Below are 144179 nucleotides of genomic sequence, written 5' to 3' on the forward strand. Positions count from 1 at the left end.
TGGTTTGCAAGGGCCCTGAATCGTGTTTAGTATAACTATACATTTGCCGATGGTGTTGGGCAACAGATCTAACCAATGGAGGAGGCAGCTAACAGCACAAAAAGGATATGGTAAAGAGATTAAGAAATTAAATTAAAAAAAAAACACATTAAAGCAATGATAAAAAAAATAGAAAACCAATATCACAACCCCATCTTGCACAAAAAGGGTTCCATATTGTCTGTAGTGAAAATTATCAACATTGATACCTTTTTATGGCTATTGATATATCCTTCAGACATAATGTGTTTAAAAAAACATAACTGGCAGTAGAAAAGATTTGATTTTAGGGTTTATTGTCCAAAATCCATGTCTAAGATTTCTTGTTCTGTCTGGTAGCAATGCTGCATAAAGCAGATCAAGTTACAAAAGCAATTAAATCCTCAGTGACCCTAATATGTCCCTGCATGCCCAACCAGAGATATCAAAATACATCATGGACTTCTTACGTAAAAGATCACCTTTAATATTAAATACGTATACCATTATGTAACATTATTATTATATAATTCACTCTGTATTTAACATTCTGCCACAGTAAAGCTACGTTTGTTTTTTCTGGTAGGAATTTTTACCTAATTTATCTGAAATCACAAATTTAAATCCTCATCTGCATTTTTTAATATAAATCAAAGCTTGCATTTTAAGCATTCAGAGATTCAGTAACTTTTCCTAGAAATCGTCAATTTAGAAAAAAAAACATTTTTGTGCCTTAGATTTAAAAAATCCAGCTGTTAAAATAAACCTTTTTTTAAATTACAGGTATGGAATCAGTTATCCAGAAACTCATTATCCAGAAAGATCCAAATTACGGAAAGGCCATCTACTATGGACTCCATTTTATCGAAATTTTAATAAAATATTTCCTTTATATCTGTAATAATAAAACAGGACCCTGAACTTGATCCAAACTATGATATAGTTAATCCTTTTTAGAAGCAGAACCAGCCTAGATGGAAACCCATTATCCAGAAAGATCCAAATTACGGAAAGGCCATCTACTATAGACTCCATTTTGTCCCAATTTTAAAAAATGGTTTCCTTTATCTCTGTAATAATAAAACAGGACCCTGTACTTGATCCAAACTAAGATATAATTAATCCTTATTAGAAGCAGAACCAGCCTATTCAGTTTATTTAATGTTTACATGATGTTCTACTAGACAGAAGGTATGAAGATTCAAATTACGTAAAGATCCGTTATCTGGAAAGGCCCAGGTCCCGCGCATTCTGCATAACAGGTTCCATACCTGTACAAATATTGTTTAAAAAATTCTTACTTTTGTGAGTCAATTCAAACTGTGCCTATAAAAATTATTTCATATACAATCAGCTTATAAATAAAATATTCCCATTTGATAGCTAATGACTATTACATGACTATACATCATGGCAAATTTCTTATCCACGTAATGCCATGTTTATTCAAATATGCTTTTTTTGTTTTACGATTAAAAATGTAAATCATGTAAAATCTCGTGAGAATCCCAAGATCAACACAAAGATGGTATATTCACACTCTTTCATTGCAACGACAAACAACATAATTCTGTACAACACAATTTCTGCAATTATCTCTTGCAAGAGTTGCAATGTAAGAACATTGCGTCTATAAAACCTAATTACAATTTGCTAATTATGATTGATTATTCCATATGGTATATTGTTCTTTTATGAACTTACATGCAACAGTGAAGATGAATTTGCAATGATGTCACATCTTGCTGCAGCTTCAAAAATCAGCATTTTGAATATGAATTTATATTTGTCGTACTACGCACATTGAAAAGAATGGCAAATGTCATATCAATGAGAAGAGATCTTTCACAAGCTTTCCATTTTCAATTAAAAAAGGGAATCTGAGGGAACATTTAGTATGTCTTCTCCATTTTATTGGAATTCTTGATGTGGCCTTTTCTGGCACATGGCTTTGCTTTGGTATTTTAATTGACATATTGAATGTCCTATCTAGTTCTCTATTGTGTTGCATAATAGGCCATTATAGTAAAGGTTCTTGCTTTCAGCAGAAATTACTGAAGCAACTCTTAAATTATTCAAGAGTAGTAATGCCCTTAGGGCAAGATTTACCATAAAGTAGTACAAAATGACTGCATGTTTAGATAAAAAGTGAAGGTTATCAAACAATAAGTTCCAATTCACTGAATTTTTTGGTGTGAAAATCACTTGGGGAGGAAATTAACACCAAAGTGATATTATCACTCTATTAACTAAACATAAACAACAGTTTTTTAGGATGAAGTCAACCTTTTGTATTGGGGGTTTTCCATACAAAGCTGCTACCTGTTTCTCGGATATTTGTGGATACATAGCCATGTAGTTTTTTTCTAACAAGATAGAATTTTAAATTCATTTTATTTACAACAAAAACCCTTAAACCACAGTGACAGAAAAGCTACACAGAAAAAGGACTAGTAGTGACTAATAGTAAGCTTGTTAATTTCCCACAAAATAATCAGGATATCGATCTATATGTTAAACTAAGTAAACTAAGTAAAGATTTGGTTGGGCAGTTTGACTTGACTGGCTGATTATCTGAGAATGTATGTTATTGGGTTTTGGAATCAACAGACAATCCTGTTAAGTAGCAGATGAAGATATCTTGTGCAAAATGTAATATGGCAATACATCATATATTTATTAATACATCTAATGCCCATTTTGGGGTCAAAGTTAAGGAATACCAGGATGGGCCATTGTCTTAATGTAGAGCTAACAATTCAAAGTGTGCGTATTGATTTTAGTCTTGTGTGAGGCCACTCTAGGTTGGCCTCTCCTCCACTTCCGATCTGGTGGCTAGGTCAATGTTGGTGGCTGAGTCTGTATTACACCTTAATACATGTCCAATCCACCTCCATTGCCTTTGTATTATGATGGTGGCCATGTTCTAGATGACACTGCGTTAAAAGGTCATAATTTGATATCTTCTTTGACCAATAGATGTACATACTCCTCATAATGGGCAGCTGATGTGGCTAACCTCTTTCAGCAAACAAGTTTAATAATATTGTGTACATTCTCTAATGATATGGGTGTGTTATTTGTGAGTATGCAGCATTTATTTATGAACACAGATGCCTCAGACCAACTGATAAAAACTTGATCAACTACTGAATTATAATATTTTATTTTACACACCTTGTTTGTAACAGGCATCAAAATAAACACTCCTTTAAAACATACAGTTGAGTATAGGTATAGTGAAATCTTATTTTGGTAGCTAGATTCCTGGTCTAAAATTAAACAAATGTCCCATGGCCCAGAAAATATTATGTAATAAAAACAAAACTAAAAATATAATCTGAATTAGATAGACAATTGAGTGAGATTAGATTTTTGTTAACAGTGTAGAAGGCCAGGGTTATTCAAGATTCCAATAGTTTCAGGGCATATATCTCAGTGGTGTGACCCCATAGCAGCCCTAAGAAATTTGTGTCAGTAATACATTCAAGCAGGAGAACTACCCACCTATACATAGGACACTACATGAAAAATTAGCTCTTGCAGTTGATTAAATATAGAGTCTGCCATTTCTGGGGGAAGCTTCATGCTAAAGATATAAAAAGTCTGATGCCATTTTTGACCATTTATTAAAACAACCTTTTGACTACTATTCTGTATCAAATTGTGATGTAACAAACCTTTATTGATTTGTTCCAGAATGTAAAATAGGTAATCCCCTATTAGTTTGCAAAGTTTTTATTTTTTGAAGGATTACCCAGTTAATATTTTAATAAATTCACTAGGCCTAACTTACTCTACAACATATGTTGCTTATATAATCATCTTTATCTCCTTTAAAGACTATAAAGACTATACTGGGACCAGATAAACGAGTTCAATGAATAACAAGCTGTCAGATAAAGAGATGAAAGACTCCCTAAAGCACATTTTGTGAAGTATGTGAACTAAGGTCAAGGGAGCTTCTCAGTTTAGGGGCCTCTAATTCCTTTTTTGTTCCTTAGAGCCTCACTTTCAAAGTAGACATTTAGTTGGCTTTACAGGCTTTATAATTGTTCTATAAGCATATAGGATGTCAAAGATTTGTTTTGTACCTTATAATATTATGGAAGTGTCCTATAATTTTAAGGAATTACCAGATGTCAAGTATGACTTACCAGTGAATAAGAACTCCATGTGTTAGTAATTTGATAGGTATGAAATGCCTGTAGTGCCATAAAAACTTTGGGGAAAAAGTAGAATTAATGTTAAGGTACACGTAGTATTTTCACCATTACTATTGGATAACAGCAATCAATATGCCAGAATACAGTAATCCATGTAGGACTCTCCCAATATTGACTATGAGAAGAAACACAAAAAGCCTCCAACATGAGGATGACATTCACTCAAAAATACTCATTAATGGAGTTCTCTTGACCATTTTTACAGTGATCTTATTGGCAAGTCTGGAGTTAATGGAGTGCTCATTGGCCATTTCTGCAATGATCTTGCTGTCAAGAAACGCAAATGCCACAGTGTGTTGTGGAATGCTTTGGACCACAATACTGTATGTCATTAATTGGTCGGTGCCACTGTTTCTGTCCTCTGGTGCACATGTGTTTCTGATTCTGCCATGCTATGAGTAAGTGTCATTAGGCACAAAACACATTAGGCATTAGGCTATACATAATAAATAATTATGATTGAATAATAATAAATACTTTTTAAATTTTACTACCACCTTTGCTACTGCATTTGTTTATGGATCTCCTTCACTTATCTTGAGTTTTCTGATTCTGCCATTCCAAACATGGAAAAGTATGTGTAAAATGAGCATGGTATTTTGGGGTGTGGTCCCAAAGTAAAAAAAAATATTAATATTATGTATTTTGTAACATGTATTATTACATATTAGGTGGAATGTGGGGGCCCCAATAACACTTCCTTGCTTAGAGCCCCAATTGGTCTTAATCAGACTCTGAGTAGGAAGAGACCGTACTTTGTTTATTGCTTTCTATTGTCACCACTGCTATTTTCTTGGACCCTGGAAATGCCACCTCCTTAAAGGGATACTGTCATGGGAAAAACATCTTTTTCAAAATGAATCAGTTAATAGTGCTGCTCCAGCAGAATTCTGCACTGAAATCCATTTCTCAAAAGAGCAAACAGAATCCCTTAATCCTCCCACATTCAAGGAATGGTTGATGAAGGTGGAAGACACCCGCAAATTAGAGGAAATAGCGGGTATTATGAATAGTGATAGTGATCGATACTGGGATGTTTGGAGGCCTTGGCTGAGATATATCCGCTCTGATGCAGTTTAAAGGTCCTCGGGTCACTTGAACCCTTCACAACATTATTTTTATTTATTTTATTTTTATTTATTTTTTTATTCTCTTTATATAGGCAATCGCTATTTTATGGTCTTGTTCACATTACCATTGTCCCCTATTTCCAAGACTGTTTATTTTCTGATGCAAGTTGTGATTTACAGGATATTTTGGATTTTATGACATATTTCTATATGTACATCGCTTCCTTCACCATGGTTTTATATAACTTTATATTGCTTTATATAACTTTATGTACCTTTATATGTCTTTGTGATGACATTAATATTGTATATGTATATCTTCTCTTGCCATCCTACTTTTCCCCCTCCTTATTCCCCTTTCTCCCCTTTTTTATTTCTGTAACCTCCCCTTTCCCCCTCTTTGTTTTGAAAAAAATTGAAAATAAAGAATATTCAAAAAAAAAAAAAAGAGCAAACAGATTTTTTTATATTCAATTTTGAAATCTGACATGGGGTTAGACATATTGTCAATTTCCCAGCTGCCCCAAGTCATGTGACTTGTGCTCTGATAAACTTCAATCACTCTTTACTGCTGTACTGCAAGTTGGAGTGATATCACCCCCTCCCTTTCCCCCCCAGCAACCAAACAAAAGAACAATGGGAAGGTAACCAGATAACAGCTCCCTAACACAAGATAACAGCTGCCTGGTAGATCTAAGAACAGCACTGAATAGTAAAAACCCATGTCCCACTGAGACACATTCAGTTAGATTGAGAAGGAAAAACAGCAGTTTGCCAGAAAGCATTTCTCTTCTAAAGTGCAGGCACAAGTCACATGACCAGGGGCAGCTGGGAAATTGACAAAATGTCTAGCCCCATGTCAGATTTCAAAATTGAATATAAAAAAATCTGTTTTCTCTTTTGAGAAATGGATTTCAGTGCAGAATTCTGCTGGAGCAGCGCTATTAACTGAACCATTTTGAAAAAAATGTTTTTTCCATGACAGTTTCCCTTTAAGGCAGACATTACTTCCAGAGTTTGCTTGCCTCCACTGTGCCCTGTACTATGTACTTGCACATACAGAACAAATGAAGTGGTGCATGGTTACCATGCTGAAGCTGTAAGAAATATATATAGGAGCAAAGTAAAACAGGCATAATTATGTGTCCTTGCAATCATAAATAAGCCATATTGTGTTTTTATATGGTCATGAAACGCCTCAGTAACTTATAATATCCTTATATTTTACAAAAGGGGGACTTTATTCACTATATAAACCATGGTTAGTAATGTCATCAGTTATAATTGAAGCGTAGTGCTGTCTTTTCTATCACATGATTCTGCAGATTTTCCTATGTCCTCAATTATCTCCCAATAGCGATAGGCTTGAGTATGGTTGGAGGGGTCGCCACCTCTCCCAATATCTGTATAAGAAGAAAATACCAAACTCCAAAGCCGGTGTAGCAGGGAGAACCCCTGCATGTTTATTAATCACTTGATGTAATGTTTTGAGGGCCGCTGAAATAATAAACACGCAGGGGTTCTCCCCGCTACACTGGCTTTGGAGTTTGGTATTTTCTTCTTTTTCTGTCACATGACTCACTGAAACTATAATATTGTAATTAAAGTACCCCCTGTTGCAAAATATGAGGATATTAGAAGTCACCTCGGAGTTCCATGACCATATAAAAACACTTGGCTGTTTTTATATGGTCATGGAATACCCCAATAATTATAATATCCTTATATTTTACAAGAGGGGGTACTTTATTCATTATATGTAATGTTCTGTAACAGTAACAGGTAGAGAAGAAAATGTAGTGGAAACTTTATGAAGATTCACAGAGGAGGGTTAGGATAATTACATATCTAGCAATACAGCCGAGGGTCCCAAAAGAGCAAATAGAGCATTATAGCTGTAATGGGTCTGTTAAAATAGTATGGGAAACCGTGCACTAATGGCTAGAATGGCAGGACTGCTGGAATTCAACTTGGTACTTCACAGTTATAGTATACATATTAACTTTCTTTTTATTATGTATTATTTTCTTAACAATGCATTTCATCCCACAAAACATGTTCCTTTTTATAAAAACAAATGTGTTTAATTCAGCATGCTAAACAGATTACAGAACAGTGCTGCAGATGGCTAAATGTGTAATGCAAAATGTGATAGACAAGACAAAAACAAGACAATCCTTTGGCATCTATCTTCCATGATGACATAATTCTCTGTGTTATGTATACAGCAGATGTATCTACATAACGAATCTCTGGGGACAAGTCCTTGACATTTTTATTACACCAAATAGGACAAATCTTGTGTGAAACTGATGTCATGCTGATGTTAAATCTAAAAGAAAAACTACTATAACCTACTAGAGTTTTGTCCTGGGAAGATTTAATGCATGATCTTCTGTTCTTCTATTTTAAAAAACAAATCACCAGGAATTCTTGTTTGTTTGTTTCAAGAATGGTTTCTGTCCAGAAATGCAACTTATTTCAGCTGTTCTGGTTTCATTTTCTGCTGTTCATCTGATACTTGTTGACACTGTTGTTGCCAAAATGCCCACTGCCTTCTGATCTTACAACTGCATAGTTCAAATAACATCATGAAGCTTTTAAACAGATTCCTAAACAATTTAAAAAAGGGTTCTGTTTAGGAAAAACATTTTGAATTGCCATTATGTGTTTTGCAGGCCATAGTGTGAAGCCTTCATATATAGGAATGAGATGGATAAATGTAATAAATGTTGTAGGACACATTTGTATACACAATTAGCGTTGGACTGGGACACCAGGGGCTCACCAAAAACCTTTAGACCAGGGGCCCACTCTAAGTATTATTTTCTTCCTCTCCTCACTTAACCTCTATTCTCCTATTCTCTTTTCTTTACATACTATAACCTATTTTTCCATCTATTTAACCTCCTTATTCTCATAGAAATAGGCAATGGCCATGAAATAGGCCAAATGTTTAGCAGCAGGAGGGCCCACTGACACTTGGGCCCACTGGGAGTTTTCCAGGTATCCCGGTGGGCCAGTCCGACACTGTACACAATGTGAACATTTTTTTCCTTTGTGCATATTTAACATATGTTTTACACAGTGCCATGCCAAACACCCAATGCATGACTTCCCCCTGCTCGTCATTCCCAAAACCCACCCTGGTCATCACCTCTACACCCCACACAAAAAAAATTCCCAAATATTTCCCACAGTGCTGATAACTGCACTACAGAATGATGAGCAGGGAGCAGTGATGAGAGAGGGCAGAGACAGCATAAGTATGGCTGGAATTCAGGATTGGCAGGCCAAAGAGGTATAAGCCTGGTGCCCCACAAGCATTGCGCCCTAATGAGGTTATGTAATAAAAGACACAAAGTTTGCCCAGGTACAGTTACCAATAGCAACCAATCAGGAGAAAGCATTTACTGGTCACCTGTTTAAAAGCAAATATCTTATTGGTTGCTATAGATTACTCTTCCTGGGCAAACGTAATGCTGTTTATTACATGTGGGAGTAAGCACATGCCTCTTCTGCCTACTCATAGTTCCAGCCCTGGTATTACAAACCGTTATCACCTTATGAAAGAAAAAGATTGCATTTTATAGTATGCATCAACTTCTTCCTGAGTGCTTGGGAACTTAGGTTTTCTGGATAAAGGATCCTTCTATAATTTGGATCCCTGAAGCTTGAGTTTAATTTAAAAAACAGCAAACAAAACCTGGATTTATAGTGATTTACTTACCATCAAGTACACGGCACTATTGATAAAGAGAAATCATTTTAAAAAAGAACATATACTTTGTCATTTTGTTGCTCCATAAGCCTTCATCTATTATAAGAATAAGTCAACACAGTCATACTAAACTGAAATATGTAAAGATAAAATGAATCCATAAAAATGGTATAAAGAATAGTAATTACTGCATAATATTAAAAATATACCAGTTATTTTCATTTACAGTCATACATAAAGTCACGTCTTACCACAATATTAGACCAGCTGAGTAGTTGACATACAGATCTACTACCTAAAGTTTTAATAAATACTTAAATAAAGATGCAAAAGATATGAACAAAATGTTCAGTGTCATACAATGGTCAATGCCACTGTTTTGATAGATATGTTCTAATGTAATGCCAGCGTTTTATAGAGAGTATGATTTCTAATTGGTCAGATTATAATAAACAAAGGGGCATGTTAAAAAGGACCACGGTGGTTATGTTGATACTATCAGCAATTCAAGTCATGTTATTTAAGCTTTGACAGAGAAATGACTCACCAGACTTTCACTGAAATGAAATGTTTGTGCAGTGCTGAATGGTTGATCACTGCTTTCTGCAGAAAGCATTGGTTCCTTTTGTCTCTGGGATAGTCTGTGGATGGATATTCATCACCCTTAATTAACAGGAACTATATGTGCTGGACAGAGCAAATCCCCTTTTTAAAATTAATTAGCATACTGTGGAATGATATACTCTATAGTCAACATAGTTCATAAAATGTAAAAAATAAAATTCCAGAAAATGCTCATTGTTTAGCCGCGTGTTTGATCATCGTAAGACTAAAATAGGTTTTTGAAATTAATATTTTTTTTCAAAATAAGCGTGTTTCAAAACATGGCATATTCTTGGTATACTCACTGATAAACTTTCTATTTGTGAAGATCTAGACACTCTTCCTTTGTAATATAAACAACTGTAACAATTGCTAAGATTATGTGAGTGATCACTGGCTGTTATGTTGCAATAGCCCGATTGTCAGTAGTGATGGGCGAATTTATTCGCCAGGCGCGAATTCGCTGCGAATTTGCGCGATTCGCCGCCAGCGAATAAATTCTCAAAACGCCCGCGGAAATTCGCGGCAAAAATTCGCTGGCGTCAAAAAATATTTTTTCGAAAAAACGGGCGCCGGCGTCAAAAACGGGCGCCGGCGTCGAAAAAACGGGCACTGGCGTCAAAAACGGGCGCCGGCGTCGAAAACGAGACGCCGGCGCCGTTTCGCTAATTTTTCGCCGTTTCGCGAAATTCGCTAATTTTTCGGCGAAATGGCGCAAATTCGTCCATCACTAATTGTCAGTCATTTATGAGCATGATTTCTATACTACAATAGTGAAGGCTTTGTTCTGAATGAATACACGGTACATCAACATTACCAGTATTGCCTGACTACAAACAATGTTTGTGTGGAAGAATAACAACTGAAGCAGTCAAACCATAGAGGTGAAATGATTTGTCTCACTATAGATTCCATTTCCAGTATTCTATAAAACAACAAGGAAAAAAACTAGAAATTATTTACTAAGCTGTTGTATAGTACCATCCCAGAGCACAATGTATATATTGTATGTATATATATATATATATATATATATATATATATATATATATATATATATATATATATATATATATATATATATATATATATAAACGTCGGATGTAATGCTGTGTTACTAATGCTGTTTTACTAAAAACACTTCATTCACAAGAAACAAAGAGTGTGCTGATCCTTCATCATTTTGTATCTAACATATTGATCATGCACCTCTGCCTCACAAAGAACTGAGTGCGGATACCAACAGTATATATATATATATATATATACACTGATAAAGGCCCCAACGAGGGCCGAAACGTTGGATACAGGAACAATGTTTGTGTAAAAGAATAACAACTGAAGCAGTTAAACCATAGAGGTGAAATGTAATGTCTCACTATAGGTGATAGAAGGATATAACCAATTTACTGCCATTGTTTTCTGCCTGAAAGATGCTGATTTGCCTGTAGAACAGAATACTGAAACAATGAGCAGTGGGTGACTGTGGTGACTGAAGACAATGTCCAAAAATCTAATGGTCTGCAGTCTTTCTGTATCACTTTCTGTATTATAAAATATTTGATACAACTTCCAATTTTAGCTCTTAATCATTATGCAGTGCATCTAAATAGTAATCATTATGACATATTTCTTATATTGCAGAGTCATAAATCTAATTTGAATTCCAAAAAGTTGGCTTGCACTCCACTTTTCTCTTTTCTCTTTTGAATGTAACATAGTTATTGTCATTATTGATTGATGGCGTGTTTCTAATGTGAACTGCCATTTGTTCAGCTGTTTCAGGCTTGACTTGGAACTGTGAAGAAAATGTTAAATAAATTTATTAAATAAGATCTCATAAAATGTGAGTTCATATCATTTCTGCTTCTGGGATGATGGGCTTGTTAGTAGATAAAAAAAAGTATACTGACAGGATGATGATAATTAAAGAACAGCTATAATCTCACATTTTTCTCTGCAGAATTGTGTTTAGTGAATACCTATTCAAATACTCTAGTTTTTATGGTAAGTATACTTTTTGCAGTTATATTATACCTTGTATAGAGGAGGAGTAGCGTAATGATTACATTGGGATTATCAGGAGTGGAGTAGTGATTCTGATAGGATTACCAGGAGTGAACTAATAATTATGTTGGGATTATCAGAAGTGGAGTAATGATTCTGCTGGGATTATCAGGAGTGGAGTAATTATTCTGTTTGGTTTATTAGGAGTGTATAAAAGATTTAGCTGGGATTATCAGGAGTGGAGTAATGATTCTGATGGGATTACTAGGAGTGGAGTAATGATTCTGCTGGGATTACTAGGAGTGGAGTAATGATTCTATTAGAATTATCAGGAATGGAGCAATAATTCTGTTGGGATTACCAGGAGTGGAGTAATGATTGTGCTGGGATTATCAGGAGTGGAGTAATTATTCTGTTTGGTTTATCAGGAGTGGATAAAAGATTTTGCTGGGATTATCAGGAGTGGAGTAATGATTCTGCTGGGATTATTAGGAGTGGAGTCATGTTTCTGCTGGGGTTAACAGGTTAAATAGATAGATGGACATAAATGTATTGCTTTGGGAGTAAGAATAATAAAAAGCCTAAATCAAGCATGGGTGAGCTGCACATAAAACAGCAGTAATGTGAAACCCCCCAATAGTATGGAGGGCTGTAGGTCTGAATGCTTGGCTCCAGAGCTGATTCTAGTAACCAAGATGCAAAGATCCTTAAAACTACCCTTCTGCAATGAAGTAATGTTTCTGTTTATGATTATCAGGATGAGGTTTAAAAAAATAGGTGGACATAAACTATGATGGAAGGTACAGTAAACCCAAACTATGCTACTATAGAAGTCTCTAAAAGGCATGCAAGCCATACAACTATATAGGAAAACGATATAACATTAAAGCTGCCATCCTAAGCACATCCTATATGGTAAATATGGCCCTAGTGCATCTATACAGACGTGCAGGGTTCATGTTTGTAAGTAAGTACAGTTAATGAACAGAGCACAGCATTGATATACAATTTAGCACACAGGCCTGGATTTGTGGGAAGGCCACCTAGGCCCGGGCCTAGGGTGGCAGGATTTTAGGGGGGCGGCATGCTGCCCAACCACACCCACATTGGTTCAAAAACACTGGGGATGCGCAGGAGATACAATCTCCATGAAAATTTGCATGAATAAAGGGTAGGGGACAGGGGGGACAGACGGCAGTGGGCCTAGGGGCGCCCGCTATGTAAATCCGGCCCTGTTAGCACAAACACACTTACGTCTGTGTTCGTAAATAACCCGTGACGCCCACATACTCTTAAACATCAAAATCATAGAACAAAATCATGGAATATATAAGCTGTGAGACTTCTGAGTAAATTAGTACCACATGGTTATAAGGTACCAAAAATATGTGTTTCTATTCAAAAGTACCAAACCGCAAGATGTTTGAAAACTAGTATGCTTTAGAAGAGAAAAACAAAACATCATAAATATAAATACCACAAGTTTTCCTGAAAATACGTGTATCATTTCTCAACTGTGTTGTAAGAAGAGATCCAAGAATGTAAATAGTGCATATAAATTTTCAGCCAACAACCTGGGGCCATTCTGATCTGATTTCTGAATGAACAGTCTCTTTCTCTGCAATGAAACAATTCATTCCAGCACATAAAATATCCTGTCTATATTGTTAATCCCTGATGCAAATAATGTGGCAAATAAGAAACTGTTAAAGGACATGTAATCCCTAAATGTTCTGGAGGTATATAAATCAGGCACATCTCCCCACCCAAATGGCATTATTTGTACTGCAAATATCCCCTCCATAGACACATTTTTCCTAAAACAAATAACATCTTTCACCCGGCAGCCATTTCCCTCTGACGCATCATCAGTGACATTTACAGTACATCTGCAAACAACATATGTTTGCAAAGACCCTTATTCAGTGTAAAATTCATGCGATTAAAACTTCAAAGAGTTCTGCTTGGATTGAGCACAGAACTGGTTAAAGTGAGCTCAGGAGAGTTAATTAGGAGAAAACATAGTAGAAGACAGCAAGAGCACAATTTCCATGGAAACCAGCAATTCTATCTCGTCACTGGCTGCTAGACTGGAGGGTGTAGTTTAGTAATCTGAGCTAAGAAGATTCACTGCCTTAACTTGAAAGTGAGCATGCTCAGTAGCCAACAGCCAAAGGAAACTCCCAAAGGATGGGGCCAAATGGGAGAAGAATGAGCAATTAAGTGCATGCTTCAGCCTTACTATTAACTTTTTATCAAATATTGTGGGGGGGGGGCGTTTACATGTCCTTTAAACCTGAAATAGTCAAAACTTGACATGAAAAAACTGCCACTGAGCTATAAAATCAAATACATGTATGGCATTTATTATCTGTAAACCTGTAAAAGCTCTGTAATATAACAAGCCCCAAGCATTCATCATAATAGATCCTATACCTGAAGAAAAAAAAAAATAACACGTTCATTTCATACCATAAATGTGTCATTTTGTTAAAGACTTCCCCGTTTATCAGGAACATTTTCTTGACAGTTAGGAAAGTGGTTATCTATGTGATAAAATTTGAAATGCCTGGAATCCATCAGGACACAGATCAAATTTTCTTATGCCTTCCATATGCTTGACTCTTAAATACAAAAAGGAAATATCATAATCTTGCAGGGATCTTTGGAATATTGTGATATTAAATATTCTCATGATTACTCCTCTATGTGAAATATAGAGATCCCCAAAATATAAAATGCATATCAGACACTGACTTACTTGTAAATTTTTTAAAAGTGCTAATTCTCCCACAAACTCTAGGATAGCAAACAAAAGGCAACACATTATGGATATGAAATACAATAGGGTATCTTTTTTTACTGTAAATTTACTATACATATAAGGTTACGTAACTATGAGTTGGATTGAATTCAGTGAGAAAAAGTTCTCTTATGGTTTATCGTAGTGATGGGCGAATTTGTCCCGTTTTGCTTTGCCACCAATTTAGCGAATTTGATGTGTCAACTTTAAGTCAATGGGGGTCCGTTGATTGTCGCCGGCGTCTAAATGTGTGCCGGAGCTGGAACTAACGGTCGAAGTTCGCGCGAACAAGTTCGCCGGCGAACAGTTCGCTACATCCCTATTTACAGTATGTGTATTTTTTTTTTGTTATAATGTGATTTAGGCATTGGATCTTTTATCCAATTTACCTTATCCAGAATGCAGTATCATGTATCATAAATACAATATCATGCTCAGAAAACCAGTGCAACATTGGCAACTAGTGATGGGCAAATTAATTCACCAGCCTCACATTTGCGGCGAATTTCTGTGTTTCGCCACTGGCGAATAAATTTGCGACATTGTTGTGAAAATTCGCTGGCGTCAAATATTTTTGCTGCAGGCGACAATTCTGCTGCAGGCGACAATTCCAACGCCGGCGACAATCCTAGGTGCCCATTGACTTTAATGGGTGTCAGAATTGTCTGCCAGCGCCAAAATTGTTGCTGGCATCGGAAATTGTCGCTGGCGTCATAAATATTTTGACGCCGGGGTCAAAATTTGCGTTTCGAAAATTTTTTGCGGGTTTTGCACATTTCGCTGTAAATTTGCAAATTTTTCGGCGAAGCGAAACGCCACTACTGGCAACATCTTTTTCCTAAGTCTAAGAAAATTAATTAAGAGAAAAAAGGCGCCATAAGGGGACTGTTTGATTTTTTATAACATGCAATAAACTTGTACTTTTTAACTTTCAAGCATGCTTTGGGAATATTTTTCAAGTTACATAAGAAAATTAATACAACAACCAGGATTTTGTTGAATTTAGGAGCAGGGTGCAGGCTCTCTATGCCCTTCTGATTCAGCACTGAAAGGAGAAAGGAGAACTGCCAGCCAGTTAGTCAGTACTGCAAAAACAGACTTTAGTGCAGTGTTATGAATCTTCTAGTAAGCCTTGACCACTACTGAATTCAGATAAGCGGTCCTATAGCCTTAAGGTATTTTAAGTTTCAGTGTTCAAAACCATCTTAATAACCAGCTGGAATTCTCGCTAATAAATTCTACTTATTGGTGGAGTTATGAATACTTGTTGCCATCAATGTGCATTTTCATAACATGTTTATTGTGTGTGTAAAAAGTAAGGTGTCTATTTCACAATCTTTTTACATTCCCCAATGAGATTGCAATCTCATTTGAAGGACTGATACCCTCATCATGTCAGACCTACCTGAAAAGTAAGATTTCATACTGAATACAATGTTTTTGGACACAGCCTTCTCTATCCATTGAACCAAAAAAACAAGCTGACCTTTCAATTTTCAGGGAATAAAGTGCCATACTACACTCTGCCAAGATTAAAGGAACTTTCTGCAAAGTCAAGAATATGCTGTGAGCAAAAAAAAGTCTTATAAATGACAAGCTAACAGAAAAAGCATTTATTAACATTGGGTTACAAGCACCCCTCTTTTGTGGACCAGCCAAGTGTGACCTTTCTTCATATGGTGGTCAGTGGGGATTCACAACAGAGACCTGTCTATAGGCTCTAGCCGGTAGGCTGGGAACAAGAATATGTCTGTTTTCTCAGTATTTAATTTCGCATTGCCTTTACGACCAAGGAGCCTTGACATAAAACACTAAATTTCATACCAAAGGCAAGTTTAGAATGGGAGTATTTGTGCTATTTGTGTCTAGTTCTAGTTGGAAGGAAATCAAGATTCTTAGTTTTTTCCCACTGGTTTAGCTCCCATCTTCTGCTTGTTTTTAGCGAAATAAATATGGTTTAGAGCAATCTCCAGGGCAAGAAAGCAGGGAAGGTCTTAAATAAGTTGGTGGGAACAATCCTCTAAATGTATAAATATGAATTATTCACTGGTGCATTTAAAGATAGTCACATAAAAGCAATTTAATGTATGACCAGAACAATTTAAATGTATGACCAGAGTTAAAATTAAAAAAATGAAACAAAATTAGATTAGAGCTTTCAAAATAGTTATAAATGACTAGATTTTAGGCTTGTTTCTATGATCTCAGGCAAACTTGGGTATTTTGTTGTATTTATATAATTTCCCTTGCCTTGTATAGATGAGTGAGAATTCGGGTGATAATAAGGAATACTTTTCATTCTAATAAAAAGCAATACTTTAAATGTAATTTGATTTATAGGTACTGAAATCAAGTAAATTTCATCTTCACTTGCACATGTCATCTGCAGACACAAGGATTAATTACCCCAGATCCATAGAAATGCTGAGGACAGCCGTAATAGCAAATAAAGGGACCACTGATCCCACCTTACTCTTGCATCAATGAGCGGGTAATTACTAATGACGGATTCTGTGTATTATAACTGGGTATGCTCAGTTCAAGATTAAATATACCTTCAAATTATTCTGCAGAATAGGGAATACCTATGCTCACTTCGATTTATAGCATCTCTCTGAGCAGGATCTAAAATAATCTCTCTATCCCTCCCTTGGAAACTTTCCTTTTCTGTGGCTGCAATCCAAATGATATAGTACTGCTGACCCTGAACTGCTAGAATTATCTGCTTCTGGTTTCTTGTAACTGTAGTAGAACACAATAAAAGGCATACAGGTGGTGTTGGGGACACTTGTGGTGGACAAGGCAGGTAGAAAGTTGAGTGGAAAAGACTATTATAGTTCAATCATTGTAGATTCTTCTATTAGACAAATACAAATATAAATTAAAATATGAAAGCTTAGCATCTCTTTAATTAATTTTCATCCAGCATGGTCAAAAAGTAAATTTACAAAAATGAAAGGGGGATGATAGTTCTGCCACCATTAGATGTGATTAAGAATCCATTTACGACTGTGACAATTGTGTTATTATAGCGCAAACTCACCTTTCTCTTTGTGTTATAATGAGATATTTCACCTGATCCAATTTTCTGTAGGCACCCTGAGAATAAATGGCTGATGAACACATTGCAATCTGAAGAGAAAGTCAACAAGTTGGTCTACATTATAGGATGAAATGCACATTTAATTACAAATTGGACAAAGAAAATGAGCACCATGTGCTCCTGCATGCACATAAAACAACTATATCACAAGTCAATACTATTATTTACTTACACTTACAAATCCATTGTCTGTGTTCACAATGAATAGCCATTTATAGTTTTCTAAAAATGACAAAGCTATAGGATTTATAAAATGTCTAGTACCATGATTTAAAACAAAATGAGGAGGTTTACAAATCTATAACCTGCGACTGATAGTCTGATACATTTAAATATAGACAGCGTCTCTGCTCATTAGGGATGAGTTTATTTTTTTGCCTGATATAGATTTGTGGCGAAATTCATGACAATTTTTACCTATTTGCACTAGAATTTTGCCATTGACTCCAATACCTTTGGCATGAAAAAAACACATCAAAAATGTCCATTGACGCTAATGCATTTGGCATTAAAAGAACACAAGAAAAAATATTCATTAACGACAATGCATTTGATGCAAAAAAATGTCCACTGACTCCAATGCATGGTATACACAGAGGAATAACAGTGTTAAGTAAATAAATAACATATATATAGACACACAATTAAATCATAGATATTTTACCAGCTCTTTAGAGAGACAAGGGGGAAAGAGGGCTGTAGCTATTTGAATGTTAGGACACTATCTGACTGTCATCTACTGTTCTAGTGCAGTGGAAGTGAAGTGGAAGGATTTGAATTTATACATAGACAAAGATAGTAGGATGGATGTGATCCATCAAAGAATTTTAATGATCTCCAGCAAGGACTCTATAGACTTTTTAAAATACAGCATTTCTATCATTTAATTGGGGACTTAAAATATCATAATTGGACCACCTACAAGTTAAACAGCACAATTGTAAGGTATATCTATTTATTTTACATATTTACAGAAAAACTGTAAAACACTTAATTTTCTTTAGTGAAGGCACATATCTATTTGCTATGTTTTACTGTTAACTGAAAATGGGAAATAGAGAAAAGACAAAGCAATATATTCTTACACACGTGGCATCTGTTGTGGTACCAATCCTGGTGTGATCCCCCTAAACTTTACATAGTTACATAGTTAAATTGGTCTGAAAAAAGACCAAAGTTCATCAAGTTCAACCTCTCCGAATGAAACCCAGTCTTCCACACATACAGACAATCACACAAACCTCTCCATACACTCACATAAACTATATATACCAATATGTATACTATTTGTAGATTTAGTATCACAGTAGCCTTGGATATTATGCTTGTCAAAGAAAACACCCAAACCCCTCTTACAAGCATTAACAGAATCAGCAATTAGAACAGTTCTTTTTCTCTAGTCTAAAAGGTTTTTTTTCTAGTCTACAGGGGTATGGTGATTCTCTTTATGGGGAAAAGGTTCCCTGCTATTTGTCTATAATGTCCTCTAATGTACTTGTAAAGTGTAATCATGTCCCCTTGCAATCATCTTTTTTCCAGAAAAAGCAACCCAAACCTTGACAGTTTACTCTCATACTTTAAGGGGCCGATTCATGAAGCTCGAGTGAAGGATTCGAATTAAAAAAACTTCGAATTTCGAAGTATTTTTTGGGTACTTCGACCATCGAATTAGTTAAATTCGATCGAATTCGATCGAATTCGAACGATTCGAACGATTCGAAGTACAAATCGTTCGACTATTCGACCATTCGATAATCAAAGTACTGTCTCTTTAAAAAATACTTCGACCACCTACTTCGGTAGATAAAACCTACCGAAGTCAATGTTAGCCTATGGGGAAGGTCCCCATAGGCTTGCCTGTGATTTTTTGATCGAAGGATTTTCCTTCGATCGTTGGATTAAAATCCTTCGAATCGTTCGATTCGAAGGATTTAATCGTTCGATCGAACGAAAAATCCTTCGATCGATCGATCGCAGGATTTGCGCAAAATCGTTCGACTTCGATATTCGAAGTCGAACGATTTTAGTTCCCAGTCGAATATCGAGGGTTAATTAACCCTCGATATTCGACTCTTGATGAATTGGCCCCTAAGTCTTTCATCCCTGAAATCAGTTTAGTTGCAGGTCTCTACACCCTCTCCAACTTATGTATATCCTCCTTAAGTAGTGGAGCTCAAAACTGCACTGTATACTCCAGGTGAGGCCTTACCAGGGACCTATAAAGAGGCAAAAATATGGTGTCATCCCTTGAGTTATGCAAGATAGTACTTAATTTGCTTTATTAGCCACAGAATGATACTTTATGGAATTAGACAACTTGTTATATACAAAAACCCCTAGATCCTTCTCAGTTAAGGAAACCTCCAACACACTGCCATTAAGTGTTTAACTTGCAATTAAATTGTTTCTTTCAAAGTGCATAACCTTGCATTTATCAACATTGAACCTCTTTTTCCAGTTTGCTGCCCAGTTTTCCAAATTAGTCAAATCACTCTGCAAAGTGGCAGCATCTTACATGGAACTTACAGTTCTGCCAATTTAGTATCATTAGCAAAAATAGAAACAGTACATTTAATTCCCACCTCTGGGTCCCTGCAGTACTCCACTAACACTGGTATACAATAGAAAATGTTCCATTTACCAACACTCTCTGTCATCTATCCAGGCTAACATTCCTTAATTTAACCAGTAACCTTCTGTGTGGTACTGTATCAAATGCTTTAGCAAAGTCTAAGTAGATCACATCCACTGCCATCCCAGAGTGGAGGTCTATGCTCACCTTCTCATAAAAATAAATTGAATTAGTCTGGCAAGATCTATTATGCATAAAATAATGCTGGCACAAACTTTTACTAGTATTATTTGCAATGAAGTCAAGTATCTTATCCTTTAATACCCCTTCAAAAAGCTTTCCCACCACTGATGTTAGACTAACCGGCCTATAGTTTTGAGGCTGAGAACGGCATCCCTAGAAAAACCCTAGAAAATCCCTAGAAAAGCGGAACCACATTAGCAATTTGCTAATCTCTCTGCACCATATCAGACCTCAATGAATCCTGAAAAATTAAAGAGGTTTGGCAATCACGGAGCTAACCTCGTTTAGTATCTAGATTCTACAGTATATAATACGGATCAGATTGCATCTACAGAGTCAGGATCTTGCCAAATACTGAATCCATCACAAAAGATTCAGCTGAATCCCAAAGCAAACCAGAACCCTAATTTGCTTATACAAATTCAGAATTCAGGAGACAAAAAATCAGAACAATTAGTACATTTTCGGTCTGTAATCATGTGATTATTTTTCAGAAAATCATGTGTTAATATGGTTTTGGTTTCTGTTCATCCAGGAACTCTGAGGTCAGCTTATTAGTAAACTGAATACAGGACTCTGTGCATCCCTGATATATACAGTAAAGTGGTGGTGTAACTATAAGTCGCTTGCCCCCTCACGAAAAAAAAAAATTGGAGTGGCCTGGTGTGCACAGCAAACCATTTCCTACCTACCCCCCCCCCCCCCTGCCTCCTACTCATTTACATCCCCACTCATGCTCACTCATTTTATGGGAAAATTATATTATAGTTTTACATTTTCATGGAATACTGTATAAGTTGATGCTAACCCCTTTTGCTTCAAACACAAAGTTAGGTGTTTATGTAAACATACTAATTTTGCTCTTGTTAGAGCTCTCATATAATAAAAAATATGGCATTGGCTGTTATGTCTGTAGAAGTCCCATTGTACCCAGCTGAAACCTGCACTTGCTTATGAATGGTCCTTAGAAAAGCACACAAATCTGTTAATTCTATATCATAATTATTGTAACTTAATGTGATATGCCAAATACTGTGGGATTTCTGTTAACATAACAGCGGAAACATTAATGAGTATTGGCAATTGTTAAATGGACAGGTGAGAATAGAGTCTTAATGTGATATAATTATAGTTATAGTTATTGAAGGTAAACACCTGCTTCCTCTCTGCTGCCAAAGTGCTTATTTCAATGGCTTGGTCCTTTCTTTTATGTCTGCATAGCGTGCTCCTCTTTCACATGAAATCTTCTTGAAAATGAAATAGCAGTGTGTGTAAACAGATCAACAATGACTCTTGTGAGTCAGCTGTCATGAATGAATAGAAGGTACAGCAAATATTACAAAAGAGGATATTAGTTAAGCATATGGGTACTCTTTTTCGTTTACCTCTATATGTAACCAAGATCTAAATTAGTACAAGTAGCCTTGCATTGAATTTTAACTAAAAGTTGCAATTGAAGACTGAATGGATCATATAAAATACCTGACTATGTAGGATATAAGTTCAGTATTTTTATAAGCCAAGTAACTATCATGCAACGGTAACTAATGGCCTTATCTTGATTTGCTGGTATCAGTACATCTAAACAAATATGCAGTTTTTAGCAAAATAACATAGCACTGAAAAACGAAAGCTCAAGTTTATCTCATGTTAAATTCCTCTACCAGATATAAAATATAATTCGGAATCGTTTGGAAAGGAGTGGAAAGAAGTTTCTGTAACAAGGTAGGCAATTAATGCAATTGCAGCGCTAGAGACACATGTGGTCGAGTCTTGCAGTGTGTCGGGTACCCCTAGGTAACCCCCAAAAAAAGTAGAGATATATAAAAAACAGAGAACGCAACTTTTTCTAATTTCCCTGTTAAAAAATGCAAGAGTATTTCTGTCCATGTAATTCCATTATAGAGTCCTTTTTCATATATTTATTAACAATTGCATTTTCTTTAGCATTATATATTACATTGACACAATTTTACACAAAGTTTGTAACTATTGGCATATGTATAAGATAAAAAAGCACTTGCAACAAAAGAAGGAAAGGGAATTCATCTGATGAGAGAATATTTTTGCAACAAGCAGGCTACAAGGTATGTTCTAGATTTCAGCATAGCCTTTAATGGCTAAGGTAGGATGTATATATGGAGAAAGGAAGGAGACGTCTACACTGTAGCCTAAATGCACTTAACAATTTTATCTTGATATCTTGAAGGCAGAGTAGATGGTACAAATTTCACTGTGAGATAACTAAAGAATTTACAATGATATTATCTCTCTACTGCAGGCAACATTTTGCTTTCGAGTATGCCTGGGAGTAATTGATAAACGACATACAAAAACCTTTTTTGTGGCAATTACACTCCTTGCTGTGCTCACTTGGTACTGTGTATATGGTGTATTGGGAATTGGTGATAAGGCTGGATCCATAAAGCTAGAACTTTTCTTAAGGCCCCCAAACAAGAACTAATCAGCCCATGTGTAGAGACCCCCTAGACAGGCTTTCCCGATCGATATCTGGCTGAAAGTTGGCCAGATGCTGATTGGGCAGGTTAGAAAATCCCGTTGGATCGCGGCAGCATCATTTCCCGCGATCCGAACGCCCGTTGGCCTCCATTCTGATCTGATTGTTTAGCTCCACGGCCCATGATTGGATCAGCCCGATATCGCCCACTTCAATGTGGGCATATTGGGAAGAGATCCGCTCATTTGTCGACATCACCAAACGAGCGGATCTCTACGTCTATGGCCACCTTTAGATTGTAAGGCATCAAGCAAGCATTAATTGCAGGAGTATGCTACATACATCCACATGTAAATGAGCAAGAAGAAGCTCAGCTCATGTTACCTAATCTCCTCCAGGTTGCATGCAAGAGACCCATCTCTTGAAAACATTTCTCCCAGTTGATGTCATATAGTGGTAGACAATTATAAGAAATGACTATTGATGTTGTTTCTGCCAAAGGGTCAATGCCAAGCATTAGATCCAAGTGCGTTCTCCCTTTTTATACAAGAGGAAATGGCATAACTGTTCATTTACATTTTTTTAATGAACAATTGCAAAGTCAATGTTTTCTTGTTCAGTTGCACCACTTTTATATGTATTTACTGTTTAAATGTACAAATAAACTGTAATTTTACCAAATAGGGAGCCTTTTCTGAGAGACAGGCAGTTGATGTTTTTATACACATAACATTATCATATTGACATAATTAACAGTGGAGAGCAAGTGTTCTTTCTGATAAGGCATATATGTTTATAACACAAAGCAGTGCTTCCGAGATATCTTCCACATAAAAATGACAGATGACAGATGGTCCATTATTTTTCCCAGCTATGCTTGAACATTTCCTCAAAACATTTCACACAACCCAAAAAGGAAATGAAAAAATAATTTCATAAAACGGAGAAGTATACATAAAATAGTAAAGAAACTTAGATACATGACAAAGCTGAAATGAATATACAATTACCACCCCATGTTTATTCATGCCCTTTTTAAACGGAACCAACATTATGAGTTGACCAAAGGAATGGTTAAGGAATGTTTTCTGTTTTCTCAGATAAACTTATTTCTTAAAATCTATAAAGATATCTTGAAAGAACAGCATCTTCTGCTTTTTCAGAATGCTTTTAAATAAGTCACATGATTATCAGTTGGCTGGGTTACTCAAAACTCCATGGCAGTTTCCTGACAAAATTCTCGTCTAGTTTTCAGGGTTTTGGGTTCTTCCTTTTTTATGCTTAGCATATTAATATACAGTATAATAAAATGTTGTTGGAACATCTGGTTCTCCTTTGCAAAACAGAGAGAGAGAGATAGAGAGAGAGAATGAAAAAATTACCAGCAAAACTGAGATATCTTGTGAATTACTAAAAGGTGTATTAAAAAAAAAAAAAAAAAAAAATATATATATATATATAATTCTCCAATGAGTATCCGCACTCCAAGGCAATAAGGATAAGGAGGGGTGCATGGTAATTTTAACATACACCAATAGTTTCCAAACCAGCACTCCCTTTTGGTGAAAAATTTAATTTTTATTGTGACATGGTATCTTATTCCAATGTTTCGATCCCTATTGGGATCTTTTTCAAGGAAGATCTTCCTTGAAAAAGATCCCAATAGGGATCGAAACGTTGGAATAAGATACCATGTCATAATAAAAATTACATTTTTTCACCAAAAGGGAGTGCTGGTTTGGAAACTATTGGTATATATATATATATATATATATATATATATATATATATATATATATTATATATATATATATATATATATATATATATATATATATATATATATATATATATATATTACTATAGGGCATATTTATCAATTCTTAAGATCAAGCACTAGCATACGTAAGAAAAAAACTCAGACTTGAGATTTTGAGAAACCGTTACCATTGGCTTATAGAGAAACTTGGCAGCTTTTACTTTACACATCTTTTCATGCACGTTTAGCATTTTCCCTTCAATAGATTGCAAATAGTGAGTTTTTATTTTTTAGTAAATTTGCATCATTTTCTAACATCAATTAAAATAAAAATCTTTCATTTTCATAAATCTGCCCCCTAGTGTATACATCAGATTATATTTTTATTTGAGTAATATTAGGCATAGGTGCATGGAGAGCTACTGGGTCAGTATATTTTTGAAAAATTTTGAACATTAACATAAAATTAGTCTACTGGTAGTGATGGGCGAATAAATTCGCCTGGCTTGAATTTGTGGCAAATTTCCACATTTTGCTGCCGGCGAATAAATTCACAAATCTCCTGCGAAAATTCACCGCCGGAAATTAGCCAGAGTCAAAAAATGTTGAACGCCTGTTTGAAAACTCGCTTGTGTCAAAATCAATGCACATCAACACTATTCGGACGCCCATTGACTTTAATGCCAGCATCAAAATTGAAGCTACTCTTCGGACATGTGTCCAAAATTGGACACGGGTGTTCATTTTTGAGTTTCACTATTTTTTCGCAATTTTTTCACCGTTTCGCGAAATTAGCCCATCACTGTCTACTGGATCCATAATGTTTCAGTACTCCATGTTAAAAATGCTTTCTCCACTATAAGGCTTATCTACAACTGGGTTGCAAAGTGCGAAAAAACAGTCGATTTTATTGCCTAATATAAGATATTAAGACTAATTTATACCTATACAAAGTGCAAGAAAGTAGTCAAAAATTTCCACTCATAGGTTTACCTTTTTACACTCCTGAAATAAAGTGCATTTGCGCCTCTCTCTATGTCATTGTGCCTGTGCCTGACAGCAATCTTTAAAGCAGGAGAAGGACATGGACATCCCCTGGCACGCCTCTAGTTTGCACAACATTAATGACAGACAAACCAACAAAGTTACAAAGTTAGTTACATATACAAGAAAATCCTTCAGCAGCACTCCGATTATGGTGAAAAAATTGTTGCTTTATTCATGCCTCAAGCTAAGCGACGTTTCAAACTTTTCCAGCCCTTTATCAAGCTTACAAAAATGTGTAATAAACAATCCTTAAATAGTGTTAAGAGGGGGAGGCTCACTCAATTCCAAACATCTCTCCCAATCAGTGCCACTGACATTCACATTGTGACTAATTAAGTGCATGGATAAAAACATACATAGTCGCAGTTTAAAAACATTTTCAATGTGTATCAAAAAGCGTGACAATAAAATGTCTAATTCCAGTGTTTAAATATAAAGTGTCCAATTACTTGCTTCCATGTGCAAATTGTACATTGTTTAAAATATTTTGCTTCTCATCAGTGTCGGAATTTTGAAATTCATTTTGCATATCCACATATCTTAAAAACATTTTCATTTTGCATATCCACATATCTTAAAAACATAACTCACAATTTGTATGCTCTACACCTGTGTAGGAATGCCTATGTATTGTCGACACAGTCATTCCCAGGATATGAGCTGTGAAAATCTAGGGATAAAAATAAAAATAAAGGATATATTATTGTAATGTTAGTGGCACTGATTGGGAGAGATGTTTGGAATTGAGCGAGCCTCCCCCTCTTAACACTATTTAAGGATTGTTTATTACACAGTTTTGTAAGCTTGATAAAGGGCTGGAAAAGCTCGAGCTTGAGGCACGAATAAAGCAACAATTTTTTCACCATAATCGGAGTGCTGCTGAAGTATTTTCTTGTACATGAATCAGACCTGGGCAGACAGAGTCACAGACGGCACCCGACGCTGCAAAGAGCGGTGAGAGTGTTTGTGTAGCACTACTTTGTGTTTGTTGAAAGTTAGTTACATAGTTAAGTCTGTCCAAGAAATCATCCAAGCCACTCTTAAAACCATTAACAGAATCAGCCATCACAACTTCATCCTGCAATGCATTCCAACCTCACTGTCCTCACTGTGAAGAACCATCTATGTTGCTTCAAATAAAAGTTATTTTCTTCTAGTCTGAAAGGGGTGGCCTCTGGTACGGTGATCCACTTTATGGGTAAAAAGGTCCCCTGCTATTTGTCTATAATGTCCTCTAATGTACTTGTAAAGTGTAATCATGTCCCCTTGCAAGTGCCTTTTTTCCAGAGAAAACAACCCCAACCTTGACAGTCTACCCTCATAATTTAAGTCTTCCATCCCTCTAACCAGTTACTAGTAACTAGTTGCATGTCTCTGCACTCTCTCCAGCTCATGTATATCCCTCTTAAGGACTGGAGTCCAAAACTGCACTGCATATTCCAGATGACGCCTCACCAGGGACCTATAAAGGGGCATAATTATGTTTTCATCCCTTAAGTTAATGCCCTTTTTTATGTAACATAGAAATTTATTTGCTTTAGTAGCCACAGAATGACACTGCCCAGAATTAGACAACGTGTTATCTACAAAAACCCCTAGATCCTTCTCATTTAAGGAGAAATAGATGGAATAATAGATTGTAGTATGTAAAGAAAACAGACTAGGAGAATAGAGGTTGAGTGAGGATAGAAAGAATAATATTACTAAGAGTGGGCCCCTGGTCTAAGATTAATTGGGGGGCCTCTAGTCAAAGGTTTTTGGGTGGGCCCCTGGTGTCCCAGTCCGACACTGCTCTGCAAAGTGGCAGCATCCTGCATGGAACCTATAGTTCTGCACAATTTAGTATCATCTGCAAAAATAGAAACAGTACTTTCAATTCCCACCTCCAGGTCATTAATAAACAAGCTGAAAAGCAAGGGACCTAGTACTACAGAGCCCTGCGGTACTCCACTAACAACACTGGTCCAATTAGAAAATGTTCCATTTACCACCACACTTTGTAGTCTATCTTTTAGCCAGTTCTCTATCCAGGTACAAATACTATGTTCCAGGCTAACATTCCTTAATTTAACCAGTAACCTTCTGTATGCCTAATCAAGGTCCCTGCTCAACTTTTCATAAAAATAAATTGTTAGTCTAGAATTGGGACTATTAAAGGGGACCCATCACCTAAATAATTATTCCAAATTCTATTTTATCATGCTAGTAAAGCATGAAATGAACTTCAATTACACTGTATAAATGATTTGAACCTTGTTTCCTTTGGTCTGGGAACTCATAATTATGGCAAGCAGACATGAGCCATTTTATGGACACTTTTATTAAAGCAAGCCTTAATTCATCTCAGAATCTTGTTTGTGCACCAGAATGGGGGGCCCGATGTCCATCCCCATGCACTGGTTACATAATTAAATGGTTAAGAGAAATGGGGGGATGTCGGGAGAGCAGTGATATCTAGGAAGTGCTGAATGGAATGAAAGTAATTGCCTGCCCCGCCTCTATGCCTAAGACAATATCTGATTGACAGCTGAGATTTTTAAATAGGTTTACAACAGCTATGAATGCTTTAATAAAAAAAAGAATTTGGATTTCATGTTTTACTTAAAAGGACTTAAAAAGGACTTTAACAGCTTTTTATGTCTGGGTGACAGGTCATTAACTGGTTCCTAATTTGTGTAGACAGACAAAAAAATATGAGCTCAGAATCTCAGCTTTTTTTTTGTTCTCATCCACTAGCTGACCCCCTTCAGATATTAAGGGTCCCATCCCTTCCTGCTGCAAGGGACTGGGGGACCTGTACTTACCACTTGCTTATGGCATGTGTTACATATAGGGCTCTTTTGAGGCTGTCAGTGCTGTACATCGTGTTTCGTGACAAATTTTAAATCTAATGGCACATAAGGTTGTTTCTGTTTAGAAATGCAGGCATGGAATTATCCAAATCCTAAAATTGCAATGACTGACAATTCACTAGGCTTGATAAAGGGCACAAGGGGCCAGAAATTTGTCTATGGGCTGAATAAATACAATTCTGATCTTTTGCAAATTATCAGAGTGCTACTGGATTTCTCTGCACTGACAGACACCCTGGGGTAAATTTATTAAGAGGCAAAAATTCACCACTTCGCCAGACAATTCTCAGACAACGCTAATTTACTAAAATGCGAAGTTGCGCCCAGGGCTCTGAATGCTGGCGAATTTTTGCTAGTGTTACTTCGGCAATCAAAAAGAAGATGCGCTAGTGTTCAATTATGCCGAGCGCAACAGGTTAATTTGCATACTGCGGGAAATTAGAAAGTTGAATGGACATACTGTATATGTTGCAGCAAATACATTACATTACACAAGTCCAGGGAACCTTAATAAAAAAAATTGAGTTGTTATAATGCCCTACACATGAGCCCAGTGTATAGTTTATGTTCTATATGTTAGAAAATGTATGGGGGAACCCGTTACCCAAAAAAGTTTTTAAGGAAAAGACGCCAGTGTTTTTTGGGACTTAGAAACTTTTTTCCACTAAAAATACGATGTAAGTAACAGAAGATTGAGGAAGATCTATGCGCTCCAATGCCCTTGCCTGGTCTAAGCTGGCGAAGGCAAGTCTGGCGAAAGAGGTAACGTTTAGTAAAATCCGCATCTTAGTGAATTTATGGAGTAACGTCCATTCGCCAGAGCGAAAATTCATCTGGCGATAGAGTCCGAATGACCGAACAGATAGTGTCTGTTTTGCTATCAAAGTTACGCCTCCACCCATTAGTAAATCGGCGAAGTGCTGTATCTTCATATTTCATTTTGTGCTTTTTAAGCAGTATATACTGTAGCAGTTTTCCAATAACCGCATGATATGCCTCAAACAAAAGATTCCCTAAGGGCCTCTTGCAAGAAGAAAAGAAGTCTCATCTTCAGTTGCGGAAAGGCTTTTATTACCTTTTGAATGGTAAAGTTGTGGAATGTAGACTCTGGAGATTGTACTAAAATTACATGTTTACTTGTATTATATTGGTATGTTTGATCTTGGAATCAGACTGATTGCCCTTTTGAGCCAGGAAGGACTTTACTACCCATGTGAGGCAAATTAAAAACTTTTTTTTGCCCACCAGTTGTCTCTTAAGCAATGATGTCTGGAAGGTAACCTACCACTTGATGGAATTAACAGAGTTGCACACAAATAAATACAAAGAATTGAGGAAAGAATCCTTTACCCTACATTAAGAAAGATCAAACTACATAGAAACCATGCTACATCATAACTCTTATGCACACAAATATCTTTTCGCTGTTCTGTACTTTTGCTGCATCCTGACTTTTGCAGCATCCATTTGATATAAAATCTTCTAAAAAATAATCCATTGAAATATGTTTTAATTTTGTCTTTAGAAGTAACTGCTGTATTGCAACTAGGGATTTTTATAGAACGGGATTAAACATTGAAACATTAGTCACAGACATGGTGGATGGTCCAAGATCTTTGGTTGCTAAACTTTCAGTTTGAAGGAGAACTACACCCAAAAAATGTATATGGCTAAAAATGGCATTTTACATACTGAACCTATTGCACCAGCCTAAAGTTTCAGCTTCTCAATAGGGATGTCGCGGACTTGTTTGTTTCAAATTATCAAGCAGAAAATTAGTTTTGCCTGTAATATAAGCTGATGCTACAAGGCTGATTATTAAATTGTGACGCTAATTGCACTGGTTTCTGTGCTGCCATTTAGTAATTATCTGTATTAAGTACTAATCAGCCTTATATTGTGACTTTTCTATTCTGTATATACAGTATATTGTGTGGTGGTCCCTAAGCTGAGTAAGTGTCAGCAGAACTAAGCATGTGCAGTTAATCAGCAGAAAAGAAGATGGGGAGCAATAAGGGCATCTTTGGAGACACAGATCTTTCCTGCTAAAGGGCTATAGTTTCCTTGGCCCGATACAGAAGCCTAAACCATAATGTACAACATTTCTATGCTACTTCTTTAGTTAATCTTTAGTTCTCATTTAAGCCACTTCTTAGAGGTCCAACCTTTGTTCAGATTCCCCCTTTGGCTCGTAATAAGTTCACAGACCTAAGAAAATATCAGTTTAAGAGTCATTCAGCTATAGTTCCAATCAGGCCGGACTGGCCATCTGTGAGTTCTGGCAAATGCCAGAGGGGCTGCCATAAGATGCCATAGAAAGTCACTATTTAGTGGGCTGGTGGTGAGCTGATTGCGCCTCTGTGTACCTGAAATGCCAGGGCCTATTTTGACTCCCAGTCCAGACCTGGTTCTAATAATATATAGGAGAAAATGTCCTTTATGGCTGCAAGTGCAGTTGCGGGCTGATAAATTGGTCGCAGTTAGTTACACAAAATCCCATTTATTAAAGGTACTTGTGTTAACATGCACTCAATATACTTGGCACACTGTCTTCTTTCTGCCTCCAATTACAAATATTATGCAGTTGTGACTATTAATATAGGGAAACCCTGGATCCCCACTGTATTTGTGCCTAAATAATATTGCTGAATGCTGTAATTTATGCCAACCAGACTTTTTTTTTTAGCACATTTTGGCTGTTTTGCATCAAAATGCATGGCAGTTGCACAAATCTTGATATGTTGGCTACAGCTGCATCAGGTGCATCTTCCCTTGACAACTACATTGGAATTCTGGGAAGAAAGCTGTATTATAGATATAAACTTAGGTAATTGCTTTTGGAAGTAAATTACGTTTCTTGTCAGAAATCTAGTTACATAACGTGCTCACTGGTTCAGACAATGAAAAGAGAAATCAACTAATATTTTCTCTCTAAACTTGCAAACTAAGCTAATGCCAATGCACCACTTATTTTGTTCCAAGTCAGAGAATGAGATATGCATTTCTTACTGCCCAACATTTGCAAACATCTTCACTTCGGCAGTGAGAATGAATTGATGAGTAGTGGTCAGAGACCTACTGCTCCCCAGCAACTGGCCAAAGAATCTTTAGGAATGAGAGCTAGTTCATTTCATTTGGCTCTGTTCTGCTGCTTTTCAGATTTTTCTTTCATTTATCTTCCTTTCTGCCTACATGTAATGATAAACAGAAATGCGAAGCAACAGAATTCTCCTGAATGCTCATTACTTTACTTCTTAATAGGGCTGACTCTTTTAATACTATATGAGATGTATTCTAGAACAATGCATACTGTATGCAATAGGACTCAACCTGGGTTTTAACATTTGCTATATAACATATTTATTTTAACATCCAGTTAATCCTAAAAGTAACATTTGTTCAGACATCAAGAGGGGGGCATAAACAGCCCTGATGTTACTGAACTGTAGCTCCCAGCATATTTAAAATCTTTATAAAATGTTGAGTATAATGAAAGTGTAGTCCACTAAAGTACCTGGTAGAAAGATGGGTAATTACAAATTTACTGGCAAATACTTTGTAGATCTATTTGTAATACTGGCCCTGTCTAGTATTTTACTGGAAACCCTTAAAATGGGAGATACCTCATCTATATTAATGAAGCCAACTCTGAACCAATATCTTCACTTTAATATATTGTTGATGTTATGGTCCTTTCCCAAATCAAACCACCTTTCTCTTAGGGTTTAAAAGGATGCAGCAATGCCATATAACGACACTGTCCCTCCATCTCTCCTGTTCTTTGCCTGAGGCTCTGTATCTTCTCTTTTGCTAATTCTGCTTGACATACCATTGACATAGCTGTTTCAGGAATACTTTTCTGATACTAAATATTTATAAATAGAGTTACCTTGGAAACGGTACTTACACAGTTACTACGGCCGAAAAAACAATTTTAGTCCAATACAATGCAGCATTGCAAAACAAAAAACTTCTGGGACCTTTCAACCAGATCCCAAAAGCAACAAAATAAATATATAAACAAAAACACATAAGCAGTTGCTTCAGGCTTGGAATTTATTCCTTCCTGGCTCCTAAACCACAATTAACTTTCTTACTGGATGCACATTCTGATTGTACTTGACTTTAACTCTCTAGTTGCTGCTTAGCATATAATCGTTTTCAAGTATATTTTACAAATATAGAAAATTGTCTTTTTGTCTCTTCGGGTACTGGTGGAAGAGGAGATCTGTCACCCTCTGAAATTCTGAGCTACCAGGGCTGACACATCTCCCAAAAATGGCATTGACTTACCTAGCCTTCAGATCAACCACAAGTAGAACACTGAACACAGTAATCAAACCATGTTTTAAATGTTCCAAACAACTGTGTGGGGGCCAACATACAAAAGATGGTCATCCATCAGTAACCAGTCTTATCTCTTATTTAATGGCCAGGCTTTAAGTTACTTCTATACCAAACAGCAGCTTTTTATTTTCATTTAAAGGATAAGGGGGGGCTGTTTCCTAGTGCTTCCCATCATGAACAATGAAAACTGCACACCCCTTCTAGATTTCAGGTCATCATAAAGGTCTGCCATTCCAAAGGAACACTGCAACAACAAAAGAAAAACATGTTTGGTCTAATGAAAAGACCTATCTCAGGAATCTCATTGTGTGCTTAGCAATTCATGTGGTAGTAAACCGAAAGTTGATCCTGACCTCCTAGATATAACTGACATCAGCTGAAGATAGATTTATCTTTTTTACTCGGCACTACCCACCATCATTGGATGTATATGGGTATACAGAATTATAAACGGTTATATCCTCTTTAAATGCTTTCTTTATCCAATGGGAATATATATTGCTGCTTGCACTGTTTATATCTAACCTTCCTGAATAAATCTCTGCCACTTTCAGAAGCACATTTATAGCTGTACAAATAGTTTTAAATCTCCTGCAAAACATCACCTCTGGGGACATTAGAAATGAACCTGTGAACTGGAAACTCTGCAGTGACTGACAAGAGCAATTTTCATCTGTTTTGCCATGACATTTCTCCATGAAATAAGAATCTGATGAAACCAAGATATAAGAAATTAGCCTGTCATTTGGTGTTAACACCTCGCTGTACTTGGCTTGTAAATGTATCAGTGCAAATTCAACAGGAAGTCATTTCCATTTCATATGTGTGTTGATAAATTGATGCATATCAAAAGCTTTGATAAAAATACAGTTGAAATTATACATCTTAAGTGGCCATGTTAAAAACTTTTTGGAATTAAAGTTTTGTAATAATATATATTTTAAGCATCCCAGAATGTAAATCTGTAAATGGTTCAGGAAAGACAGACAAAAAACATGAAAATCATGCATAATAAAATATAATAGAGAGAAGTAGGTACCTTAAATAAGAGAAAACTCTCAAAATTTATCGGCACATAAACTTTAACACATCTTATTTATCATAAAAGAAAAAAATACATGTCGACACACACATTAATATTCATACAGATCATATGGATAAATTAGTCAGACTAGAGTTATTTTGAGAATGAGGTCTCCTTTCTAATAATCAAACTTTGTGCAAAAAATCTGTATCAATCTTCATCTGTTTTACTTTATCATTATCCATGTCCCCTCGTCACTGCATTGTCTTCATATCTTTTAGAAGATAAAGGGATTAACAACTCTTCAGGAACCAGAAGCACATACCTGTGTTAAGTTTAAAAAAATGTAGGTGTGTTTACATCATTTGTACAAACATGTGAGAGCTTGCTTACTTTGTCAATCCATTGTGCTTTGTGTCAGTCATAGACTAGGCAATGTTAAGCTGGCCATAGACGCAAAGATCAGATCGTACGAATCATTGTACGATTGGACTTCCCCATCTCCCGACCTGCCACTAACCATTCCGATCAAATAAAGTAGTAAAGAAACAGATCAGCCGATGTTCTGCCCCTGACAGCAATTGTATGAAAGTTATGTCCGACCAAAGCTGGTGACAGTCTCTCACTGAAAATCGTACGATCGGCAATACACGCAGAGAAATTATCGGCAGCTGACAGAAATCTTTTAACCTGTCCGATCGACCAAACGACCGATCTCCGCCGGACTCTCCACACACATGGTGCGAAAATCGCACAAATCCTCGATTCGTACGATCAGATCTTTGCGTCTATGGCCAGCTTAAGTGTCCTTTGATGACAAACAATTGGGTCAGGCAACATGGACAGTATGTATATGTGTATATTTCGCCAAACCCTCCTCAAAATATTTGGCAAAATTATTTGCAAATTAAAATTTGAGAAATAAAAAAAATTGTATCAAATGGAATAAAATATTATGATATTCAGTTTTCTAGAGATTCAAAGTCATATGACTTCACATGACCAACAAGGGTTAACTTCAGTTTGGCTGAACATTTAGAATTAGTCAGGAGGAGCAATAGTCTTGTGCACTTTTTCATGGTTTGGACTAAGATCACTGGTTCCATTTAAAGCAAACACTAAAGCAGTGTTCCCCAACCAGTGGCTCATGAGCAATATGTTTCTCCCCAACCCCTTGGATGCTGTTGCCAGTGGCCTCAAAGCAGGTGCTTATTTTTGAATTCATGGCTTGGAGGCAGATTTAGTTGCATAAAAACAATGTGGACTGGCAAATAGAACATCCTATAGGCTGCTTAGTCCACATAGGGGCTATCAAGTAGCTAATAACAACCCTTTTTGGCACCCCCTGGAACTATTTTCATGCTTGTATTGCTCCTCAACTCTTTTTTTAGATTGGAATGTGGCTCACAGGAAAAAAGTTTGGGGACCCCTGCATTAAAGTATACAATTAATTTCTTGACAAATCCATATTTTCTTCTTTTTACAGCAGGTTCGAAAATGCTCTTTCCTGTTTCAACACAATAATGCTCCAATGTATAAAACAAGAACCACACAGAACTGATTTGCTGGGACTGGAGAAAGACTGGCCTCAACACAAATGCACACCTGTGGAATGAAGTGGAATGATGGCTACGATCTCTAATCACCCAATGAACAAGTCTTCCCAGAATATGGTTATAGTAGCAAATGGAGAAACAACTTTATATTAATTCTATAGCTTTGGGAATGAGCTGCACAGGAATCTTTTACACAACAGAACCTTTTAAAGCCTTAATCCAGAATACATACCAAATGTACCTCCATTTTTATTGATACCAAGTGGTTTCCCTTCATAGATATCCTACTTTTTGAACAATGCAGGAAAACGTATTCATTCCAAAATGAGATCATTATTTTTAAATTACCTGAAAGGTTTAATACTAAATTATATGATTACCAAATGTCTTATATGACTGCTAAATGCATAACCATACTTTGTGCAAGCTTTACGACTACTCTTTCAAGCTCACATAACAAAAAGAATGACCATTACAGGTCTAATTTTAAAAATACGTTTTTGTTATTAATTGGTACATTTTAAAAAGCCAGAATATTTTGATGCATATGTATTATAAAATTCCATCAGGGGAAGCCCATCAAGATTTCCCAGCTCAAAAGTGTTGGGTAAGAAGAAGCATCTCCTTTTGTGGAACTGTTCCTTTTATATTGTATGCAGATAAAAAGAAGCCTGGGATTCCCTTGATCCTGATCTATTTCGGATAAAACTGTAAGATTACTTAGTTAAGTCTAGGCAGGGCGATATTAGGGTCTTTGAATGCATATTGCTCTTTCTTTTAAAGATTCTCAAATCATCATTTCCACCACATGAACGCACAAACGCACAGTGACAAAACAAATAGGTATAAGTGAAATACACTGGGTTGATCCAATTTAATAAAGGTTTACTGAACAAATACAATGTCAGTTGCTGTGCAATATATTTCCTTTTACAAAATGAATTAAAAGTTGCAAAGGGGGAGGTTTATAGAAAAAAAACTGTGTTTGTAGGCAGTGATATGGAGGTTATGTAATTTTATTTATTTTTATTCAAAAGGAGATATCTGCCTTTGATATCTATAATGATTTGGTCAAAATAAAACTGCAAGCAACTGCTATATACAATATACTGTATACTTCAGTTGTTTACAGAGATTTAATGAACTTTTGACATGTATTCCAAATGGCAATTGCCATAGGGTGCTTTTAGGCGACTTGGGTTGTGTGTTTTTAAGTAGCCAAAAATGTGATGTCAAAAGACCCAAATCCACCTTATAGACTTGCGTTAGAATAGACTGAAGGCAATTGAGCCAGAACTTTTATAGTTTCCTGCAAGCATCAGACGCATTGCAGAGTGTATTGTTTTTATTTGGAGTCAGCATTTTGTATCTAGGAGGCCTTTACTGTAAATGTAATCAAAAAATTAACCTAAAAAACATTTATCCTGATCTCAATGAGCAAAGTCAAAACAAATCAACAGTCAACTGATAATCAATGTTTTAATGAGCTATTTTTTATCTAAAAAGATAACACATTGTAGCTGTGAGAAGGGAGGGGTTTATATAGAGATTTCTAATAGGCCAGATAATTTGTTTTGACTTCGCATATTGGGCCCGGGAAGTAGAATGCGACTTCAGTTTCTCTTAAGTGCAAAAAAACACACATTTTCTAATATGCAGGAAAGATGTCCAGCTCAACTAATGTTAAAAAAGGGGGTATACTGTGTCTTTAAGATCCAAGGAACTCCGTAATAAATGTTTTAATCAGATATGTTTAATATACAGGTACCACCAAAATAAGCATTTCAGTGGTTCTGGGGCTTGCGTAATGTAACAACCAAAGTAAATGTACATGCAAAATATGTCAGTGAATGTGGGGCTCTGTGTTTAAATGGATGTTTAAAGCAGTTTCCAAACTGTGTAGATAGTTTATTCTTTGTCATGTGTCAAGTTTGCTTATAAAGCTTCCAAAGTTGCATGTAACTATGCATAATACACTTCACTGATCATGAAGCCTTGTTGTGTCATGTTTGTTTAAAGCAACATTAAAAATGAATGCATGGATTACACATGAGACATGATGTTTTTTCAAGTTGTATATAAGTATTATACATTTCCTTTAATAAAGCACACAGCCACCAGCAGAAGAACACTGGGTTAGCTGAAGTGGCAGACACCCAAGCCTGTTTGTTACAGAATAGACGTGGCTTTCATGGGTTTTATTTGTTCAGTCATCAGTTTATCCTTGTCATAATGGCAATAAAACATGTTCATGTGTGGCTTTATAACAATGACAGTGATATCTGAGATAAAGTATGCAATGATTGCATGTTGAAGGGTTTTAGAGGCTATTAAATTTAATGTAAACAGCAGTCCCTGAATCTTGACCAGGTAGTTCCTGACAGTCAGGACAGGTGGAAAACAAGCAGAAAGCCAGATAACAGGCCAAAGGTCAAAAATTGGAAGTTATTTCACACCTATCCCCTACTTTGTATATCATATTTAGTTAAAATGCTTAATTAGTTCAGTTGTTCTAAATTCTATACTTAGTATAGATATGGGTATCTATAAATTATCTGAGAGTAGGGAGGGGTGTGTGTATGGATGCTGGGTTTTCAATGGCAGGGGTTGAACTTGATGGAATTTGTCTTTTTACAACCTGATTTAACTATGTAACTATGTAATTAGTTGTTCCTATCATATTAATGGAGGCAGACTTATCACAAGCCTTTTGTTCATTGGAAAACAGCCCTGCCATTTTACCAGTTTCTACTCATTGTGATTGTATAAAAAACGTATTTTCTTTCTCTTTCTGTTCTTGTGTATTCTTTTACCAGTTACAAAATAAAAGCAAAGATCTGATCGGGTGCTACGAGCAACTGCACATGGGCAATTTAGCAGCTATTTTAGGACATAAGCCCTATGGTGTAGTGATGGAAAGACACATGGCATAGTGATGGAACGCCTTTAAAATAATAGAAATTGAGATATGTACTGTAAAAATAAATACAGCAAGATATACTTCACTATTATTGTTATACATAATAATTACTACACCCTAGGACAAAGCATGATAGAACATGCTGGTCTGGTTTCTGTGTATCCGTGCATGATTATTCAAATCAAGTGCTGCTAGTAAAATTAAATAACATTACTACAAGCCACTTTTATACATGGAATCATGCTTACTTTTGTGCATGGGATACACCAGTTATAAGTATGTGCACTATAGTGAAACTTGTGATTTTTACATACCCAGATTTTAAGTATTCTTTTATTTTACACCAGTTTTAAGTGGCCCCACCAATATATATTGCATAATTTATTTCCCTGGTTTTACATTTTCCAGGATATCCCCTGAAACTTGTAAAATTTGTGTTCTACGGACTCCTTGAATCCTTGAAATTGGTATTCTACTTTATACCAACATTAAAATATTTGGTGTAAAAAGACATACACATTTCTATGTATATCTGTATTTACTGTGTGCATGATTCTCAAGCAATATATTGTCCAATGTAATTTTGAAATTTAAAACAGGGGTGGGATAAGAAAGCTGCCATTAAAAAGTATAGCACATAGTCTAAGCGCTGCCTGTTTTACTGAAACAGTAAATAGTACTTTTAAATTGGTTGTTCTGCAAATTCCAGAAATGTATTTCACCTGTTTATTGACGTTTATCTTAGCCTCAAGCAGTAGTGAGCTCCTGAGAAATCTGCTTCTCCCATCACTAAATACTTTCGGCTCAGTTTAAAAAAAAAAAAGGAGTAGAAAATTAGCTTTGTTCATTTCTTGAGGGCGGTATGTAGACAATCATGTTGATCTTTTTACTGGCAACAATTCCATCAATAGGAACAGATGATGTTTTTAATGGGCAGGGTTTTTTTCTTCCAATCCATGTCACATGTGTTTACAAATGTTGCAGAATTTAAGAACTGAGGAAAAAAAATTCCACTTACTAAAGGTATTTCACTAAAACCTTTACTCTGTGAGGGTTATTTACTATAATCCAAATGTATCAAATTTTTTAAATAAAAAAACAACTCTACCAAACGCTAATACCCCATTTTAACTTATGTATTATTTAAAAAGCTTGATTTAATCAAATAAAATCGAGCGAAACCCCCGAATTGTAAATTTTTTTGGAGTATTCTCCTTAATCGCTTGATTATTTCAGGCTTTTTCCCGAAAAGCCTGAATCTTTACAGATTTTTGCCGAAAAGATTGGCTTTTCGGGCTAATTCCAGCGCAGACCACAGAAACTTCAAAATAGGATAGGAACCTCTGCCTTTGACTTATACACAACCACGGCAGGTCTGAGATGGCGGATTTTTGGTTTCAGGCTTTTTGCTGCATCGGCTTTAACAGATTTTAAAAAATTTGGGTTTAAAAAAAACCTGAAAATGTTAGGTTTTGCCCCAAAAAAGCCTGACCAGAGTATAGTAAATAACTCCCTGTGTGTCTTTTTCGTCCTCATAGGATTTAAATCTTTTAAATTTAAATCATAAATTTTGAAAATTAGGACTAATCTAGAGTATTTTTATTGGAAGTTATAAGAAAAACCAAAGCTTAATCTGCAAGGAAATATGTATGAAGAACAGTTTTAGCCACACAACTGGAAATGTTATGGGGCTAGACCCACTGCAATATGTTACATTACAGTAACATATATATATATATATATATATATATATATATATATATATATATATAGATAGCTCCAAATTATGGAAAGAATGTCTCTTATAGACTCCATTTTATTTAAATAATCTACATCTTTAAAAATTATTTCCTTTTTCTTTGTAGTAATAAAACAGTACCTTGTATTTGATCCAAACTAAGATATAATTATTCCTTATTGGAAGCAAGACCAGCCTATTGGTTTTATTTCATGTTTACATGATTTCTAGCAGACTAAACAGGTATCAAATTATGGAAATATCCATTATTCGGAAAGCAACACAATCCAAGCATTCTGGACAATAGGTCCCATACCTGTAGTAGTGGGGAGCAATTAAATTAAAAACATATAACTGCTAAAAACACAATCTTACACTTGGAAAACAGCTTAGAAATTCTGTGGATATGATGAGGAACAGATTAGGATGTTTCAGTAATGAGAGAATCTGTACAAGTGCAGTTTAAAGAATATAAAAGCAGATGTTGGGAACAGAAGGCTATCTGATAAACCAATTCAAAGCAAAGGAATATTGTGAGAGGCTTGACGGATGAATGATTCCTTAGAAAAGTGTAAGGGTTCTGTAAAAAAAATACAAAAGCCTAGAAACATACAATATTTGCAGATGTTTCCCCAGCATCAGAAGGAAGCACAAAAATAATATCTACATTCATATCACTAGCCCTATGGGAAGCATTAATATATAAAGGACTCTGTGTTCTAAAAATGCAATTTATGTTTTGTGAAACAGAGAGTCTTCCATGGTGTGTGTTACATGATTCTGACACAAGCTACTACAAAAAAAAAGAAAAGAGGAAAAAGCTTCCACAAACTCTTAACAGGTTTTCCATTGTAGCTATGTGACCTGGACTGACTATACAAATATACCAAGAAAAACACAAAAATTACCTTACAAAAAGACACAAAGAAATCAGTAGTCAGACAAATAATCCAAATAGAGACACGTTTCAGGTTTTTCCTTTTATAGCATTTTATGTAAATTGGCAAAAGTATGGGTTGAAAGGACGCAGAATTTGTGGAGATTATGAGTTAAACAAAAGTCTTTTCTTTGCATCATTACCATTGTTATTGTTGGTCCAAAAGCAAGACACAGTTGCAAGAACTGGTTTCAATTATATTATTATTTGCACAAAAGCTACTTCTCTCGGAATTTTCTTATAAAACCAGATTGTACATCTCAGAGGCCACTTAGAGGATGCCTACAGTTATGCCAATTAGATACAGTAGATTAATCATGACAGATGAGCAGTATGGCACAGATTAGTAGGCACATGTGTATGCAACCTTTATGAATGTGTTGCTGTAGGTGATTTACAGTACTTGGGAAACTCATCTTAGATATACATGAGGCAATATTGACCAACCATAGTTTTATGTGGAGGAAACAAATACTAAGGGGCCTATTTACTAACATTTAGGGGCAGATTTTTCGAGGGTTAAAAAACCCTCAAAGTAAAATCCTTCGAATTCAAAGGATTTTAGCGCAAAAGCTTTGATCGAATGATCGAATAAAAATCGTTCGAACGATGAAATCGTTCAAATCGAACAACGAAATCTTTCGAATCGAACGATTTTAAGCGATCGATCTAAGGATTTTTATTCGAACAAAAAAGACTTAGAAAAGTGCTGGGAAAGGTCCCGATTTAAAAAAAATTGTCTAAAACTCAATTTTTTTTAGATTTATTTAGGGGCCGATTCATCAAGAGTCGAATATCGAGGGTTAATTAACCCTCGATATTCGACTAGGAATTGAAATCCTTCGACTTCGAATATCGGAGTCGAAGGATTTAGCGCAAGTGCTACGATCGTACGATCGAAGGATTATTCCTTCGATCGAACGATTAAATCCTTCGAATCGAACGATTCGAAGGATTTAAATCCAACGATCGAAGGAATATCCTTCGATCAAAAAAACTTAGGCAAGCCTATGGGGACCTTCCCCATAGGCTAACATTGACTTCGGTAGCTTTTAGCTGCCGAAGTAGGGGGTCGAAGTTTTTTTAAAGAGACAGTACTTAGACTATCGAATGGTCGAATAGTCGAACGATTTTTAGTTTGAATCCTTCGATTCGAAGTCGTAGTCGAAGGTCGAAGTAGCCCATTCGATGGTCGAAGTAGCCCAAAAAATACTTCGAAATTCGAAGTTTTTTTACTTCGAATCCTTCACTCGAATTTAGTGAATCGGCCCCTAAGTGTAAAAACCCCGAAAAACTTGAATACAAAACTTCTCCAAGTCCCATAGAAGTCAATGGTAGCTGTGCTGATTTAACCATTCAGCGTTTTAGAGGTTTTTGAATTTTTTTTTACTACTAATTATCTGAAAAACTCAAATTTTTAGCAATTTGTATTTTTTCCTGCACTTTTTTCCATTCATACTTTTCAATTCGGATCTTTATATAACTTTCACGGCATTTAATAAATGGGCCTCTAAAGGGCAGATTTATCGAGGGTTGAATTTCGGAATCATGTGAGTTTTTAAAACTCACATAAACTCCCATGAACTTCTTATTTTATTAATAGAATCAAATGTTTTAATTTGATCCCTGGGTGTCTCCCATTGACTTTAACAGCAAATTCAGCAGGTTTTTGGTGGTGAATAGTTGAATTTGAGTTCTTAATGGGCCAGAGTATAATAAATCTCGAAAATCAAATTCACATTTTTTGAAAAACTCGAAACGAATTTGGATCACTCCGTAGTCAAATTTGACAGTAAAAATCTGGAGAATTTGAATTTCAAATTCCAATTTTCAATTCAACCCTTGATAAATATGCCCCTAAGAGTGTCACAGACAACTGTTAAATCTTTTAGAGATCAACTAACTGTTCAGACTAAAAATCAGTTCTGTCAATCCAATCTCCCCATACAAGCCTTGGAAATCAATGAATTCAGCTTCCTGTTGGCTTTCATAGGTAGCTAGACCACACACAATCTAAAGGTTTTGCCTGCAGGCCAAAATTAAATCTGTCAGAATATGGCCACCTTTGGATTAATCCAACACAATGCCATATAAGGTGTTACAAGTAGCAGCAGTCAAAATGCCCATATTAGTTGAAAAAAGCTACCCCCCTCACAATTTTCAGCATATTTGTCTGAACACTTAAATGCCTGTAGTTCACTTCTAATGAAAATGATCTGTAAAACCTAGAGGCCAATTTAACCATAGCAAAAGAGAGTGATGACGAATCTTGCCATGTGACACTTTCACAAATGCTGGACCACTTGCTTAACACACTCAAGTTAATTGTAATTCAAAAATAATAATTATTAGTTATATTATTCTCTACATGAAAAGTGGAATTAATACTACCACTACTAATAATAATATATACCTATAATACACGGTAAGGTCTAAGTTATATTCTATAGTACATTGTTTTGTTGTTTTTATTGATGGATCCCCATACATGTATTTAATGGATGTATTTTAGAAACAGTCAAATTAGGGTATATATTTCTGTAATAATAATATAAGTGGTTCTTCAAATAGGAAAATAGGCTTATAGGTAAGATAAGTGTTAAGCTGGCCATAGATGTTGAGATTTTTAAAAGATCAGATCCTCATCGTGAGACCACAATCTTCTCAGAACGATCGTACGAATTTACCATCAACTAAAAAGACCAATTTGCCAGGAAAACAAAGGGGAGCAGCCTGCTTGGCCCTGAAAACATAGATAGATTGCACTGGGACCGACAAAGATTTTTTGACCTGGCCGATCAATTTTCCGACAGATGGCCGAAAAATCGTAAGACGTATGATCGTTCGAATCCCACTAACTGCACAATAATTTCGAAGGATTGTTTGGGCTTCCCTAAAATCGGTCGTTCGGCAAGAAGAATCGTCACGTCTATGGGGAGCTTTAGGGCAGAGACACACGCAAATATTTGGGGAAAATAATCGCTAGGCAACAAATTGCCTCTTCTTTGGGCAACTGTCTTCCTGCCAGCTAGAATCTAAATTGGCGGCTGGATGGCACTCGGAGTGCTTCCTTTGCCTCACAAGGAAACTTCGGACAACTTCAGAAAACTAATTGGTCCAAGTGCCATCCTGCCAGCGATTTGGATTCTAGCCAGCAGGAAGGCTTTTAGGGTAGATTAGTTGCCTGAAGAAGATTTGTCACCGGATGACTAAATTTCCTGAAACTTCGTGTGTGTCTCTACCCTAAAAGGACTGCAGTGGCTAAGGCATTACATTACAGATTAGTATTCTTAGTGTTTGCATTGTGTGTCGCTTCTAAAGACTGACTTGTTCTCCTGAAAGACACCTGGGGGGGATTGGTGAAGAGAGTGATCAATAATCTTAACATTGAGATAAGATAACATTCCTCCAACTGTAGAAAAGTAGCCTATGGTGAAAGTGGTATGCAGGTTGTGGCTGTCACTAGCCTCTAGCAAAATTAGTATCACTCAAGACAATTAATTGTGAATGCTTAAGGAAACATTATTTCAGTGATACTGATTTGTCACAGTGATATGCTGTAGCACCAGTCCCCATTGCTGCCTATTTTTGGTGACACAAAGAACCTAAATATACAGTAGAGCCTTTTGAGCAAGTAACTTTTCAGAATGTTAGCAGTGATACAACGAGGGTTCAATTTTTGACTTTTTCTTGGTCCAATCCCAACATCCAACCATGAAGCCTGGCTTAAAAGATTCTGGGGGTAAATGTGAAATATTGTTACCAATCATTTTACTATTCATGTAGATGAGAGAGTACTATGGGTATTTTCCTAGAGTTTACTTCTTAAGAGTACTTGTAAAATGTCCTGATGGTGCCCCCCCTTTCTTAATGGCTAAAGCCAGGCAGCACTATCATATGTGATGACTAGGGATGTAGCGAACGGCGGAAAAAATGTTCGCAAACATATTCGCGAACTTGCGTCCAAAAATGCGAACGGTTCCTGAACGTCACGAACTCCATTGACTTCAATGGGAAGGCGAATTTTAAAAGCTAGAAAAGACATTTCTGGCCAGAAAAATGATTTTAAAGTTGTTTAAAGGATGCAACGACCTGGACAGTGGCATGCCAGAGGGGGATCAAGGGCAAAAATGTATCTGAAAAATACATTGTTGACACAGCGCTGCGTTTTGTGCTGTAAAGGGCAGAAATCACACTACGTCACTCAGGTGATGTTTCTGGACACGGAATGTGAAAAAGCTCACACAGCTAGGTGGCACTTGGTTAAAGACTGGGCAAACAATGACTGCAAGGGCAACGTATACAGTAGTGGATACGGAATATATTATTGCTGCTGTAAAAACATCATCACACAGCTAGGTGGCACTTGCATACCTCCCAACTGTCCCTCTTTTGACCACTCAACCCCCTGTCCCTCTTTTGTACTGGAAAGTCCCTCTTTTATCTGCACTGAACAGCCAGAAAAAAACCAGTTTCTAACTTAATTGGCTTTTGGCAGAGAGCTCAGAACAGCTAACAGGTGCAAATAAGATACTTTGTAACAATTTTGACTCTGGTTGGTGCTGGTGGTGGTGAACTACTAGGAGGAGCAGCACACCAGTCCCTCTTTTCTCTGCACTGAACAGCCAGAAAAAAACCAGTTTCTAACTTAATTAGCTTTTGGCAGAGAGCTCAGAACAGCTAACAGGTGCAAATAAGATACTTTGTAACAATTTTGACTCTGGTTGGTGCTGGTAGTGGTGAACTACTAGGAGGAGCAGCACACCAGTCCCACTCCCCAACACAGCTAGACTAATAGCACTGGGCTCTTACAGTAGCAAAGTAAAAAAAACAAAAAAGAAAATAAAAGCAGTCCTTACAAGGACTATTGGGTTACAGGCAGCAGTCAGCAGATGAGAGATCAGCAGCAGGACAGCTGCCCACAGCAGCTACATACAGAGCACTGCAGTAGAAGGTAGATTACTAGTCAGCAAAGCTAACTAACCTAAACTCACTGTCCCTCAAATCCCTGCAGAGTTCTGTCCCTACAATACAGAGCAGTATCAAGTAGATTACTAGCCAGCAAAGTTACTATCAACTGTCCCTCAAATCACTCAACAGCTCTCTCCCTACACTAGCTCTTCCAAGCACACACAGGCAGAATGAAAAAACGCTGCAGGGCTTCAGTTTATATATGGAAGGGGAGTGGTCCAGGGGGTGTGGGGGTGGTCCAGGAGGGAGAGCTTCCTGATTGGCTGCCATGTATCTGCTGGTCTGGGGTGAGAGGTCAAAAATAAGCGCCAGCTAAGGCGAACCCAAATTGGCGAACGTCGCGCGACGTTCGCGAACATTCGGCGGACGCGAACGGCCGATGTTAGCGCGAATTAGTTCGCGGGCGAACAGTCCGCGACATCCCTAGTGATGACACAAAATATCTGGTTCAAAATAGGATTTTTTTTATTTCCAGTAAAAGAAAGACTGGTCACATTGAAAATAATAATGCTAGTGCCACACACGTTATGCCTTGCATGCCATAACCTTAAATCCTAATTTTAGATAGCAATAAATTGCAACTACAAACCACCACATTCCATATTAATTTTGTAGGGAATGGAAGCTGATTCATTTGATAAAGCAAAAGTAGATGGAAGGAAGATCTTTTATTATTTATATATCTATAGTTTGTTGGTTTGTATCCAGGGCCAGGGGAGTAACTACAGAGGAAGCAGACCCTGCAGCCGCAAGGGGGGCCCAGGAGGTATAGGAGCCCCTTGAGGCCCTAATTCATATACAATTTCAATAAATACTGGTAAAACAGGTCAACCGCTAGACATTTTGGGGCCCTGAAAAATAATTGCTGTGGGGCCCTGTACTATCAAGTTACTTCACAGTCCAGGGCAATGTATCTTTTGTGTTTTAGATGCATGTTCCTGCAACAAAAATATTTACACTGAATGCAAGTACAAGGAACCAGGTTATCTTAGATATAACAAAAGCATACCAGTCTGTGTGTGAAGAGATCACTAAAATAATAGGTGTTGAGACTCCAGTCCTATGTTGTAAAGTAAAAACACCAGAAAGCAGTTCACCCTTGCATGCTAACAAGTAATAAACAGCACAGATGTAGTCACAGTCAACATCCCTAGAGCTACAGAAAACACATCCTAATTCCTGTGTCTCCAGAGAAGGAGCAGCTGCTGGCAGAGGGGGAAAAAACTCCAGGCCAAACCCCAAACTTTGGACAAGTGAGTCAGTGTACAAATATCTGAGATGATCTGAAAATTATCAGAATGCTGTTCTTATAAAGTCACTATAATACATTCATCATTTTGGATGCACTAGCCCTCTGGTTTTTTTTTCTGTCTTCGCCTGGTGCTAAAATACATATTTAATATTACCAATAACATATCCTTGGTTTAACTGAGACGTGCTTTATTTAGAAATGGCAGGTTTTTTTTATTCCTGGTGCCAAAAGGCAACCAAGCAGTTAAACGTGTTCTATACTTTCCACCATCCTTATCTTGAGTATGTCAGAATGAGGTCTTCAGAGCTGGGTACTATAAATACACAGCGAGAATGAAATCTGTTTTTTGGCACAAAACACATTGTAGTAATTTTGCATTGAATCTACTCCAGAAGGACTAAGGGAGAAAAAGACGCAGGGAAGAGGATAAATTACAGGCTACTGTGAAAATAACGGCTTCTGTTTCTAATTGTTTTTTGTCCTTGAACTGTGGGAGCTGATCTGTCTCACTGCTGGCAACAGGTAGGTTTTTGTTCATTACCCTACTCTTTTAATGTCTTATTGTCCACAAGAGGGCACAAGCATTCCAGACAGGAATGCCTGCCTTGACTCTAAGGAGTTGTGTTATCAGAGAAAAAAATCAATTCAATTAGATTTCAGTTTCTACCTTTTTAAAGCATTGTATGCACACTGCAGCTACCAAATATTAGTTATAAACATGTACAATCTGATAATGCTAAAAAAGTTCACAAAAAAACATTTTGGAATTTTATCTATAGCGATGGGCGACAAAAATGATTTTCGCTCATCATTATATTAATAAATATCCATAAGAGTATATATTACTGGGCTTGGATTCAGATTGATTCAGAATATACTTTTTAGTTTTTTCTTCTAGTTTTTCTGTACTAGGTAGTGATCTTATGAATGATTATGCTGTCGCTTGTAATCAAGCTCTGTTTTCCTTATTTATAGCAATGTGTCTTTAAAACCTCAACAATAAAAAGAAAATCCCTGTTTTACCCCTCATTCTTTCTAAATGGATGGCTTATTAAAAAGCTGACTCTAGCTCCGTCTGATTTTCATTCTGAACGAGTGAAATTGCACAGAGCACTTTGTAAGTTTATACTACTCAATACAGAACAGAAATGCTAAGTTTCCATGAAGGGGGCAGAGGGCAGGAAGTGCAATTCCTATATAATGCAAATAAAAAGTTCAGAGAATGAAGGAATGTGTATATCTAGCTCAGAAACACATCTAATGCAAGTAGTTATACTTTCATATCATTTTTGCAGGCAGCAGGGGGAAATCATGTCATACCTTTCAATCATGTCTAATAAAATGCTAAAGCTATCTACAGGAAGGGTAATTTACCAGTCACTGCAGTTTGTATTTTTGTAGATATTTAGAAATACAATGAATATATCCAAAGTAAACATTCACGAGAGGCTCATTTTGCATTAATGATGTATAATCATGTCATGCTTAAGAAATATTACACATAGTATATCTCATATATTTGCTGTTATTATTCTTATTATAAATCACATTATCTGTGCCAGGGATCCACAGCTCTCGTGGAAGGTCAGGGTGATGTGTGTTTATACAAAGCATCCCAAGTGCAAATACAAACACAGAAATAAATGACATATCAGTCTATAGTAATCCATACGTGCGTTTTATTAAGATTTACATTGTGCTCAGTGGTGTGCCCAGAATATATTCAGCCCCACGTTTTTTAAAACTTTTTCACAACCTTATATTCAACCTTATATGAACACTCGGGGTTACAAAAGGGTCAGACATGTATGCCACCGCAGTCTGACATTACCCAAAACCGGTGCAGTTGGAGACCTGGGCCTGATGCTTCACCATTGCAGGTACAATAAATAGATGTCAGGTGCATAATCCCTTGCACATCTTTTTACCTTTTTTTGGGATAAGAACTCTTATTACCAGGTCATGTTTGATTAAAAGCACATTAGCCTCAACAATTTCTTTTCATGAGCTGCATCTAATATTGGGGAACATGCTTAGCTCTATGATCAAATTGCCTGACTCTTTACTCCTCCTATTTTTCTCTCCATTTTTTTTACTGTATTTCATCCCCTCTATGTTTCTTACTCCCTTACCACTCACACATCTTTTTCAGTATTTATGTGGATAACACAACACAAGTGCTTCCAGAAGATACTAAAACAGTTTTATGTATTGATTTATTTTTCCAGATAGACCAAGCAGCAACAATGGATATAACATGGATGGGAAGTTCTTATGGCACCACTTTTCTGGCCTTGAAGATACAGTTCTTGTGCAAGGTGTGCCTTGATGTTCTTGGAATATAAATCGACCCAAAATAGTGCTTTATATATCCCTAATAATTGTATATTATGTGCACATGGCTACTCATTATCTACAGTTTCTTACTGGCCATATGAATTGGCATTCACTATGTCATTTATACCATTTGGTGCCAGTGCAGGGTTTTAAGAAAAACGATTACAAATTTTTACATTCCTTTCCTAGTACCCAGTTTTTCCTATATTGTCTTTAGCAGGATGGGCGAAGCAGTTTCCCTTTCATCATGCTTTATCATAATGTGAGAAATGCAAAGGAAACATGTACTCCTGTTTGGGAAATGTGCTGTCATCTATGGAAAGATATTCTATGAGAAGATTTATAGATACATTCCTCAATGTCAAGAACCTACAGTGGACAGGATACCTAGTGCTAAATAGACATAACCACATATAAGTAAGTTTTCCATTTATTGAATTTTTCAGTACAACATCCAGGCACAAGTTATACTGCATGTGGAATGTTATTTCATTAAATATTAGTCATACTGGATATTCTGATCAAGAAATATAAAATGCCATGTATAGACTCTAATGAATCTATGCCCTCCAGTGGTCAGATTGCCATAAAACAATGGTAGCAACATCTGCTTAAATCTAATGATTAGTGATGGGCTAATCGGACACCGGCGGCCTTTCGCAAATGTTTCGCCGTTTTGCAAATTTCGCTGGAAATTCGGTGAAGTGAAACGCCCCAAATTCGCCCATCACTACTAATGATCGATAGCTTTTTAAGCTATATTTACTTTGCATTAGAGTTGTATTGTTACTAATTGAAATTTTTAAAAATAATTACCTTTTTCTTTGTAAGGGTTCTTACACACGGGCAGTTTTTCCTACCTGGGAGCACAGGAGTAGACGCACTCAATTATTGTGAAGGGAGCTGTACTCACACAGACGCATGTGGGATGCAGCATGTTGCATTTCACCTGCGTTCGGCGCATACATGCGTCTGTGTGAGTACAGCCCTAATGGTAAAAAAGTACCTTGTACTTGATCCAAACTAAGATATAAATAATCCTTATTAGAGGCAAAAACAGCCAATTTGGTTTATTTAATCTTTGCAGAATATTTTTTTTTAAGACAAGGTATGAACATCCAAATTATGGAAAGATCATTAACCAGAAAACCCCAGGTCCCAAGCATTCTGGATAACAGGTCCCATAATACATATATATCCTTCATAGAGCCACACATGCCCCCTGGTAGTGTTAGTTTTGTTACATCTGTTTGCTATTATTTTCAGTCATAAAAAAGAATGCTGGCTGTGAAATAAGGGCACCATTTATTTATGCCAGCTTTTCTGTGTATCTTTGCAAAGGAGCTGGCTTCCTTCTGGTGTGATAATGGGGAAGGGGTGTTACACTCACATTCCGCCCTACTGCAGCTTCACACACTCTGGAAATTGCACAATGGGAATCCTTATGCCTCCATTATAAAAAGCTGTACCTTAAATTAATAAATAATTACATATTACTTAAGAAAATATTTATTATACCAATAATGTTTCTAATGTAAACAATTGCTTCAATTTATTGCTACTTATAGTTTTGTAATTACATTGTAATGCTTAAGTATAAATATTTTTTTACTCAATATGCAGATTACAATACAGTGATGATTTAAATTCATTAGGCAATGCCATAAGATCTCCCATAGGAAATATTTGTTCTTCAACAAAGCTAATTGTGTTATTTACTTTTTCACAAATGAAAAGCGTCTGGCTGACATATCAAAGGGGAAGCTACTGAAAAACAAAATCTTCTTCAGGGTGGCACATTGTCCCCTTTTAAAGTAAAAGAATCCCTTCAAAGGGTTTAAATCAGTTGGTGTGCGGAGCACTTAAAAACACCAGCACAGGCTTGATGGGGATAGGCTGAGGCATAATCCTAGTTTAAACTTTCCCATCACTCTAGGGGTTATTATCAGCTTTCCTCGTGTAGATTAAGAGAGGACGAATAAGATATTTACGTTATGATGGACTAAAGCGATGAGTTTCCTTTCTATAACTAATTCCCTAAACTCTTCTAAAACTGAAATTTCCCTAGATGTGCTGCACAGGAACAAAAAAAAGAGAGAGAAGAATGTGAAACACACCTGGTTCATTTCAGAAAGGCACTAGGACCTAGAGGAAATGTACTGCCTTATGAGTCAGCCTTAATACTGGAGCTCCTGAAACCAGTGAATGAGAACAGACATGTGAATGGCTCAGCTGGGTTTCAAAGCATTTTGTGGACTAGGATACAAGAGGCTACAAAATAACTGGTTTAGCCAGGATTTTACCTTCTTGTGATCGTCAGACACTCTGCAGCACAGGTAAGCATCTACCTAAACTCTCCCCTATGTAAATACTGACTCTGTTTATTAGATTGAAACTTTGTATTATGATTAGTGCAGACGTACTGCAGCGTCTGATGAAGGCTTTTCCATGTAGTGTAAGCACTATCCAAACTGAGTGTGTGTTTTAGGGTAACCTCCTAGCAGGTTATTATGAGGCACTCTGCAGCGCCACTTGCAAAAACTTCTGTAATACTGGAATTGGCATTTAACACTAAAAGACCTGAAATGCCTGTCCTTTGAAAGTAGTGTGCATTTTTCTGCTGTGATTTTTTTTTTATTCTGTAATTTCTTACCAAAAACTTGGGTTTATGAAAGCAGCAGGTGAACAGTTGTTCTGAAATGAGTTTGATGAAATTGGAAGCTTCACAGACCGCAAGTTTATAATTTAACTGTTATATTCATGCACTGGCTCTTTAAGGCAAATAGATGCAGTTTTGATAAAATACTGTGCGTGGTCCATAACCTACAGGAATGCAGATGGTCTTAGATCATGTTATTTTTATACAACAGGTGGTTGCTTGCTAAATCATATTATTCTATTTTTGCTGATTTTCCAGTATATGAACTTGTAGGGTACGTTTCTGGCTCTTGCATATGTTTCCCATGTATAAGAAGGTGTAGAGTGCTAAAATGTGTTCCTGTTACAAGACATGCCTCTCTAGTTAATACAGCATTGAAGACTTTGTCTGATGCTATTACTTGCATTTGGAAAGGAGTGTGTGTGAGTGTAAGATCATATGGGACTAAAAAAAGTTAACCATTTCCAAGCACACCTTCATGATCTATATTCTACAAATCTTACTTAATGAGCTATAACAGGAAAAAAAAATATTTTGCAGGCATTCCAGGAATGCCATATTAGTATTAAGCATACAGTAAATCCTCGGTTCTGTTTAACCCCTTGGCTGTTATTAAGCATTTAAGTTTGGTGCTGAACACATGAAGAAGGCTTGCTTGTTGTGACTCGGTTCCTATGCTCCTTAATCTTTGTTGATTGCTAATGTGAAGCCTGCAAAGCTGCTGGATAGTAATGTAACTTCTTATGGGATAAACCTTGGGTGTTTTCACGCATTAAACCGCATTATGTTAAGGCTTGTAGAGTATTAGCCAAAGCCAAGGCTGCCAGATTTCAGCTACATGAAGAGCTGTGTGCAAATGAGTTCTCTCTGTTGTTCTTTTATGGAGTGTACACTGGAATACCTAAAACATGTGCACACTTCTCCTTTTAGATTGTAAGCTCTATTGAGCAGGCTCCACTTTACCTTTTGCAACAGTTATCATTCGTACTTTTTTATGTATTTTGCACGTTCAGTATTCTGTGTATCCAGTGTATTTACCCTTCGATTGTACAGTGTTGTGAGCTTTATAATTTAATAATAATGATAACTTGTAGTGACATTCTTAACACATATTGCTTCAGTGGGATCTGTATAGCTGTCAGTCTTCTATCACTACAAACACAGAATTGTCTGTGCATATTGTGATGTGTTGTCTGCATTACTAGAGCCGTGCAAGGCAAACATGTTAATCAGATGGTGTGGTACTGTATTTGTCTCCTGTTAATTGTGAGCTCCTACCAGAAATAATATAGGTGCACTGAATATTATTTTCTTGTTTTACTTCATTGAATATTATCTGTTAGATTTGCTGATATCAATACTTACATACAAATGATTTAGAAGATCTTTGTCAAGCTGCCAATCTTGCCTTTATTGCTGTGAAAGTTATCTGATTACTATATGTGCCAAATAAGAGGTGAATTAAGGCAACACAACAGAGTTATGGTACAGGTAAGATTAGTGTTAACAACCTTTACAGTTGTAAATGAATGTGTAGCTCTTCTTCCCCTAATTTGTATATTTATAAAGTATATTAACTGGGAGGGTGACCCTGGTAGCTTTATTGGACAATGGTGTTGGGAGGACCTGATGGGTTTCCCTACACTGGGGGTTAGCTCTTTAGTAACTGGTGACAGTATTATTTCCATAGCATCCATAGCAATCGTTCTACTGTACACAGCGCAAGCATGGAAACATCAATGTTGTTGATGCCAAAGGCACATATCACTGCTTTGCATTTTTTTTTTTAAATATGAGTCTGTTGCAGAAGAGAGTAACAGAGACAGCTTGGTTGGATTGAATTGTTCCCATACTAACCCAGGATTCATTGCCAACTATTATTAACCTCTGTGCAGCCATACTACATATATGGCAGTGTGATGTTTCTGCTGCCTGCAATATAGGTACTGTATATAATGTACAGGTATGGGACCTTTTATCCATCAGGCTCGGGATTTGGGGTTTTCTGGATAATGTATCTTTCTGTAATTCTATCTTCATACCTTAAGTGTACTAGAAAATCATAGGAACATTAAATAAACCCAATAGGCTGGTTTTGCTTCCAATAAGGATTAATTATATCTAGTTTGGATCAAGTACACGGTGCTGTTTTATTATAACAGAGAAAAAGGAAATCAATTAAAAAAATTTGGATAACTTGGATAAAGTGGAGTCTATGGGAGATGTTTCCATAATTTGGAGCTTTCTGGAAAATGGGTTTCCGAATAATGGATCCTATACCTTTACTAATATAATGTACTGTACTTTACTTTGAGAAGTTGTTAATATGCCTTAACACTTTATTAAACTAATAGTGTTTATTATATGATTTTAAATAAATGGTATCCAGCTGAGGAAATATATCCCATATATTACAGTCATATAGTAAAGATGCCTAGCTATACTTATTCTGTTAACTCCCATCACAAGTGGTCCCCTCTGCAGCTCCCATCTAGGCACCTAAACCAGCCAAGTTTTTTTTTTGACTCTCGGTGCACCACTGCCTGATGGAAAGTAGAGGGAGCAAAGTTGTGCAGTAGGTGTAATGGGAGAGCATTGACGTTGTTTATTTTCTCAGAGGCTACGTCTCTGAGCCAGAAGGGACCAATGTATTTTAAATCACACTTAAGGTAAGGAAACAATGATGTACATTGTGTCCAACACTACGACATATATTGAATTTGAATATGAGCTATAAAAACAATAAATAGAACTCATGGTCAGATTTTCCCCATGAGAATTATAATTATAATATCAGTGGCATTAAGTCTTTGATTAGAATATAATGGCCTCTTTTCTATGACAGTGATTGACTTAGTTTAGTCTGCCATTAAATGAGGGACAGACTCATTACATTTAGCTAGTGGCAAACCCCAGCTAAGTAATCTTTCCATATATGGAGCTACCCAAAACTCTAGAGTGTAATTTGTCAGTTCCTGTATATTTTAAAAAGATGGGAGAGGGGGAATGTAATTCTTTGACTTCAGTTTACAGAAATTAGTTATGTTCCTTTCCCTGGTCAGGAGGTTTTGCATTTACTTAAAATGCATTCTTTGTTGGTGGTTTTACCAAAGTGGAATTTAGAATGTTGAATGGCACTGATGTTAAAAGTCAGTGCATTCTTTTATTGGACAATCTGCTGTAACACATACTGGCATTATGTCAGTTTGCGATCTGCAACTGTGAATCTCCAGTTGTTGCTCTACTACAAGTCCCAGCACCCCTAAAAGATTTTGTTGAAGGCTGTTGAGAGCCACATGTCAAAGTTCCCTGAAATACAGTGTTTTTTCATATAGTCAATTAGATAGCTCCAGACTCAACACTTGTGGGTCAATTTCCTCTATTTGCTCCACTCCGAATCCAGGTGCTCTGCCCCCAGCGCCTCAGCTGTAGTACATGGAAATAAAAGCAGATAGGCGGCACTCCGAGTCCAGATGCTCAGCCTCTCTTTCAAAATCCTCTTTCAATTTTATCCAGAGTGCCGCCTATCTGCTTTTATTTCCGTTTTTTATTTAGGTTGAGACAGTTTAACTAGATGGAATAAATACTTCTCTCAATGGGTAGTGATTGACACATTGAAGTCAATGGTCGTCAAAATGATTTTGACATGTGACAATTTTTGGCGTGAGCGTAAATTTTTATACGCACATCTATTTAAATGCATTAAAGTCAGTGGGCGTCCGGATAATTTTGACACAAGATAATTTTTATGCACACACCAATTTTGATGCGTGGCAAATTTTTTGTCGCAGAGGATTTTTCTCCGCAGAATTTTTGATGCAGTTTGCGGGCAGTGAAATGCGAATATTTGCTGCGAATCCATGCCTGGCGTATTTATTCGCCCATCACTATCAAAGGGCTATATTCAATTCAGTGAGAAAAAGTTTTATCACGTAAAAAATCATGGAGGAGATTCAATTTGAAATGCAATTCAATTCAGAAAAACGTATCTCATGTGAAAACTCTATTTCTATGGGAAAAAATGGAACTGAATTTGGAGAGAAATATTTCTCCTGGAATTGAATCTCGTCCATGAATTTTCACATGATAAACCATGAGATAACTTTTCCTCACTGAATTGAATCTGGCCCAATGTCTGCTGGGAATACAGGGGCCCATTTTCTGTTAAGCAAATCTGTTTTTAAATATCTATCAAAGGTTCAATATTACAGTTTTGTATACCTCAAATGAACTCAAACTTAAATGGAAAAAAACTTCAATAAGTGAATCCGGGGTTAAGAACCCCAAAAAACTCAAATTGATGGAGTTTTCTGGCAAAACCCTCCGAAAAAAACTTGAACATCACGAAGGTTATCAACATCAGCTTTTAATCTGGCCCAATGTCTACTGGGAATTCAGGGGCCTATTTTCTGTTAAGCAAATCAGTTTTTAAATGGCATTAGTTTAAGGGTTTTATCTATCAAAGATCGAATTTTAGAGTTTTGTATACCTCAAATGAACTCACAAAAAAAAATTTGAATGGAAAAAACTTGAAAAAGCAAATTTGGGGTTAATAACCCAAAATCTCTAATTGATCGAGTTTTCTGGCAAAACCCTCCGAAAAAAACTTGAGCATCATGAAGGCTATTAACATCTTCAAATGATTCAAAGTCCTCTTCCATTGACTTCTACATGACCTTGACAGATTTAAGATGGTGTATTTTTAGATTCGAGATATTTCCAGGGTCGTGGTAAAATAAATCTTGAAAAATTTTAGGTTTTTTTCCAATAAAACCTGATAAATTAGAGGGGTTTTTATAATCCGAAAATGTAAATTTTGACCCAAAAAATTAACTTGAAAACTTTGATTTTAGTAGAAAACTCGAACCTTAATAAATTTGCCCCTAAATGTATAGTGTGTTGTATTTTTAAATGAAAGCTTATTGTGGTTGGAATGCACATTCAAGTGCAAACACAAGATTACATGCAATTTTGTGCACACTTAATGCTATTTGCCAAGGTACTTGCACCTAGACACACTCCTTACATCTGATGCCTAGTGTCAATGCACCAGTTCAGACTGCTATGAAATTAAGCACAGTTGAATGTAAGATACTAAATATAGGTTCTCACAGACACAAGGGAGTCCTGAAATTAATACAGGTATGGGGCCTGCTACCCAGTATGCTCGGGACCTGGGTTTTTTTGATAAGGGTTCTTTCCATAATTTGGATTTCCATAGCTTACTAAGAAATCTTCTAAAAATAATTTAATAAAAACTTGAATCACTCAAGCTGGGCAAAACCCGAACATCATGAAGGCTAGTAACATCTTCAAATGGTTCAAGGGACCTCTGCCATTGACTCCTGCATGACCTCGACAGGCATTAGGTGGTGTATTTTAAGATTCAAGCTATTTCCAGGGTCGGGGTATAATAAATCTTGAAGAATTCGAGTTTTTTTAACCCGAAAATTAAAATTTTGACCAAAAAACTTGAAAACTTGAATTTCATGGAAAACAACGTTTAAAGGAATAGTTCAGTGTGAAAATAAAAACTGTGTAAATAAAAAATGTTTCTAATATAGTTAGTTACCCAAAAATGTAATGTGTAAAGGCTGGAGTGACTTTATATCTAATATAATAGCCAGAACACTACTTCCTGCTTTTCAGCTCTATAACTCTGAGTTAGTCAGCGACTTGAAGGGGGGCCACATGGTACATTTCTGTTCTGTGAGTTTGTAATTGATCCTCAGCGTTCAGCTCAGATTCAAAAGCAACAGATATGACCCATGTGCCCCCCCTCAAGTCTCTGATTGGTTACTGCCTGGTAACCAGGGTAACCAGTCAGTTTAAACCAAGAGAGCTGAAAAGCAGGAAGTAGTGTTCTGACTGACAAGTTATACAACCAGTCACTCCAGCCTTTATACATTACATTTTTGCCTAACTAACTATATTAGAAACATTTTTTATTTTGCACAGACTACCTATTTACCCAGTTTTTATTTTTACACTGAACAATTCCTTTAAGTTGGACTTTTTTATTCTTTATAGTTTATTATTTGCTTTCTTCTTTGAAACCTTTCCAGTTTTCAAATGGGGGTCTAAAAAACAAATGCGCAATATTATTGTTATTGCTACTTTTTATTACTCATCTTTCTATTCAGGCCTCTCCTATTCATATTCCAGTCTCTTATTCAAACCAATGCATGGTTGCCATACTGATGTGGCCCCTGGCAAAAATGTCCACCAATTCACAGATGGTTTTGGACTGGAGTTTAATGTATGTTATTATAATAGGAATGAGCATGATTGATTGTCTGTGTGTACAACTTACTGCAAATGTACCTATAGTATTTCTTTGCTCAACTTACTTTCTGACCTTTAATATTCATCTTATATCTGAGCTCTCGTTAAACATTATTTTAGACTACGCTAGAATTGGCAGAGCTTTCAAGGCAGGCATTTCAAACTAAAGAGACATGCAGGGCTTAACTGAGTGGATGAAACTCAGTGAGCTATCCAAAGAGGAGCAGCATATTTACAGTACTGTAGATAAGGGCATAAATAAAATTCCATATTCCATTCTTGAGTTCATTCTTCAATTTCAATGAATCCCTTCAGCTGCATTTTAGGTTGGCTGCAGTCCGCCAGTGGTGTGTTCATAATGGAAGGCCCTTAGCACTGGGTTATCTGTAAATTGCCTTTTTACAAGGTACAAGATCATGCCAGGTCGTGGTCCAAGTGCACAGCAGTTGGCAGGGAGCAAAGTAAAATTATGGAAAACCATAAAATGAATATCACATTTTGCAAAGTAATATTGGTTGTTAGACAAATAATGAATTACAACTTAAAATGGCAAGTTTTGTTTATTCTCACAAAAGTATGACTTTCCCAGTAAAAGTTTTATTACGTACACTGAGCATATGTAAGTGCCAAAACTGAATTCATTTTTCCTGTTGAGGATAACTTACTAAATACTTTTCACAAGACTTGCATTAAATGAGTGCTAATATGTACACAGTATTGTAACAACATATTGGTCATTGGCCATTAACTTTTATTACATTTCCTGTATAAAAATGGTAGCTGCTTCGGGTTCACATCCTTGCAGCTGTTGTAAATTGCATCTTTAATACCATTGTTGGGTTTTTATTTGATGTGCTGTTTGTTCCAAAGGCATGGACATTTTTAATTATTGGAGCAACATATCTGTTACTACAGCTTTTAATCTATTATGTTTACTAGTGGTACTTATATAAATGGCCACAGCCAGAGGAGGCTAGATAAGGACCTGAGATCCCTGCCCCCTCACAGGCCATTATCCCCATTCTGCCCCAACTACTTTACTCTCTAGGAGGTTAAGGGAGAGGGTAATAGTGCTGCTGAACTTAAGCACTAAGCACAGGGTAGGGTGCATTGCCTCAACGGTTGCAAATGAGACCCATTGGTCTGACTTCTGTACCAGCCAAATTCTACCACAACTGTTTCTGTGAATATCTGTGTATCTGGGAAACTTTAGTCTGTATTGTAACCTTTATAGACCCTAACTGTACCTGGTGGTTTGATGTAATTGCATCTAAGCTATCTCTTTTGATAACTGCATCATGCACGAATCCCGTTTTCTTATACATGAATATTCTGGTTCTTATTTATCCAGTCATATAATGGTAAAATTACCATACTGAGGTTCTATTTATTTATTTTTTTTGGTGGGGATTAACATCAGTTTTCAAATTACAATAACCAGAAATGTATATTTTATGGCTGACAATAGATTGCAAGTTTCCATTTTATGTGACAGATAATGCTTAGAAAATGTAATTCATCATTTCATTTAGTTTGACCTCTAATAACTATATATTTTTTACACAATTAAGTTATTTCGTTTGCTTATAGCCAATTGTTTGCTACAGGTGTCAAGAGATTGGTATCAAACTTTGCACAGTACATACAGCAGCTCTTTGGGCTTTTACATTTCTTTACACCAAGTCTATGACAAGTAGAAGCATTATTTATTCTTATCAGTATTATTACCTCAGGCATAAATTCTAACAGACAAAATACTTTGGCTTTAGTTCTGATGAATTTCTATATACTGGAAAGAGTAGGATTACATTTGCCTTACACTTAACACCTGTTGATAATCAGCAGTGGCATAACAATCGAGTGTTGGCCACCCCCCAAAAAAAAACCTTTGGAGGGGCCCAGCGCACATAAGCTGCTCCCGCCTGCACCAAATTCCATCCCTCAGTTTCTCAGCAGAGGAAACAAGAAACTGCGCCTGCTCAAAAGATAATATTTAAATATGCAGAAACTGTATGCTACTGGTCAGCACCAGGGACTAAAATGTTCTCTTTCTCAGGCACATACAGAGATATACACAGTGAATAGATGATCCAGGCCTGAACACTTCACAGCGGCCATAACACTGGAGGTCTCTGTACTGGGACAAATTTGCAACCCCCTTAGGTCCTCCTACTCTGCAGTGTGACCCAATGGGTTAACTGCTATAAGCAGTGTCAATGCTAACTGGAGACTCCTTCAGTAGTTGGGGTAACAACATTAATTAACATCACTGGCACCACTTGTACATGTCATGCACTCATGATAAAATGAATAAAATATTTAAAAAAAAAATGTAATTTACAAAATTTTCAAATAAAAGCTTGCATTGTTTTTTCTACTCCTTCAAGGCACACCTAACAGGGTAGGATTACATTATCCTTGCTTAAACATATAAGTTAGTATAACTTAGCTGTGATAAGTCATGTAATTGTTTCCCATGTGTTTAAGCAAAAGTATGCTTTAATCCTTGCTTGTTATTGTAGGTGTGCCTTTAGGGAATGGTTAAAAACCGCAACATTCAATTTACCAAGGAATTGTGATACTACTGTGTCACAACAGTGTTTCAAACCCAACCTGATTGAACAAATCACACTCCCAATTCCATAAGGCTTTACAGGATCCAACCACAGTAAGAAGGTTATTGGCTATGCTTTTAAGCCCAGTAAGTAAGCTTCAGTTTATAGTGTGTTTATGGGGTGTTTATGGGGTGTTTATGTGATTTATGGGGAAAATCTTGCACCAAAATTCTTCCCAGGATAACTAGTTTCTTTGGTCTCTATGAATTTGCTCAGGGCTGGAGTAGGCATGCACCCAGAGTGCTTCTAGGTTGCAATATAAGAAAAATACCTGGTACCTTCTACTACAGATGCCCTGGGTTCACCCTGGCTGAAATTTTCTGAAGTGCAATTGGAGCAGCCCATGGGTAAGTGGGGTGGACACTGAGATGAAAAATGGAAGAGGGGCTGTTGTGGCTTATGGATGGTGGGCAACTGAGCTTGAGCAGGTGGGGGCAAATGGTACTTGCCTTAGGGTCGGACTGGGCCGGCAGGACACTGGGAAAAACACGGAGGGCACCTAAGACCCAAACCCAATCCCCACCTGCCCTCCACTGTCACCCTCCCTCCACTGACTCCCAGTCTAACCCTGCTTGCCTTGCCAGTAGCTCCTGGCCCAGCCCTGAATGTCATGCTTGTGTACTTTTAGTTCTTTTTAGTACTCTTTGACCAATTTTTAATGATTGGAGAAACTTTTAACTGTCTGAATACAGTAAAATATGTCTTCATAATATTTTGTAAAATTAAAATAACAGATCCTTACTGGGGTATGATGATATCACTTTAAATTATTCATTACAAATAGAAAATATCTATGTGCTCGCTAAGCTCTGTTGCAACAACAGCAACATTCCCCCTGACCTGACAGTTTCATCTGCAAACTCTACTGCTTCTGATTTCTATTTTATTTGATGGACTGTTTGGTAAGATGTGGAAAATACTCAAACAAGGAAATAATCCTTTGGATAAAGTGATCCTAAGCATAAATGTCCCGCAACAGTTTTTAATACAGAATATAGTTTGTAGATTTTAATGTAAAATCACCTTTTAGGCTGAGAGAACAAGTTTAAGTTCAAAAGAGAGATGAAGATGAATTTGTCATTTACGATAAAGATTTGCAGCTTTGTTAAATGTGTAATGTGTGCTTGTGTATTCATGGCATCAGTTTTCAAAAAGAACTCTTCATGCCCACTGCCTGTGGGCTTTGCACTCGTCACCACACTTTGCCAGGTGAAAATTTGCTCAGACAACGCTAATTTACTAAAATGCTGAGTTTTGTCATGGGCATCAAATGCTGGCGACTTTTCGCTAGCGTTACTTCGCCAATATGGGCAATTGAACACAAAGATGCACTAGCATTCATTTCTGCCTATCGCAGATTCGCTAGAGGTCTTGCACTCAGGTTAATTTGCATACGGCAGGAAATTGAAAGCTGAATGGACGTCTCTATGTTATATATTGCAGCAAATACATTACATTTCCACTGTTAATTACACATGTTCAGGTAACCTTAATATGTAAAAGGCTGAGTTACAGATCAAAAACATGATTTGTGAATCAGTAGAAACTGTAGACATTCTAAATGGATTAATTCACGAGTTTATTTGAATAATTAATTACAAGTTAATTTAGAATTCGTCATCACATATTACTCTTGATGAATTAAGTTTTCAGTTTTGCATAAATCATTTCATGCATCACAAATGGCAATGAATGTGATTCATTAATAACCACATATTGTATTTGTTTGCAATGTAAGATTTATGATTTATGATTTTGATCATTTTGACTAGTGTTTAGTTATTAAATGACTTGACTTAACCATTTGTCCATACTTCTTTATGGTTTATTGGGTCTGATTTACTTTCGTGGGTTCCCAGTTGTATGAGCCAGAAAAGAAAAACAACTTGCTGAGTGGTTGCTACTGTTGAAATTGAACACCAATATAAAAAAAGTAAATTGGCTTCATTGTTTTTGTTAATAGTTTCTCTTCTTTTTTCTCATTTCAAGTTATTTTTACCCCTTCTTTTGTGTCTCATTCTCCTTCTATTCCATAGCTGTTCCTTTTCCTCAACACTGGCTCCTGCCTTTTCCTACTACATGTTCTTGTTCTTTGTCAGCATGTGCTCTCCATGTTTCTCTCCTAATCCTCAGCACTTGCCCCACTCTCCCCCCAATTACACTCAACATCTGATCCTGTTATAGCTCATATATCTTAATAAAAGTTATTTCAAAATCCCAGCTGTCAATCTTATATTGCCTGCACTGCCTCAATGCCTCAGGCATAGAGGCGAGGCAGGCAATTGCTTTCACTTTTTTATTCTGGACTTCCTAGATGTCACAGCATTTCTCACATTCCCCCTCCAACCCCACTGTTTAATTGTGTAGCCAGTACATGGGACTGTGCATCAGGCCTCCCATTCTGGTGCATAAATAATATTTTAGCATGATGCAAGGCTTGCCTTAATAACAGTCTTTACAAAATGGCTGCTGCCTTCTTGCTGTGATTATCTTATTCCATGAAACTAAATTTAAATAATGTATATAGTTTAAGTAACAATTATTTTACTTGACTAACCCAATATAAATGATTTGGGAATTATTTCTTTACATGTCCCCTTTAAAGAAGAGCTAATGCTTACACATGCAATGTTATGTTTTGGGGTTCTGTACCACTCCTAGGCCACCACAGTCCTTTAACCCTTGTGCTTCCAAATGTGTCCCTAGCAGCTCCCCATCTTCTTCCCTGTTTGTCCTGCTATCAATTACCTGAGCTTAAAGACTGACATGGTGACCAGTCAGTTGATCTGAAGAAGCTGCTCGGATGAAACGTCTTCAATGATTACTCAGCAAGTCCAGTTGTTTTGGAATTACTTATATTTGATATACCATGACCTGGATGAATGAAAATCTTCATGGTCATCTGATCCTGTTCCATTCTTTCTCTTCTTCCATGTATACTCATCCTCTGTTTTTTTTCTGTAACTCTGTACTCTCCTCTTGCTCAATTACTGATTGCAATGCATACGAGAATCCTGAGCTGCTATCAACCACAGAATTACCATTTCTTTATCCTAAATTCTGTTTACACGCAAGATAAGCAATGATCCTTTAGTATGAATGCAAGCTTCTGTATTACATTTTGCAAGATACATTTCTTCAGTTCCAGACATGTTTTCCAACATTAGCCAATGATATACTGGGAGATTCAAGTTTAAAATTACTAATATAAAGCTAATATATTCATAAGAAATGTATTGTGGTGTAGCTTATCTTGGAAAATAAATAAAAAACATTTTCCAAACTCTTCACAATATGGCCAACAAAATTATTTGATAATTGCAATATTGCAACCAGTAAATGAAACTGGTGCAGTAAATGTTTATGAGCTATTCAGATAAAGATAATAAGTGGGGTAGTGGCTCTAAACTTGAGTGAATATCTAGAATCCCCACCATGAAGCAAGACTTTTGTTGTTGTCAGAAAAGAAATAGAAATAGTTAAGTGATAAATTTCTCATGTTAATACAAAAAGTACAAAAAACTTTAAGAATGGTAAATTTCAGATCGAAAACTACACTGCTTTCAGGTAAAATATATTGTCTTTAGGTAAAAGTAAATACCTTTTATTCAGACATTGGTATCCCTTTAAAGTATCATTCTATAACCTAAATGGTATTTAAACTTGCATGGAGTTTAAATCTTGTTCTTTCCCTAAAGCAATGAAATTAGACCATACATTGCTATTTTAAGTGAGATCACAGATAGCTGATCTAGATAATTCTTATTTTAAGTTTCCGAAACATGTTTTTTAAAGTTTTCAAAGCCAATGGCATTTACCGTACACCAGATGTTATTTTTGCCATTAGCTTCATTAAGTGCATTTGTAACAACGTCTTTCGTGCCGACACCAGTTGGGTCTGGACCAGATTTCTAGCAGCCAAGAGGCTGAAATAAGTGAGTTGAAAGGTTTAGCCAACATTCCTGTATGTGGCCTGGTATAGCATATGTTATGGATTACGTCTGTCACACTATTTCAGATAAGTACTTTGAAGCTGGCTATTGACTAGGCAAGCATTAATTTAGCCATAAATGATTTTTAGGCTGCAAGTTGCTGTGAAGGTTTAATTGTTAGGGGATCCCTTCGGAAATATGCTACCTGTTTAAAAACCATAAATCTTAACATTAACAGGGATTCTAATACAGAATATATTGGGGAATTTCATTAATAGAACAAAACATCTGGCATTGATGTTTAATTTCCCTATAAATCTCTTTATCAATGTTTTATATTTTTCTTATGTGGATGAATTTAACATATAGTTAACCGTTTTGGTGCAAGGGCACCTATTCATCTTCATGCACGTCTTCAGCAATAATGGTGAGAGGTATAGTCAAGATAAACTCGATTATTTCAGAAACGATGTTTGGGGTTTGGAGTTTGGGGGTGTTAGAGTTTAGCAGTGCCTGAGCTTTAGCACCGTTCTGATGCCAGCAATAATACTAATAATGATGATGATAATAATAACAATAATACATTTTACATGTTTTATCATTTACCTCCCAGATGATTTATGCTTGTGTAAACTGGACATTCTTATGAACAACTGTTGTGGTCAACATATCATTCCATGACTGACAGCTTTAGGTTCATCAGTAAGCAGTCACATTATTGACAGTAGGAATCACATGAAAGTGTCAGTAATGGTATTTTCACATGATTCCAATTGACAGCAGTGAGAGGAGCTCCCTTTTTATCCAAGTCAGTAGGTTTGGAGAGATTCAAGCTATTCCTTAACCCTGCCTGTGTTGGTCATGTTTTCCTTTTACTGTAATCATGGAAAGACATATGGGGCAAATTCACTAAGAATCGTAGTTGCGCCAGGCGCAAATTCACCGCACTTCGCCGCACTTCGCCACACTTCGCCAGGCGTAGTTTCGCCAGCGCTCCGCAAATTCACTAAAATCCGAAGTTGCGCACAGGGGTAGCGTAAGTTTGCGAAGTTGCGCTAGCGTTAATTCGCCAAGCGAAGCGAAGTTTCGCTAGCGATGGTTAATTTGCATGTGGCGCCAAATTCAAATTTCAATGGAGGAATACGTATCAGCACTACAAATGCCTAGAAAACCTTCAAAACATCAAATAAAAATTTTATTTTTCCCTACACATGTGCCCACTGTCTAGGTAAGTTGCCATGAGTTAGGAAATATAGGGGGGAAGGAGGGGAGCCCCAAAAAAAATTTCGATCTTTTTCAGCCGATCACCCATAATATAGAAAACACGCCAGCGTTTTTTGGGACTTAGAAAAAATGTTCACTTTTTTTGAAGCAATCCCTATCTACTCTATTGCGCTTCGCCTGGTCTGAGGTGGCGAAGGAAGTCTAGCGTAAAAGGTGGCGTTCAGAACAATGTGCGCGTTAGTGAATTTGCGTAGTTTCGTTCATTGCGCAAATTCGCCAGGCATAAGGGTGCGAAGTTACACTAGCGAAATTACGCCAGCGGCCGTTATTGAATTTGCGAAGTAACGAAAATGCCCGACGCTAGCGAATTGACGCTAGCGTTCGGCGCTTCGGCGCTTAGTGAATTTGCCCCTATAGTGCACTAGCAATAGATACGAATAGTAATAGGCACATAAACATGTATACCCTGATAAGAAGGAGAGAACGAAAAATTGCATATACACCTTTAAAATTCCAATAATTGCTGTCTCAACAAATGGCTTTTTGACACATGTATGGAAAGTGTTATGTGTTTAAGCACAACTGTGCATTGTTCTGTTCAGAGATTCCTATGTGAAGTGTTTATGTCTGAGACAAAAGGCACCACATTGGAGTAGGAAGGAATTTAGAAATTTCTGATTAAGCAAACTAAAATACAGCATCTCCTTTTTTCCAGCTCGTCATTAACGTAACACAACATACATCACCTTCAGCGTAAAGTATATCACAGATTGTTTATAACATATAGGTTTTACTAAAAATCTGTTAGATGGCACAGCTATTACATTTCATCAAGAGGTAGCATGCACTTGGCTTGTTTGTCTTCAAAGCACAACGCATGGGATGAATTTCCTGATAGTTAGAGAACGTTTTATTGTTATTTGCGTTACAAAGGGATGCAAGCTGCATACCACCTAATTTCATCTTTCCTTCCATCAATTATTAATGGATTCATATAATAATGCATATGAATAGCAGGTAGATGTAAACATTTGGCTAAGCAGTCAAAAAAGTAACTCATTCGTGAATTCAGCTTGCATGCAGCTATTATCAATGAAGGTTTCCTCTCTTGCCCCAACTCAGCTTCTACAAGTAACAAAATGTAAATGGACATAATGATAATGCATTAGTGGCATACTAATCTTTATGCAGACTTTTTACAGTTGGCCAGCTCAAGTCTTTTGAAAAAGGAGTATCACATTGTACAGTCTAAAACCATGGAGCCAGCTAAGCCTGCTACGTGTATCTGAATTATAGTTACATAGTTTATTTTGTTTAAAAAAAAGACTGTTCATCAAGTTAAACCTTTAAGATAAGGGACCCTTTATCTGGAAACCTTATATCCAGAAAGCTCTGAATTACAGAAAGGCTGTCTCATCTCCAATAGACTCCAAATTATACAAATCTTTCAAAATTATTTCCATTTATTCTGTAATAATAAAACAGTACCTTGTACTTCATCCCAACTAAGATGTAATGAGTCTTTATTGGAAGCAAAACCAGCCTATTGGGTTTATTTAATATTTACATACTTTTCTAGTAGACTTGGGGGCCGATTCACTAAGCTCGAGTGAAGGATTCGAATGAAAAATACTTCGAATTTCGAAGTATTTTTTGGGTACTTCGACCATCGAATTGGTTAAATTCGTTCGAATTCGAACGAAATCGAACGAATCGAAGTAAAAATCGTTCGACTATTCGACCATTCGATAGTCGAAGTACTTTCCCTTTAAAAAAAACTTCAACCCCCTACTTCGGCAGATAAAACCTACCGAAGTCAATGTTAGCCTATGGGGAAGGTCCCCATAGGTTTGCTAACCTTTTTTTGATCAAAGGATTTTCCTTCGATCGTTGGATTAAAATCGTTCGAATCGTTCGATCGATCGATCGCAGGATTAGCGCTAAATCCTTCGACTTCGATATTCGAAGTCGAAGGATTTCAATTCGAGGGTCGAATTTCGAAGTATTTTTAACTTCGAAATTCGACCCTTAATGAATCTGCCCCTTAAAGTATGAAGATCCAAATTATGGAAAGGTCTGTTATCTGGAAAGCCCCAGGTTCTAAGCATTCTGGATAATGGGTCTCATACCTGTATATCCTCCAGTATCACTGACCTACATTAGGTATGAACGATGAACGAACATGTCAGTTTTGCTCCACTCTCACTAATTACCTGTACATAAACACATATATGCACACAAACATACATATACAGAATTCATAAACATATATTTATACACACAGTTAGGTCCATAAATATTTGGACAGACAACTTTTTTCTAATTTTCAACTCAGATGCAGTTGAAATTAAAGACATGAAAGTAAATACAGAGGGTGCACTGCAAGAATATAAACGCTAGATTGGACTTTGCTAAAAAACATCTAAAAAAGCCAGCACAGTTCCGGATAAACATTCTTTGGACAGATGAAACCAAGATCAATCTCTACCAGAATGATGGCAAGAAAAAAGTATGGAGAAGGCGTGGAACAGCTCATTATCCAAAGCATACCACATCATCTATAAAACAGGCAGTGTGATGGCTTAGGCATGCATGGCTGCCAGTGGCACTGGGACACTAGTGTTTATCCAGAATGTGACACAGGACAGAAGCTGCCGAATGAATTCTGAAGTGTTCAGAGACACTGTCTGCTCAAATCCAGCTAAATGCAGTCAAATTGATTGGGAGGTGTTTCATAATGACCCAAAACATACAACCAAAGCAACCCAGGAGTTTATTAAAGCAAAGAAGTGGAATATTCTTGAATGGCCAAGTCAGTCACCTGGTCTGAACCCAATTGAGCATGCATTTCACTTGTTGAAGACTAAACTTGGGACAGAAAGGCCCACAAACAAACAGCAACTAAAAGCCTCTGCAGTAAAGACATGGCAGAGCATTAAAAAGGAGGAAACCCAGAATCTGGTGATGTCCATGAGTTCAAGACTTCAGTCTGTCATTGCCAGCAAAGGGTTTTCAACCAAGTATTAAGAATGAACATTTTATTTTCAGTTTTCTAATGTGTCCAATCACTTTTGAGCCCCTGAAATTAAGTGATTGTTTTAAAAAAAGGTTTTAGCGCCTCACATGTTTATGAAATCTTTTTTGTTCAACCCACTGAATTAAAGCTGAAAGTCTGCAGATCAACTGCATCTGAGTTGTTTCATTTAAAATTCATTGCGCCAATGTACAGAACCAAAATTAGAAAAAAAGTTGTCTCTGTCCAAATATTTATGGACCTAGTTCTGTGTGTATGTGTATGTGTATATATATATATATATATATATATATATATATATATATATATATATATATATATATATATATATATATACAGTATACACAAACACACACATACATACAAAATACATATATAAACATTCTTTGCATACATACAACTTACTGTAATCATTGCAATTACCGCAAACCTGGAAATTTCCCCTATAAAATAATACATTCAGAGCCCTCCTAAAGGCATAAAGGCCTAGCCAAACTATAGATGTTTGGTGGGTTGTATATGGCCATAAATAATCCTAATGCTAATTTGTTTATGCAAATTAGGGTTTGGATTTGGTTTGTGATTTAACAAACACTGCTTTAAAGATTTGGGATTTGGCCAAATCCCTAAAATAAGATTCGGTGTAACCCTAATTGAAGGAATCTGCCATCACAATATCAGGGAAATTCATAGCCTCATTGCAATTACGATTTGCATAACACTAAGCAAAAATTCAAGTCTACATTAAAGGTCTCCCAATCTTCATTTCTATGCAGAAAGCTATTTTGGAAGACTATCTGTCTTTAGTGTCCTCTAAAGTAAATTGCACATAAAAGGGTAAAATGATTGCATGAAAATACATGCAGAACGCAAGCATTAAACAATAATAATAATATTTTTGTGCATTATTGTATAGCCATGATTGCATAGATGCTATAGCCAAATGTTATAAGCTTAAGGCTATTTGAGTGGTTTTGTACGTCATTTTAATAAAGCTTAATTGCAATAACTCTATTTAATTGTCTTATTGCGGTAAATGTAAATGACTGCGCTGGGAGTCTCACTTCAGTTTATTTATTTTTTTAATTAGTCAGCTACAGTTATCTTTTTTTTAATTCTGTATAATTCACTGCCGAATAAAGACAGGCAGAGAGTCTTATATTCAGAGGTGACCAAAAGCCTCAATTATTTTATATCCAGTGTATTTCTATTACATTTCATCCAAGGCACAGTATGAATTGTTATATTGGTCTTCCTCAATTCTAACACTGCAAAAACACTAAAAATGGAATGAATTGCCATGACTGTTGAAACCCTCGGTATTCCAATTTACCTTAAAAAGGGATACCTTCTGTATCTCACTTGATTTAAACTTTCTCTCCACTGATTAGTAATTGATTAATAAAACAAGAACTTATGGCAAACCATTCTAAGCATATATAAACAGCAAGTAGATCTAATCATCTGTACGTGGTTTAGAAGCCAGATAAGCTATTTATTTCAACTATAATGATAAAAAAAAGCTGATCTTTAAATCAAAAGTCACATCAATTTCACTAAACACAATGAATATAAAGATCAGCACTTTTTTATTATGTTTGGATGGTGAAAGGTCAAATTTTCCTCATCCTGAATGTATATCTCTGTATGTATGTCTTTCAGCTTTCATAAATAATCATTTTCATTACTTTTTATTATTCATTCTTCTTAACGTTCACGCTTTAACAAACCAAACTTGTCAAGCAAATTTGTTGAGCAAAAAAATTGTTAAAGACTATAGAAGGGTTACCCGTGTTTTAGTTGTATGCATATACTGTTTAAAACACTTACTGCCCGATATGTAGCAGAAGGCACAAAGATTACCCAGGTGCAGAAACCCATAGCAAATAATAGATGTTTCTTTTAAACAGGTGACCAGCGGGTGATACCTGCTTATCAGGTGCTATAGATGACTAAACATTTAGCAAACACTGATCTTTTATTACAACGTACATTGCTCTTTGAATTTATTTAATTTAATTTATTTTAATATTTATTTTAATTAAAAATACATAATATATAGTGTGGATTACTACTGTATATGAAATATGGAAGAAAAAAACAGGCTATGAATCTATATTGCACATACATTCTTATTTATTATTTGTGCAGAGCTGCAGTATAAAATCCCATGAACAGCAGCCATAGGCAAAGACATATCTTTCCACCCACACATGCTTTAGAGCTTACAATCTTAGTTGAAACTTCCATTTCACACTACTACATGAGTACTGGCCATATTGACTGCCTTGGGTATTTCATTTTTTCAATTGTGTATTCAACTTGATATCATTGTACATTACTGTACGGATATGGGACCTGTTATCCAGAATTCTCTGGACCTGGGGGTCTACAGATAATGGATCTTTACGTAATTTGGATCTTTGTACCTTAAGGGGCACATTTACAAAGCTCGAGTGAAGGATTCGAATTTCGAAGTGTTTTTTGGGCTACTTCGACCATCGAATGGGCTACTTCGACCTTCGACTACTACTTCGACTTCGAATCGAACGATTCGAACTAAAAATCGTTCGACTATTCGACCATTCGATAGTCGAAGTACTGTCTCTTTAAGAAAAGCTTCGACCCCCTACTTCGGCAGCTAAAAGCTACCGAAGTCATTGTTAGCCTATGGGGAAGGTCCCCATAGGCTTGCCTGAGATTTTTTGATCGAAGGATATTCCTTCGATCGTTGTATTAAAATCCTTCGAATCGTTCGATTTGAAGGATTTAATCGTTCGATCGAACGAATAATCCTTCGATCGTTCGATCGCAGGATTTGCGCTAAATCGTTCGACTTCGATATTCGAAGTCGAACGATTTTAGTTCCTAGTCGAATATCGAGGGTTAATTAACCCTCGATATTCGACCCTTCATACATCTGCCCCTAAGTGTACTAGAAACTCATGTAAACATTAATTAAACCCAATAGGCTGGTTTTCATTCCAGTAAGTATTAATTATATCTTACTTGTTATGACATACAAGGTATTGTTTTATTATTACAGAGAAAAAGGCAATCGTTAAAATTTTATATTATTTGGATAAAACGGATTCAATGTGAAAAGGCCTTTCTGTAATTCGGAGCTTTCTGGATAATGGGTTTCCTGATAACAGATCCCATACCTGTACATATTTCTGTCAAAGCTTTTACCTTCATTTAAAAGTATGAACAGTCCTATCAATATTTGCTAGTATGTTAATGTTGAATTCTAAGTAGTGACTTTTGGTGAATATTGTGTGACATTTTGGGCTATTTTCTGGTTACTGTTAAATTTATGTTTTTGGGACTAGTAATTCTTTTCTATTGATTAATAGCTGGTTGTTCAGCAAATTACATTGATATGAATGACTGCTATTGAAAGTTAGTGGTTTAATGGAGTTTATGGCGTACACAACATGAAAATACCATTTAAAGGGCATACACATAATGAGCAAGTTGCAGCATTGGTGGGGGAATATATTTTAGGGTAACAGGTGCCCTTTAAGCTATTTGTAGTTGTCTAGTTAGGTTTATAGTTTTCTCTGGGCGATGCAGTTTTTTTACTTATTCTACACTAAAACATGAAATAAATTACAATCCATCTAGAAATAGCGGGAAATAATTTCCCTGTATGACGTAAGCCTAGAGGAGTATAAATGCCTATGTGTATTTTTTTAATCCAATTTAGCATGTGTCACTTCTGCCTCCACCACATCAAATTTTCCTTTGAAGCTTTAATGGCAAACTAAGATTTGTTGTTTGTTGATGGTTTGTAGGAGACACAATACCTTTCAAAAATAAATTTCAAAGAACATACCTTCTCAAAATACCTAGTTTTAAGTATTTTTTTTCTCCCAGTGCTGCAGTTTTTTTCACTTTTCCTCTACTCAGGGTACTATGTTGGTGCTGTATAATAATAAATATATATAATGTTAAAAATAAAGAATAGTAGGTGAGGTATAGCATGATTTGAGGCACACTGAACACTTCGGTTGCCTATTTCAAAAGAAATAAATGGAAGGCAGTAATTAACACTTCTACTTTTTAGTTTTTTCCTGGGATATTCTTTGTTTACAGAGACATCATTCTGATCTTCATATCTGGAGTTTGCCAGAGAGTTGTACTGCTAGGCAGGGTCCCTTAGGAATGCTCCCATGTTCCCAAGTTAATCCCTGCAAGTGTCTTTTATTTAAATGTAGAAGTAGCTAGTGGCTCCAAGGGTATTTTGATCTTTGCATTTTCCCCTGAGAGGACTGAATTGATCCAAATGTGTATGTGACATGAGTCTTAGACCTGTCATTTCCAATAATACAGATGTATTGCCTAAGACTCATTAAAAATAGAGGCATGATAGTAATTTTTACATTCTTTAAAAGCATCACTAAAAAAAAAAAATGCACCAATATGTGTATATTTGTAAACTGCTATGTTAGCTCTTAATGCACAGCATTATAATAAAATATTATGTAGCATGACATTTCTTTACCAAAACTTAAATAAATGTTGGACCATTACAAAGGACCACTGCCCCTTTCTGGCATAAACATGATGGGAAAAAGTGAAGATAATCTTCTATAAAGCTATTCTTTTAATTTGAAATATTACACATTGCCATGCTCTGATACTTTTTCTCACCATTTAGGCCTTTATATTTTATTGTGTCTCTCTTCATGCCATTTGTGAATATATGTTTATGCTATTTGTCAGAGAAGGAAAGAGAGAAAGTGATAGACTGGAGCACATGTGCACTGTTACATTGGTTCTGTCTAAGGCAACTTGTAGAACCAGCAGCCCCGAATTTATGGAGAAGCCACCAAGGCCCAGGTCTAGGGCGGCAGGATTTTAGGGGGCGGCATGCTGCCCAACCACACTCACATTGGTTCAGAAACACTGGGGAAGCGCAGGAGATACAATAGTTTTTCAAATTTCCTGTACGCCAATCCCCATTGCTCTGGGAAATGACCTTCACGTAATTCAGAGCTATCTGGATGATGGGTTTACGGATAATGGATGCCATATCTGTAATATAGTATCTGTACTATATGGCCCAGTGCCCAGTATTTTAATTTGTCAAAAAAATTGTCAATATAGAGACAAATGGACACCAATGGATAGATACTGACAAATAAGGGGTATATATATATATATATATATATATATATATATATATATATATATATATATATATATATATATATATATCCAGTGTGATAATGATCTCTATGTAACATAGCAGATGAAGAGTTTCTATTAAAAACATTAACAATCCTAATAAATGTAACATTGTTTTGTATGGTTTTCAATATGTGTTGGGTCAGCTGACATCTTTCGACCATGGGTATCAGTCAGTGAAGGAGTAGTTATTTTGCTTCTTGTATTTTGAAGCTGATGATAACAGAACAATCATAGACTGTCTAACTTCACATTCTCTTTATCTTCATGTAACCCTGTTTGTGTGCCAATCACACTTTTTCACAGTTGGGGGGAGGGTGCTAAGTTGTTTGGCACCCCCAATTTGCGTTCATCAGACCCTGGCCTAGCAATCACAGGGGTCATTTATAAACACTGGGCAAATTTGCACCTCGGCAGTTACCCATGGCAACCAATCAGATGTTTGCTTTCATTGTTCTCATTGCAGCTGGCTGAAAAAATCGAATCGCTGATTGGTTGCTATGGGTTACTGCCCAGGCACAAATTTACCAATGTTTTTAAATGAGCCCCACAAAGTACTTTTCTTCTCAGTGTCTAACAGTGTCCCAGCATCCATTGCACTTGCACATGCACAGTACAGAAATTGGTGATACATGTGTGTACTGGGCATGTGCTTGACCAGGGCAGCATAAAGGATGCTAGGGCATAGGAGAAGTTATGCCGGGGCTATAGCAAGAAGGAAAGTGTATGATGCTTATCCAAGGATTACCTTTGCAGGCTTCATGGTTTTTAACATAAATAAACATTTTTTCTGGGGAAGCCTAGACGTCCAATTTTGTTGTTTTTTGTTCTGTATGCCAATAATAGAACAAAAGGGAGGAACCAAACACAAGTGAAATGTAGGGAGTGGAAAAAGAAACAATTTGAAATGAAAAGTAAATACTAATTAACTGTAATTATTAATGTTGTGACCAAAAATACATACCACAAACCAACTTTCTTCTTATTCACACTTCTAATTCACTCTATGGAAGAAACATGTCTGAATGCAAAAATACCATTTTAGCACCCATGAAGAAATCTATTATCCATAATGGTATTATCCTTCCTTGCGTGACTTGGCCTTATTAATTGCAAATAATGTGCCTGGACAAGAAGCCAATGCATGTAGGAAGATGAGCATCTCCGCAATGAATAGATCCCTTTGTGGTGCAGACATTTTCAAATTGTCATGTATAGCTTTTTTAATGTAGGAACTTAAGCCCTATTTGGTGGTTGTTCTGTGGCTTAAGTCAATAGCTTTCTATTTCTTGATGTTTCTAACATATTCAATATAAAGCTTGATTTTAACATAAGGGTAAACATAAAGAACAAATAGAGAGGGATTTTATTACTTATATCTCTCTAGCTAGCAAACTAGGTACAGTATTGTTAGGTTTTTGTAAGTTGTCTATATGATGTAACACTTGGGGACAGATTTATCAAGGGTTGAAGTAAATTCGAGGGAATGTTCGAAGTAAAAAAATTCGAAATTCAAAGTAATTTTTGTATACTTCGATCATCGAATAGGCTACTACGACTTCGACATTCGATTAGGATTCGAAGGTCGAAGTCCTTTGCTGCCTGAGCAAGTAGTAAGAACAGGGCTCTCTAGCACCTTTAGGCTTGCCTAAGTAAAGATGATTCTTCATCCCAATCATATTAATAGGGAAGAAAGATAAATATATAAGAAGGCTGTTTTTTTCTGAAAAGGTGGCAGCCCTAAGAGCACCTTAAGCCCCAAAGTGCTTCTTGCAGCTGCCTTGAACATCATGAATAATGGAAAAGCCCATAAGCGTCTTATGCCCTACCCCTTCTGTATAAAGCTCTGCCAAGTATAGACACTGCAACAGAAAAATTCTGGTCATTAACATTTATATAGACAAGGTGCAAAGTGCAAATATCATTTTGTTTTTGCCCTCGTTTTTTGCACTTTTTACCTTTCCCATTGTTTGAAAATAATTATGTGTTGTTAAAGTAGACGTAGAATGGTTATAATAATATTTTATTGCATACTGACAGAACACCAGCAATGGTAACTTCCCATTACTGCCAATAAGAACCTCTTCAAGTAGCTCCTGATCTGAAGTTTTCCATGAAAGCTTATAACCTATTATTCAAATCTAAAGTATGTTGTCTGGGAATTTCTGGGGCAGGATGTCTATGTGTGATCGCTGATGTAAACTTTTGGTTTAAAATACAAAATGATGCTTCTGCCTTTTTTGGGCTATATTTTAAAATGCCTGTTTCTCGGGTACAGTATTCTCCTGTGTGAAGCAAAATAGTGTCTTTCCATCTTCTTGTAAGCCATACAGTACTTACCCAAGTAACAATTTCCCCTGTCACTCACCGGCAAATGAGAATACATTTTACAAAGAAAGAGATTTAGATTTCTTATTGGATTTTGTGTATACTTATTTACTAATTTGGGCCACATTGAATTTGATGAGAATTCCTGAAATATGTAGCTCATAATTTATTTATGATTCTCCAATACTTTTAGTTATATCTTGTATTTTACATTATTCTATATTTCTATGAGTGTATTATTTTATCTGCGTTGAAATACATGATGTCCTTCTACATTTGGATACCTTTTCACCCAGACTCTTGTTCAGAGTCAAATGATTTTTCTGCCCTACCCTAAAACAGGCCCTGTTACCAAACTATACATATGCTATCCTACTCAGTCTGCAGAGAAGTAAATATGGGAATAGCAAAACCAACCACATTTTAAAGAGTTAAATGAATTACTAAACAAAGCTTTGTTATTTGGGCTTTGGCCAGAATATCTTGGAGAGCATTTCATCTGAACTGCCACTATCAATATTAGTAGATTTCGTGCTCTTACCACAAAATATGTCTGTATAAAGAGCGCCTTCTTGAAGATTTAATCCTTTCATTTTTACTATAAAGGGCCAAGAAGAAAAGACTTCTTTGTGCTATTCTTTACAGGGTCAGCGTCACTTCCAAAACCAACATATTTTCATTCCTTACATTTTGTAGAAATGGCTATAAGGATGTACAGAGTTGAAAACAAAAAACAACAAATGTGAAATGTTAATTATTGTACTCTGGCTGCACAGATATAAGGAAAAATATGTTAAAGAATTATTGCAAAAGGTATCTTCATACCATGGATGTTGGTTGTTCTGTAAATAGCTGTTTATGTACACTCTGACTGTAAAGACAGAACAATAGTGGCAAAGGATCATGTTTCAGGTTAGTGACTGGCATCTTTAATGCTTGGGTGGTCTCAGTTAGAAATTGCTAATTTAAAATGTATTGGGTCCCATTCTTGAGTGAGAAGTACAATCTATAGGTTTATTTTACTATGGAGAAATCATATATGGGGGATATGACATAATTCCAGAATTGACATGGGTGAAACTATATTTATGTGAGCTGGATGCAACTAAAGGGGCCAATGATGACCAAAAGATAATGATCACGTGTGTTCTTCCCACTTGAAACCTAGTTTAAAATCATACCAAAAAAAAATTAAGAAAAGTATTTTCCCCAATTCTTTTGTTGCAATTAAAGTTGACTTGTTGCCATATGAAATAAGTACAATTCTGTTCCATCATGTTAGATTAATAGAAACTTGGCTTACTCTAAATCAATTAGCTATATCTTCATTTTTTTGGAATACAAACTCACAGCAATCAGGCAGAAGCCAATTTGTGGCAGGTGTCATTAAGGCAACATTTATACCAGTCCTATATTTTGTGTATGACGCAGGCAAATGCACCCCCTCCAGCACAGGCTACATGATTAAGGATAGGAGGGTGTGGGAATATGAGGGGTGCAGTAATATCTAGGGAGTGTAGAATGGAGAGTGAAAGTTATTGCCATGCTTGTGGCAAAGAGACAGGAAGGCACTATATGGCTGAGAGTTTGGATTTTTAAACAAGTTTATATAGAGTATGGATGCTTTAATAAAAAATAAGAAAATTGAGATTCATGTTCAATATGAAAATGACTATTTATTATACAGTTTTTATTATGACAGTAGTCGGCTATTGTATGTTAATAACTGAGCTTTAGAGATTACCTAAATGGAGACCACACTGGGGGCATGTTTTTTCCTAAACACTAAAATATTGCACTGCTGTGCCTATACCTCGAAACACTGTGCGAGGTTGTTGTGCGTGAAAATAGCGTTGACAGTTGTCAAGTTGTGGCATAATTCAAATGCAGAGTGTGCACATATTATTTGCAATTTGCGATTTTTGCCATATTTAAAAAGCTCCTATAGACATTCGCAGTGTGAAAAAACAATTTGCAGTTCTGTTTGCACACTCTTATTCAGCTTTATAAATGTGTTTTGTTTTATAGAGTATAGAGTCAGTGTGGATAAATTGCCCGAATACATACAGGCCATCTTTGCATCATGAAAGAATGTGATACAACATATATATTGTTTAATGTACCCTATCCTAATACTTAAAATACATAAACCTCATACAACTATTATTTTTTGGACTGAGATCAAAGAATACAATTCCCTCTCTGTAGGGAAGCTTTAATGGACGACATATTACACTAGACTGTCTAGGAAGTCACAGATGGAACCCAGACATTTTTTTTCTCTTGTTGATTTCATATGGTGCCCTGCATCTGTGTTTTGTGTGTAAGAATGTAACAAAGTCATGAATGTGCTGTAAAGCTCCAGCAAGCTAAAAAGTCTGTGGTTTCGGTTTCCATGTTAAGTGCTAAGGACAAGTTCAATTACATTTTTCAGTATGTATATATATATATATATATATATATATATTTTTTTTTTATTAAGCAGCTGCACCTGGATAATCTTCGGGGTGCACTTAGATGTACAACTTCAATTTGGAAGGAATCATCCCTGGACCAGCACTTCCCTTTGTGAAATCATTGATTTTTATTCATATACACATGTTACTGTTCCAATGTTTCAGTCCTTATGAGGACCGAAACTTTGGATTGCTGTATACAGGTTTTGCCGCAAAAAACACTCATAGACTTAAATGTATTGCTCTTTAAAAAAGTTGCATGGGGAAAAAAATGGTGCCATCACAACGAAAAAAAGGGCCATTGCCTTTAATGCATTTTTGTGAAATTTTGGGGCTGGGAAGATTCGCTCATCACTAATTGCTATCTGTAGGGCTATTGCAAAAAGTATGTGGGCAATGCTGCCTAGACATTGTGTAATTAATATAATATTTATAAACTTTTGCTACAAAGAAATGCACTTTACAGGCATAGTCAATTTAGCACTACTAGAAGCACATACTGTGCTGCTCCAGCAGAATGCTGCACTGAAATCCATTTCTCAAAAGAGCAAAAAGATTTTTTTATATTCAATTTTGAAATCCAACATGGGGCTAGACATATTGTCAATTTCCCAGCTGCCCCAAGTCATGTGACTTGTGCTCTGATAAACTTCAATCACTCTTTACTGCTGTACTGCAAGTTGAAGTGATATCACCCTCTCCCTTTCCCCCCCCCAGCAGCCAAACAAAAGAACAATGGGAAGGTAACCAGATAACAGCTCCCTAACACAAGATAACAGCTGCCTGGTAGATCTAAGAACAACACTCAATAGTAAAAACCCATGTCCCACTGAGACACATTCAGTTAAATTGAGAAGGAAAAACAGTAGCCTGCCAGAAAGCATTTCTCCCTTGAAGTCACATGACCAGGGGCAGCTGGGAAATTGACAAAATATCTAGCCCCATGTCAGATTTCAAAATTGAATATAAAAAAATCTGTTTGGTCTTTTGAGAAATGGATTTCAGTGCAGAATTCTGCTGGAGTAGCACTATTAAGTAATGCATTTTTAAAAAAACATGTTTTCCAATGACAGGATCCCTTTAAATAAACTCTATAGGATTGGTCTGCCTCCAATAAGGAAAAAGTATTTCTCAGTCTGGATCGAGTACAAGATACTGTTTTATTATTACAGAATACAAGGAAATCATTTTTAAAAAATGTGAATAATTTGCTTAAAATGCAGTTTATGGGAGATGGCCTTCCTGTAATTCAGAGGTTTCTGGATAATGGGTTTCCAGATAACAGATCCTATACCTGTAATGAGTTTATAAAACAACTAGCCATAGCCTTTGTAGCATTAAACATGCATTGTAATAAGCCTTCAGTTTTAAAAATACACCACAGCAACATTTTTGTGTTTGATTTTACATATGACCAACATCAGTCTAAAGATATAAATACTGTATATCCAATGTCAAGATTAATATCATCATTTCATGATACGGCTTGAATAACATTTGATGCAATGCTTGCTTTATACTTCCCAACACAATTTGTGCATTGTCTTACTAATCATTCCTCAGTAAGTCACCAACAAGGCTATACAACTCATTATATACTTGTTTAGCTGGCTTATTCTAGATTTTTTTCCCCTCGCCTTCGAAAGATGACTACATAACAAAAATTACATTTGACACCTTGGCCTAAAGCAAAATATAAGCCATATTATTATGACAAACCTTTACATAGTTTACAAGCTTTTAAAATATGTTCTTATGAAGTCTGCTTTGAAAACTGTGTCTGTAAAATGTATTATAAAGTTTACTAGTTTAGTAACGTAAAACAGATTTATTATTATCATTATTATTTCATTTAGGGTTTCAGAAATTTTCATTTTGACATATTTCCTGCTTGTCAAGTTAGAATATAGCAAATTTTAAACAATGGAACACGAAAAGTTCCCACCGTCTTAAAAGAGGCCCAATCTTAGGAACAGATTTATCAAGGGTTGAAGTGAATTCGAGGGAATTTTTTGGATACTTCAACCATCGAATAGGATACTATGACTTTGAATTTACTTCAAATTCAATTCGAAATAAAATATTTCGAATATTCGAATATTCGATAATCGAAGTACTGTCTCTTTAAAAAAACTTCGACTTCAATAGCTCGCCAAATTAAACCTGCTGAAGTGCTATGTTAGCCTATAGGGACCTTATAGACCATTTTTCTAAGTCTTTACACATCGAAGTAAAATCGTTCGATCGTACACTAAACGATTTTACTTCGATGGCCAAATTCGGTGAAAAATCCTTCGACTTCGATATTCAAAGTCGATGGGGCAGATTTACTAAGGGTCGAAGTGAATTTGTGGGAATTTTCAAAGTAAAAAAATTTAAAATTCAAAGTAATTTTTTGGATACTTCGACCATCGAGTAGGATACTACGACTTCAAATTTACCTCGACTTCGATTTGAAATAAAAATTGTTCGAATATTCGACCATTCGATAATCTAAGTACTGTCTCTTTAAAAAACTTTGAGTTCAATACTTCGCCAAATTAAACATGACGAAGTCGTATGTTAGCCTATGGGACCTTCTACAAACATTTTTAAAGTCTTCACACATCGAATAAAAATCCTTCGATCGTATGCTAAAATCGCTCGAATCGTTTTTTATTCGATCGCAGAATTGCCAATTTTGCTGAAAAAACTTCAAATTCAAAGTTTTTTAATTCGATGGCCGAATTTTCGAAGTTTTGTGTACTCGGAAATTCCCTTGATAAATCTGCCCCTTAATGTAGTATTGTGGTTGTTCTTCAAATGAACTGAAAGCATTTCTGTAATGCAAAACTTCAGCTAGTAAAAACATTTGAGGTCCTTAAGGGACCTGTCAATGGGAGCTGCGTTGATAGTATTGGAACATATTTTAGGTATCTAGACTTTTTTAGGTTTTCAGATTTTTTTTTGCTAGTAACTGTCCAAAAAACGTGAATTTTTAGAGATTTAGAGGTTTTCGGATTTTTTTTAAGATCATTAAGCATTTTATCAAATTCGTAATTTTTATTTTTGGATCTTTTAATAAGGTTCACAGTGTTTTAGAGAAAATTAGTTTAAACGTGGTTTCAGAAGGCTCTAATACCACTAAAATTTGAGCTTTAATAAATGGTCCTCTAAGACAGAGTTTATACTTGGAGAAGGACCCGTAGAACCAGGGGAGCAACCATTCAACCCTATGCAGATAAAACATGCTGTGTATGAATTACAGTTGCCATCAAGACAGGCAGGTAAAATGTTGTCTCAGCTCAAGTGCTGATGAGAACAATTCTTAAATACAGAAGGGAGTAGGTTCATACCACTTATTGCCAGGGCACAGCTGTCCCGGTTATGCATGCATTTCTGGAGGTGCATTTGAAGAAGGGCCAACTCCAGGTCACAGGTCAGTTTTAGAATTACAGGTGATTCTTTTGAAGGCCTTGGGGAATAAAATTGGACAGTACCGTTTTTTTCCCCCTGGGAGAAGTGTTCTTATGCAGGAAAGGAGGGTTAATTAACCCTCGATATTCGACCCTTAGTAAATGTGCCCCATATTGTCAGTTTCCCAGCTGCCCCCAATCATGTGAATGTGCTCTGACAAACTTCAGTCACTCTTTACTGTACTGCAAGTTGGAGTGGTATCACCCCTCTCCCCCCCAGCAGCCTAACAACAGAGCAATGGAAAGGTAACCAGACAGCAGCTCCCTAACACAAGATAACAGCTCCTTGGTAGATCTAAAAACAGCACTCAATAGTAAAAATCCAGGTCCCACTGCGACACATTCAGTTACATTGAGTAGGAGAAACAACAGCCTGCCAGAAAGCAGTTCTATCCTAAAGTGCTGGCTCTTTCTGAAAGCACATGATCAGGCAAAATGACCTGAGATGGCTGCCTACACACGAATATTACAACAACAAAAAATACACTTATTGGTTCAGGAATTACATTTTATATGGTAGAGTGAATTATTTGCAGTGTAAACAGTGTAAAACAACACCATAAAATCATGACAGAATTCCTTTAAGGATAAGGAACTCTTTCTTTCTCCAATGTTTACTCTCTTTGTCGTGACTATCGCACCTGCTTGAGTAGAGAAAGAAAGCAAGAAAATTCTGTAACACATTTAGGGTATGATATGCATACCTCACAACTTTCCCATTTTTTTGCAGGACAGTCCAGATTTTGACAGCTCAACCCACAGTCCTAGATTGTTACTGAAATGTCCTGACTTTCTCACTGAACAGTTACAATGTTTCTAACTTAATTGGCTTTTGCCAGAGAGCCCAGAATGTGTGACAATTTAAGATACAAATATAACAATTTAAGATAGCAGGTCTTTTTGGGGAAACTGTGACTTGCAGCTTAAAGGGCAATTCACCTTCATTAGCAAAGCTGTCAAAACACATAAAAAACACAGAAATGTGTTCAAAGTATAAGCAGGTAGCTTTTTAAAATACCAGCTCTTTAAAATTAGCATTGGAATAAGAGAGAAATTTTTTTTGCTTTGGTTTGGAACAGATCTTCAACAGATCGGCAATGGCAGCAGCTTAACTTCTAAGGATCACAATTAGTGCCATTGTTGTTTTTGCCTACAATAAATGCAATTATGCAGAGAAAGAATATGAAGCAAATGAAGCAAAGCCCATTTCCATGTACTTTCCTGTTGTTTTTTTGTTTTTTTAAAAAATGTATGTAAATTGTGCTCTTCTTATACAGGGGTATTTTTTTCATTATATGTACTTATATGCATTATCTTTATTTAAATGTGTGCTGGCATATTAGTGTGTGTTAAAGTAAAAAACTGAGATTGAAAAAAAGAAACTAAATCTGCATAAGATCTAGATCAGCTAAAAGTTAAGCAAGTTAAACATGATGGACATGTTTGACCTTACCTTCTGTGTAGCTTTACATTCATGTTAAGGTGGATCTAAAATTAGTTTGTTGTACAATTATTTTACTAATATAAAAATGTGTACTTATTTCTAGCTTCAGGTGCCCTGTACAACCACTTCTATTGGTCCTATTCATTTTAGATGGTTTTATATTTTTAAAAGGGGACCCAAGACAATGAAGAAGTTAGCCACAATTCATTTTAGAATAAATTATCTGCTTTAAAATGAGCTTTTCTAAAAATTTACTAAAAATATATTTATAGTATCTTATCTCCCACATGTTCATGGGTAAAAAAAATCATAAATATCAATGCCATCAAAGTTTTATGCCTAATTATGAGACATGTAAGGACCCCAAAATTAAAATAGCGATTACAAAGCATTGTGGTTGAGACATTGGGTACCAAAAACACTGCATACAAAACCAAATCTTGGCAAAGAAAACTGCATATTTTTGGAAAGCATATTTTCTAACTAGTTAAACAAGTGTAAACATGTATTTCATTTATACTTCAAGCTTCAAAAAGTTTTCATAAATTGAGTCAAAAATGCATTTGGAAAGCTGAGATGCTAAAGAATGAATGATTGATGCATTTCACTCATTTTTACATTTTAGGTTGACCCCAGAAAACCATGCATATATAATCCTATATACATAGGAAAGTAGAGGCCCTAAAATAAAAATAGCTCACACAAAATAAAATAGACAAAAACAAGTAATCAAGAAAAATGCAGAATGCAATAAAAACCACAGCAAAACGAATTAAACCACAATCAAATATGGCACTGGAAATAGAGAAGCACCAAATCTACTTTTTCCAGATTTGGGCAAATATTTAATCTTCCACAAAGGATTTGGCTGAGTCCGCCCAAAAAAGATGGGATTTGGACGAATCTCAAACCAAATCTGGGATTAGGTACATCCCTAACTGGAAATGTAATTAAATGACTAAATATGCAATAAAATTGCCAAAAAACCCAATAAACTCACTGAGATTAAATAAAAAAAGAAATTACAGTGTCAATTAGTCACACTATATAATAAAAATAATTTTTTGGCAAAACAGTGCTGCAACAACAGTCCTTGGAAGTTTCTCAGCTATTTACTTTTCATCAGTTGGTCACCATATGCTCACAATGTTTGTAAACACTACTACAAAATGATTATTACTCATCAATCCCAAGAGACTACACTAAGAAAAGGGTCATTGTCAGGAAACCAAGTGGCTTGTTTATTCTTATAATTATCGGGATAGTTCCTTGTTGAGTATTTATTCTTTAGGTTTCTGGTGTTAAGGATCAAATTCCCATGGGGTAAATAACATTTAGGGGCAGATTTATCAAGGGTCGAATTTTGAGGGTTAATAAACCCTCAAATTCGGCCCTCGAAGTAAAATCCTTCGAATTCAAAGGATATTACTGCAAAAGCTTTGATCAAACGATCGAATAATAATCATTCGAATCGAACCATTCAAACGATTTTAATCGATCGATCGAAGGATTTTTATTAGATCAAAAAAAGCTTAGAAAAGTGCTAGGGAAGGTCCCCATAGGCTAACATTGGACTTCGGTAGGTTTAAAGTGGTGAAGTATGAAGTCGAAGTTTTTTTAAAAAGAGAGTGCTTTGATTATCGAATGGTCGAATAGTCGAACGATTTTTACTTTGAATTGTTCGAATCATTCAATTCGATCTAATTTGACCAATTCGATGGTCGAAGTACCCAAAAAATGACTTCGAAATTTGAATATTTTTTTATTTGAATTATTCACTCGAGCTTAGTAAATCTGCCCCTTTGAATTCCAGAAAATATTGAAATTAGGAGATGTAACAGTTATTTCTGATGAACTGTGATCTGAAAATATTTTGCCACTGAAGTCAAGCAATCTTGGTTGGCCTATAGTATGTTCGTTTCTCTGCCGGCTATATCTAGGTTCAATGAGCTGTAAAGTTAAATGGGAATTGAAGTAAACTTGCTCAGAGAGCTCTGAAAATCTTTACAAATTGCTTTCATTTTCTGTTTAAAGCCGTTTAAAAGTTGTTTCCAGGTATTTCTGCTGTGACACATAGTGACTTTAATACATGCTCTTTCGATGAGTGGTCAAGAAATCATTGCATGTAATTAGAAAAACAGTTTAAAACTCTATATTATTTTGTACCCTGTTATTTAATAATGCTCAGTTTTGCATGCTTTCCATTTGTAAATGTATTTAGTGGCACAGTACAAGAACATGCCATGACATGCTGTTTAAATGTCACACAAATAGGGCTGGGCACTTTCTCAGCTAGGGTTGAATCACTTGTTTATCCAGTCTGGCCACTTGCCTGATTGGAAAAATATGTTTAAAACAACAGTTTGGAACATGCTGGCACTTTAAACAAAAGTATGATAATATAATCCATATGGAAAAAGTAACACTAAACTCACTATGCTCTATCCCCATCGAACACTAGAGGGACCTACACTGCTGACCATTATGTAAACCGGAATTGGTCTGCTTTATTAAGGTTGGGGGCATTCTTACCAAGTCATAATGCAAATCTGCCTAAAATGCTTCTAAAGGTGGTCATAGACGTAACAATTACGATCTTTCTTGGAAAAGAAGAAAGATTGTTCATTTCAATACACAAGTGTAGAGCTGAATCGTCAGATATATAGGTAGATAGACAGGTAGAAACTAGTTATGGGCGAATTTGGGGTGTTTCGCTTTGCCGAAAAATTTGTGAATTTCACACGAAATTCGCTAAACGGCGAAAAATTCGCGAAACGGCTCCGGCATCTCGTTTTTGACGCAGGCGTCCATTTTTCTTTTACACCGTCAAATTTTCGCATCGATTTTGCGAATAAATTCGCCCATCACTAGTAGAAACAATAGAATTCTACTGGTATCTGCCGATTCAGCACTAACAATGGACGATGTTTGCGTGCCTTCAAAGGTGCCCAATCAAAATTTTCTGTCCAGCCCGATCGATGAGCCGACTGATATCCAAGTCTTCTGCCAACTTGGGTCGGCTCTTTTCCCACCATACATGCACCGAATATTGTACAAAAATTTGTTCTGTATGATATGATCTGTGCGTCTATGGCCACCTTTAGGCCTTCCACTAGCTTAAAGGGGTTGTTCACCTTTAAATTAACTTTTATGTTATGAGTGTGATGTGCCGAGACAATTTGCAATGGTTTTAATTTTTTATTAGTTTTGGTTTTTAAGGTTATTTAGCTTTTTATTCAGTCGCTCTGCAGTTTCAATTGAATTTGAATTAGAGATGGCCTAAATAGAAATATGAGTAATTTTTTTAGATGGGGTCAGTGTCCCCCGTTTAAAAGCTGGAACTAGGGTTGCCACCTGGCTGGTATTTTACCGACCTGTCCTGTAAAAATGGTGGTTGATCCCAATGTTATTAATAGGAAAAATGATAAATATATAGGAAGGCCGGTATTTTCCTTCCAGAAAAGGTGGCAACCCTAGCTGGAACAAGTCAAAATGTAAAAGGCAAATAATTTAAAATAACTGTAAAAATGAAATTAAAATATGAATATGAATATAAATTAGTCATGCTATAACATACCACAATTTATAGCATACTAAAAGTTAAAACATCAAGTGATATAGAATGCACACTACAAAACCATAAGCAAATAAATCAAATTATCTATCTATATATATATCTATATCTATATATATATATATATATATATATCTATATCTATCTATATATATATATATTTACACATACAGTATGAAATAAATGAAAGCCCTGCATTGCTTTAGTTAGTGTGTAATGTCACCAAGTTGTATTGATAGCATCCAGCAATATCTAGAGGATATTTTACCAGACTAAAAAATTAAGAGTCGTCATTGACTACAAATATGAAACCCAAGCTCAGTGATTGTAGAGATAAACTGACAAATAGACACGCATCTTCTAACCACTTCCTGTGAATATAGATGAATCATCCATTGATCTTCCAATCTCATGTTAGTACCAGTCACACATTATCAAAAAGGACAACATTCAGTGTTAGAAAGCTCCAGGCTGATTTGGCAGCACTGTAGGAAGTAAATGACGCATGCATGTATCCTATGTATTCTTTTATGAATAGCTCTTTTTTTTAGTTCGGGTGTGTGTTTTTTAAGTAAAAACTTGGAGCAGCCTTTCTTGTAGAATCTAATATGCCTGGCTATACCGCTTACCCAAGTGAAATGAAGGCCCACTGAAGGATTATGTTCTTTGAGAAAGCTGAAACAGTCTGTTCCTAAAATGATATCACAATTAAGCAACCAATAATAGTTCATTTATAGGCTCCAAACAATGGAAATCTGTACTTATAAGGAGAGGCAGAATGCACTTGTAAAAAGTATTAGTAATTCTTCTTCATTTTCTTTTTTGTCTTGACATGTCTTTGTGGTTTAAGTGCCTTTCATTGAGTTTCCCACATGAAAATAAAGATCTATGCTAAATTTTAAAAGGCAATTATATACGCTACAACTTATTCCAAACTACCTTAGTCTTATGCAAAGGCAGCATTAACACTCTGCCAATACTCTGATTACGTAGTGCCAATTTTATCTGTTTGGATACCAGGTATTCACAAATTTTAAAGAGATTTAATTCAGTAGCACCAAGTCTCATTTTCATCTTCAATCACTCAACTGCTATCATGGCAAATAAGAAAGATATTTCAGGCATTTGCATGCCATTAAAGGGGTGTTTCACCATTAATTTAACTTTTAGGGGGTTATTTATTAAAGTCCAAATTCCAAAAAACAATTTTAATTTTTTGTGGGAAAAAAAACTTTAATTTTTCAAGATTTATTATACCCTGAGGATGGAAAAATTCAGAATCCAAAAAGCCGGCATCTCATACCTACCGAGGTTGTAAGTCAGTGGGAGAGGTCCCTTTCCTGTTTGGAAGTTTCTGTGGTCTGCGCTGGAAATAGCCCAAAAATCCTACTATTTTGGACTTTTCGGGAACAATCCAAAAAATTCAGGCTTTTCTGGAAAAATCTCGAACAAAAACAAGCTATTTGAAAAAAAAAAAAAAAAAATTCGGATTTTCGCTTGATTTTATTGTGTTTTATTCTTTTTTAATAATTTAATAAATACGGTCAAATTGTAAATTTTAGTGTGTGCTGACTTTTTATAATAAAGTTAGCAGAAAAATTTGAATTTTGATAAATAACATATGTTATAGAAAGGTCAATTAAAAACAGCTTTTCAACTGGTCTTCATTATTTATTTTTTATTTGCTTATATCTTTCCAACTTTCAAATAGGGGTCACTGACCCCATTTATAAAACAAATCCAATCTTGCTAGGGTTCAGATGCGGGGAAGATTTTCTAGAGCATAAGCCAGCCTATTCATAAAAATACATTTTTATCTGTCCCTGTTGTTCCATTGATTTTTAATACATCTGTCGGGGTGTTTTTTTTTTTTTTTCATATTTCATTTTACAAGCTTCAGGAAAACAAGCTGTTTTTTTTTTTCAGGAAATCTAGGATATTTCAACTCAATGGTACTTGTTTGTAAAGATGTAAATCGAGCAGCTGTATCATTTCAAAACAGTTTGATTGGTAGAAAGCATTATTATCATCAAAATATAATTTAACTGAATTATGGACCTAGTCCAGCTATAAGCCATTTCATAGCACTCCTTCCATGAAAGATAAAACTGACAACATCGCTCCATATATATCTGGGTCCTAAGGCTTGATTCTCCCATTCCCTACCCAGTGTTTTTACATAGTATTAAAATATAAATCATGTATTTATAGAGCACCAACAAATTGAGCTGCATTCAACCATAGTGATCCCTTGGGCCACATGTCATGTTTCCTACCCTAGACTTAAAAAATGTCCACCCCATCTGCTAATTTGAGTTGGAGAGCAAGATGCACAAGTAGAAACATTGATTAATTCTGCACTGAGCAGCCCAACATAGTCAGTTTAACATTGCCTTGTGCAGATGTTTGTATTTCTAGTTTCTAGAACAACTGGTGTTCAAACTCATTGGCTTACAGTACCCTTTATAGTCAACAATTTAATTGTGCTGCTATAGTTTCCAGAATATCAAGAATGTGTTCACCCAAATAACCCAAAATCTTATCCAAAAGTTCTTATTAACTTTTAGGAGGGACTATGTTTCCCTTAAAGATAGGTAGGAGCTTAGAATAAAGGTTTTTAGGGCCAATTGTTTCTTCTCCACTTCTTTGAACCTAATAACTAGAATAATAAGACCTATTTTAAGAAATAAGTGCAGTGTACATCATCAACCATCTTCATGGATTTGCAACCACACATATACAGGCAGGTTAATCAGCCCCCTATGTGTGAATGAGATAGGGTCCCTGGATTGTAAGCTCCACTATGACAAGAAACTTATTATGAAAAGGAGTAATGCAAAATTGCCAAAAGTTTACTTTTTGTGTGTGTGGGGGGGGGGCTAGCAAAACAGAAAATTGGGAAAAAATGAAACAGTTGTTATGTGTTTTAGTAAATAATCTCTATGTTATGCTTTGTTGGAACCCTTTGTGGCACTGCTGTGCATTCCATGACACACTACACTGATACTTTCTCTACTTAGCAGCAAGGTTAAAATCCTTGGTTATGCGATCTTTTCCAATACAATGAGAAACAATGGCTGCTCAATATAGATAAAGCACTACATTGATTTCTCATGTTACATCCTGGAAACCCTATTTGTTTATTTGTCAAAAGGAAATAAATGTGATTGTTTTCTTTTGTTTATTTGTTGTAAAATATTTGGCTTTTATTTACCCCTCTCGAGAAATAACTTGGAACTCAAAAGGAATTGGCAATGGAAAATGCAACTTATGATGTTAAAAAACATTTTTTTTTTATCTTCCATTACTTTTCCCTTAGTTGGACTGCAAGTTTTGAAAATATTATGTGAAACCAAGAAATTGCTTCCATTTAGTAAAATATAACATAGTGAGGAAGAATAAATAAAGTCCAACCTGTCAAAATATTATAATATACAGGTTTGGGACCTGTTATCCAGAATGCTCGGGAACCTGGGGTTTTCTGGTTAACCAATCTTTCCATAACTTGGATCTTCGTTCTTTAAGTCTACTAGAAAATCATGTAAACATTATATTTAAACAATAATGATGGACGAAATTGCGCCGTTTCTCTTCGCCAGAAAATTTGCGAAAAACACGGCAAAAAATTTGCGAAACGGCACTGGACACTGGACACTTTGCCAGTGAATTTCCACGGCCGTTTCACGATTTTATTTGCCGGCGGCGAATCGCGCAAATTCGCACCTGCCGAATAAATTCGCCCATCACTATTAACCTATAGTCTGGTTTTGCTTCCAATAAGGATGCATTATACTTTAGTTTGGACCAAGTACAAGGTACTGTTGTATTATTACAGAGAAAAAGAAAATCGTTTTTAAACATTTGGATTATTGGGATAAAATGGAGTCTAGACTTTCAGTAATTCAGAGCTTTTTGGATAATGGGTTTCCAGATAATTGATCCCATACCTGTACTCTAAACTGGAGTTAGGTTCCCTGAGTTAAAACATGATTCAAATATGAAACTGTATTCAAATTAGGGATGCACTGAATCCACTATTTTGGACTGGCCGAACCCCTGAATCCTTTGTGAAAGATTCGGCCAAATACCGAACCGAATCCTAATTTACATATGCAAATTAGGGGTGGAAAGGGGAAAACATTTTTTACTTCCTTGTTTTGTGACAAAAAGGCACAGATTTCCCTCCCGCCCCTAATTTGCATATGCAAGTTAGGGGTTCGGATTCGGTTTGCCTGGGAAAGCTGTCTCCCATAGACTCCATTTTATCCAAATATTTCAAATTTTTAAAAATTATTTCCTTTTTCTCTGTACTGTAGTAATAAAACAGTACTTTGTTCTTGATCCAATCTAAGATAAAATGAATCATTATTGGACGGAAAACAATCATACTGGAATTATTTAATGGTTAAATAATTTTTTTGTAGACTTAGGGGCCGATTCATGAAGCTCGAGTGAAGGATTCAAAGTAAAAAAACTTCGAATTTCGAAGTGTTTTTTGGGCTACTTCGACCATCGAATGGGCTACTTCGACCTTCGACTACGACTACGAATCGAACGATTCGAACTAAAAATTGTTAGACTATTCGACCATTCGATAGTCGAAGTACTGCCTCTTTAAAAAAAAACTTCGACCCCCTACTTCGGCAGCTAAAAGCTACCGAAGTCAATGTTAGCCTATGGGGAAGGTCCCCATAGGCTTGCCTAAGTTTTTTTGATCGAAGGATATTCCTTCGATCGTTGGATTTAAATCCTTCGAATCGTTCGATTCGAAAGGATTTAATCGTTCGATCGAAGGAATAATCCTTTGATCGTTCGATCGCAGCATTTGCGCTAAATCCTTCGACTTCGATATTCGAATTCGAAGGATTTTAGTTCCTAGTCGAATATCGAGGGTTAATTAACCCTCGATATTCGACCCTTAATACATCTGCCCCTTAAGGTATGAAGATCCAAAATATGGAAAAGATCCATTATTAGAGATGGGCGAATCTGTGGCGTTTCGCTGAATAATTAGAAAATACCCGCAAATTTGCAAAACTGCGGAAAATTCTCAAAATGTTGCGGCGTCTCGTTTTTGACGCCATTTCGCAAATTTTTCTCTGTTTTTTTTTTACGCTGGCGCAAATTTGCGGCGGTTTTGCAAGTTTATTCGCCAGCGGCGAATCACGGGAATTCGCCGCAAATTTGCGCCTGGCGAATAGATTTGCCTATCACTATCCATATCACTATCCATTATACAGAATAACCCAGGTCCTGAGGATCCTGAACAACAGAAATAAACAGTAGCACAAGGTTTACAATTTAAATATAAATCTCTTTAAAACAAATCTTTCCATATAGGCATATAAAGGGTCTTTTTTTAGCAAGTGTGTTAAGTACAATTTTGGACACAAATTACAATGTTTTCCCATAGTTTTATTTTAGCTGAAACTATGAATATATGAATATGATCCTTTGGGCCTGTTTAAGCAACCTGCTATGAGAACCCTGGAATTACCATCAGGGTGGTGGTACAGGTATGGAACCGGTTATCCAGAATGATCAGTACCTGGGGTTTTCCGGATAATGGATCTTTCCTTAATTTGGATCTTCATAGTTTAAGTCTAATAGAGACTCATGTCAATATTAAATAAACCCAATAGGGTAGTTTTGCTTCCAATAAGGATTATTTAAATCTCAGTTTGGTTCAGGTACAAGTCACTGTTTTATTATTACAGAGAAAAATGAAATCATTTTAAAAAATTTGTTTTATTTGAATAAATTGCAGTCTATGGGAGACAGCCTTTCTGAAATTCAGAGCTTTCAGGAAAACAGGTTTCCAGACAACAGATCCCATACCTGTAGCTCCAGGGTTCCACAACATAAATTAGATGCTTTTGCACACAATTCAGTAGAAGAGGCAGGATGGAAGTATTTTTGGAAGTAAGTACTTATAATAAATGGTGTCTATAAGTGCAACTTTCCCATCCATTTTAGTGCAACCACACTTGTTCCTGTGTTCAAAAATGACCCCTTTGTTTACAAGAAAATAAACTCTAGTATGGTTTACATTTACTTTATTTTGCTATGATCAGAGTGTCCTACTCACCAGCCACTACCTTTTAGAATCAATCAGATATGTAATTAACATTGTACAGGGCATGCATGTTTTTTTTTGCAAGACATTGTTTCACAGTACATGGCATGTTATTTTCTAAATATCTATTCATTTATAAAAAAAAGGGTGTGATTTGAATTAGTCCATTTCATAATGAATTCACTGCAGGGCAAAGATCTAAAACAAATAACTGCTTCATGCTTTATTAATTTAGAGATCACAGCAAATTGTTAAGTTTGGAAAACATCAGGATGTGATCAGTCAGTTAGTAAACTTACCCCTAAGTCCCAACGGACAGAGAAACCCATAAGAAACAACATATTCTCATACACATTTACTTTTGTAATTAGGTCCAAATGCATTAAGGACACTTAACAAGAAATATTGTATTGCTTATGAAGCAGCTGCTGTATGAAACATGCCTTGCTCTGAAACGTTCCGTACAAATAAGTGGAAGTGATTCCCTAATTCCCTTGATGCAGCGGGCAACCCTGTGCCATAATCTAAAGGCTTTCTGCTCCAATTACACCCACTACATTTCTCTCACATAAACCACAGGGCATGTTGTTGCTATTAAAATATAATCCTTAAGTGGGAATAAAACCAAATGTCTTACAAGTTAATTTGTTTTGCTCCGTGCCTCTACACTTCTATGGAAACTAGCTCTGTATGCTGTATGCACATATTAGCAACTGTCGGTGCTACTTAAAGGGCAACACATACATATTACGTTTGCATTTATAAATAAAAACTATGTGTAATGCTGTACAGGAAAAAAAACAGATTTAGTGCACAGGGAAGTGTTTTGAAGTACAGTATGTCTCCTTAGTTTCCCTCATAAAGCTACAGTTATGTCGTGCTTTATGGCTATGACTCCAACTATGAGAGATTTATAACACAAAAAAAAATGAAAAAAGTATGAACAGTATTGTTCTTAAAGGGCATCTGTACCCAAAACAGTTTTTGCATATTTAAAGAGAAGGTGATTCTGAGCAACTTTCTGACATTACATTAATTACGCATTTTCAATGGTTCTGAAGATATTTGTAAATGTAAATTTTAATGAAACCAGTGTAGCAGAAGCCAGCTGATTAACGGAGCTGGTGGAACTGGCAGTTACTTAACTAGCCACTGCCAGGTGTTTATATATTTCAGGGAACGGCCTATTCCTCTGACGGGAGAATGGTTAGGGGCACATTTACTGAGGGTCGAATATCGAGGGTTAATTAACCCTCGATATTCGACCCTCGAAGTAAAATCCTTCGACTTTGAATATCGAAATCGAAGTATTTACCGCAAATACTTTGATCGAATGATCAAAGGAACGTTTCGAAGGATTTTAATCCATCGATCAAAGGATTTTCCTTTGATCAAAAAAATCTTAGAAAGCTTATGGGGAAGGTCCCCATAGGCTAACATTGTAGCTCGGTAGGTTTAAAGTGCCGGAGTAGGTAGTCAAAGTTTTTTTTAAAGAGACAGTACTTCGACTATCGAATGGTCGAATAATCGAACGATTTTTAGTTCGAATCGTTCGAATCGAAGTCGTAGTCAAAGGTCGTAGTAGCCTATTTGCTGGTCGAAGTACCCAAAAATACTTCGAAATTCAACGTTTTTTTACTTCGAATCCTTCACTCGAGCTTAGTAAATGTGCCCCTAAATGTGTCAGAGTGTAATAATAATATAGGGTTTATATCTATTATCTAAAGCTCCCCATAGACGCGACGATTCTTCTTGCCGAACGACCGATTTTATGGAAGCCCGACCAATTATCGTGTGGTTAGTGGTATTCGAACGATCGTACATCTTACGATTTTTCGGCCGACATCTGTCGGGAAATTGATCGGCCAGGTCAAAAAATCTTTGTCGGTCCCAGTGCAATCTCTCTATGTTTGCAGGGCCAAGCAGGCAGCTCCCCTTTGTTTTCCTGGTAAATTGGTCTTTTTAGTTGATGGTAAATTCGTACGATCGTACGATCGTTCTGAGAAGATCGTGGTCTCACGATCAGGATCTGATCTTTTAAAAATCTCAACATCTATGGCCAGCTTAAGTCCCCCGATCACTCTGATGCCACAATGCCAACGGCCCAAGCCAGGATATGGACAGGGAGATGGTCAAGTGTTCTTCTAGATGATAGGGCATGATAATAAATAATCTTCATTCTGCTATTAGAAATCAGAGTGTCTTTTTTTTTTTTTTTTTGTTAAAAAAAGAAATCAGAGTGTCAGCATTGTCTTAGGGCCCTGTGCAAAAGTGTTGCTCAATAACTGATTTCGCCATCCTGTCTGAAATTACTAGACACAAGCTCTTGAGGTCGTGTGAATTTGGGACCAGGACACTGTCTTATCTTGAAATACTGCACATCTTGCAGGAATGTAGAAATGTATATGTCAGTAAGTTTCCTCGCCAGACCATGTATGGTATTTCCATATACCCCTTATCACAATTATTGTAAATGCCTTCTGAAAGCTATATAACACTTGGATCAAGAGGTGTGTCTTTGGTAAGTCCTTGGGTGGCATTCCGTGTGTTACTCCAACAGCTTACCCAGACAAAACTGTTATGTTATTTTGTACTAAATAAATTGCCTTATTATTACTAAAGGTTTTCCTTTACTAAGTTTTGTCTCACACAAAGTCAAATGGTATTATTAAAAATACCATCACAGGGTGGATGAGCACCTGCCCCTGCCCTGGACTTGTACCCCGTTGTCCCTGGACAATCTCTCCAGATAAAATTCCCCTGCCCAGCCACCGGCTATATACTTTATAGTGGTTCCATTGGGCCCCAAGGGGGTGCAGGAATCCTGCAGGTTTTGTGCGATTCTTAAGGACAGATGTATCAAAGTGTGACATTAGAACTCACCACAGAAAAAAACTCACCCAATTTCTATTGATTCCAATGGGATTTTTAAAAGTGTTTCTATCAATGGGTGAAAGTTCACAATTTCATATATATATATATATATATATATATATATATATATATATATATATATATATATATATATATATATATATATATATATATATATATTATATATAGGTTTCTGAAAATCCCACAGAAATCAAATAGAGAGTGGGTGAGTTTTTCTGTGGTGAGTTCTAATGTCACACTTTGATGAATCTGCCCCTTAGTACCAATGCTGTCAAATATCAGTTGAGGCTGACAGACCAAAGAGATCAATTCAAATGTAATCAGTATTTGCTTTAAAGAATTTGACACAGAAGACCCCAAAATGAATGAGTAGACTAATGTCAAATTCTATACAATGGACAACCTGGCCTTTTTATAAAGTTTTATCCATTCAATCAAAATTATTATTGATCAAATGTATTTTCCTAGACAGTCTTTCCTAGCTTTTCAATAAGAATAAGATAAGTCTGACTCCTTTTGGTTATAAATGAATTCAATCAGAATCATTGTTTGTCATAATAAATTCCAGCAAGATAATGGATCTGTTTGAACTGCTTGAATCATAAATCAGCCCCCTTAGGTAGGCTTCATATGGAGCTTGAATTTAACAGAGGTTTGTCTTGTTTCAACCACAGATATTATGTACAATCGTTTATAGTAGACAGACTTCAGAAAATATTTATCTCTCAGTAACAGAGAGCGAGCCCTGATGGGAACGTTATTGGAGGCAAAAGGGACTATTGCACAGGACACTAAACCTAAACCAATATTCCAACCTTTCTGATTCCCAACACTGCATTGGAACTGCACAGCACAAAAGTTAAGTACCAGTTATAGTTGTTTAGGCTTCTGCATATCAATAAAAAATTTACAGCAGTGCATAAATATAGTTTTTACACGTATGCACCATACTTTTCTGTAAACTCATTAACATATATGCTTTTGCACAATAATGCACCATTAGCTCCAAGGGTGATGTAAGCCATGAATAGCATGTGGCCTGGAGGTCTGGGACACACAAGTTCTTAGTTAGACAGATAAAGAAGGGGGATTAGGTAAATCTCAGAATTTTGCATTTAGCAGGGTATTTGTCACAGATAATGGGGTGACCCATGTCAATCTGCCAGGGAGGAAGTGATTCTGTCAGGTATTGGTCTTGTGGGATGGTTTAACCCTTCAAATGGAAAACATTCAATAAAGGCTTGCAGAGCCCGGTTTGTGGGAGTACCTGATCTGGGCGGCTGGAGAAGGAAGTTAAGGAATGGCAGACTGACAGGGGCTCTAGATATTTGCACTGTTCAATGTACATTATTGGTGTGGTAAATATATATATATGTAATGTGTATTGCCTGCTTGATACATTGTTAATTTATGGTTTGGCTGTGGCTGTGGCCATTATCACCCAACATGATATTGTCAATTTTAATTGTTTTTAGAAAATAGAATTCTGAAGTATATTTAGCAAAATGTTTTCATAGCTACATTGGCCTCAATACCCAAGGATCCTCACATACCTTATTCCTCATAAAGTGCAAAGCTAAATCATAGTATAATTAAGTATAAAATAAACTTGAGTTGTACAGATAAAACAAAAGACAACATGAAAAATCATAAGGTACCTTTTGTACATATTAACATAAAATCAATTTAAGAACTAAGCATCACGGTGGAATCTCATTGTCACAGAATAATTAGCTTTAGGGTAATGCTAATCACCCGATGTTTATTTAGCAATCCATTTTGTTTAATGACATCAGCTATAATTCTATAACATGCTTCTGTACATGCACAGACATTATTGAGGTGATATTGGGCTTTGTGTTTTAGAAAATGGTTGGTTTCCTTATGTACACTATGATATGCTGTTCAGATGTTGGATTCTATTTAAAGTATATAGAGAAAGTTGATTGACACTGGGGAACCACCTCCTTCTGGAACCTTCTACACTAGATTCCCTTCCCCACACTGTCATCTACTGACTGGAATAAGCAATTGCAATAAATAAAACACAATTGTCTATAACCTTTCCAAAAAATACAGGTATTTGCACCCTGAATCCTATTAATAGTTATAACTTCCTTTTCCTCGAATCACCTTAAAGTCCTAAAGCTTAGAGGGATTATGAACCAAATCCTTATTTGTTAAGGTGTGGATTTAGCCACTTTGGTAGTTTCATATTAAAGTACGCAGTTTATTTCTGGAAAAAAGGAAAATGCTCCTAATAATAGGAGGTGAAGTATGAAAAAAATACTGCCATGTGATGAGATTTATTATAACACGATTTCAAAGGAGGCTCTACCTTTTTATATTTTGTACAAATCTGTGCAAACAGCAATAAGCATAAATGCTTTAAGAAAGCAATAATTTGAATGCATTTTTAAATTGATTTATACTTACCCAGGGTTCCTCTCTGAACACTTTTACAAATTATATTAATATTAATCAAATATGCTCAGTGTTTGTATCCCTTCTGAGCATTATGGTGTAAGAACCTTGGTGATGAAAGTTCTTAAAAAAAAAAAATCAGTTTTATAGAGATCAGCATCCATTCTGGTGGCCAGAAATATTTCCATTCAGATATATCATAAAAACCTCAGTATGGCTGTTAAATTCTGATGTTTGGTAACAGGATGAGACACAGCAAGTATGCTGGCAGTGAACAGCTCCAACAAAAACAAGACTGTGATTTTATACTATTTCCTTTGGCTGCGGGGCAGAAAGAAACTTGTCACCATCAATTATTGGAGTGTAATTCATTTAGTTAGGATTACAATCCATCATCAATAAGTGAAATGTTGTGTAATAGCAAACAAATATCTTAAGTGGAATATATCATACAAAATTTATAAAAAGGTTTGATTTATATACTGTAGTCATGTTATGCCTTGGAACTGAAACACGTTGTACTGTGTTAAAACAGCCATCTTTGGGTGTATTAATAGGTCGGGAAAAAGTTACCTTGTTCAGCGTTATGGGAAGCAAGTGTACAATACAGTATCAAGCCTAAATTACATTGCCGGAGTGCACACTTTTATAGGTTTATGTGTCAATTCATGGGTAAATGAACTTTGTGTGGTGCCCTCAGTGGTTAAGGTCCCTGTGTATAGCACTGATAGGGCCCTAGTTGCATGTGTTATATCTCAATAATACCACTGTCATATTTTAAAATATATTGGTAATTTGTGCGGGGGTATGTGAAAATTTAGCAACACTAATTCCCAAACAGGAAAACACACATGTCCAGATATGCAGTTATCTATATAGACACACTCCCATATGTCCAAACATACACAATAAGGAGACCGTACATTAAATTCTCTGGCTCCTAATTTACTAGTCAATCATGGCAGTAGACAAAAGATCATGCCTTGAAAAGGAGGGAATAAAGATAACATTTTAAGGTTATGACATTTCTTACAAAACAGAAAACTAAGGAGCTGATTTATTAAAGATTAAACAGAGAAATCTAGAAGCTGTAAAAGGTTGCCAAAATGCATTGATTCATTGGGAAGGCAAAATTTAATTTTGGCTATGGCATTTTTAGCTCTGCAGTAGGATATAGATTACCCTGCTTTGTTAGAAAAGCTCCTCTCACTATGCTACAAACAACTGTTTTTCATAGAAGAATTTCTTCCAAGAGTGGCACCAAGAAAGGCAGGGGGAGGGCTTACATCCCAATGGTTGATGTTAAAATCCAGGGGTGGAGAAGAATTAAATCTGACATCAGACCAAATTGCAAAATTGTAGCATGGATTTGTGAATCATTTCACAAATATTTGCAATTCTCTTATGTCAGTATTTCTATTTGTTTATTCATATACCTCTTACTCTAAGTCTTCATCTACATGACTAATACTTAAAATTCTTTTTTTTTTTTTACCAACAGCAAAGCTCCATCTGGACTGCACTACGTACAGATGGTATGCTGGGCCTCAACTCAGCTCAGCGTTTGACCGCAATAAAGGCCTCTATAACAGAGCAGCTTTCCGTTCTGTACAACCAAAGGTATGTTGGACTGTGCAGCAGGGTTTAAAATAAAACTATTTAATGCATGATCTCTTTTTACTAGTGCAATATCCAAAGCCTAGCAATGATTGATTGGTTTGATTTGATCAGCTAAAATAATGAAAGCAAAGTTTTCATTGGTTGTTATGGGTTACAGATGTAACTTGTGCGAACATAACATAACTAATTTATATTACTTTTTTATTTATATATAATACACAAAAGCTATGAATATCTTGTAAATTATATCCTTATAAACGGTGAGTTCTGATGTCATCAGTTATAAACGGTGAGTTCTGATGTCATTTCTGTCACATGACTTACTGAAATTTGTGTATTATAATAAATAAAGTACCATATGAGGATATTAGAAGTTACCTCGGAGTTCCATGACCTGTATAAAATCACTCGGCCTTCGGCCTCGTGCTTTTATATGGTCATGAAACTCCTCGGTAACTTATAATATCCTTATATTTTACAAGAGGGGGTACTTTATTCACTATATTACACAGTTAGTGCATTAGTTAAATGTTATGGTAAATGCTGGCTATATATGGTTATTTAAAAAGTGAAAGGTTATGAACTTGTCTCCTTGGTAGAGAGGTATATAAATAAAACATAAAGACCAACATCTAAGAGATGAAGTTATTTGCAGAAAGTTATTCAGCAAAATCATCTTCTGTCACTGTGATCACTGGGTTGACTGTATGTCAACGGATATTATCATAGACCAAAACTGCTGATATTTCCAAGCTCGTCTGAACATGAAATCAATGGTAAGGGGATGTTTGTATTGATTATTGTTTGGGCAAACACTTTTGAATATTGTTCATATTTAGTCAATGGTCTTTTCATCATCTTGAACAGTCAACCTGAAGATCATGATAGTAGTAGATGATGAAGCTACTGTTTTTCGAGACACTATTTATAATTTGATTAGCTGATTAGCCTGCTGATATTTGCCATTATTGATCTCATATCAAAGATCATGTTCTTTATGTTCCTACTTATCGTTCTCTGTACGAAACAACCACTTTTACAACAATTTGACTTTTGACTGTTCATATCTCTGTATGTATTGCAAGGTCAACTTTACTCCATTAGTAAAAACATGCACCTACATCTTAGAAAACAAGGGTCACATATGTTTTAATTGTTACAGTAAATTAGCATTGCAAATATCTATTATTAAACTATTTTTTTAAACATATTACCTTTCAGACGCATCATAGTGTGAGGTCTGTTCTAGATTATAGAGCTGCGTGTTACTAGCATTTCAAGCAGTAAAACGCTTTTTAAAAAGTGTTTGATGTGGAATTTAAACTGTCCAAGTTCAGGTTTTCTGGCCTCAGTAATAGCTTCCTCATGAGAAGTAGGTCACCTGGTAATATAAAAACGTATATTGTGTCATTTGAGCCATCTGAAATATATTATCATGGCGAGAGACTTAGCTTAATGAGCTAGTAGTTCTAAGGCAAATATCTATCTGGAACTGCTTTGCTTTGTTGGTAAAAGTATTACAACATTGTATATGTGAATCATGTTAAGGATCTGCAAGAAAGGGATTTTAAAATTAATTATACTTATAGATATACAAATGTATTTAATTTTTTCCTGTTTGAATTTTTTTTTTTTTTACATTTCAATTAATTTTAAATTAAAGAAGCTGAAAGAAACATCATATTAATAGAATAGCATGAATACATAGAAAGCAAATTATACTGCAGAACAGAATGCATGAATATATAGAAAAACAGTGGCATGATGCTTTAAGAGGTCAATTAAGCCTTTGTACAGATGGATCAGGGGTTTAGCCCTTGCTCCTTCCATTTCACTTCCCTTTCAATCAGCATGACTGAAGGATGAATCATGAGTTCTGTATAATGAGTTCTTCTATATTACTTTACTGGTATGGTGTTTAAGGCAGAATAGATACAAAGGAATTCATTATATGCAGGGGGGATTAGTAGGAACAGATTTGGCTGAAGCTAAAATGAAACCTTTTTTGGAAAGCATTTCGTGAATATAACCAAATTTATAGTTTAGGTTTTATTGAAACAACAGGAAGAAGACATGTCCAACACAAACCTTATTTATTGAGTTCATGCTGAACATGGGTATAAATGGCCCTTACATTTAGGAGGTTAAAGGGTGTACCTAAACATGATTTCCTTATCTAGTTTGCTAGCTCATTGTTATGATACCGAATAATGTTGTAACTGCAAGTACATTCTTGTACAAAACAAGAATGTAAGTTGTTATCCATAATACCCTAAGTCAGATATTGCTGTAAATGTATTACATATAGTAGCATTTGTTTGCATGTTTAATTATACAAATAGTAATGCTATACAAATAAGTCACCTTTGAGTAAACTAGTGCTAAAAGGTCTAAAAGCTTTTAGATCCATACCTAGCCTATGAGCCTAAATATGACCAGTCCTCTGGACTCTATTGTAGAGAAAATGTTATGAGGTTAAAAACAGTAAAAGTCATTTATATAACCTTTACTACATCATATGAAACTATTCTCCATAAGAGACTGCAGGTATGTGATCAGTTATTCAAAATACATACAGTGGTGTGAAAAACTATTTGCCCCCTTCCTGATTTCTTATTCTTTTGCATGTTTGATCATCAAACACATTTAACTATTAGTCAAAGATAACACAAGTAAACACAAAATGCAGTTTTTAAATGAGGGTTTTTATTATTTAGGGAGAAAAGAAATCCAAACCTGTGTGAAAAAGTAATTGCCCCCTGAACCTAATAACTGGTTGAGCCACCCTTAGCAGCAATAACTGCAATCAAGCGTTTGCGATAACTTGCAAGGAGTCTTTTACAGCGCTCTGGAGGGATTTTCGCCCACTCATCTTTGCAGAATTGTTGTAATTCAGCTTTATTTGAGGGTTTTCTAGAATGAACCGCCTTTTTAAGGTCATGCCACAACATCTCAATAGGATTCAGGTCAGGACTTTGACTAGGCCACTCCAAAGTCTTCATTTTGTTTTTCTTCAGCCATTCAGAGGTGGATTTGCTTGTGTGTTTTGGGTCATTGTCCTGCTGCAGCACCCAAGATCGCTTCAGCTTGAGTTGACGAACAGATGGCCGGACATTCTCCTTCAGGATTTTTTGGTAGACAGTAGAATTCATGGTTCCATCTATCACAGCAAGTCTTCCAGGTCCTGAAGCAGCAAAACAACCCCAGACCATCACACTACCAACACCATATTTTACTGTTGGTATGATGTTCTTTTTCTGAAATGCTGTGTTACTTTTACGCCAGATGTAACGGGACGCGCACCTTCCAAAAAGTTCAACTTTTGTCTTGTCGGTCCACAAGGTATTTTCCCAAAAGTCTTGGCAATCATTGAGATGTTTTTTAGCAAAATTGAGACGAGCCTTAATGTTCTTTTTGCTTAAAAGTGGTTTGCGCCTTGGAAATCTGCCATGCAGGCCGTTTTTGCCCAGTCTCTTTCTTATGGTGGAGTCGTGAACACTGACCTTAATTGAGGCAAGTGAGGCCTGCAGTTCTTTAGATGTTGTCCTGGGGTCTTTTGTGGCCTCTCGGATGAGTTGTCTCTGCGCTCTTGGGGTAATTTTGGTCGGCCGGCCACTCCTGGGAAGGTTCACCACTGTTCCATGTTTTTGCCATTTGTGGATAATGGCTCTCACTGTGGTTCGCTGGAGTCCCAAAGCTTTAGAAATGGCTTTATAACCTTTGAAATTGAACTCAGGTGTGATAAACCACAGTTAAGTTATTTTTTAACAAGGGGGGCAATCACTTTTTCACACAGGCCCATGTAGATTTGGAGGTTTTTTTCTCCCTTAATAACGTAAACCTTCATTTAAAAACTGCATTTTGTGTTCAATTATGTTATCTTTGACTAATAGTTAACGGTTATTGATGAGCAGAAACATTTAAGTGTGACAAACATGCAAAAGAATAAGAAATCAGGAAGGGGGCAAATAGTTTTTCACACCACTGTAACATTTGTCATAGAGTTTCCTATTTCATGCAACAATTGCCTTTTCTTGGCAATAATACATTACATTTACTCTTAGGTGACTAAGCTAGCATAAATCCACGAAAACAATCCTAATTTATATGTATAAAGCTTTTCAGTATCTAGCAAATGGAGATGGTCTTTACTTAAGTTAACTCAAGCACAGCTCCGGTATATCCTCTTCACAAAGTGCGCAAAACAGAAAACTGCTCACTTCTGATGGTTTTAATAAAATGTTAATAAAGTGGCAGGGCAGAGTTAAACTTAAAACCCTGCTGGAATAAATCAATTTCTTCATGTTCCTTAATAGTATAGTAATAATTAAAACTTAGTGAAGGTGAATAGTGCATTTAAAAAGTACAAGCCATAGGGAAAACATCAGTTTTTATTACTTAGATTTAACCAACCAAGCCTGTAAATAATCAAACATGTTATGAAAAAAATATTGCCAGGCATAAAAAAAATGGTGATTAAAACATTAACAAGAGTGCATGCACCATAGAAAACCAAACTGATACACAATACAGGAAGGTACCCCGGAGGAGATATCTAAATATTGAATAAAGGAAAGTTTTATGCAGATAACTGTACATTTGAGAATATTCTAACTGGGTCAATGTTTGAATTTGCCATTGTTAACTAACGCTCTGCAAGGTTCCAAAATGTAGCAATAAAATCCAAAGTAAGATGCATACCTGTATATCTTCAACACAGTAGGTCACTAGATAATGAAAGAGTAAATGAAGTTGCATGTATGAATGAATGAATTGATACTCCACCTCAAAAACCATGGCAATGTCTGAAATCTCAGTGGAGAATTATTTAGCCTTTCTTCTATATGTGCTTACAGCATTTAACTACATTGGTCAGTTCCTGTTAAATTCAACAGAATGCATGATCATAAAAAGCATAACATTGGTGGCAGATGTTTTTATTTATATGCCTTTGGACCTTGACTAACTATTTGGAGCAGGGTAGAAATAGTTGTCGTTGCTGTTTGTAGTATACTTGCACTGGAAATAATTTGGAGGGGATGAACCTATATTAAAGAGGTGGTTCACCTTTCAGTTAATTTTTGGTATGATATAGAATGGCTAATTCTAAGAAACTTTTTAATTGGCTTTCAGTTTTTTATACTTTTTAAATTATTAATTATATACTTCTGACCCTTCCAGCTTTCAAATGGCCATCAGTAACCCTATCTAAAAAACAAATGCTCTGTAAGGCTACACATTTTTGCTACTTTTTATTACTCAACTTTCTATTCAAGCCCTTCCCTATTCATATTCCAGTATCTTATTCATATCAATGCATGATTGCTATGGTAATTTGGACCTAACCACCAGATTGCTAAAACTGCAAACTCAAAAACCACATATAATAAAAAATGAAAACCAGTTGCTCATTGTCTCAGAATATCACTCTCTACATCACACAAAGGGGGTTATTTACTAAACACAACTTTTTCTGGTCGAGGTTTTCAAAAACCAAAAATAAAATGTTCATTTGTAATTGGTTACAAACCCTTTGCTGGCAATGACAGCCTGAAGTCTTGAACTCATGGACATCACCAGATTCTGGGTTTCCTCCTTTTTAATGCTCTGCCAGGTCTTTACTGCGGCGGCTTTCAGTTGCTGTTTGTTTGTGGGCCTTTCTGTCCGAAGCTTAGTCTTCAACAAGTGAAATGCATGCTCATTTGGGTTCCGATCAGGTGACTGAGTTGGCCATTCAAGAATATTCCACTTCTTTAATAAACTCCTGGGTTGCTTTGGCTGTATGTTTTGGGTCATTGTCCATCTGTATTATGAAACACATCCCAACTTGACTGCATTTAGCTGGATTTGAGCAGACAGTGTCTCTGAACACCTCAGAATTTATTCGGGTGCTTCTGTCCTGGGTCACATTATGGATAAACACTAGTGTCCCAGTGCCACTGGCAGCCATGCAGGCCCAAGCCATCACACTGCCTCCGCCATGTTTTATAGACAATGTGGTATGCTTTGGATCATGAGTTGTTCCACACCTTCTCCATACTTTTTCTTGCCATCATTCTGGTAGAGGTTGATCTTGGTTTCATCTGTCCAAAGAATGTTTTTCCAGAACTATGTTGGCTTTTTTAGATGTTTTTTAGCAAAGTCTAATCTAGCCTTTCTATTCTTGATGCTTATGAGTGGCTTGCACCTTGCAGTGCACCCTCTGTATTTACTTTCATGCAGACTTCTCTTTATGGTAGACTTGGATATCAATACACCTACCTCCTGGAGAGTGTTTTTCACTTGTTTGGCTGTTGTGAAGGGGTTTCTCTTCACCATAGAAATGATTCTGCGATCATCCACCACTGTAGTCTTCCGTGGATGTCCAGGTCTTTTTGCGTTGCTGAATTCACGAGTGCTATCTTTCTCAGGATGTACCTAACTGTAGATTTTGCCACTCCTAATAGTGTAGCAATTTCTCAATGTTTTTTTTCTAGTTTTGCAGTTTAAGGATGGCTTGTTTCACCTGCATGGAGAAGTCCTTTGACCACATGTTGTCTGTTGTTCACAGCAAAATGTTCCACATACAAGCACCCCCCTCCAGGGCTTTTATCTGCTTAATTGATAATGAAATAACAAAGGCATTGCATACACTTGCCCTTGAAATAGCCTTTGAGTCAATTGTCCAATTGCTTTTTAGCCCCTGAAATGAAGTACTTGTGTTAAAAAAAGGCTTTAGTTCCACAAATTTGTATGCAATCTTTTTGTTCAACCCGCTGAAATAAAGCTGAAAGTCTGCAGTTCAACTGCATCTGGGTTGTTTCATTTAGAATTCATTGTACAGAACCAAAATTAGAAAAAAGTTGTCTCTGTCCAAAGATTTATGGGCCTAACTGTATAAGTCAATAGGAGATGTCCCTTTTACAATTTGAAGATATTGGGATCTGTGTTGGGTTTCGTCTGATAATCTGAAAAATTTGAGGTAAAAAACAAAGCGATTCTGGTGTCAAATTAAAAAAAATTGCATGATTCAGGTTTTACTCGACTTTTCAAGTTATTTTATTGATACATAAGATAAAATCGTGGATGGGAGTTTGGTCGATCTTGGTTTGATAAAAATATTAAGTAAATTTGAGAAATTTTTAGTTTTTTATAAAATAACCCCCTAAAAGTTAGTTTAAAGGTGAACAAACCCCTGTAACTTTGTAAGTACTATATACTGTACAATCCCTTTAGATAAAAATATATGTAGTCAGTAACAAGTGACATCTACAGTACATTCCTACTCTGGTGAGGAAACCCCACACAAGCACAGGGAGAACTAATAGACTTCTTACAAATAGTGTTCTGTCTGCAATTAAATCTAGGACTAGTGTTACAAGGCCATGATATAAACCATTGCACTGTGAGTGATGTTAGGTATGCACATTTATTTTGAGTTAGCACTACCTTATTTTATAAATACAGGTAGGGGATCTGTTATCCAGAAACCCATTATCCAGAAAGCTCCAAATTATGGAATGGTCATCTCCCATTGAATTTTATCCAATCTTTATTATTTTAATTTTAAAAATGATTTCCTTTTTCTCTGTAGTAATAAAACATTACCTTCTAACCCCAACTAAGATATAATTAATCCTTGTTGTAAGCAAAACCAGCCTATTGGGTTTATTTAATGTTTACATGATTTTCTAGTAGATTAAAATATGAAGATCCCAATTACAGAAAGATCAGTTATCCAGAAAGCCCAGGTCCCGAGCATTCTGGATAATAGGTCAAAGATTTTTAAGTAGATCTCTAGATTCGAAATACTTTGGCCAATACATACAAGAGTGCAGACAGCATAGAGCACAGGCGCGATTTTTAAGTAGATCTCTAGATTCAAAATACTTGGGCCAATACCTACAAGAGTGCAGACAGCATAGAGCACAGGCGCAAGACAACAATTCCTCCTCTGGAGTGCCTTGTTGATGCTCTTCTCTTCCACTTCATAAAAAAAAGTGAGGGAAACCCATAAACCGCCCTCTTGTATGTAGCACTGTATACACAGAAGAGTGCAATATTTTGACCTCCATTTAGTAGTAGTAGCAATTTGAAGTTGTCAGGGTGCTTTTTGGATAAGAAAACAGGGCACTTTCCACCTTGTCCTTCTATTATAAATGAGCCATAAATTGTTGATTCATGTCCTCAGAACACTAGTCATTTCCATGCAGACATAAACAATCAAGCTGTATCATGTCTCTATTATAAGATAAGGATGAATCACAAAATTTGTTGTCATGTAAAAACCATCTCGGCCTTTAAGCTGTTTTGGTGACTAATTACATTGTAGTGTTTTACACAAATGTCAGCAGAGCACATTTGAGATCATTAAATCATTACTTTAAATCTTTTGCAATAAAATATATGCACTCTGTTAGATACTGTAGCTTGACTTTGCTATTTACTGATTAAAGGTTTGGAATAACAACACTTATTGTGCTTTAGCCTCAGGAGAATTCAAGACAAATTTTGTCTCCGAAGTCTGCAATGGATCTAATCTATGTGAGCATGACAGTATTCATGCAGCACAGTTCCAACACAAACAGTGTTTACTTGTTTCATTATTCAAAGAAAGCCACATTTCATATATAGCTGTGTATAAGTACTTTTTATTTCTTTGGTAATTTTCCATTTTAAAATACCAGTTGTAGTGCATATCTGACCTTTTGACGCTGTTAGATGGTGATTCTTGACAATAGTTACTGTGAAGTACTTACTGTACAACTGTTTGTTAGTGTCTGCTGTTTGTAAATTTGTCTCTTTAGATTTTTTTTTAATAAATTAATGCCACTCTACTTAACATACGTTACTTTATATCACATTATTGAGTATATGTAATGTAATCTTTTAAAGTAGACTATAGTAGTAATTATATCACATACACTTAATGAATATTAGATGTTTCTTATTAGGAGACGCACAAATGTAGTGTTTGGTATAGGATTCAGCCAAGTCTGAAAATACATAGTGAACTCAAAAATATTATTAAAGAAAACCTATATAAATGCAATATGTAGGCACATTCAGCTATGTGTAAGGGACCTTGTTCAGATGAACTGAAGGCAACCCCTTAGCCCTAATTTTTTTCAAAATTGAAACTACATAAACAGACCAATAGGTATTTATTTGAAGTCTGTTGAAGACTGGATGAAGACTGGATGCTGGACAACAGGCAGTAAAATGTAAGCAATTACCCAGTAATGCTTCACATTTAATCTGCTTTCTGTTTACCAGCATCAATTAACATTCAGGTTTGAGAAAGAAAAGCAAATATATTCTTAGAATATAACTTTCTACATTAACGTTTATTAAACAGGGACCCAAATGAATCATCAACTTTGTGACCCAAAGATTGTTTGAGGACCAGACGTGCACCTTATTGTTGCTATTTTCTACTGCAGGAAAAAAATTCATTCTTAAACATGATCTGGGGCTCTACGCTATACAGCATGGGAATCCATTTAACCCATAGCTTACCAGGGATCTAAACCCCAAAAAATTGAATTGCCGTTAACACAGTCAGAGTGGACCTTTGAGTAGTTTTCAGTTTAAGATGTAATGTTTTCATGATATACATACAGCTGGCCATAGACACAAAAATAAAGTCACACTAAAATTTGTAAAATGTCCCGGCATTTTTCGTACCATGTCAATCGGTCGTTTAGTCGATCGGACAGGTTAAAAGATTTCTGTTCTCTAATGATAATCATACAATGTGAGGATAGAATCTGCACGTCTATGGCCAGCTTTAGGCTACTAATTCTAGGCTTTCGGCTCAGTGACCTTAAGTCACCCTAACTATCTAAGGACTTCCTACGTGCTTCCTGTAGTAAGTTAAACTTTAAAGTTGTGGATTTAGTGTAGCCAAAAGCCTGGTATTAGCAGTCTTAAAATGCAAATATCTCAGAAACCACTACAAAAGGAAATTAATGTAAATTGAAAACATACTCATAATAGCACTTTGGATATGTTTACATCAATTAATTTTTTTGTGTTTTGATCCAGTTAAAGAATCCCTAGTCTACAGTTAAATGTAATCTATTTCCTTCAGTTAAACTGCTGTTAGGGTTGCCACCTGGCCGGTATTTTACCGGCCAGGTCGGTAAAAAATATGGCTGATCCCAATGTTATTAATAGGGAAAAATTATAATTATATAGGAAGGCCGGTATTTTTTTCCAGAAAAGGTGGCAACCCTAACTGCTGTACATATAAATGGGCTGCATTTCTGTGTTGTTGTACTATTTTTTAATAAATAGAAAATTGCCGTTTTAAAGGACAGTACACTGGGATCGTATGATTCACGGTGCACACAAACATACCAAACAAACTATACTTGTTAGGTCACATGAGCCAATTAACAGACAGAGTTCTGTCTTTTGCTTCCACGCTTCTTCCTGTTACATTTAGAGTTGTAGTAGTATTTCTGGTCAGGTGATCTCTGAGGCAGCACACAGACCATCACAAAATGGTGGTTCAAGGCAAGAGATGTAAAAGGACAATATTTACTAAAATATAAATATTCCAGTTTGATACGATTCTTTAAAGGGATACTGTCATGGGGAAAACATTTTTTTCAAAATGAATCAGTTAATAGTGCTGCTCCAGCAGAATTCTGCACTGAAATCCGTTTCTCAAAAGAGCAAACATATTTTTTTATATTCAATTTTGAAATCTGACATGGGGCTAGACATATTGTCAATTTCCCAGCTGCCCCAAGTCATGTGACTTGTGCTCTGATAAACTTCATTCACTCTTTACTGCTGTACTGCAAGTTGGAGTGATATCACCCCCTCCCTTTCCCCCCCAGCAGCCAAACAAAAGAACAATGGGAAGGTAACCAGATAGCTCCCTAACACAAGATAACAGCTGCCTGGTACATCTAAGAACAACACTCAATAGTAAAAACCCATGTCCCACTGAGACACATTCAGTTACATTGAGAAGGAAAAACAACAGCCTGCCAGAAAGTATTTCCCTCCTAAAGTGCAGGCACTAGTCACATGACCAGGGGCAGCTGGGAAATTGACAAAATGTCTAGCCCCATGTTAGATTTCAAAATTGCATATTATAAAATCTGTTTGCTCTTTTGAGAAATGGATTTCAGTGCAGAATTTTGCTGGAGCAGCACTATTAACTAGTTCATTTTGAAAAAAAATTTTTCCCCATGACAGTATCCCTTTAATATGCCACTTAATTTGATATAAACTATTTGTTGCTCAAATATTCATTTTGGGGGTATAGTTTTCCTTTTAAAGGACACCCTGAAAGGAGTTTATGGCAGTCTAGTCTCAAGTAAAGTTTATTTCTCCTTGTGCTTTACCCATTTATTTTCAGTAATGACAGTTCCCAGGTTTTCAAATCTAAGCTTTCTGTATTGTTGCAGGTAATTTCTTCCTAACCACTACCATACCATTTACCTCCACCTGAAAGGGATCCTGTCATGGGAAAACATGTTTTTTTCACAATGCATCAGTTAATAGTGCTACTCCAGCGGAATTCTGCACTGAATTCCATTTCTCAAAAAATCAGATTTTTTTATATTCAATTTTGAAATCTGACATGGGGCTAGACATTTTGTCAATTTCCCAGCTGCCCCATGTCATGTGACTTGTGCCTGCACTTTAGGAGAGAAATGCTTTCTGGCAGGCTGCTGTTTTTCCTTCTCAATGTAATTGAATGTGTCTCAGTGGGACATGGGTTTTTACTATTGAGTGTTGTTCTTAGATCTACCAGGCAGCTGTTATCTTGTGTTAGGGTGCTGTTATCTGGTTACCTTCCCATTGTTCTTTTGTTTGGCTACTGGGGGGGGAAGGAGAGGGTGATATCACTCCAACTTGCAGTACAGCAGTAAAGAGTGATTGAAGTTTATCAGAGCACAAGTCACATGACTGCGGGCAGCTTGGAAATTGACAATATGTCTAGCCCCATGTCATATTTCAAAATTGAATATAAAAAAATCAGTTTGCTCTTTTGAGAAATGGATTTCAGTGCAGAATTCTGCTGGAGCAGCACTATTAATTAATTAATTTTGAAAAAAAAATGTTTTTCCCATGACAGTATCCCTTTAAGGTGATATATTGTCATTGGCAACTTGGTTTCATATATTTTTACATTAAGCATTTATTTGCAGTTTAATAACTATTCAGGTACAGTAGATAGGAATACCTGAATAATGTAACTGTGATGTGGTTCAAGTTCTGAGCATTCACCAGAAACCCATAAGAATATTTGCATCTTAGTAATTTTGTTGTTCTAGCAAACATTTCTCTTTCTCTTTAGAAGAAGCAGTTGTTTTGTTGTTTTGTATGTTTGTCTTAAAATATACACTATAGCATAATATATTTTATCTTTTTTTTATTTTCTAGGTGGATAGAGTAATGTCCATGTTGTACTACACTTTGTTTCTCATCACAATTCTCATCAGCATACAGGCTGCACCAAAGACCAAAGACCATGCACCAGCAAGGTCTTCAGCAAAATCCCGAATTCCTCATCACACACATCGAACTAAGTCTCTTCACCATTCACATGGAAAACTAGAGGCCAAAGAGTCTTCATACTTTCGCAATGTCACAGTGGACCCAAAGCTTTTTAGAAAAAGGAAATTTCGATCTCCACGAGTTTTGTTTAGCACCCAACCACCTCCATTGTCTGAAGACATCCAAAATTTGGAATACTTGGATGATGAGGAATCTCTCAACAAAACTATTCGGGCTAAGAGGACAGTGCACCCAGTTCTGCACAAAGGGGAGTACTCTGTATGTGACAGTATCAGTATGTGGGTTGGGGAAAAGACTACAGCCACTGACATCAAGGGCAAAGAGGTGACTGTGTTGGGAGAAGTAAATATAAACAATAGTGTTTTCAAACAGTACTTTTTTGAGACCAAATGCAGGGACCCAAAGCCAGTTTCAAGCGGATGCCGTGGGATTGATGCAAAGCATTGGAACTCTTATTGTACCACCACGCACACCTTTGTCAAAGCATTAACAATGGAAGGGAAGCAAGCAGCATGGAGATTCATACGGATTGATACAGCATGTGTCTGTGTGCTAAGCAGGAAAGGTCGAACCTAAGTGAAAACATTCTTGCCATCCCATTTTCTCCCCACCCCTACCTCAGCCTGTAAATTATTTTAAATTATATGGACTGCATGGTATATTTATAGTTTATACTGCAAAAGAGAGACATTATTTATTATTAAACAATTTTTAAAATTCTGTGTTTGTGATCTTTCAAGCCTAGTTTAACTTTCAGTTTTTTTTTACAGATATATTAAAAACAAAGTGACCCTGAGTTCTTTCTATTCTGTATAAATGTATACGTAGCTTATACACAGGGAGTATTGAAAAAAAATCCTTTTAACTTAATGAATTATGAGAATGAGACTTGACTATATAGGGATCTGAACATTATCATTGGAATTAATGTAACAATAACATATATTTTGCTGCAAGTGCAACATATGCAGATAGAGCAAGCGTATCTTTAGTAACATTGGTTTCTGACTGAATGCTGTGCTGTGTGCACCATCAGTAAAGTTTGCTCCATCTAAAGTTATTTGTATGTTAATAAAAGTTAAATGTATTTTTATGATTGACACAATTAAATCCTACTTAACATGACATAGAGATTTAAAGGAGAACAAAAGGCCTCACCTTATCCTGTGTTTGCAAGTGGTTCCTCCATTGACCCACATCATTTTTGGTCGACAGTAGGGATGCACCGAATCCACTATTTTGGATTCGGCAGAATCCCCGAATCCATCTTGGAAGATTCGGCCGAATACCGAACCACATCCGAATCCTAATTTGCATATGCAAATTAGGGGTGGGAAACAAAAAAGTGGAAAAAATTGGTTTGCTCCCTTGTTTTGTAACAAAAAGTCATGTGAAATCCTGCCCTCCCCACGATTTGCATATGCAAATTAGGATTCGGTTCGGCCAGGCACAAGGATTTGCCCGAATCCGAATCCTGCTGAAAAAGGCTGAATCTTGGCCGAATCCCAAACCGAATCCTGGATTCGGTGCATCCCTAGTCCACAGTCATAAGAGCCAACCCAAGTATTTTGTAGAACAACACATAATAGGGTAATGCTCTTGCTTTTACATTAAAGACACTTGGATACTAAATAAAGTTAATTTCAGACCATAGTAACCAACAACAACTGTGGTTCTGTGTAGATTTCCACCCATTATTAAGAGCTGGTATTTTAGATGATGAATGAGTTCTTAATTCCATGTCTCTATATTGCACATTAACCAAAGTTTAGGGATTTCAAGCCAAAATGTATGTGATATTGTGATGGGAGATTCTCTTAATTTAAGAGTGGCTTGGGTTATTTCTTTAACAAGCATAATATCCAAGGCTATTGTGATACCAAAATCTACATTTATAAAATTTATCTACAATCTAAAATTTATTTTATTGAGCTGAGTGCGGAATTGTTCACAATAAGTTCAGCAAAGTATTGAATTGAAACCAAATCCTAATTTATGTATTTGAGAATCATCAACAAAACGACATAGTCTATAAACAAACACACGTAGCCTTCAGCTGACCAGTCATTTAGTATCATTCAGTTAGGATGACAAAAACTAAGATTAAAAATTAAAAGTATTGCAAAATATTTTGGATTTGGCTGACTCCAGAACATTAATATGTTAATATTAAGGGCTGATACTGCCAAAGATGTCTATGTTACTAGCAAAAGTGTTACAGAGTGCTGCAACAAAGATTCTACATTTCTACATTCCACCCAAATAGATGGTAAAAGTGTGTTGCAGTGCTAGATCAGTACTAATCCCTGACAATTTATTTGTCTGCAAATATGAAAGCATAATGAGTAGAGATGTCGCGAACTGTTCGCCGGCGAACTTGTTCGCGCGAACATCGGGTGTTCGCGCTCGCCGGAAGTTCGCGAACGTCGCGCGACGTTCGCCATTTTGGGTTCGCCATTGTTGGCGCTTTTTTTTGCCCTCTCACCCCAGACCAGCAGGTACATGGCAGCCAATCAGGAAGCTCTCCCCTGGACCACTCCCCTTCCCTATAAAAACCGAAGCCCTGCAGCGTTTTTTCACTCTGCCTGTGTGTGCTGAAGAGATAGTGTAGGGAGAGAGCTGCTGCCTGTTAGTGATTTCAGGGACAGTTGAAAGTTTGCTGGCTAGTAATCGTTTTGATACTGCTCTGTTATTGGAGGGACAGAAGTCTGCAGGGGTTTGAGGGACATTTAAGCTTAGGTAGCTTTGCTGGCTAGTAATCTACCTTCTACTGCAGTGCTCTGTATGTAGCTGCTGTGGGCAGCTGTCCTGCTTCTGATCTCATCTGATGACTGCTGCAATAACAGTAGTCCTTGTAAGGACTGCTTTTATTTATTTTTTTGTTGTTTTACTACTACTACTACTACTACTATAAGAGCCCAGTGCTATTAGTCTAGCAGTGTTGGGGAGTGGGACTGGTGTGCTAATCTGCTGCTCCTAGTAGTTCAGCAGCACCAACTTTAATTTTTTTTTTTAATATTCATTTTTTTTTATTTTACTTTTTTTATTTTACTACCGCTGTAGTAGTGTATAAGTTGACCTTTTAGGCATTATTTGCCCTGTAGGCATTATTTGCACGCTGTTTTCTTCAACCCGCCATCTAGCTGTGTGACCTTGTTCACATTCTGTCTAAATATCCATAATATTACCGTCTCCAGAAAAAACACCGGAGTGACTTTTTTCAAGCAGCCATAATATATTTTACGTAATCCGTATCCACCGCTGTAGTAGTGTATACGTTGACCTTGTAGGCATTATTTGCACACTGTTTTCTTCAACCCGCCATCTAGCTGTGTGAGCTTGTTCACATTTTGTCTAAATATTGATAATATTATCGTCTCTAGAAAAACCACTTGAGTTACTTTTTTTCAAGCAGCATTCATATATTTTACGTAATCCGTATCCACCGCTGTAGTAGTGTATACGTTGACCTTGTAGGCATTATTTGCACAGTGTTTTCTTCAACCCGCCATCTAGCTGTGTGACCTTGTTCACATTCTGTCTAAATATCCATAATATTACCGTCTCCAGAAAAAACACCGGAGTGACGTAGTGTGATTTCTGCCCTTTACAGCACAAAACGCAGCGCTGTGTCAACAATGGATTTTTTAGAAACATATTTGCCCTTGATCCCCCTCTGGCATGCCACTGTCCAGGTCGTTGCACCCTTTAAACAACTTTAAAATCATTTTTCTGGCCAGAAATGTCTTTTCTAGATGTTAAAGTTCGCCTTCCCATTGAAGTCTATGGGGTTCGCGAACCGTTCGCGAACCGCTCGCGTTTTTGCGCAAGTTCGCGAATATGTTCGCAAACTTTTTTTCCGACGTTCGCTACATCCCTAATAATGAGTTTATGAATGAATTTGATTGTGTTGAGAAATAAATAGTGTATTTTATAAATATTTTATTCAGACAAATAAAATTCATTCTGCATTACTAGCAAGCAAGTGGAAAAATAACCTTGGGGGGATAAACATGAGAAAGGTCTAACACCACTTCACTGTATAAAAAATGTGTGTTTTCTATGATAAGCATGTTGTTATATTTCAGAACAAAATACTATTTTGTTTAATTCAGTTAATTATTACAAGAGCTAATATTTAGTTACCAGGCACAACACTAGGTGAAAAAACATTGTTCCTATTAAAATGTAATACACAAAGAACTTGCGTCTACTTGTGTCCATCTGCATTAGTGCCATACCCCAATTTGGCAGTTGTGCCTTTCTTGGTGTATGAGGAGTGAGGCATAAAGCACCACTGCACATTCTGGAACAAGGGACCCCTGTACCTAACACCTTTTTTTGGAAGGGGGTAAGAATATGCTTCCTTTGTATGCTGTGGGCGAAAAACAAAGCAATGCTTTGCACTTTTTTTGTTATAATCTCAAGAGTGCTGTTGCATTGTATCTGAATCTGCTAGGTTTAATTATATCAATAGAAACTTTAAAGAAACTTGGAGCTGCAAAATTATTCTTCCATTATTTCACTTCCTCACTCATTACATTTATTTTAATGCTTCTGTGTAGCTTCACCAAATAGGGACAAATGCTGGAAGGGACAAAATGCTATCTAAAATAATGTGGAAATCGTGCCCATTACAATTAGCACAAATTCTACAAATTTTGAATGCAATGGAAAATTGATGCACGAAAATGGCAAAATCATAGAATCAATTTCAAAATTAGTAATGGGCGAAATGGCGAAAATTCGCGAAACGGCGCCGGGGTCTCATTTTTGAAGCCGGCGTCCTGTTGGGAAAAATGCTGCATTGTGGGGTAAAAAATTGAAAATTTGCATCGGAACAGTGAATTTTGCACCATGTGCAATGTTTATAAATTTACAATTGTACAACTGTATTTGTCTTAAAAATAAGCCTTCATCTGGACATCATCATCATCAGCATGACACAGTCATCATTAAAATTGTGGGGTAAAGCTGAAGTATAGGTGTTCACATTATTATTTTGCCATTATTTGCTATTTATATAAATTCTGGTGTAGAATAAACTATTCCTCTCATCTAGTTTAAAGGTAAGGAACAACATTGACTACCTAAAATACTATTGCTTGGTCTACCTATGCTTTGAGTATATTCAGCCCATGTCCTGTATCCAACCAACAGATATTGTCTGAGGATTTATACTGAGGAAAATAAAGTGCAGGGAATAATTTAAAGGGGTGGTTCACTTTGAAGTAAACTTTTAATATGTTACAGAATGGCCAATTCTAAGCAACCTTTTAACTGATCATCATGTATGTTCTTTTTTATAGTTTTTTAATGATTTGCCTTCTTTTTCTGATTCTTTCTAGCTTCCCATCTAATAACAAAAGCCTTTTAAGGCTACACATATATTTTTATTGTTTTTTTCTATTCAGGCCTTTCCTATTCATATTCCAATCTCTTATACAAATCAATGCATGGTTGCTAGGGTAATTTGGACTCAGCAAATAGATGGATGAATTTATAAACTGTTGAATACAAAGCTAACTAACCGAAAAACCACAAATGAAAATCAGTTGCAGTGTCTCAGAATAATACTCTCTACATCATACTAAAAGTTAACTGAAAGGTGAACAATCCATTTAAGTGAGAAATTGAGCAAGGACAGATTTACAAACAGAAAAAGGCATAGATAGAAAGGAAGTCTATTTTATACTAATACTGCAAGTATAGTGCCTTAGACCAATGACACACATGGATTTTTGTTTCCAGAGCATTCCTTGTCATAATGGGTTCTGAGAATTGCAGCAAATTAAACATTTAACACATAATTGTGAGAAAATGCACGTGCTTGTATTTTCACCCACAATAACAAACTTTTTGCTAGTGTTTTGTTGTTCATACACAAAAACATCATGTTTGTCATTGCCCTTAGTCAGGTTTTTCAAGGATCTCCTTATTGTTTATATATACATGAAAGTACAGTCAAAATGAGCGCAGGTATCATCTACCAAACGTGCAGCAAGGTTTATTTCTAGATATGTAACTGAAGCATCAGTAGTAATTAATTTGGACTTCAGAAGATGATTCAGAATCAGTTTTGTGCAGTAGCTGTGCAGCACTTCACAAAATGCAGAATTTCACTGCGAATCCATGGCTGGTGAAAAAATGCGCTCATCACTACTGAGCAACACATAATTTATTTATTAATCTATATATTGGATTGCAAGGTGTATCTGCAAATAACTGCTGCCAAATGTCTATGCTTAGACTGGTTTGGGTTCAGACAGTAAGGGGCACATTTACTATGGGTCGAATATCGAGGGTTAACCCTCGATATTCGACCGCCGAAGTAAAATCCTTCGACTTCGGAAATGGAAGTCGAAGGATTTACCGCAATTCCTGCGATCGAACGATTGAAGGAAAAATTGTTCGATCAAACGATTAAATCCTTCGAATCGAACGATTTTCAAACGATTTTCCTTCAATCCCAAATTGGTAGGAAAGCCTATGGGGACCTTACCCAAAGGCTAACATTGGTGCTCGGTAGGTTTTAGGTGTCAAAGTAGGTGGTCGAAGTTTTTTTTAAAGAGACAGTACTTTGATCGCATGGTCGAATAGTCGAACGATTTTTAGTTCAAATCGTTCAATTCATAGTCGAAGTCGTAGTCGAAGGTCGAAGTAGCCAAAAAAATACTTCAAAATTTGAAGTATTTTTAATTCTAATCCTTCACTCGAGCTAAGTAAATGTGCCCCTAAAATTTTTGGGAGCAGAGATGTTTGTGTTCTGAAGCTGCAGTTTTCCTGTGATTGAAACAAAAAGTTGAGTTTATTTCTCAAAATGAGCGTATAACATTCCAAAGACGTGTCCTCAAACTGTAGGTTAACTCAAATCAGCCTGTGAATCCCTCTCATTTCAGTGAATATAATTGTTACATTGTGTCCATGATCTGTCTTTTCAATACCACACACTCATTTGTACATCATTGAAAAAATTACTTTGACTTGCTTTCTTACTCACATCTAGAAAACAGTTCAGATTATGAGAAGCCTGTCTTTAGAATATTAGTTATTAGTTGTAAGCAGAATGTGAGACATTGTTTTTCAAGGGACAAAAATCTTTTTTACTTTTAGCATTTAATTTTTCATAGAAATGCATCCCACAATAAGACACTAAAATTGACTGTACTGTACATATGAATGTCTCACTATCATTTGTTCAAAATAGTTAATTTCCTCCCATTTACCTGTACAGTGCATACTATGATGGAAAACATGGTTTATATGGTGTTTTACATAAAAAAATTTAATTTTGGAACATCAAATGGCTTCAAGTATAGCCATGATATCTGCAATATAGGTAAGAATAAATACTACATTAGCTTTTTAGTTTTAGCTTAAAAAGTAATGAAAACCAAAGTTATTGAATTACATTTATGAAGGTTGTAAGCAGTTTATTATTCATTTGCATGAACTAGATACTGTAAGATTTGACATTACAAGTTTAAGAATCACTTAAAACATTTTATTTATGTCTAGTGATGGGCGAATAAATTCGCCAGGTGCGAATTTGCGTTGAATTTCCGCATTTCGATGGCGGTGAATAAAATTGCAAAACTGCAGCAAAAATTCACCTGCGTCAAAAATTTGAAAAGTCGCTCGCATCAAAACCATTGCGCCCATTGACTTAAGTGCCGGCATCAAAATTGAGACGAGCATCAGAATTGATGCAGATGTCAACATTTTCGTTTCGCACATTTCTCGCCGTTACGCGAATTTCGCCGAAAATTCACAAATTTTTCAGCAAAACAGGACAAATTTGCCCATCACTATATATGTCTTTGCCCAAAAAAACATTGTTTCATGCCATCCAATGACTTTCCATTATGTTGGACCATCATGTAATTTTGGGAGTCAAAGCGGTTTTCATTTCTGCAGAGCCTAGTTCAGTTATAGGATATTTTATCCAGAAACCTGTTATCCAGAAAGCTCCAAATTAAATTTCCTTTTAATCTGTAATGAAACAGTACCTTGTACTTGATCCCAACTAAGATATAATTAATCCTTACTGGAGGCAAAACTATCTTATTGGGTTTAATTAATGTTTAGGTTATATTTTAAGATTAAAATAAATTAAGTTTTTCGGAAATATTTATGCCATAAAATAGTGTTGTTTATGGCGGTTATTATGGCAATTTTTACTGTGACATTTATGGCCAGAAATGCATCTTCAAAACTCATAAACTTTATTGATTGAGGATTATATCATCCAACAACATTACCAGAGTAACACCAATCAAACATGTCTGCATCATATAAACCCTTCTGCCAATAGAATCATATGAACAAGAAATCATAGCTGTCAATCTCTTTGCTTCATAGAAATGCACAGTTTAATGTAGCCAATCACAATGAAACCAAAAAAATGTAGAGGCTGACAAATCCTTGGACTGTGATGCCGCTGCCAATAATACACCTCTGAGCTGAAACTGATGCTATTATAGATAGAAGCAGAAGCCAAATCATCATGTCAGCAATAGCTACAGATCTCTCTCCTGTCAGCAAAGATTGATGGGTAAAAAAAAAAGTATTATGGGATATTTCCTGCCCCTTGAGACTTTTCTGGCGAGAAAAATACTTTTACGCCACTACATAGGTTGCAGTAAAAATTTTTGAATATTCTTGTGTAAATTTTGTCTTTTGCAAATTTCGCTATTTTGGTAAACCAGGCGTTACTGTGTACATAGCGTTATTTTCAGCGAATGCGATAACTAGAACAAACATATTTTTGCACAAGAAAATTCGCAAATTTATATTCACCGCAGGTTAGTAAACTGGCGAAAACATATTTGGCGACAAATTTGTCTATATTTTTACCGCGCTTTAGTAAACGGACCCCTTACTCTCTTTACATTTTAAGTAGCAACAGGACAGTTTTATGAGATTTCATAATGTTATATGGTCAGCAGCACACAGTATGTTTATACAGGGAAGTGCTATAAGATTTTATATGGTTTCATGGTCTGAACCGCATAAACAATTTTCTATTAGGTACTGTGTGAACACATACTACTTTTCTAGTGCTGACATTCAACATATCATTAAACTCATCTTACACTTGCATGCCCTATAATAAAAACAAATCATCTTGTCAGTATCAGTAAGCCTAAGATTAAAGGGGTGGTTCACCTTTAAGTAAACTTTTAGAATGTTATAGAATGGCTAAAGCTGGCTATAGATGTTGAGATTTTTAAAAGATCCGATCATCATCATGAGTCCACGATTATCTCGGAACGATCGTACGAATTGTCCATCAACTAAAAAGACCAATTTGCCAGGATAACAAAGGGGAGCTGCCTGCTTGGCCCTGCAAACATAGATAGATTGCACTGGGACCGACAAGGATTTTTTAACCTGGCCGATCAATTTCCTGGCAGATGTCGGTCGAAAAATCGTAAGATGTTCGAACGTTGGAATCCCGCTAACCGCACAGAAATTTTGAAGGATTGGTCAGACTTCACTAAAATCGGTTGTTTGGCAACAAAAAATCTTTGCGTCTATGGGGACCTTAATTCTAAGCAACTTTTCAGTTGGCCTTCATTTTTTCTTTTCCTTATAGTTTTAAATTATTTCCCCTACCTTAAATAAGCCCTTAGTCTAATATTTTGGAGGTTATTTACTAAAATCGGACTTTTAAAAAATCACGAATTTTTCAGAATTTATTAAACACCGAGGATGGAAAACTGGCATTTCAGACCTGTCGAGGTTGCATATAAGACAATGGGAAAAGTCCCGATAATTTTTTGATGTGCGCTGGGTTTTCTGCAATACCCCGAAGTTTTCTGGAGTTTTTTGCCAATAATCGGGTGAAAAATCCAAAAAAAATTTGAAAATCGGATAAAAAATCGGAAAAAATTGTGAAAATCTTATTTTTTTCTCGCAAAGCAAATTTGCGGGAAAATGTAATAATAAATAAGCGTAAAAAACCCGATCGGATTTTATCAGAGTTTGTAGCAGAAAATATTTGGATGAATTTGGACTTTGATAAATAACCCCCTTTGTGTAAAGGCATTGCATTTTGATAAAAGTGGTATTGTTTGGAATTAATCAAAATATGACATCCAATTTGGCTGAAACCCTTCCAGAAATAGACTCAACTGAAGGGTCTTTAGAGCTTTAGAGCTTTTTAGAGTGGATTTTCTCTGCTATTTCAGACAAGTCTTCCCTCTTCAAAATTTCTTATTAAGAATTACAATCACACACTCAGGACATTGTAACAGATTCATAACAGCCAGATGATATACATAAAGTTAAAGCTTAACAATGCTAGAGACAAAATAAAATGAACTGAGAACAAATGCAATATTGTACTCGGATTATCAATGAAATTATAATGGCCCAACTGACAAAGTTAAAGTAAAGTCTTGATTATCTCTCCACCATGCATTAACTTGAATGGGAAATGGCGAACAGCACAATTACATGGGGCTTTTCCGCCATTTCCAAGCTGTAAAGTACCAGTACCCTGTCAGGCATTCAACTGAATGGGAACCAAAAGGGCAGCCTGATTCTCCAGTAGATGGATAATGCAAGATTAAATAATGCCTGATGTTTAATCAGCCTTAAGTTCATTCTGGGTTTAATAACATATTGCATTTAAAGAAACCTGGTTCTAAAGTGCTATCAACAATTATATATGGGATGGTTCCTCTGACTTCCTGAAAGTCAATAAATCCTGCCAAGTAGTGATGGACGAATTTGCACCGTTTCGCTGAAAAATTCGCCCATCACTTTCGAAACGGCGCCGGCGTCTCGTTTTTGACGCCGGTGTCCGTTTTTGACACCAGCACCCGTTTTTTTGACGCCGGTGAATTTTCGCCAGCAAATTTTTTCGAATTTATTCGCTGGCATTTCACGAATTTATTCGAAGGGGGCCAAGTCCTATCATGTGTAGATCCTTAAATATAGTCTTTTATGTATTCTTGGGATGTATGATAAAGTACAGACCCCAAGGGAAGCCATGCCCTTGAAGAATTCAGGATACAGGGACCTGGTGAATGAGGTGTAGTTAGTGATAGGTTTAGCTTTGTCAGAATACATTCTAGGAATGTAAAATAGAAGGATAAGCTAGTAAGAGCAGCTTGTGCTCCAAGGATTGATAGCTGGAAGTAGCTCTCCCCTGGCCCTGAAGTGAAAGAACCAAAATATTGGAGAGAGGTTTAAGTTATGTGTACTCCCTGATCAAATTCTACTGTAAGGGGCTACTAGTCAGAGGTCCCTAGGGTGCATCTGAAAACCTGCCAAATGGATCTCCACAGGAAGCTCCAAGTCTGTGCTGTGTATGATAATGTCCTCAAAGGATATGTGAGTAAACCCTGTGCTGTGAATAAATTCTGGTTGTTTTGATTTGCAAGAACCTCTGGCAACCTGTGTTTTTATTATTTTTCTGCATGGCAGCAAGAGGGGTGTAGTTGATCATAACCCTTGCCTTGTTCCTTCAATTAGCAAAAGTCCATTCTGGGTATGAGGGTCCAATGTGACCCATGTTTTATTGGTGCTAGTCTGGGAAGGCCTTGTTTAAAGGAGAACTAAACTCTAAACATTAATATGGTTTAAAATGCCATATTTTACATACTGAACTTATTGCACCAGCCTAATTTTTCAAACTTGTCACAGGGGGTCACCATTTTGGAAAGTGTCTGTGACACCCACATGCTCAGTTGGCTCTGAGCAGCTGTTGAGATGCTAAGCTTAGGGGTCATCTCAAATGATTAAGCAGAAACTGAGGTTGGTCTGTAATATAAACTGATGCTACAGGACTGATTATTGAATTCTGATGCTAATTGCACTGGTTTCTGTACTGCCATGTAGTAAGTGTCTGTTTTAATTACTAATCAGCCTTTAAAAGTGACATTTCTATTCTATGAGTACTGTATATTGGGAGTGGGTCCTTAAGCTCAGTAAGTGACAGCAGCACAGAGCATGTGCAGTGAATCAGCAGAAAAGAAGATGGGGAGCTACTGGGGTATCTTTGGAGACACAGATCTTTACTGCTAAAGTGTTGTAGTTGCCTTGGGCTGGTACATAAGCACAAAACATAATGTACAACATTTCTAGCTACTTCTTTAGTTAGGTTTAGTTCTCCTTTAAGCATATATATATGGATGTTACATGCACTTCAAATACATTACATGCGCTAGTTTTGTGGGCCACTGTAAGCAATGATATTATGTATTTCTAATGCCATATATGAATGTGTTATGATACAGACAATTACTGGGGGAGCTGAAACAAAGACAACCCTTGTCACTTGAGTTTTGAACGGACATTGTTCACAGTTGTTAAATATATTTTAAAAAATATTTTAAAAAATCAAGACACACACATCAAAAACATAACAGTGCCAGTATTCTGTCATTACATATTTCATGAGATCAAAAAACTAAAGCTAATATCAATTAACTTGCGTCTAAAGGTGAGACTTTGTGTCCAAGGAACTCTTGACCTATTGACCTGAAGGGAGATTAACCCATGGAAATAGGATAAATACAAACAAACATTCCACATCAATTTTCTTCAATAGCTTATTATTTTATCATAGGTGCTGAGAAAAAGGGCAGCCCTAAAGCAAACTATTAATTGAGTCAAATGTCAACAGACTCTCACGAGATATCCAATGAAGGGGGGAACTGCTCCTGAATATCGTTCGTAAATAGATGAATTTATAGATTCTCCATTGAATTACCATTAAATCAACACCTTGTTAAATACTGGTTCTTGTATTTTTATCGCCTGCTACTCCAACTTTTAGAAGATGATGCTGGGTAGAGATCAAGCCAGTATGTTGCATCCAATTTCTTCTTACAACAGGGGTAATATTATTGGAGAGACCTATCAATGTATTAGTAATGGTTGCTTAAAGAAATTGAGGGATTTCCTCATTTTTGCAATCTGCTAAATACATTGCATTTGCTCATTAATTCATCTAGAGGTAAGAAGTTTTCTTTGTACATATCCAGGGAGCTCCTAACACAATATGTAACTTAATTATTTCAAGGAGGGTCCTAAAGAATACAACCTCCAGGCACTTTTTCATGGTCCGGTTTTCTAGTTTTCTTGGAATTACAAAACAAGCCAGAAGACCTGATGCTTTTATAGATCGAGTTGATTCTGAAAAAAAATAGCAAATTTAAATCTGATTACTGATCATTTTCCTGGGACAGCAATTATAATGAACAGTAAGATGTATGTGCTTTATTTGTAATAGCAATATTTTTTAGTTACAGAATTCGGGAAAATTTATTATACAAGTATTTTTTTTCGATGAAAAATCTATTTTTTGAGTTCTATTTTTTGGTTATACTCACATTTTCAGGTTGAAAAAAAACTTGAATAATTCGAGTTATTTAAAAAAAAAAACTTGAATATTTAATATTTATTATACATCTGACTCTGGAAATAGCTAGAATCTGTCAAGGTCATGTAGGAGTCAATGGCAGAGGTTCCTTGAACCATTTGAAACTGTTAGCCCCATTTGATGGTTTTCCCTGAAAACTCAAATGATTTGAGCGGTTCGAGTTCTTTTATGACCAAAAACTTGATTAATTCGAGTTTTTGTGTTACAGGACTTAAAATCGCAAAATCAGTTTTTTTGCCATTACAGTTTTTTTCTTAAATAAGATACGTATGAAGATAAGATAAATATGAAGAAAAACTTAAATAAAATGAGAAATCAGATAATGTTACAGTCTGTGTGGTTGGTTTGTCCGTAGTGATTGTCCAGACGTTTTATCATGTTAACATTGTCCAGGAATATAAGCCCTAGACAGTGTCAGACTGGGACAACAGGGGCCCACCCAAAAACATTAGACCAGGGGCCCACTCTCAGTACTATTATTCTTCCTCTCCTCACTCAACCTCTATTCTCCTAGTCTCTTTTCTTTACATACTATAATACTATCCTGGTGGGCCAGTCCAACACTGACCCTAGACCAGAATATGCTAACTACTGGTCAAATATTCCACATTCACACATTCAACATTCAAACAACATAAACAAGATAAGTGATTATTAAATGGTGGCCGCAATGTTTTGAAACTACCGTATATAGTCAATTTTTGACCAATGCACATTATTATAGGTTTGTGAAAATGAATGACCCTCAATCAGGGGGCACAGTGGTACAAGTGTACTGATCCCAGGCCTGGCTGTACTGCAGTTTTTGAAATAGCAGTTTGCAGCGCCTCTTGAACCGCCAAAAAAAGCTGCCAAAGTCCCGAAAAGAGCCAAACTGCCAAAGTTCCGAAGCCGTGAAAAGACCAGAAGTCACGGAAACAGCCTAACTTGAAGTCCTAAAGCTGTGGAAAGATCGGAAGTCACGAAAAGAGCTGATCTTGAAGCCACGAGTTCAGTACTTTACACAAGGAAGTGCTTTACACAAGGAAGCCAATTCATTAACTTCGAGTGAAGGAATAGAAGAAAAAAAAATTTCGAAGTGTTTTTTTGGCTACTTCGACCTTCGACTACGACTTAGACCTCAAATCGAAGGATTCAAACTAAAAATCGTTCGACTATTCGACCATTCGATACTCGAAGTACTGTCTCTTTAAGAAAAAACTTCGAACCCCTAGTTCGCCACCTAAAAGCTACCGAACCCAATGTTAGCCTATGGGGAAGGTCCCCATAGGCTTGGCTAAGTTTTTTTGGTTGAAGGATAATCCTTCGATCGTTGGATTAAAATCCTTCGAATTGTTTGATTCAAAGGATTTAATCTTTCGATCGAACGATTATTCCTTCGATCGTTCGATCGCAGTATTTGCGCAAAATCCTTCGACTTCGATTTTCGAAGTCGAAGGATTTTCATTCCCAGTCGAATATCGAGGGTTAATTAACCCTCGATATTCAACCCTTGATGAATTTGCCCCTAGGTGTCTTTGAATTTATTGGGACTTAAGCATTAGAGTTGTTATCTGGTACAACATTCATACAGTTTTGTAGAGTTTATTTGTTACAACATTATTCTGGAGGCATGGAATACAATAGGAGGAATGCATGCCAATCTAGCAATGCAATTTATGATGAATGCACATGGCCACTGTGTTTTTTTTGCAGCAGTGTTTGGTGAAAATCCCTTTAATGAAACCTAAGAATAAGAGTATGTAAACAAAACACTAGAAAAATACAGTATTAAAGGCAATTGATTCCTGCATAGTTAGTACAAAAGAATTCTAGTACATTCCCTGGAACTGTTCTATTTGCTTAAGTAAGTAAGAGATACAGAGACTGAAAACTTCCAAAAACTTGCAATAACATACAGAATTGTTCACGCTCTTTCTATAAAAGATATTATGGCCCGTTAAGTATCCTCTAACACCAGCTGCACATTTTGTTAAGCTTTGATGTATTAAGATTCCATGATAAATGTACTGGACAATAATGGCCTCCTGCTGTAAGAACAGCTACGCCCAAAACATTGAGGACTGTCTTTTTTTTTGTTAATTTAAACCCAGTCTGTGCAATTTGCATTTATACCATGCATTGTTTTGAATAAGATACTGGAAAAGGAATAGGAAAGGTTAATCTACCTTTAAAGTCACAACAATCCTTACACAATTTTGTTTTTGCCATTATGCCAATTACATACTATACTCTCCATATACCTACATAACATTTATCTGCAGGGAGGTCACTGGCAGCTGATCTGTGTACGTTTTTATCCTGAACACAAGCTGCACCAGAATAATGAGCTCCTTATAAAAAAGTTCATCCTTTCCCCTAACTACTGTCTGTGGTTTAGATGTAAACAAGAATTTATTATATTGGCTGCTCTAAGATGACTGGTAGGGATGAGCCTTTTTTCCCCGGTACAGTTTCGTAGTAAATTTCCATGAATCTGAGCTAGAATTTCGGCATGCAAGAAAAAAAGAAGAGGAAAAAACACCAATAGAATTATTAGAATTACTGGATGTTTCTTTTTTTTACTAAAAAAATTTTTTCAATTAATTTTCTGGCATTGTTATAGAACTAGAAATAACATATATCTTAAATATTTTAAATTAAAACTACAGCTACGTTGCAGGCCCAATGAACCCTAGTTATTGAGCTTTTGATAAACATACTGTAGGTATATGATAACCCTTTGCTCAATGTGGCAATAATTTTACATCTGGGGTAATCTATTTATATACTATATGTATATATAATTTATATGAGTAATATGTCAGTAGTACCATAAAGACAGTAGTTCATCGTACAAGCAATTCACATGTAGACACAGGCTTATGCACTATTTTATTTAGAACTTTTTCAATGTATATTAAGCATCTCTGGTGACACAACAAATAAGTACCAAGTTTTTATACACAGTAAAACATTTAAAAAAAATATGTGAGTGCAAAGGGAATGAAAGAGATGGTGAAAATGCCTGAAAAATGATGCATAGTGATGGTCTCCCATGGGGAGAAACTGATTTTCTGGTTATTCACGAGAGACTAGCCTTCATACCTGAGTCTTGAAGTCATTTCATGCACTGTATTGAAATAGTTACACATAAAACACCAAGCAATAAATCATCATCTTGGGACCAAATTCGATACCGTACGTCATGTTATTTTTTTACAGCCACCTCGGATTCTCCTGTAACACAAAACATGCATAGTTTGGCAAACAACATTATGAGACTGTTGTTATTAGAAATTGCTAAGTTTCTACCCAAGATTCTCATCTCTCATTCTCTTACTGCCATGTACTCTTGTTCCAATACCACTCACTACATTCACAATCCCTAATTAAGAGCATCTAGGAAAAAGGGCTGTAGAGTGAATATATTTTTTAGAAATCACACCATGCATTAAGTGAGAGAATATTGGTACGGTAGTTTTATGAAAACCACAATAAAAGTAAAATTAATGATAGGGCATGCAATCTATTACATGGAAATCCAATATCTAGAATACTCCAAATTACTACTTCCCATCGAGTGCTATTTAAACAAGCAATGCCTCCTTTTTTTTTTACATATTTGCTTTTACAGGTATGGGCCCTGTTATCCATAATGCTTGGGAACTTGGTTTTTTCCAGATAAGGGATCTTTCTGTAATTTGGATCACCATACTTTAAAGGGGGGATGTCATATGCTTTGTTATCTCAAAGGAGGCTTGTGCCCACCATGTTTGTGCCATTTTTGACTAATTAAGACCTCAATGACTTGACATGGGCATTGTCAATTTCAGGACCCTCCCTCCATTTACCCACAACCCCTCAATAAACACACTTACACATTTCCTTTGTGGATTGAAAAGGCCACAGCCATTTTATTAACATATAAGTTAACTTGAAATCTCCTAACATTCCTAACCAAATAACCTTCAACAATTAATCAGTGGAATCTCCACGACCCCATTAGCCGCTGAAGGCTGCTCTTGTGGAGATCCACTTGCCAAGCACCTGTCCAAATCCTGAGGCCATTCCTTGTCCTTTCCCTCTCCTTTTACAGTGTCCAGTCACCATCCCCCTAGCCTCAGACCTACCCAACTTCCGCCATACGTGACTCAAACCCTTTTTCCCATTAGCTGCGACTGTAAAAGACCCCGGCCTGTTTTATCCCAATCTAGGGCGGGTGGGCGGGGGTTGATTCCTAAAATGGCGCCGACTCTTCTCTGCGCTCCCTGCTTCACGCCTCGTGCTCCTCCCCCTGAACTACATTTCCCACAAACCCTTGCTCCTACCATCCGGGTCCTACTTCCTTGCCCTGTCATGTCCCTGTCCTTCCATTACATTCAGTCCCCACGGGCCTGCTTGACATGGGCATTGTCAATTTCAGGACCCTCCCTCCATTTACCCACAACCCCTCAATAAACACACTTACACATTTCCTTTGTGGATTGAAAAGGCCGCAGCCATTTTATTAACATATAAGTTAACTTGAAATCTCCTAACATTCCTAACCAAATAACCTTCAACAATTAATCAGTGGAATCTCCACGACCCCATTAGCCGCTGAAGGCTGCTCTTGTGGAGATCCACTTGCCAAGCACCTGTCCAAATCCTGAGGCCATTCCTTGTCCTTTCCCTCTCCTTTTACAGTGTCCAGTCACCATCCCCCTAGCCTCAGACCTACCCAACTTCCGCCACGGGCATTTGGGCATGAACCTTATGCCCTACATGCCTCCCCACCCATTAAAATCAAGGCCCTTTCAATCCCATCAGCCAAATTCAGGTTGAAAATATCTGTCCCTACCACTGAGAGATGTACCCTGTCTGCCGCAAAATACCCAGGTAGTCTAGACTCCAAACTCTTATGCCTCACCACGATACCTCCTGATTGCCGAATAAAAGCACCAAGCAACTTATTCAGTTTCTGCCTGCTCCTTTCCATGGCATCCATATCCCGTGCCCATCTCCATGTAATCCGACCGATCATTTCTGACCACACTATCACCACTCCGCCAAAAAATGATCTTATCTTGTCCACATCCCGCTTCATGGCACGTACGAGGTCCCGTTGACTCATTGCTCCCATGTCGTTGCCACCTGCATGCAGTACTAAAACATCCGGCTTTCCTTCCACCCTTGCCAAGCTTATTACCTTATCCAGCACTCCCGGCCATAGAAGCCCACCGAAACCAAACCATTTGATCAATACTCTCTCCTTCAAAAAGCCCAGCTGCTTTCCGTCTCTCCGAACTGCGGCTCTCTGTGCTCCCCTTCGAATGTACGAATGACCCAGTAACCAAACCACTCGTTTAGAACCTTCAAAGAGATAGAAAAACAACCAGCAACAAATATATAACAAATCTTTAAACATACAGCTTGCACGCCCACCAAACTCCACCCTTCGGCCTCCTGTTACAGTAACAGGGGTCGAATGTAACTTCTAAACCGCCTGGACTCCCACCGTCCCAACTTCTTAATCGTACTTTCTGTAAGGCCAGCTCTTGCAGCTTCCGTGGCTGCCCCTATACGAAAAGAATGTGTACCGTAGTCCCGGGGTAGTTTTCCCAGCTTTGTTACACCCCATCGAAAAACCCTCAAAAATTGGTACCTAGATAATGGGACCCCGTCTACGTGCATTAACAAGGGGCCAGTCACGACTGGCCTCACGTCCAAATACCGCTGAAGGCATCCCCGAGGACAAACTGTGCCCCCATCTAACTCGCCCAGCTCAATTTGCTTACCCTTCCCATATTTATCTGTTTTTGACCGCCGCAGCCAAATCCGTACTCCCCGAGCTACCAGCGCGACATCCCGAATATCCAGGCCCCCCGGCTTAGTTTTACTAGGGCTGACCAGTTCCCCGATCCTGAAGGCCCCAAAAAATGCCAAAGCAAATGCAGCTTGAAATAGCCGTACTTCAAAAGAGGATTTCAGCAATCCGCTCAGTTCCTCCTGCAGTCCCTGCAAAAGTTCAAACGAAACCGGCCTTCTCGAGTCGGGTACCCTCACACCCTTCTTTCGGAATCCCTTAAGCGCTTGCCTCAGTTCGAAAGCCTTAGTAATGTCCTCCCACCCTCTGAGCTTGAAGAGGAACGCTAGAGCCGCTAGTCCCTTTTCCAAACACGCCACTGACTTACCCGCCTCCACCTTCCAAAAACCCACCACAGTAAAGCGTCCATCCGGTCCGTTGATGAAAATGTACTACCTGACCACTCCGCCAGGACGTCCCATTCCTCCCACACCTTTTGATAAGCCGCCCACGTGCTTTCCGACACAGACGTTCTCACCAGCCCACCAAGTCTCTTGTCCCGAGCCGCCACAGACCAGCTAGCATAGGTGTTCCCGCCCGATCTGCTCCCGGTGCCACCTGCCAAAAACGCTCCCACTGGAAGCGTGAGAGGGCGTCAGCAATCACGTTCAACTTACCTGGGACATGTATCGCCCTGAAGCTCAAATTAATCTGCAGACAGCGCAGTACAAAGGCTCTCAATAATCGCACCACCTCAGCAGAGGAGGCCGACTGCCGATTGATTGCCTGCACCACACCCATGTTATCAGATCGAAAGACCACTCGTTTATCCGCCAAAATTGAGCCCCACAAATACGTTGACACCAAGATTGGGAAAAGTTCCAAGAAACATAGATTCCTCACTAGTCCCAACTTCACCCACTCCTCCGGCCACCTTTCCGCGCACCATTTCCCACCCAGGTAGGCTCCGAAACCGCCGCTACCTGATGCATCCGTAAACAACTGTATGTCCTCACAAGCCGTGTCAGTGCCTTGAAAAAGGACTGTTCTGTTGAAATCCTGCAAAAACTTCTCCCACACCACCAAGTCACTTCGGACCTCATTGGACAGCCTGACGTGATGCCATTGTTCCTGCACTCCTGCCATCGCCAACCCGAGTCTACGGCAAAATATCCTTCCCATTGGGATGACCCGACAAGCGAAATTGAGCTTCCCCAACAGCGACTGTATTTCTTTCAAAGTGGCTTTCTTCCTCCCGCGCAGACCACTGACCGCCTGGCATAAATCAAGCAACTTATCCTCAGGTAGTCTCGTCAGCCCTACCTCCGAATCAATTTCCAAACCGAGGAAGCTGAGCCGAGTTGTCGGGCCCACTGTTTTGTCCGGGGCTAACGGGACCCCGAACTCGCCCGCCACGTCCTGCAACTCCTCCAGCAGAAAAGCGCACTCCTCTGTGCCTGCCCTACCGACACATAAAAAATCATCCAAGTAGTGCACTATTCTGCTGGAGCCGGTCCTCCGACGCACCACCCATTCTAAGAAGGTACTGAACCGCTCAAAATAGGCGCAAGAAATCGCGCAACCCATCGGTAAGGACAAATCAACGTATATCTTCCCGTTAAAGGCACATCCTAACAAGTGATGACAATCGGGGTGTATGGGTAATAACCGAAACGCTGCCTCAATGTCTATTTTAGCCATCAACGCGCCCCTGCCGGCTCCTTGCACCTTCGCCAAAGCCTTATCAAAGGACGTGTAAGATACTGAGGAAAGCTCCGGATCGATGTCGTCGTTTACGGACCCCCCTTTTGGGAACGAGAGATGATGTATCATCCTGAATTTGCCTTTTTCTCTCTTGGGAACTACCCCAAGAGGGGAAATCCGCAAGTTATCCCATGGGGGTGCCTCAAACGGCCCCGCCATCCGGCCCAACTCAACCTCTTTATCCAACTTTAATTGTACAATCCCAGGGTTTTGATAAGCCGATTTCAAATTAGTATGCGTTTCACTCCCTTTCCTTGGTTGAAACGGTATCCGGAACCCTACCCGGAAACCCTCCCGCAGGAAGTCTGCGTCATCCTGTTTAGCGTACAGTTTTAACCAAGGAAGCATCGCGCCTAGTCTCACTGGGGTCCTCCCCTTTTCCAGTATCGGCGCCTTTTGCCCCCCATTTCCCTTTCTTATTACACCTGCAGTAGGGATGGGTGCCACTACATCCTGAGCACTCATGTTTGAATTTACACGACGCTCCCCACTTGCAATACCCGTCGTTGTACATCCAACAAAACCCAAGCTTGTGACCCGCCGATGAAGAACTGGATTGCTCCCCACCGGCGGGTCGAGGAAAGGGGGACACTTTCTGCGCCAACATCAATCTCATCCATAATGTCATGTCCAGCTGATCCCACCGCATCCCCGGGTTAGCCGCCAATCGTTGCCTAAACTGTTCATCGTAGCGCCACCACGCTAGGCCACCGTAAATGCGAAAAGCCTCCCAGATCCCGTCCAAATAGCAAAAAAGTGCCGAACACTTCTGGGGATGCTTCTCCCCAATAACCCCGGCCAATATGCAGAACGCCCGGAGCCAATTGCCGAAAGTCTTGGGAATCTTCCTATATCTTTTCGCCCTTTCCTCCTCCTCCTTCTTTCCCTCCTTTTTTTCATCCTCCTTCACCTCTACCGCCTCTTCCAACGGGAGCAGCGAAAAAATTTCTACAAACTCCCCCTTCCATATCTTTTCTTTGATCTCCAATTTCAAGTGTACCCCTACCGGACCTGCGAATGAGACGTAGGAGTTTTGCCGTGCCGCCTCGGCTACGCCCCCCAATATGACTTCCTTTTCCTTATTCCTCTCTGCCGCGTTACCGCTGTCCACTTCCCCGGCAGACTTGCCCGGGGTGCCCCCAACCGCCGTCGCCGTACCCACGCCTGCTACCACCTGCCCCGACACATCACCGGCTACTGGCCCCTGTCTAGTGCCTGTTTCCTGCTGATCCCCTCCCCATACTCTCGCCACTCCTTGCTGCGACCCCCTGCTATCCTCCCAGCTGGCCAGAAAACCCTTCAACCCATCCAACAGAGAATCCCCACTTTGTCCCAATGATCCCAATGTACCTGGTCCTGGCCCCCCCCGGGCCGTGTTGGATGAAGTCCCCGATCCTTGAGGCTGTCCTGCTACCTCCGGCACGTCAACCGTCCTGGATGGCCGATTCCCACTTTCTTCCGGATGGCCACACCGATCCTTCCCAACGCCATGGGCTACCATTACCCTACTCGGCGTGTTCCGACTGGCCCGTGTCGTCTCCTGCGATCTGCATAAAGAAGCACAACGGCAGCATGCATTGCCATGTCCCAACCTCTCCCTGGAGACGGTCCTCCGTGGGCTCACCCCTGCCCTTCTATGCTCTGATCTACTCCTGTCTCCATCTCTCCATACATTCCTAGAGAGCTCGGACCTGGGCTCCCTGCCGCCATTCTGTGGCCTTCCTTGCCTCCTTGGGCTACCCCTGTCCCTCCGGGTGCCATGGCCTTGGACCACCCTCCTCGTGTCCCTGCTTCTACTGCCAGACCTTCCTCTGGACCTGCTCCGTCCGAACCTGGCCAGCTGAGTCCTTCCATAATCCCAACCCCGTGACAGGCTGCCTGGGGCGCTCTCCCTGGGCCTGCCGTGGTCCAACCTAGGCCCTGGTGGTTGCGTCTCCAACTGGTGCTGACCTGCAACCCCTGCGCCCTCCCCTCCCCCTCCTGGGGTCCTGCTCCCGTCTGTCTCACCCCCTGCTACCACGGACTGCTCCCCCGCTGCTGCCTGTGTTTCCCTCCTACCCGGGACCCTCTCCTGACTGGAGGGCCCGGATGCAGCCTTCCTAGCCGCAGCCCTTGTCACAGCCCCTGACCTGTTCACCGGGCGCGCTTCCTCCGTCAACACCGCCCCTGTCGAGCTCCGCTGCCTCTCAGCGGATGGACTCCTCCGACGTCCATTGCGGGGTGAACTGGGGCTCAGCCTCTCCGGCGGCCGTGTCCGCCTCGCGGTCCGTCTAGCCGACGTCCCCTCCTCCGCTCCTCCACCGGCTGCTGCGGCTCCACTCCTAGCGCCGGTCAGGATCTCCTGCAGCTCCTGCCGGAACCGGTCACTGTTCCGACCCGACAGCACCTCCTTAATGCTCGCCAACGCTTTCTCCATCGCCATCGCTACTTCAGCTCCTACCGCGGCGGTTGATTCCTAAAATGGCGCCGACTCTTCTCTGCGCTCCCTGCTTCACGCCTCGTGCTCCTCCCCCTGAACTACATTTCCCACAAACCCTTGCTCCTACCATCCGGGTCCTACTTCCTTGCCCTGTCATGTCCCTGTCCTTCCATTACATTCAGTCCCCACGGGCCTGCTTCCTCGAAAGTTTGCGACCTCTCAAACTGCTTTAGCGAACGTTAGCTGTGTAAGTGATAAAATTACACAAACCATTTTTTGTGACAAAATATTTAATAAAACTCCAGAGCAGGTATTAAAGGTTCTCATTACACAATTAAGATTCACAATGCAATAAAAGCCTTATTACATTGAGGTATATTTTTATTTGCAAAGTTTAGCCCCCATGTCTACAAAAAAAAAAAAATTTAAACATTAAATTAGGGATGCACTGAATTCAGGCCAGGTTTAAGTTTTTTTCAGCAGGATTCAGATGTGGTTGATTCTTCCTGCCTGGCAAAGTAGACTTTGGTTCAGCATTTTTCCAAATCTTTAATGAAGGATTCAGGGGTTCAGTCAAATCCAAAATCGTCGATTTGGTGCATTAAATAAAACCAATAGGATTGTTTTGCCTCCAATAATGATTATATCTTACCTGAGATCAAGTTCAAGGTACTGTTTTATTATTAGAGAGAAAAGGGTCTGCGGGAGATGGACTTCCCATAATTTGGAGCTTTCTGGTGTTTTTGGATAATTTATCCCATGCCTGTAATCTGTAACACTCAGCACTCTATACTGAGCTAGCATCAATCCATACTATCAGCACATTTATTTTATTGATATTTCTAATAATAAGTGAAATCAGGTGTCCTTTAATCTAAATTTATCCAGTTTATAGCGCTAATCAAAATGGTATACAGTATTTCAATGCATGCTTGGACGAGCTCTACATTTTTAAGATATTTTCCCCCTTATGGAAAAGAAGATCTTCTTCGTGATTAATGATTATTATTGCATACTCTAATGTTTGTGAACTTTTATATATTTTGTGCCCGGTGCTGTGTGACAAGTGTGATTGTGCTAAATATATATAAAAATGTATTCCTTTCATTTTATCCTTGCATTTCTTCATACATACATTGCATTCCTTTGTATTATATTTGTTTGTATGTGAAGATCTTTGAACTGCTTTGTATTTCTTTGTTTATCTGTACTGTTTTGCTTTAGATAAACATGATCTAATTGCTTTTGTACACAAAATCTCTTAACCATCCTTTTTCAATTACATCTCTTTTAATATACATTTGTTTTCTCTTCATCATTAATGTATTGTACTAATCTCTGTCATTGATCATGTAGTCTGTGATGCTATAGGGAATTTAAAACCATCCATTCGTGACTGATTTGTTAGAATAAAGTTGGCAAGGATTGCTGTGGGTAAGAAACATTTTGGGGAATGATGATCACAATCAGTGGCGTAACTAGATGTTCCTGAACCCCACAGCAAATTAATTTTTGGGCCCCCAAAATAACCAGCAGTCCATCTCGTTTTATCCGTATATATAGAAACTGCTCATTAATGAGGGCTTCATAAGGCCCCTAAACCTCCTGGGCCCCCCTGCAGCCGCAGGGTCTGCTTCCTCTGTAGTTACACCCCTGATCACAATTGTCCTGTTTATCTTTGGATGAACCTCAACTGTGGTTTGAAATTATTTTTCTTTTCTGCATTTTTGTGTATTTAAATCCATATTATAAATTCCTTTTTTACAAAATGCACACATTAAAACATTTATATAATAACAATAAATATTATTTATAATTGGGCTTATTGGGATGCAAACCATGTTTTCTGTTTAACCACAATTTTAGCATGGATGCACCAGACAGTCAAGCACAAGGATGTGGCCATAGGGTAGGACTCCAGCTCCATCAGGGAATGAGACTCTTAATGCAGCATGGCAACTTTAGGGTAGACCATTATAGTGACCAATCCAGCCTTGAATTGTAATAGTGGCAATTACAGCTAATACTTCTGGGCCAGTGGGGTGCTATTTGGTAAACATATACGGTTTAGTCTACGGGAGTTATTTCATATTCATTATATCAAGGTCCGAATTTATCTCAATCTCAATATCGGTTGCTACAAACTCCGCTCAGGTTTTTAACGCTTATTTAATATTACATTTTCCCAAAAATTACCTTTGCGGGAAAAGCTCAGATTTATAAAAAATTTTCGGGAATTTCCCCGAAAACGCAGAATTTTTCAGAGTTTTCACCCGAAAGCTCAGAAAACATTGTGGAATTGCCCGACACAGCCAAAAATCAATGGGACTGTTCCCACTGGCTTTTATGAAACCTCAACAGGTTTGAGATGGCGTGTTTTTATATTCAGGCTTTTTAGCCTTCAGGGTTTAATAAACTCCGAAAAATTTGTAATTTTTTAAAAGCTTATTATAACACAAAAAATCAAAAATTTTTCAGATTTCGGGTATTCGGAGTTTAGTAAATAACCACCTAGACAGTTCCAGACAGTACACAGCTTTTACAGGGGGACTTGTACCATTTTGTGATACAGTATTGGGATACATTTAAAGGGATACTGTCATGGGAAAAAAAAATGTTTTCAAAATGAATCAGTTAATAGTGCTGCTCCAGCAGAATTCTGCACTGAAATCCATTTCTCAAAAGAGCAAACAGATTTTTTTATATTCAATTTTGAAATCTGACATGGGGCTAGACATTTTGTCAATTTCCCAGCAGCCCCTGGTCATGTGACTTGTGCTCTGATAAACTTCAATCACTCTTTACTGCTGTACTGCAAGTTGGAGTGATATCACCCCCTCCCTTTTCCCCCCCAGCAGCCAAACAAAAGCACAATGGGAAGGTAACCAGATAACAGCTCCCTAACACAAGATAACAGCTGCCTGGTAGATCTAAGAACAACACTCAATAGTAAAAACCCATGTCCCACTGGGACACATTCAGTTACATTGAGAAGGAAAAACAGCAGCCTGCCAGAAAGCATTTCTCTCCTGAAGTGCAGGCACAAGTCACATGACATGGGGCAGCTGGGAAATTGACAAAATGTCTAGCCCCATGTCAGATTTCAAAATTGAATATAAAAAAATCTGTTTGCTCTTTTGAGAAATGGATTTCAGTGCAGAATTCTGCTGGAGCAGCACTATTAACTGATTCATTTTGAAAAAATTTTTTTTTCCCATGACAGTATCCCTTTAAGCATTGACATAATAATTCAGATGTCTCCTATAATAGCGTGTGTGTGTGTCTGTGTGTATGTGTGTGTATATATATATATATAAGACTCCAAAAATCCGCACACGATATCTACTGTCGACTGAGTGTCGGGTGCTGTGCTGTAGTTGAACGTTGTTGTTGATTAAGAAACACATCTTGATAAAGGTTGTAGACCACAACCGAAACGTGATGTATAACCGATGTAACTAATTTTTGTATTTGAAATAAACCCTTTGGAGTAAAGAAGAAACGGTGTGCGTGCTATTCTCTGGTCTTATATATATATATATATATATATATATATATATATATATATATATATATATACACTGAGGAGTTCCACGATTATATAAGAGCACAAGGCTGAAGGCTGAGTGTTTTTATACAGATCATGAAACTCCAAGGTGACTTCTAATATCTCATATTTTGCAACTGGGGTACTTTATTTATTATAATACACACGTTTCATTGAGTTGTGTGACAGAAAAGACATCACTAAGCTCCGATTATAACTGATGACATCACTAATGAGTTAAGTAGGTATGAAGTAACCACACGTTTTTTTTAAACACTTCGTTTTGGTTAATTAGTTTAGACACCCTAATTATAACATCCTTATGAGTGATTATGGGTGGGTAAGGATGGGTGGGTAACTTTGCAGAGCTATACGTGTCTATATTCAGTGACTAGTGTCATGGAGAGGTGCAGACAGGGTGTTACCGAAAGAGCAGTGAAAGGGTGCAGATGGTGCTGGTTATGTGGTATTGGTGTGACTAACAGCTGCTGGTGTAACATAGCAAAGTTTCAGGAGTTTTAAAAAACATACATTTAAAAAACATACATACGGGGTCTGTGGGGTTAATAATGCATACAAGAATCATCCCATAACATAACGATTGGGAGGGATAGGTCCCTGTTCATTCTAAACATGACTCAAAGAGTGGATAATATTGTAAAATAAGCAACATTGTTTATTGCCATTATTGATATCTGAGTAATAATACAGTGTATCTTGTTTTTATTTTGAGTTCAGATTGAATGTCTTAACTAGGATTTTATAAAAGTTCTGAATATGTAGAAGTAGCATGCTCTGTATGCATTGCTTGTATTTTACATTTAGCCTCTAGGGGAGTCACTTAGTAGTGATGAAACTGACATGTCAGAGATTCGTTAGCTGTCTTCTCGCCAGTCTATGTATTTAAGGCAGGTTTAACCCTAATTAGGCACTTTGAGAAAGGCCTTGTGTATATATACACACACACACACACACAAACAAGTACCATTGTGAATAATGCCAAAGTCCTCTCAATTTGTGTCCATTTGAATAGTTTGCAATAGTTCTTCAAATTGAACCCTGTTATATCTGCTTCATACTGTATTTGATGTCCTTCATTGTTTTAGATTAGTTTATATTGGCTGAGACAAAATGTTAAATTTTTTACGGTTACTATTACTACCAATAAATCACACACTAGAATTAGACAGAATTGACATAGCTCTAAACACACAAACACATATATTCATACCAACCTCTTTAGAAGTAAATTCCTTGTATTTATGCCAAGATCTTTCCCTGTAGCTAAAGTTTCACTCACAGTTAACACATGACACTTCCCTCAGCCTCACAGGCTCGCTGTCTAGGAGTTATTTTTTACTACCATCCTTTTACTACCATCTGTCTTTTACACCCCACTTCTTGCAACTGCTCACTTGTGGTACAGGGAAATATTCATAGACATTATAAAGTTGATGTAAAAGTTGGGTTTTATTTGTAGGAATGCACCAAATCCAGGATTCGGTTCGGGATTCAACCTTTTTCACCAGGATTAAGATTTGGCAGAATCCTTCTGCCCGGCCCAACCGAATCCTAATTTGCAAATGCAAATTAGGGGCGGGGAGGGAAATTGAGAAACTTTTTGTCACAAAACAAGTAAGTAAAAGATGTTTTCCCCTTCCCACCCCTAATTTGCATATGCAAATTAGGATTCGGATTCAGTTCGGTAATCGGCCAAATCCTTCACGAAGGATTCGGGGTTCGGCAAAATCCAAAATAGTGGATTCGCTGCATCCCTATTTATTTGATATGATACACAGCCTCCCCAGACTTCCCATGGGCAAAACAATCAGATACCAAACAGTATATTGGCATTTGTAGAGACACATGCACAGTAACCTGTAAAAGTAAATATAAGGGGAGCTGTAAGCGAGATAACCAAGAGATCACATAGTTTTGGGTTTTACCTCACTCTGTATAGAGGATGGGAGAAGGAGTACAAGGATAGGAGGCAGAAGACATCTCGATGGGGGGGATGCCTATGTACCTCCCCCTGTCTTTTTTCTAAAGAGGCAACTGCAGATCTCTATGTCCTGAAACAGATTCTGCAAAGAGAAAGGCGATATGCATATTGCAGAATGAGCACATTACACCTGTTTCTTGCACTTTACACAGTGTTTTAAAGGAAAGTAACACCAACAGGCTGTACTATGTAATCTAATGGAAACATTGTGGGATATGAAAGGGAAAACAATACCAGCCTTCCTATTTTTTTTTATCATTCTTCCCTATTAATAACACTGTCATCAAGCAAAATTTTACCAGCCTGGCCTACCATAATAGTTCAGAGATACTACCAAATCTTTTCGGTTACACAAAACCCCTTAATTAGTTAATATATTACCTCAGTGCAGGGTCCTTTACAACCATGCCAATATCTCAAGATACAGTACTTAGAGAAAAGGTTAATTTTTTGGCAGGGGAGCTTACTCCACTTATTATGCCAGTGTAACGTTTGTGGAGGTACTCCCTCCCTTTGTGAGGATAATACAATAGAGGAGTGATAATGTTTAAAACAGAAATGTAAACCAACCTGTTATCCAAATTGAGGCTTGGCTGTAAACTTGTGCAAACTCCTGTAGTGAGGCTTAGAATAAAACGATTTCCAACATTCAAAGTGTCCAAGTGTTGGAAAAAAATTCTGCTACTACTGGGACTGAATTAATGAAAATGTTACTGTTGCTCTACCCTCATAGTTGCCATTGACCAGATGTAAAAGTCCTGGAGGCAGATTAGCAAGTGGCTAATGCTAGCGACAATTCACTAGCGTTACCGTCCACAAGGACATTGCCGAATAACTAACGGGCGCAGGCGCCGATTTGCTAGCGCTAGCAGTCATTCGCACTCTATCAGCAGGCGACTTTTTCACTCTGGCGAACGGTCGTTACTCCGTAAATTCAGTAAAGTGGGGATTTTACTTTCACCAGAGTTGCCTTTGCCACCTTAGACCAGACAAAGTGCATTAAAGTAGATAGATCTTCCTCAATCTTCTGTCACTTACATCATATTCTGTGAGCCGAAAATGCATCAAAGTCCAAAAAACGATGGCGACTTTTCCTTTTTTCAGCCTGATTGCCTGCAAAAGTACTAACAAACTTTTTTGGGGTAAACCAGTTTTCCCCATACATTTGCAAACATATGGAACTTTAATTTTACAGTGGGCATATGTGTAGGGCATTAGAATAACTCTATTGTCTTTATTAATGTTCCCTGGACATGTGTTTTAAAAAGTGTAATTTGTAAGTTTATGCACCAACATTTAACATAAAGACGTCCATACAACTTTAAATTTCCCGCCCTATGCAAATTGACCTGAAAGCAAGATCCCTAGCGAAGTATCGCTAGGCAGAAATGAACGCTAGCGCATCTTCACTATCAAATGTTCGCATTGCCGAAGTAACGCCAGCAAAGAGTCACCAGTGTTCGGTGGACATGACGAAACTATGCATTTTAGTGAATTAGCGTAGTCTGAGCGAATTTGCACCTGGCGAAGTGTAGCAACGGGTGCAATTCAGTCGCTGGCGACAATTCGCCCTTTAGTAAATCTGCCCCCTGGTGTTTTTTCCATGCTATGCCTGTCTGCACATTTTTCACTAATTTGCAGGCAAATGGACAGCATGTAGGTGTAAAATATCCTCCAAAGGCACACGTCATTGTGGGAAAAAATACGTCCTTTGCACTTTTACCTCATTAGTAAATGATGGCTAGTATCTATAGAATATTTTCCATTAGATTCAATTTCTTTTAATTGTCTTTGTCTGTTGAGGAAATGCAAAACCTTCAACAGTTCAATTATTTGAAGCACAAAAAATATTAGCACTATCTTTATAAGTCATATTGCTTCTAAATGAATCTACCACAATTGTGTTTAAGCCATTTAATTTGTCTCTATGTTTTATTACATACGTATTACCAAGCTGAGCATGTCCTTAAATGAAACCTAAGTA

General features: G+C 37.0%; 1 protein-coding gene across 1 annotated transcript; it reads left to right on the forward strand.

Moving 5' to 3' along the window:
• The first annotated feature begins 51483 nt into the window (after positions 1-51483).
• ngf.L (nerve growth factor L homeolog) lies at positions 51484-114507 on the forward strand. Its single transcript, XM_018246345.2, has 3 exons — positions 51484-51900; positions 100660-100778; positions 113166-114507. The coding sequence occupies exon 3, from the start codon at positions 113178-113180 to the stop codon at positions 113874-113876; it is 699 nt and encodes a 232-aa protein (XP_018101834.1). The 5' UTR covers positions 51484-51900; positions 100660-100778; positions 113166-113177; the 3' UTR covers positions 113877-114507.
• Positions 114508-144179: the final 29672 nt, after the last annotated feature.

The sequence above is a fragment of the Xenopus laevis genome, chromosome 2L (genome assembly GCF_017654675.1).
Source record: "Xenopus laevis strain J_2021 chromosome 2L, Xenopus_laevis_v10.1, whole genome shotgun sequence".
Classification (NCBI taxonomy): Eukaryota; Metazoa; Chordata; class Amphibia; order Anura; family Pipidae; genus Xenopus; species Xenopus laevis.

Coding starts and splice junctions, on each gene's coding strand:
- ngf.L (XM_018246345.2), top strand. CDS start 113,178: ATGTCCATGTTGTACTACACTTTGTTTCTCATCACAATTCTCATCAGC.